The sequence below is a fragment of the Gracilinanus agilis genome, chromosome 1 (assembly GCF_016433145.1).
Source record: "Gracilinanus agilis isolate LMUSP501 chromosome 1, AgileGrace, whole genome shotgun sequence".
In the NCBI taxonomy this organism is placed as follows: domain Eukaryota; kingdom Metazoa; phylum Chordata; class Mammalia; order Didelphimorphia; family Didelphidae; genus Gracilinanus; species Gracilinanus agilis.
The window spans coordinates 250,034,434-250,165,402 of NC_058130.1; the positions used below are offsets into that span (position 1 = coordinate 250,034,434).

The 130,969-nt window shown below is 35.9% G+C and overlaps 4 protein-coding genes across 7 annotated transcripts in view; 2 read left to right on the plus strand and 2 right to left on the minus strand.

Moving 5' to 3' along the window:
* The first annotated feature begins 12,789 nt into the window (after window positions 1-12,789).
* On the plus strand, window positions 12,790-32,030 carry XPA (XPA, DNA damage recognition and repair factor). Of its 2 annotated transcripts, none has more exons than XM_044660834.1 (6): window positions 12,790-13,080; window positions 18,092-18,205; window positions 23,844-23,949; window positions 25,164-25,329; window positions 27,467-27,584; window positions 31,354-32,030. In XM_044660834.1, exons 1-6 carry the CDS (start codon window positions 12,900-12,902, stop codon window positions 31,500-31,502), a joined length of 834 nt encoding a protein of 277 aa, XP_044516769.1. In that variant the 5' UTR covers window positions 12,790-12,899; the 3' UTR covers window positions 31,503-32,030. The 2 variants fall into 2 exon arrangements, with proteins under 2 accessions (XP_044516769.1, XP_044516761.1); XM_044660826.1 differs by having other exon boundaries at window positions 12,794-13,086; window positions 31,354-32,014.
* Window positions 32,031-32,327: 297 nt separating this feature from the next.
* On the minus strand, window positions 32,328-86,163 carry NCBP1 (nuclear cap binding protein subunit 1). 2 transcript variants are annotated; one of them, XM_044660806.1, is made up of 23 exons: window positions 86,001-86,163; window positions 71,991-72,076; window positions 70,020-70,120; window positions 69,565-69,721; window positions 65,056-65,163; window positions 64,386-64,507; window positions 62,643-62,712; window positions 59,668-59,883; window positions 58,405-58,502; window positions 57,539-57,602; window positions 55,801-55,911; window positions 54,036-54,100; window positions 53,245-53,307; window positions 52,509-52,583; window positions 50,830-50,933; window positions 45,821-45,943; window positions 43,360-43,462; window positions 42,209-42,302; window positions 39,683-39,786; window positions 39,232-39,346; window positions 36,151-36,270; window positions 35,801-35,914; window positions 32,328-32,926 (listed from the first exon to the last, which is right to left on the minus strand). In XM_044660806.1, exons 1-23 carry the CDS (start codon window positions 86,032-86,034, stop codon window positions 32,789-32,791), a joined length of 2,385 nt encoding a protein of 794 aa, XP_044516741.1. In that variant the 5' UTR covers window positions 86,035-86,163; the 3' UTR covers window positions 32,328-32,788. The 2 variants fall into 2 exon arrangements, with proteins under 2 accessions (XP_044516741.1, XP_044516749.1); XM_044660814.1 differs by lacking the exons at window positions 69,565-69,721; window positions 70,020-70,120; window positions 71,991-72,076; window positions 86,001-86,163 and having other exon boundaries at window positions 59,668-59,791; window positions 65,056-65,105.
* An 8,653-nt stretch (window positions 86,164-94,816) lies between these two features.
* TSTD2 (thiosulfate sulfurtransferase like domain containing 2) lies at window positions 94,817-116,275 on the plus strand. The gene is made up of 9 exons (XM_044657517.1): window positions 94,817-94,984; window positions 98,431-98,756; window positions 103,257-103,377; window positions 106,264-106,389; window positions 109,022-109,127; window positions 110,973-111,091; window positions 111,726-111,884; window positions 113,432-113,570; window positions 116,043-116,275. Exons 1-9 carry the CDS (start codon window positions 94,817-94,819, stop codon window positions 116,273-116,275), a joined length of 1,497 nt encoding a protein of 498 aa, XP_044513452.1.
* Window positions 116,276-120,183: 3,908 nt separating this feature from the next.
* Window positions 120,184-130,969, minus strand: part of TMOD1 (tropomodulin 1) — a 130,228-nt gene continuing 119,442 nt past the window's right edge. The window contains exons 10-11 of one of the 2 annotated variants that reach the window (XM_044660854.1): window positions 122,854-122,918; window positions 121,807-121,863 (exon numbers count right to left, since the gene is read on the minus strand). In XM_044660854.1, coding sequence (XP_044516789.1) covers window positions 122,890-122,918 — 29 coding nt within the window. In that variant the 3' untranslated portion in view covers window positions 121,807-121,863; window positions 122,854-122,889. Of the gene's footprint in view, window positions 121,864-122,853; window positions 122,919-130,969 lie in introns of both variants that reach the window. The other variant, XM_044660846.1, reaches the window with a different exon arrangement.

The window sequence follows — 130,969 nt, forward strand, 5'->3', positions numbered from 1 at the left end:
ACAGGAAGGAAGGAAGGAAGGAAGGAAGGAAGGAAGGAAGGAAGGAAGGAAGGAAGGAAGGGAGGGAGGGAGGGAGGGATGAAGGAAGGAAGGAAAAGGGGAAAGGAAAAAAGGAAATGAAAGAAAAGAAAAGAAAGGAAAGGAAAAAAAGAAAAGTCTTGGGAGCTTTTCTTGCCCTTGATTCCTGCCCCAGGAGCACAGCAAATACAAACAAACAAACAAAAACTTAATTAGCTCTTATTATCCCTGCTAACCTGATTCTCTGTCTCTCCTTTTTCTAGCTAAACTTCTTGGGGAGGAAAAAATTAGCATGCAGGTCATTTGTTTTCTTCTCTCTTATTAGAATATAGACACTCCAATGTGTTATAGCTCTTCTAATTGTTCAAATGTATTAGGTTTCTCTTTTTGCTAAGTTTGAGTACTTAAAGTTTGTACCCAGTGTTGATCTTCTCATCAATGTAGTAGGAGTTAAAACATGGGTGGGAGACTGTCCCAAAGAATGCATATTGGAATTCCCCTGGAAACTTCTAAGGCTTCCAGAGACCCTTCCCTGTGTGACTCAACACTAAAAGGCTTTATGCTTTGAGATGCTAAAGAAATCCTTTCATTGACCACTGAGTAGGAAGAGCCATTTACTCTAGATCTTTAAAAAGGGGTGATCTGCCATCTGTCACTCTCTTTTCTTTCTATCTGCCAAATGAAGCATGAGTCTTCAAACCACTCCCTGAAGATGTAAGAATAGCTGTGGGCCCTTCCCCTACCCTGGAAAAAAATTAATGAACTTGGAGTATATGGCAGCTGAAGCACAAGTATGGACTTAATCTGGCTTGACTGGGCTTTGGGTCCCTGACTGCTGCTTTTGTTTTCTTTCCCAAGTATAGATGACAAAATAGTAATTATAAGATAAACATATCCAACCATGGAAGCAATCTCTTGAGTTTGAGAGATCCAGAGATATGGGGTCCCTTGGTCAGAGCCGATCAACAGCAAGAAAAATTTCTGCATTGAACAGAATGACCACCAACACAGGGTTGCCTGAAGAAATGGACCTAGAGAGAAATGTTTGAACAGTACAGAGTGAAGGTGAAATATAAAATATCAATCTAGCAGTCCTACAAACTGCATCCTATCTTGATATTTTGAGTGTAATCTTTCCAGGAAAGAGTATAATAAGCGTTATTGTTGCTTCTTGTTGGTTTTCTCTTAATGCACAATTGTGGGGTTTGGGTGTATTTCTCATTACTTTTGGATAAAAAAATAAAAAGCTGCCTTGTACTTGATCTGCATTGCACACTGAGTACCTTTCTATTCTACCTTGGACATGAGTCAGAATGTAAGTTATAAGTCATTTCCCCTGGAGACACTGAAATAGAGGCATTAAGAACCAAAAATAATGAGGAGAGAAAAAAACCCCTGATCCTTTTATATGAACATCTGACCCCTTCCCCAGATTTGAGCTTAGTTCATACATGCATGGGTCCATATCTAAGGAAGAGTACTTAGTGAAAGAGAGAGAGGGTAGAGTGCTCTGGCTTCATGGGTTCTAATCCTTACATCAGAAATGCTTGAATTTTTAACTTCCTCCTTCCCTTCTCTTCTATGTTCTGCCCTTTTGTTCTCATGGAATGGCAGACTAATATTATTCTAATATGATAAATAATAGCATTATTATATATTATATATAAATGATATTTATATAGAGCTTTAAAGTTTGCAAAGCATTTAACAAATATTATTTCATTTGATCCTCACAATAACTCCATGAGGTAAGGTGCAATTGTTATTTCCATTTTAAAGATGAAGGAACTGAAGCAGAGATTAAATGACTGACTCAGGGTCACATATCTAGTAAGTATCTGAGGTCATTTGAGGACTTCCTGATACCTACATGCTTCTACCGAGTACCAAAAGCAATTGTAGAGCATAGGATTCTAGCATCATATATAAGAGCTGAAAGGCCATTTAGTCCAATTACCCAGTTATACAGATTTACAGAAAACAAAGGGAAGGTAAGTAATTTTTCCAAGATAACATAGACAGCATAGGTATATGTACATGCCCAGGCCTGCTCTAATCTCTCCAAAAAAAAAAGGATATTTCATGTCCTTTAAAACATTGTGTTTTGGGGTAAATTTTATTTATTAAAAAGATTAAATTAAAATATTATTTCAGTCATGTTTTAGTCTTCGTGACCCTCATTTGGGATTTTCTTGCCAAAGATAGTTTGCCATTTTTCTTTTCCAGCTCATTTTCCAGATGAGGAAACTGAGGCAAAGGGGGTTGGCTTGTTCAGGGTCCTATGGCTAGCTAAATATCTGAGGCAAGATTTGAATTAAGGAAGATGAGTCTTTTTGATTCTAGGACTGGTGTTCCATCCACTGTGCCACCTAACTGCACTGCTCTCCCCCTACCCCCAATTAAGTTTCAGTTTTCATTTGATGAGTAAAAATGTTCTTTATGATTCAATAAATATTCATCTTAAAAAAAGAAAAAACCTTAAATTCCCAGGAATTAGGCGTGATGGTGGAAATTGCCTGACTAATTCAGGAGGGGTGGTTTCAGATCTCTGCTTTTTCATCTACTGTTTGAATGCTGTTGGGCTAATTACTTAACTTCTCTGGGTCTCTTATTTCTTCATCTGTAAAATGAGGGGACTGAACTAAATGATTTCTAAAGTTTCTTCTGTCTCTAAATATATGGTGCTTCTAAATGCTAATCTCTTTCTTCCTATAAAAGGTAGGACTTATGCTCATTTGAACCTTCAGTTGTAATGACAGCAACAAAAGGATGAGAGACCAGATGTAAAGGATCTGTAACACCAGCTCAAGTCCCTTTGTTTGTTTATCCCACCCTGATAAAACTCTGTCATTAAAAAATGCACTTAAGTGAGCACATTTTTTAAAAGTGTAGACACTTTCACTTAAGCTTTTTCTCTTGTCATTCCTTAGGAAAGAGAAATTCCTTATCCCTACAAAATCACTGCTTAGATGATGTGAGAATGTCTGTTGCCCACAGAGGTGATCTGACCACATTCAAGCCCTCCAAGGAGAAAGGAAACATACAGACACACACACACACACACACACACACACACACACACACACACACACACCCCTGAAAGCTTGGCGTTCTTCAATTGACTTCTTGCAGGGAGAGAAAAATGAACTTTGCCACCACTGTTTGCAGCCATTGTTTTACAAGTGACAACCTTAAAGGCAAATGCAAAGACATCAGCCTGAAGGTTGTCAACTGTGGAAAAGAATTCCTTTCTTTCTCAGCATGGGTGGTCTGCTCAGAAGTAAATATGGTTTTAGCATTAGTCTGCAGATGGGGAGAAAAACAACTCAAAAAACCTCTGGATGCCCTCACTCTTTTGTGAAACTCTAGTGTATCTGTATGTTGCATAATCTTCTCTGCATTCATATCATCAGAGCATAGGGATAGAAATGGTGCCTAGATGTCATAAAGTTCATTTGCTGTCTCTATGCTTTGCATGTTTCACATAAGTGATTTTAAATTGAGTCTGAAAAAAAATAGAGGAGTTTGGGAAATAGCCATCTAACTTCTCTAAGCAGATATTTGATTGTGTTACTGATATGTTTACTGCTTGTTTGTTTGTTGTTTTTTTTTACTTTAATTTAGAGGATAAGGTCTTTTGACCTTTTAATAATAGACTATAAATGGTATGTGGAGGTGGTGATACAAATAATTTTGTTCATAGAAGAGCCAACGTTTATTTGAAATTACTACAATTTTCAAACTGAACCAGGATTTTCTGATGATTTTTCCGAACGTGGTGCACATTTGAATGTTCCTCTTGATTCTTTGTTTGACTCAGTCCTTGGGCTGCTGTGGTGAGGAGGTTATGAATCACAGAATAGTTTGAGTGCCCTCTACTGGCTGACATGACTAATTCTTTCCATACTTGATATGTACAAATTGGTTCTAAAGTCAATTTGAACCGGCATCCAGGCAGATTTTGCCTACCAAAAAGTCTGGGGAAGCTGTATCCCTTCTCCTTCTACCTAAAACCTATGGTCCTAGAATGAACCTGTACAAGAGCCCATCCCGTCTCACTTAGAAAGAAACTGGAATTTACTGCCACTAAGCCTTCAAAGAACTCTTTCCCCTGCATCCCTGCTTGGACCACCCAAATTATACCTTGTCTCTTGGCAGTTGCAGGAACAAGAGTTTTGGCTTATTAGATTTAGAGCAAAAGAGTCTTTAGTGATCACTGAGCACTGGGGTTCATCATTTGGGGTCCATGATATATATATATATATATAAGAGAGAGAGAGCAGCTAGATGGCTCTGTGAATAGAGAGCCAGGTGGGAGGTCCTGGGCTCAAATTTGGTCTCAGGTACTTCCTAACTGCCCTCTATACATTTTATCTTAGGCACTTAAAAACATTCTGAGAAGGAGTCCATGAAACATACATGCAAAAAAAAGTTTAAAAACTACCCTTTCATTTTTCTTAATTGATACTTTTGTTGCTAGTTCATGAAATTAGTTAAGTATGTGGATAGAATTTATTACTTTTTGTTACCTTTGTGGGAGAATAGGTCATATTCTTCATTTTTGTAGATTTAGACCACAAATTGGTTTTTCAAAAAATGATAATTATAATCAAAGAGACAGAGGTACGAGAAGAATCTATTACAACACAAAATGGTCCAAAAACAATAATGATACAAAGAGAAGTGAAGAAAGCAAACATGATGGTTCGTGCTGTAGCCATGCATGCAAGAAATTTAGCCAATCCCCATCCCTAGAAGAAATGTAAAGATACATACAGATGGGAACGAAGCCAAAGTCATTATGAATCGAGGTTCCTAATTTTAAAAGGTCTAATCGTTATAATTTGGGTGTGAGAGTGTGTAGCCTGAGTGGGAAAAATATCGAAATACTGGGCAAAACAAAATAGGTGTCTAAAGCAAGATACACAGAATATCAAGATATATCTATGGTAGATAATCAACAATGGGAAGAAATAATGCAGATGTGCAGAGAAATATATGCAATAGTGAGAATAACTATATAAGGGATCAGCTTTCTCATTTCATCACAAAAATATTGAATGAGAAGCATAAGAATCATACAAGCACTTGCAAAAGCTTGCATCAAAAAGCTTTGCAATTTTGTTCGAAGTCATCAAAACCTCAAACTCCTCTCTTTATTCCAAGTCTAAAACAATGGGGTAACTTGGATAAAGAACATTATGGCTAGGATTTACAATGTATCCAGAAAAGAATGCATTCAATAACCTCAGGGGAGTTAAATGCCAAAATTCTATCCCATTCACTTGCTTCAGACACAATGTCACAGAAAGAGGTTAGAGAGCAAACAAATCAGGATGTTGGCAAAGTCTTAACTTTAAAAGTGCAACCCACTGAGTTGCAGGGTGCTGGCAGCTGTTTAGGAAATTCTACATCCACCTTTCTCAACCTCTTAGCGGAAGAATTCCAACCTAAAGCTTGTGGAAGGGAAAGGGAGCAGTTGTTATCCCCAGTAGCCAGTGAGCTTGCTAATAATAACATCAGCAATGAAGCTTGTTTAGTGATTAAAGACAAAACACATCTGACTTCAACCACACAAACTTCAGGGCAAGATAGGGAACATCAGTCAGCTTCTAAGTCAGTAGTCGTACCAGAGGTGTTGAAGGGAACACAAACTACCAAACATTCCCGGATACAACCACCAGGAAAACTTCTGATTTGAGGCTTAACAGTTCTTTAGATGTCAGAATGGATGGTGAATCAGATCAAACCTCCATTTCTGCAGCCCTTAGCAAAAGCCAACATGAAGTTTGCACAACTGATAACGACTTTCCAGCTCTCAATGAGAAAGAGAGATCGCTCTTTAAGATTCTGAACTGAACTTGCCTGATGATGCTAAAGGAAGTTCTACTTTAGATACAAATGATCATACACGATACTGGATGGATAACAAGTTTGATTTTTTTTAAAAAGTAGATTATTTAGAATTGATCCTTGGTTCCATGTCACTCCATGTCAAGCCAGCAAAAGACATGTCCCCAAAACAACCACAAGACCCAGTCATTATACAGCACAAAGACAAATTAGCACCAACCAATCAAAAAAAAAACAAACAATCAAATAAATCCTTAGAAAGTCCACAGCCTATACATGAGACCATAGAACCAGAGCAGCAATTAGAACAACCATCAGAGCATGAATCAGAACCACAATTAGACCAAGAACCAGTGAACAATCAGATTTTACACCAAATTTTACACCCAAATGATTATCCCAATCCAAATTACCACTTAAAAGAATCACCTGTAAACCATTATGACAATGAAAAAGAATCAACGGCAGAAGAAGACACAACATTTGATTTGCAATCAATCCAAGACCTAGACATTGACATCGACGAATAAATGAAAACAGAAAAGACTTTATCACGTACTCTTGTTACCTGCAATCATCTTTATTAAACCGGAAAAAAAAATATAAAGAAGAAAGATTAATCAAGTTTCGTAGCCATTTGAACTGTGTTCCTGACACAAGTCAACACAACAAAACATCAGTTCCAGTGCAAGTTGACAAGCACGTGGATAACTTCAAACAACACAAGTGAAGCGTTGTTGACTTTGCAGATCATCACAAGGACAGCAAACCTGAGGACTACAAAAAACAACCATGATTGAATACATAACCAGTGTATGAGACAACAAACCACACTGTGAAGAGGAGCATCGGAACAGCGTTGGACCCATGCATTTGAAAAACATAACTTACACCCAACAGAATTCTCACTGCATCCAACACTTTAGATTCCATCCACACAGAACATACACTTTGCAGAAGAATTCTGGTGGAGTAAGTATGTAACACTTCATTACACGGAAAGGTCACACTAGACAACACATAGAACATTTTCTGACTTCACATCTACATGTGAAACATAAACTTACTATTCTCACCTCTACCTAATACTATTCAAAAAACTGTTTGCCCTTATTTGTTTTGTTTTCTTATTTGTATCACCTGACACAAAGCAGATACTTAGTAAATGCTTGTTGGATAGATGAATGGTGCAAACAGACAAACTGAAATATCTAGTTAAGTTGAAATACAATATATAATTGACTATGAAAATAGCCATTTTCCTGTGGTTAGAGATGGATTTTGCCAGATGAATGAAAAGAATATTAAAAGCTAAATTCATTGTTTTCCTGCCAAAGTATTTCCCTCTTCTTGACTTCCCTTCTGCTGATGACATCAACATTTTCTCACACAAGCTGCAAAACCTGACAGTCATGTTTCATTCCTGATCGTCTCTCATTTTCCATTGATCAAATGGATAGTACCATTATCTACCAACTATACCTCTTCCCATCCATGTATCTTGTGTCTCATTGATTCCTGCTCTGTTGTGGAAACACCTACCAGATTCATGCCCAACTGTAGTATTGGTCAAAGAGAAGAAGGATTTTCTAGGGAATTAAACCCTCAAGTACCATAAGTACAAGACTCCTCTCCAGGATTTGTCAAGGTAGAAAGGTTACAGAGAAAAGAAAAAGACCTAGGAACCAGCTGTCAATCCAGACTTATTAAAGGTCTTCCATTAGCACTCTCCCAAACTCAGGCCTCATTTTTCCAATAAATTCTATAGAGGTTGAATGGGCACAGCATTGGCAAGGGGAGCCTTATAGCAAGGTCAACACCTTATAGATTCCTCAGAAGTTTAACATGATCTCTGGAACAGCACAGACAGACTGAATCAAATAAATTATATTCATACTCTTTGTCTAGCTCCACTCTTTGTCTGTCTCAGAGAACCAAATGCTTGAGCCTAAAAGCCAAACCTTACCACTCCTGATCCTCCCTATTAATTCTTCCTGGGAATCTCTAATTCTATGATTCTTATTTGAATAGCTTCCCACCTCTGAACTGATATTGGCGTGTTATTTTGCGCTTCTGATTTTTAAGTTTCTATCCATTTCATGGATCTGCCCAGCTATTATTTCTACCTAATCCCAAACCATATTTTGTACATGGACCAAGCTATATGGACCAATAGAGCACCCGCAAAACAAGTGGTAGCATAATAACCTTGTACTTCCATTTTAAGATCAGAATGGAATGTTTTTAGTGCACTCAAAATTCAGCAACCATTTAAGACTTAGGCTAGTGGTTAGGTAGGGAAATATATTTAAATTCCAAGATTCTGCCACTATATATGTGTTTTTTCTAAGGTTCAGTGACACTTATTGGTCATAGATTCTTTTTTTTTTCTTTTTAAAAACTAGTGGTATAAGAAATATAAGGTACTATGATATGATGCAAAACATTTCACCTTCCCTGCAGAAGCCAACTTTGAAGATCAACTCTGATAATTAAAAGAGGCAATAACACGGGGTTTATTGGATTAAAGCCTTAAAACCACATTTGTTATAAATCAATTGAAAGTAAAGCCAATCCTAATTGTATAGAAATATCCAAAAAAACCCCACAAATCTTTAATTTAATTACCTAAATTGGATAACATAGGTCCATATTATTGCAGAATTCATATACCAGTGGAATCTTACAACACTCAATTAGTCCCTGCTATGCAGACTTATGAAAGGATATCCTGGGACACCATGACAAAAAAATATCATTCATTCTTAACTCAAGGAAAGTGACTGCTTTCAAAGATGATTGGCTAAATATTCTTTCTCAGTTTTGCAACTAGGTATCAGTTTATCTGTTTATTCTCACCACTCATTTGTTCAACAAGCATTTTTTTTAAACTCTTACCTCCCAACTTAGAATCATTACTGTGTATTGGTTCCAAGGTGGAAGAGAGAAGTGAGCTAGGCAATGGGGGTTAAGTGACTTGCCCAGGGTCACATAGCTAGGAAATGTCTGAGGCCAAATTTGAACCTAGGACCTCCCATCTCTAGGTCTGGCTCTCAATTTACTGAGCCTTCCAGCTGCCCCCATCAATGAGCATTTACTAAGGATCTATTATGTGCCAGAAGGTACCAATACAAAGACAAAAGAGTTCCTGTCCTCTAGGAGATTACACTATCTTCAATATTCTCTGTCTCCATTGGTGTGGGCATGAGCCTCAGACAAGGTATAACCTGTTCTTTTAAACTCTAATACCAATATAATAATCATACAATTTTTTAATGGATAAAGATAGAAGACAACGGTGGTCTTACTTCACCTTCGACTTCTTATTTACTAAAGTAGAGCAATCTCAGTTTTCTTATAAGTAGAGTAAAGTATATTAATGAGAGTATGGGATCTCAAGCCAGGAAAACCTAAATTTGGACTCTTTCTTAGATGCTTAATAACTGTACAACCCTAGGCAAGTCACTTAGCCTCTTTAAACCTCATTTACCTTATCTGTAATATGGGTTCATAAGGATGCTTCCCTCCCATGGGCCTTGTGAGGATCAATTAAGAACTACACAAAATAATAATAAAATTCATCTAGGGAAGCAAAAGATCAAGAATCTCAAGGGAGATATGGGAAAATGTAGGAATTAAGATGGCTTAGTAGTACCAATAATTGAGTAATATTATAACCTAATTATCAAAACTATTTAGTACTTGTTTACAAATAGAAAAATTAATCAATGAAACAGACTAGTCAAACAATATCCAGAAAAGTTGACATTTAATAGTACTTTAAAGTTTGAAAAACACTTTACATATATTATCTCACCAGAGTTTCTTAACAACCTTGTGAATTAGGTATCACTATTATTGCAATTTTGGAGATAAGGAAACTAAGTTTCAGAAAATTTATCTGACTTCCCCAGAATTAATAAGTATTATAGTTGGGCCTTGAATTGAAGTCTTGCTGATTTCATGTTCAGTGCTCTATTCATTATGCCGTGCTGCCTCTAAACAAACTCAGGAACAATGTGTTCAATAAACACAAGGACATCAACTAGTGGGGTAATAATTCCATGTTCAACAAAAGTTTTTAATATGTTTTCACTCTTGTGGTCTCAATGGTTGGGGATGGTTGACATTTTGCCTCTCTCTTTGTTTTTTGCTAAAAGGAAATTGAACACTGTGCTTCATCAGATAAAGCATTTGACCAGTAAATCACATTTTAAAAAATGAGATTTCCATTCCCAGGATTACAATATAAATAAAAGCCAAAGACAAGAGAAGCATGGTAATTTGTGTGTAACATCAACTTTGTTACTAGCAAAGAATCATTCTCTATTTGGGTTGCCCCTTGGAATTTTTGCTTATCTAAAGCCTTTATGCCTTGTAGAGTTCAATAGATGTTCAAAGCGGCCACATTTAAGGGGTAAAACTCTGGTGGGTGTGAGTAATAAGAATAAAAGAGGCCACACATGAATACTATTTATTGAGTAATAAAGCCATATATATATTCATATCCTTTCATTTAATGCAGTAACAATAACAATAAATGTGTATTGTGATGCCCAGTCTACAGTAGAGTGTACCAATTCTTTCTCATTTTGCATTTAATTTTCAATTCTTATATAATTGTTTCTTTTTTTAGTTTTAAGTTGGGTCTTTCAGTGCTTTCCATATATCTTTTAGTCTAGCTCACACATGATCCAAGAGATGACAAATAAAATAAAAACTAAGATGATACCCATTGAAAATCTATATTCCCACAGGTTGGAATTAGGAGTGAGGGAGATAGACAAGAAAGTACCAGTAAGTCTATTATATTTGCCTGTTTCTCCTTTGTGTCCCCACTGAAATGACTCACATATTCATTCTTAGGGTTTGTCTCACAAATTCTATATCTATGTGAGGTTTACAGATCAGGACATGTGTGCTCTTTATAAGAAGTCAAGTCATTTTAGCTGACTTGAAGCTTCTTCAAACAATTTAAACCAATTTTACATGAAACTCAATAACAAAGGTCAACACAACAAAAGGAAGGAGTTGCCTGTTGTCTCTGCAAAAGAATAGCAAACAAGTTGTCATCAAGTGTATTTTTAAAATCAGCTCTAATTATACATAAGAAAATAAGAATTGCTACACTGGCTCTGACCCATGGCACTTTCAATCTATTATTTATGATCTGAGAGCAGCAGCAGAAAAGGATCATGACTATCCTCCATGATCTCAACCTCATATACTTTCTTAACATTCTTTCCAAACTCAAGTCATATAATAAAATCTCCAATCCTTTGCTCATTTTTATTGTATGTCTCTAGACCTTCCCCTGTTCCATTATCACTTGATTGAGACCCACGGAACTATACCTTGAATTTCCAGTGTGGTAACACTCTTAATTGTACAAGGGTAATACATTTTCTTTGATTTTCAATACTCTAGGACTCGCATTTTTTCTAGTTTTTCCAAATATTGAACCTCAAAGAGCTAGGGTCATCAGGGAAGAGTTTATAATAAATAGTTCCTAGATTTTCTTCCTGAATCATACTGGTAGTTCTGAAACCATTATAGCATAAGATTTTGAAATTGGCTTGGTTTGTTTCTTTTGGTCTTGACCAATTTTTCCCTCCTTTTGTCTCATTTCCTTTATTTATATAAAATAATGAATGATGAAGCCTTAGTTTAGAAAAACTGTGAGTTGGAGTTTAAACAAATCCTTCTGTCAAGGAACAACTACTATATTTTGAGGTTTGGAACTAGTAGCCTTAGCTTTGCACTGGAAACTTTGGGTTTGGCTGCCTTAGGTGTTAGTGGGTTTAGCAGTCTTGAGATCAATGGTTTTAGTAGTCTATAAATAACTGTTTGCATAGTCTCTCTTCCCTATCAGATTGTGAATTCCTTAAAAGCAGGAACTATACCTTATCTTTCTTTTCATCCCCAGTGCTTAGCATAGTTCCAACATGCCACATAGCAGGAACTTACTACATGTTTAATGATGGACTCAAAGACTCAGCCCAATGTTGTATTTGGTGACCTTAGATTTGGACTTGTGAACAAACTTGGTGCCTTTGGCTTCAGACTTGGTTGGATTTGGTGAACTTAGGGTTAGTAGGCTTAGTAACCATCAGTTGAGAGGGCTCGGCAAATTTACATTCAGTGGGTTTGGTCCATGGTTCAACTAATCTTAGAGTCAAGATGGATAATTCTGGGGTCTGGACATTTCGTACCAACTTTGTTAAGTGGAAGACCATAAGTGTGAAACTGTACTGCTAGACTTTACATGTGTTGGTTAGTTTTGTTGAACTGCTTCTCCCCCTCCTTTTATTTTTTGGTACAAGGATGGTTATATTTAGAAATGATGGCAACGTAATAAAAATTTTGTTAGCTGTTTTAATTCCTGCCTTTTTAAAGCATTTTCTTCCAGTCCAATTACTTAGGAAGGAGGAACACAGGAAGCCCAGCATCCACCAAAAAACCAGGAAAACAAAGTTCATTGAAGTCCAGGGCAATCCCTTTCTCCCTTCCAAGGGCGGAAGTGCACTGACTCCTCTCCATACTTGTTCAAGAGCGAAGGTGCACTGAGTTGTAGTACTTCTCCCCGCCCCAACAACAACCCCTGGCCAAATATGATAGGAGCGCAAACGCACTAGTCTGAGTAATTCCTCTCCAACCCCTCCATCCTCTGCTACTCCCCAGTCTCCCATGGCATGAGCGCAAGCGCACTGGGCTCGCTGTATTTCTAACCCCCGCCACTCGACTTGAACACAAGAACGCAGGTTTTACTGTATTTTCTCCCCAACCCCATTACACCAGGATAAATACAGGAGGCTCGCGGTACTTCCTGTTACACAGCCTTGAGCGCAGGCGCACTGCGTCCCGCTGCTTTTCTACCTCCCTCCCGCTTCCGGCACTTTGCAGCTTTCCAGCAAAAATTCGGAGCGGGGTCTGGATCCCAAGCTACATCTTTTTCCAAAGCTGAGGTCCGTGGAGGCCGCCGTGGGCAGTCCCCAGACCGTGGAACTAGATTCCTGTCTGAGGCGGCCATGGAGGCGGAGGTGGGACCAGTAGACTCCGGGGAGCCAGCTGAGCTCCCGGCGTCCGTTCGGGCAAAGATCGAACGAAATCGGCAGCGGGCGCTGATGCTACGCCAAGCCCGACTGGCGGCCCGACCGTACCCGCCGGCTGCGGCGGCGGCGAGGGCAGCGTCGTCGGGGAGCGCTGGAGGTGCAGGTGTGCTGGCGAGCAGCGAGGGTTTCCCTCCGCTCTACCTCTTTCTCCTTCCTCTCTCCCCAGTGTGATCTACACCCTGCGTGGGTGGGGAAACCTACCACAACCTACGAGTCAAAAAGAGAGTTCATATCCTGACTCGGTATGGCTAGAAATAGTGGAGGGAGAGGAATTAGAATCAGAAAACCTGGGGTTGGACAACTTTTTAGCCGAATGACTTTGGGAAAGGCATGAGTCACGGTTTCCTATTTTGTCAGATGAAAAGGTAGGATCAAGTTCGAAATTTCTTTGGCTCTAAATTACATAACTTGCTCGAATATTTGCATTACTTGGAGAGAGTCAATCAATATTAAATGCGTACAAAGTGCCAGGCACTTGCCAAGCAAAGGGGGTAGTGTGGCCTCAAAGCCAGGAAGACTTGGATTCTGTTTCTGATTATATACTTTTGTGACCCAGGGCAGGTCCCTTAACCTCTTTATCTTCTGAGATCATGAAGTTGCAAAGGACGTTTCTTTCTCACCAGGTGTTTCTCCTAACAATGAAATCAAATCTAGCCCCCATTCTCCAACTTTAATATGGAAATAGTAAAAGTCATTGTAAACATTGACAAACTCTCAGCATTGATATTAGGAAAGTATTTCATAAATCTTAGTGTTATTGAAATGAAAGCTGACTTAGTAGTGGTTATCATATCACTATATCATTACCATTTTTTAAAAGACAAAATTCAAAGCTTATTTAGAAGAGGTTATTCACTGATAAACCTTTGTTAAAAAAGGATACTTTTGGGGGCAGTTGGGTAGCTCAGTGGATTGAGAGCCAGGCCTAGAGATGGGAGGTCCTAGGTTCAAATCCGGCCTCAGCCACTTCCCAGCTGTTGTGTGACCCTGGGCAAGTCACTTGACCCCCATTGCCTACCCTTACCACTCTTCCACCTATAAGTTAATACAGGGAAGTTAAGAGTTTAAAAAAAAAAGGATACTTTTCCTGAAAAGCAGTCTCTCCAAAGACATCATTCTGCTTTTTTTTACTTTATAGATAAGTGATCTACTTTAAAAAATTAGTATAGTGTTTTGAAAATATGAACCTAAAAGTATCTCATAACTTAGCATTCTCTTAAGTCTCAGCAGGATTATCCTCTCCATAAAATCTTTGTACTCAGTTTTATGCCACATTTAACACTAACTATATGTTACCTCAGAAAGATTGGCTCTTAAGTGGAAGTTTATTATAATTCAAGTTCTACTCCTATACCCCATCATGGCATGAAGGGGAATCTTTGTTCTTGAAGACTTTGCTAGTCATTTTTCCTCCTCTTTGGAAAATTCTTGAGTACAGGCCTAAAAAACTGGGAGAGGTTATTATTGGATTGGACAAATGTGATAATGAATTTTGCTCAAAATAACTCATACTATTGAGTTTTAGAAGGGTAGTAGTCTTTACCAGTGGAGAGAGTACTCAGTGATAGATCATTGGAGAGAAATATCAGAGGATCATGGGCTTTCTCAAAGTGTGGTCCTAGCTCTAAATTCAAACTGTTGTGTGACCTCTTGGTCCTAGTTTTCTCATCTCTCAAATGAATAGATTGGACTAAAATTTTTCAAAGACCTTTCTAGCTTTAACATTTTGTGTATTTTCAGGTTCATTTTCCCATTTAAACTTCAAAACAATTCTGTGAGGTTGGCAAGGCAAATATTTCCCATGTTTTAAAGATAATAAATTTGGGAAGTGAAAGATTAAATGATTTATTTTCTTGAGGCCACACAGCTAGTAAATGATGGAACTAATCTTCTGACGTTGCTCAGTCATGGCTAATTCTTCATGACTCCATTTAGGTAAAAAGTTAATTACTTTGCTCAGGATCATAAAACTAGTAAGTGTCTTAAGACCAGATTTGAACTCAAGTCTTCCTAATTCCCAGCACTCTATCCACTGCACCACTTAGTTGCCTTATACTCATTTTTTGATAGGCATACAGTATTCTCTATTCAACTGGAGTATATTCGGGGTGGGGAAAAGGTTGGAACACCATGTATTATTTGTAGTAATTATGTATTTGGTGTAGATACAATGTAGGCACACAGATTTTGAAATGAAAAGAAACTTGAAAGGTCTCTAGTTCAACTCTTATCTTACTTTATATATGAGGAAATTGAGCCACAGAGAAGGGAATTAATTTGTTCAGGATCCCACAGGTAGTAAATGGTAGATTCAGAATTCAAACTAGGGCCCTTTGATTCCAAATAACAGAGAATCAAATGAAACAAGGTAGGTGCAATGATAAGTTCAATAAATGCTTAAAACAGTTCTCTTTAGATAAACAACCAGGTGGCTCAATGGATACGGCACCAGGCCTGGAGTCAAGAAGACTCATGTTTTTCAGTTCAAATTTGGCCTCAGATACTTATTAGCTATGTGACTCTGGGCAAGTCACTTAACCCTGTTTGTCTTTTTAAAAATATATATCTTTGATTTCCTATGGTACTTACTTAAACAGCAGATTCCTCTGGTATACCCAAAGCATAATTTCATTATTTCATTTGTGACACTTCTTTCCTTGTTCACTCCTTTTCAGTCGGACCATTCCTTTCATTCTCCTTTGCTGGCTCATTTACATCATGTCCTTTAACTGAGTGTTCCCAAAATTTGTCTTAGGCCTTCTTGTCTTCTATATTCTTTTAGTGTAACCTCATCAGCTTCCCAAGAGTCAAATATTTCTATGCAGCTTACTCTTGGACCTACTTTAATTTAATCCCCCTCTGTTATAGAATATATTTATTAACTTTATGTTGAATACATTTTTGTTTATACTTGTCATTTCCCATTAGATTTCAAGTTCTTCTCAAATAGGGATTGTTTTTACTCTTTGATTTGTATTCTCATCCCCAGCACAGCTTTTGGCCCATAGTTGCTGCTTAATAATGCGTGTTAATTGATTAATGTACAAATTTCAGGGTTACCTCTATCACATAAAGAAAAAGTAGAACTGTGTATGAAACTTTTACATTTCCCACTAAGCTTCATTTCAAAAACTAACTGAGAATGCTTGCATTCCCTTTCTAGCCAAGGATGTATTTACTATCTTAGCATTGTCTGGGTGTATGTGAAGAACAATCAGAGTACTTTGTGGCTACATACTAGTACTCAATAAATAAGGGACCACAACTTTCAGCGGTTCTAGATATGTCTTTGCAGCACTAGATATCATTTTATTACCTCCCTACCTCAGGATGTTACAGAAAGGCAAGAAACTTATTTGTTCACAAAACTAATAATTCTGATTTATTGAGGGACTGCTGTGTGGCTCAGTGGTTAGAGAACCTGGCCTGGAATTGGGAAAACCTAGGTTCAGATATGGTCTCAGACACTTCTTAGCTCAGTGACTTACCAGGCAAGTCACTTCACCCCAGGCACCTACCCCTTACTGTTCTTTTGGCTTAGAAATGATACTTACTATGGATTCTAAGGTAGCAACTAAGGGTTTAAAAATACTGATTTATTGATCTCCCAAAAAGGTCTTAAACCAGTGCTAATAGAGTGTGGGACAGAGGGACATAACATCTGATTGTTTCATCTCTGCTGTATTTCTGATCATTTAGAAAATCTTTTAAGTACTAATATCTGGCAGAATTCTTTAGATCTGGCAGATTCAGTGTACTACCACAGATAAAGTGGGATGAACTCATTAAATAGTTGAGCATTTGCTAAATGGATTGCTGTGTTTGGGGACCAGTGGAAGGACTAGCAGTTAAGATACTAGATTTTGCTCTGACCATAACCTTGCCTCCTCTAACATCTAGCCCACTGTGTTCTCACCTTCTAAATCTGTACACTACTTATTTATGGTTTGTGTTACACTGATTCATTACATAGTGACATATAGTACTCTTGGAAACACAATCATGGATTATGAGATTAGTTTAAAAGGATATTAGAAAATATATAGTCTGACCTGTTTTAGGCCAGGTAGCTCAGTAGATAAGAGTATTGGGGCCTGGAGTCAGGAAGAATTATCTCCCTGAGTTCAAATCCAGTGTGCGTGACCCTGGACAAGTCACTTAACCCTGTTTACCTCGGTTCCTCATCTGTCAAAGGAGCTGGAGAAGGAAATGGCAAACCACTCTGCTACTTACCCGAAGAAACCCAAATGGGATCATGAAGAATTGGACATGACTGAAAATGATGGAACAACAACAGTCCAGACTGTTATCTTAAAGAGGAGGATCCTGAGGCTCAAGTATCAGGGCCACAGAGCTAGTTGCAGAGCTGGTCTCCCTTCTCTCATCCCTATTCCACTTTGTCTCTCCCACTTTGTAATAGAGCTTATATTACATTTGTATCTTTTGTGAGGTGGGGGTGGGACAGAATCCTTGTTTTACTTCTTCATTTCCTAACAATGTCATTTCTCCTCAACTAAGTTATAAGACAGTGGCAGTGTCCTCTATGCCTTTACATGCTGGCCACCCAATGCTTATGATGCCAGAATAGTGCTGGGTGAAATATAGGTACCTAAATGGTGTTTATTGAAGTGACTGAATGAAGAAGCAACACTAGAGCATTTGGTCTATTTATTGTTTTTTTTTTTTCTTTCTCCTTCCCTCTGCCCAAATTCATGATAAGAAAGCTTGGAGAAGATAGAGTTAAAGGGGTTTTCTTGACAGATACTGGAATGGTTTGCCATTTCTTTCTCTAGCTCATTTTACAGATGAGGAAACTGAGGTAGGGAGGGTGAAGTTTCTTGCCCAGGGTCACACAGCTAAAGAAGTGTTTGAGGCCAGATTTGAACTCAGGAAGATGTGACTCCAGGCTAGGCTTTCTAAGACTAAGGCCTAGAGACTTGCCCAAGGTCATGTAACTATTCAATGTTATAGTATAGAATCCTGCTGTTGGAAGGGACCTTAAAATGACGGGCCTTCAATTTAGGTTTGAAGTAACTTTTTATTTATTGTAAGCCAATATGTAGATTTACTTAGCAGTCTGACTTTTAACATCTTATTTACATTTCCAGGCATTACCAATGTGAAATCAGCACCAAAAATAATTGACACAGGAGGAGGTTTCTTTTTAGAAGAAGAAGAAGAAGAAGAAGAGCACAAAATTGACAAAGTTGTACATAAACCAGGTAAAATTTGAGTTTCTAATAAAATGAGTGTCTTAATTATTTGGTGGTAATTCTTTTTAAAACTGTAATTGTTATAGGGGCCCATAAATATGTAAAATAATATTATTAGCTAAAGTGGCTTTGTGTATGTGATTACAGGTGAATAGAGAGGCAATATGGTCACCAGTGGAAGTGATCCTGAGTCCTCAAAGGCTTAGCATGTAAGCCCACACTGGTTTGATGCCAGGAACATTTCTAATACTGTCCTAGTAGCCAACTGCTTTCCAAAGACCAAATTAAGCAAGTACAGTGCAACTTATCACCAGTAGGCTGACTACTTTGTGATGAATTCCTTGACCTTGATGAAAATTATAAAATGGCCTTCAGTCCTCTTCAGGCTCTTGCTAGGCAAGTTATGGTTTAGAGTAAGCAATATATACTGACCCACATCCCTTTTCATAGAATTTTAGAGCTGGAAGAAATTGAAAGATCATCTAATCTAGCTTCTCGTTTTACAAATGAAGAAACTGAGCCCAAAGATGGCTAGATATCTGATAGATGTTCAAGTCATAGACTTACAGAATTAAAAGTAATCTAAGAGATAATCTACTACAATTCCTCCCCAAAATATGATTCCCTTCAATGATAGCCTCCATAAAGTTACCTGTTTTTTCTATCTAAATACTTCTAATCATGGGAAAATGGATGGCTTATGAGGCAGCCCATTCCATTTTTTGATACCTCTACTTATTGTAAAATCCCTCAAGAGACTATCTCTATTTACATTCTAGGTACCTTGGAATTTTCTTAAAAGGAAAAAGGGAAGGTGATCAATTTCTCCTGCCCATGTTATTTTTTACATTGATCTAGTGGTAAATGTCTCTACAAATAAGTGAATTTTATAATAAGTCAACACTGATATTAGGAAAGGAAAAAGCTCATGTCCAGTACTAACATATATCTAAGTGGGATTTGTTAAAGAATATTCTTTATAGCAAACCAAAGCCTTAGAAGAACTAGAAATGAGGATATATTGTAAATCTTCATGTCTGTATCAGATCAGGTCTTGGGAGCAACAGCACCAAAGACGGAGTCTCCTCTTAATGCTGGAAAGGTCTCATTTCTAATAAGTAGTATTTCACTAGTTCTCATGGTTGCTGAAGTAACAGAGTACCTTGTTTGCCTCTCTGCCTCAAGACCCTCAGGAAGCAAGGAAAACCCAATTCCATCTAATTGTACTATCCTCTGGACCAGTAATGGGCAAACTTTTTAAAGAGGGGCCAAAGGAAAGGAAATGCTCATCTGTCAGTCTGTTTCTAAGGCAACTCTTTTGAAGTTTCATTGTATTGTATCCTACTCATTGTATTCATCAGATTAGGAATAATGTCACGTGGTTGGAGAGAACATTTCAGGGTTGCCTGCATCTGGCCCGTGAGCTGTAGTTTCCCCATCACTGCTCTAGACCATACCATTCCATCTTATCCACAAAGATATTAAGAGACTTTGTAAGATTCTTTACCAAAATCCAAATACACATTATTTCACTAATCATTTTACTAATGAGCAAAGGGAACGGGGTTAGTTTGTCATGGCTTTTCTGGTGACTTCTCCTTGATTCTCCTATTTATTTTTTGTACTTCTTTTCCTTCTTCCTTCTTCTCCCCCTTCATTAAAGCATTCTTTGTGCAAATCCAGTAACAATCAGGAAAATAGAGTATCTTTTCCTAGGAGTTTCTGCATGATTTTGATCTCATTGGTCCAAACTCTATTCTTTGAAAGCTTTTTGGTTTCATGTGGCTTAAAGTTTGAAAATTTAGAATGGCAACAATTAAAACTGTTTTAAGTTAGGAATCAGTTTTACATCCAGGCAATTGTAAGTATCAATGCAGGGAGCGATAATGGCTTATTTGTTGAATTTTCCTGAGTATTTTGAGATTTTTATTTCCAATTTAAGGATTTGTTACCTGTCAGTTTGTAAGAGTGAACTGCTCAAAAGTAATTCTAGGCATCACTTTACATATAATTAGATATTCAGTAGGTTCTAAGTGTTTGCTGCCAGTGTTGTGCACATTGTTCCCATATTTTCTTTACATAGTTTTCATTGATCACTAAGTCCTCATTTTTTAAAAATAACCTTTCATTAGTTTTTGGTAGCAATAATCCCCTTTATTCCCACTTAAAAAAAAAAGTCCAGGGGGCAGCTGGGTAGCTCGGGATTGAGAGCCAGGCCTAGAGACGGGAGGTCCTGGGTTCAAATCCGGCCTCAGACACTTCCCAGCTGTGTGACCCTGGGCAAGTCACTTGACCCCCATTGCCCACCCTTACCACTCTTCCACCAAAGAGCCAATATACAGAAGTTAAGGGTTTAAAAAAAAAAAGTCCACAAGACATCTTTCCTTGGATTTGACACTGCTTTGGCAACATATTGTTGACTGTGGCCATATTACCCATTTTCATGCGGCTATCACCTTTGAAGTGCCTCTTGTTTGGATTCATACCTAACTCATTTTCATAGGTTTTATCTGACAGACCCAATGGTAGATACCTGTTACCAGGTTTGTTTGTTTTTTTTTTTTTCACTATTGCTCTATGAAGTGATACCTCCTTATTTCAGAAACATTCTTTTTAGGTTTTTAACCTATTTGTCATTTGTCTTTAAAATGCTAGCCATTTGTCCTTTCTGATAAGGAAGTATTAATTTTGCTATGGCTGTCTTTAGATGATGGACTCTATATTTTGTTGATATTATATGAGTTTTCCAAACTATTATAATCTATTTTTTAGTTTCAAAAATATACACTGAGACTAGCATTACATAACTGTTAATTGATTTAAATGTGTTTTTCCTCTTCAGCTTTGATTTCAGAATGTCTGCAGATATTTTAATGTATTTAGCTACAGTAACCTCCTCCATGATCTCTTTATGCTCAGAGTGGTTTCCCTGGAGGAGGTCTAAGTATTGCCTTCATCTGTTGCGTTTAGTGTTTAACCTCAGAGTTCAAACCTGAAGCCACCAGTCTCTATTTTTCCTTGGAGTACATTAAGAATTTTGCAATTTTTGAATCCCAAACTCATTTTATTGTCACTGGGGAAAGATTCTGCAAGTTGAAGGAGCCTTTTAATCTGTTTTTTCAGTGGAGCCACATAGCTTGATGTCATCCGTACACACTTGAAAGGTTAATAAAATGTTTTGGTTCACTTTTTAAACTATAGAAACCATTCTTAAGTCTGCTTAGTAAAGTTGAAAATTAATTTAAGGCTAAGTAGGACCATCAATAGCTTTAACTGTCTTCTTGAAAAATGCCACATTTTGTGTAAGTTCTTGACTTTGTGTTGAAGGTATGGTTTAAATAGAGAAAAGTTTTCTTTTCTCTTTTCTTTTTTTAAACCCTTACCTTCTATCTTAGAATGATTCTGTGTATTATTTCCAAGGCAGAAGAGTGGTAAGGGCCAGGAAATTGGAATTAAGTGACTTGCCCAGGGTCACACAGCTAGGAAGTATCCAAGAACAGTTTTCAGTGTGGACATCAAATAATCTTAAGTCTCTTCGTAGAACTGAATCTATTGTCTGTATTTGCAGTGCATGAATAAGATACAAATGTGGAACTTAAGTTAGAGATTTTGCAGTAGTCAATTAAGACAGTATGGTATGTTATAGTGCTTTCAGCCAGCTTTTTCAGTTAACTACTACATCAATAAGTAGCTTTTTATGTCTTTTTGGCACACCTCTTTTGCTCTTTAATACATTGTTTTTATTGTGTTTAGAATTTTTCTGTGTGTGCTACAAGTTGTGAATGCTTTGTATAAAGTACATAAATAAGCACATTGTTGACCTAGATTTGGAGGGGTCACTAGTGTTCTCATCCTTTGGTGATAGATATGTGATGGGATCAGACTTACATCGGAGAGGAAGCTGGTAAAGTGCCCTGGTTAAGTAATTCATGCAGCACTAAAGCATTTGGGCCCCAAATTATGGATCTTGCCTTGCCCTGCCGCCTGCTACTTTCCAGTTTTGCAGAGGATAGAGTTTCAGTCATCTCCCTTGAAGTAAGTGTTCGGTTGAAAGAAGGAGGGGGAATATATGAGAGATGTTCCATTCACAGAAACAGTTCAGTCACACTGGGAGGGGTTCTAAACCATTGAGTGATATCACTAGAGCCCACTTAGCCAGTGGTCAATCATGGTCACCTGGTGAGTGGATGGGTTTCCTGTTTTGGATTTCCATTTACCCTTTTAATTCTTATTTTGTCATTAAATGGGCATCACTGATCCCTCAACTTTGCCTACAGTATCTCCCTTTTGAGCACTTCCTGACTGCATATGGTACAGCATTGGATTCCATGCATGTTAGAAGGTTTTGATATTTTCTACAATTTAGAAAGAGTGGGAAAACCCTTTTAGGGATTTTAACCTTTTTCAACAAATCTGAGCAAAATTCAAATGACTTTGTGTCTCAAAGTTCTTCCTTCTCAAACCATTTGTTGCTTTGGTCAGGAAATTAAGTTCACCATAGCCTTTAGAGAAAAAGTTGAAGTTGTCTTGGTGGATAGAATTTCATCTTTTACTAGTCACTTTCATTTCCCATTTTTAAAAGGTATATATAATTCATAGACTGGACTGTTGCAGATCCCTTCTGTTTGGTCTTGAGGCTTCTTCTAGTCCATCCTTATAAAATCCTGTTTTAATCAATGCAGAGTCCCTGTTGCAGAGTCTTCTAAGAAGACTTAGCTTAAAGGAGCTTTAAAAACTTAAGCCCAACCCCCTTCATTCTATAGATGGAGAAATTGAGATTAAATGACTTGCTCTTGGTTACACATGTGGGAAGTGTTCAAGGTGGATTCTTACCCAGTTCTCACCGATTCTGAGACCAGCAATTTGTCCAGCATGCCATCCTGCCTGTCCTTTTATTTCTGCTAGGGCCCTAATCTTTTCCTGAGAAGACATAATTTATTTTCCCAAAGTTTTGAGATCAAGAGTTTGGAGAGTGGGATTAGATGAAGTGGCACTCGGTCTCTAAAAGGTTCACCATCACTGGTCTAGGCCCTTGAGTGAGTTGAGAAGCACCACTACCAATTGTGTTTCTACTTCAGTTTAAGGAAATACATTATCCCTATGCAGTGCTCTGAGAGAACAGGATATAAGATTGGTTATATGGGTTTTATGTCAGGATGAGAAGGGAGGGCAACATTCCAAGAGGTTGTTGTAAGGACAGGTTGAAGTAGTAGGTTGTTGTAGTTGGGCATTTTAAGTCTTATTCCATTATGTTATCATGGTTTAGAGGTAACCCTGGTCTTTTAATAGCTAATAGGCTTCAAACTTTGGTATTCTTTAGGGCTGACAAAACTTTGATTAGTGGATTGAGGACCAGCCAAATTAAATGGGAATAGGCTGTCTTCCTAAAAAAAAGTTTTTGCAGCCCTTAATAATTTGAGATCTATGTTGATGCAAATCAAAGTACATTTTTTTTAACCTGTCCTAAATTTCTTACAGTTTAATTTAGATAAATATAATATATATCCTCTGGGACTTTACTGAAATAAAATACTATCAAGACCTGTAGATTATGTGAAACATATGGTTAAAAGCTATTTAAAGATTGGAAAATATATAGGTCATCCAAAGAAAAATGAACTAAGAGATTTATTCCTCTTTTCTTTAGGGCCTGTTCTAGAATGTGATTATGCAGTTTGTGAAGAATGTGGGAAAGAGTTTATGGATTCTTACCTCATCAACCACTTTGATTTGGCAACTTGTGATAACTGCAGGTATTATCGATGTTTCATTTCATATGCTTAAAATTTTGTCAGGCAGATGGCTGTTTAATCTTATTTTTGAAAATACTGAAGAAAAGAAATTTTAAAACTATTAAATCTAATTAGAGGTTTTTCAATCTTGATGAGGAAATTTCATTGATAGTTAAAGAAATAAATGTTCTTTAGAAAATCTTTTAAAACTATGTTTCTCATAATATTGATTTTTAATTTTTATTGCTCTCCTTTGGGTTTTACATCATCTTCATTTTTGAATATATTCTAAATAATACCTGACAGATTTTTTGGCTTGTTTTTTGTTTCGCTCCCAAGGCTGCTTACTTTCAGCCATTTTAGGGAAATTTGCCCCTCCATTGCCTTTAAAAATTTTTTTATGTAGTATCAGAAGGTAATGCAGTGGGCATAGTGCTCCACTCAGAATCAGGCTGTGCTTAGTTTGAATCTTCCCTCAAATACTTAACTATGACCCTGGCCAAATTCCACAGGTTAACTTCTGTTTGACTCACTTTCTCCTTCTGTAAAACGGGAATGATAGAACCAGAACCTACCTCATAGAGTTTAGTGAAGCTCAATATACTGTAACACATGTAAAGTATTTTAGCAAACTGTCTAGCCCAATATAAGTGCTAGCTACTGTTATTGTTTAAACTTGAAACTGAGTCTAGCTAGTGCTGTTCCAAAGCCTGCTCTCTACTTTTAGTGCCCTGCAGCTACACAGAAAAGCCCCAGAAGGCACTGTGACATTTCAGTAGAAACATTTGTTGGGCAGGACAATAGAATAAATGGATGCTTTCGAAGGTCCCTTCCTGTTTTCTAAATTCTGTGACATGGTAGTTTTTACCTTTTGTATTCAACTGATTCCTTATGGTTAGCCATTTTTACTTTTTAAATTTTAGAGGTACATAGTTTTTTATCCTTAACAATGTTGACATAATGAGAATCTTTTGCCAGAAAGTCTTTACTGCATCTTCTAGCTTTGAGTGATTGATACACCTCTTTTGTCAGTGTAGCATGATTATCTCAAGATACTAAATCACAAAATATTTTTTTGCTTTAGAAATTTTAATGTTTTTAATTGGACTGATAATGTCAACACCCCTCAGAATTACTTCTCTCTTTCCTAGCAGGTGCTGATAGTTGCTGTAGCTATTTGAATTGTGAGGCTAAAACCACGTTTGATATAGCAAACTTCTGCGAATCTTTTTCAGAGATGCTGATGGTAAACATAAGCTTATAACCAAAACGGAAGCAAAACAACAGTACCTCTTGAAAGACTGTGATTTAGAAAAAAGAGAACCAGTGCTAAAATTTATTGTGAAGAAGAATCCTCATCATTCACAGTGGGGTGACATGAAACTTTACTTAAAATTACAGGTATGGAAAGATTACATTCATATAATTAATTCTATATGGTTCAGTTTTGGATTAGAATGATCAAACTACCCGTAAAAGTTTGAAAAAATTGTCTTAATTTTTCTTGGAGGAAATATGTCATCTAAAAGAGGATTCTTAATATTGTAAATATTGACACAAAATCTTGACTTCAAGGAGTTGTGAAAAACTCCATTTTTTTCTCCAGTATCTTCATTCTATAATATGTTTTGATATTGGAAAAATGTAAAGCAAATAAAATAAATGTTTAACATCTCTGCTATTTTTATCCCAACTTACTGTATTAGTGGAACTTGGGGCTGTAAATCAAAGGTTTTCAGAAATTTTGTATTCCAAAGGAATGGCAGTTTTCTAATACCATTTTAATATTTAGGAAAAATGATAAGAATCTGCCCTGAGACTTATGTGGCTAGTTAACACCAAGGCTTAGGTCTGTGCCTTAGTTTTAGAAAAAGGATTGGAAGCCTAGAGTATTAAGAATGGAATGAACACATCAGCAGAAGCCAGAAGGACTGCCTGTTGGTGAATAGTTTCTATGACATAGAAAGAAAATGTGTAAGATGGCCTGGTTCTAAGTGACATTTGGCTCCATACTACCTAATACCATCTGTTGGGCCTGAAATGGGCTGGCTTATACAACGAGGGCTTTAATGCCATACAGAGACCTTATCTTGATGCTCTAAAATGTATTTGCTCTCCATGTCTGAATATCACACCCAGCCAGAAACCAAATTTTGTATATTCTAACTACAGTTATTCTTAGCTAAGAAAGTAGTCTGATTGGGGCAGGTAGGTGACTCAGGGGATAGAGAACCAGGCCTGAAGATGGGAGGTCCTGGTTTCAAATCCGGTCTCAAGACACTTCTTAGCTATGTGAGCCTGGGCAAATCACTTAACCCCAGTTGCCTAGCTCTTATTCTTCTGCCTTGGAACCAATACATAGTATTGATTTTAAGACAGAAGGTAGAGGTTTTAGAAAGAAAGTAGTCTGATTGACTCATAGTGACCTATAGATGACTGATGTGCATTTTTTTTTTTTTTTTAACCCTTGTACTTCGGTGTATTGTCTCATAGGTGGAAGATTGGTAAGGGTGGGCAATGGGGGTCAAGTGACTTGCCCAGGGTCACACAGCTGGGAAGTGTCTGAGGCCGGGTTTGAACCTAGGACCTCCTGTCTCTAGGCCTGACTCTCACTCCACTGAGCTACCCAGCTGCCCCCTGATGTGCATTTTTAAGAAAGGAGAGTTGCTATTCCAGAAAATCTTCCAATTAGTAGAATTTTAGGCTTATGTACAAAGAAAAACTATCTAGTAGACTGAAAAACAATGTGTTGCTCACAGAAAGTAATGTTAGGCAGGTACCCCCTATAATGGAACAATTCTTTCTTAATCTGTTCTTTTCTAAGAATCCAAAGAGTCTTTAAAAGACCCCAAGATTTTTTTTTCAATAATAGCAAGGGTAGGCACAGAGAGATGGCTTGTGCTGCTATAAATCAGATTTTCCTGTCTTCATAGGAGCATATATATTTAGAGCTGTAAGGGATATCATAGGTTATCTATTTTATTAATGTCTTGATAATTAAAGTCTTTTAACTCTAGTCGCTTGTCAAAATATTGCCCCTCTGTCTCCTCCCTTTAAACAAAAATCATTATAGAAGATTGACATTATCATACATTTTGGCATTGTATGACATCATGCTTCCCATAGTTCCTCATTTTCCCTCTCCCTCTTAACCTCCCCGGAAGTGGGGAATATATTTCATCATCTACCTTCTGGGCCTAAGATTTAATGCCCTCTGTTTATAGATAAGCAAATCACAGCCCAGGAAAGCTAAGTAGTTACCCAGTTACACAGCTACAAAAAGTAGCATAACCAGAATTTGAACCTGTGTTCCAAATCCAGGGGACTTTCTCTTGCACCATATTATTTTAAAACCTTCCTAAAGCTAATATTGGTTATGTTATTAAAAGGCTTTGAATGATTTCATTTAATTCAATTTCAATAAAAGCCTCAACTTATGCAAGAGAACTAGAATATTACACCCATCTCATCACTTTTGTAAAGTATACTTGACTTTGTAATACTTGAGCAAAAAGTCCCTTGGTTCTGTGTCATGTAGGTTGTGAAGAGGTCTCTGGAAGTTTGGGGTAGTGAAGAAGCCTTGGAAGAAGCCAAGGAAGTTCGACAGGAAAACCGGGAGAAAATGAAACAAAAAAAATTTGATAAAAAAGTAAAAGGTAAGCAGCTGGAGTTCAGCCCATAAAATATTTAGTAAGCTTTTCAAAAGGGCTTTGCCAAGTTTTTGACTGCTGTTTTAAGAGAGGAAAAACAAGCTGTTCCAACATGTTAATGATCTTTGAATTACAGAGAGAGCATGGCATTTCATACTTGACTCTGGACTTGGATCCAGGGGACCTGGCTTTGAATCTTAGTTACTAGCATTGTAGAGAAGTCAGAGCCTCATTTGTAAAATAGGAATATGTGTCTCCTGTTATGAGGGAAGAACTTTGTTCATCTTAAAGTCAGATATCACCATATTAAAATTTCCCCAGAATATTTAATTGGGAGTTTGGAAGTGTTATTTGAATTAAATTGTCCTTTACTTTTCCCAGTTCACTCCTTTGCTTTTACTCTTCCTCACCCTGATAGAGCAGAAGTCACAGAAAGGAAGCCTGAGGAGGATACTCAGAAGGGGGCTGGGGAAAACTGTTCAACTCCTTGATGAGAGGTGTTTGTAGACTATTAGTCTTGGTATTTGTTTGTTTGTTTGTTTTTTTCTTCTTTTTTAAAAAATCCTTACCTTTGGTCTTAGAATCAGTACTGTGTGTTGGTTCTAAGGCAGAAGAGCATTAAAGCCTAGGCCAGTGATAGTGAACCTTTCAGGGATGGAGTGCCAGGCCCCGCCCCCCCTACCCCACATAGGAGAGGGAAGTGTTCCCATTGGGCTGCTGGGCAAAGGGGCAGGTCATGTGAGGAATGTACTCAGTGTAGGTGAAGAGGGGGAGGGGAGTGGTCTGAGCACTCTACTCCCCTCAGCTCTGCCTCTTGTTGAGCTGCCCACCTTGCCTGCTATGAGCTCCCATTGGAATGCTGGACAGAGGGGTGGGAGATGTGAATTAATGTCATCAGGCATGGTGGAGAGGGGGAGGGGAGCAAATCCGCCTGAGTTCCTCTGCTTTTCTACTGGGGAGGGGGAGGGTGGCACGTGCCCACAGAGTACTCTACATGCCATCTTTGACACCCATGGCATAAGTTCACCATCACTGGCCTAGTCAATGGGGGTTAAGTAACTTACTCAAGGTCACACAGCTAGGAAGTACCTGAGGCCACATTTGAACCCAGGACCTCCCATCTTGGGCTTGGCTCTCAATCCAGAGCCACCCAGCTGCCCCCTTTGGTTTTGTTTTCTAAGTACTAGTTGGCAGATCTGGTTTCTTCTCCTGCTCTGCATTTGTCTCTTAAGTCACTCTCTGTAAAGGGCCCTGCTGCAGACCTGAGGTACAGGCTATGAGAAATCAAGTTACTTTGCTATAGATCTGTTAATTTTAGAGCTAAATGAACAAGAGGAGGCGGAGCTGGAGGCACAGCCCAGTTTCTTCTAAGATCCTACTGCTATAATTTCAATAAGCTGCCATAATGTTGGATGCCACATTTCAATATACATTCATAATTTAGTTAGGGTCCCTTTGGAGGCCTTTGTGTTTTCAATAAAAAGCACACATCCAAGAAGTTTTAAGATAAGCATAAACAGTGTCTTGTGTAGTAGTTTAGTGAGTATTTATTAAACCTTAAAGGATACTCTTACTGAATGGGTTACAGTTTTTAAGAGCCAAATTTGAAGAAATATCAACACCTACGTAATAATAACACTTACAGAGTACTATAAGCCCTTTTACAGAATATTTACCTCAACAACCTTATAAAGTAGGTTATGTATATGAGAAAATTCTAGTCATTGTGGTTATGTGATTGGTCTGAGAAAACATAGCTAGTAAATAGCAGAACCAGCATTCAAACTGAAGTCTTTTGGTTTAAGTTAAATATACTTAAGTGTACAACAGTACCTTTCAATTGTTAATAATCATTGTCTAGCCTGCCATAAATTTTCTGAGTCCAAGCAGTCAGACTTTGTACTTTTATGGGAATCACTCCTCTTTGGTGATCATTTAAACCGTAGGGGATTTTTATCAAAACTCTGCTGTTTTCTCCAATTTGGTTTGGTGATTGGGTTGGTTTTTTTTGGTGTATTGAAATCCCTAGGTTTGTACAAGTGTGCTTTGGTTTCTCTTGGCGAAACCAAACTCTGGGTTTAAAGACTTCTTTCATAGCTAAGGCATGGTTTTTATTGATAGTTGAGAAGGCTTGGGGAAAAACTTTCTTTAAAAATTCCTGATTGGAAACTCTAAAAGTTTGAATTATGTTTTTAAATGATTACAATATTTAAGGCAAAGCATTAATATATTACTTATTTTGAGACTTTGTTATTGATCATTTTGTAAACAGTTGTCAAGGCAAAGTACAAAAGGTTTGGAAAACTTTTGCCTTGCTATATCTTTTGTACAATGCCCCACTTGACAACGTTATTGAAAAGCAACTTAGGCCAACTGCTTTTTATGCTATGGCAAGTAACATGTGGCTGATTCTCTCTGATCTTAATATTGGTGCACAATCAGTTAGCAAGGCAAATAAAAACTTTCTCTTCCTCTGGGATTTTTATGGAAAGCTACAGACAAAAAAATCACTAAGAATCAGGTGTGGAGGAGTTGGGAACTTCAGCAGTGGACAGAATGCAAATATTATTATGGATCTTGGTTCCACTGAAGGTATGCCTTTTTTCAGAGATTGGATTTTAAAACATGTATGAATGTATGAACAGTATTTTTAAAATACAGAGTTCTGTTGGAGAAACTCCCCTAGATGGAGTTGCCTTGTATTATTAGAGAGTCAAGCTTTAGAGCTGGCAAGACCTGGTTTCAAGTCTCATTTCTGATACCTACTATCTGTGTAACCATGGGCACACTTAAGATTTTAAGTTGCAGAGAAGATGCCAACCTGAATTAGTAGAGGATGTTTCCTTTTTCTTAGTTAACCTGTATCAGTGAAATTATAGGTTCAGGCCTTATTCCTAAAAATTATCTCAAGAGACAAATCCAAGCTCAAAGATAAAGCTTAAAATACATTGCTTGAGATTACTTGGCAACAAGGAATATAGTACAGGCATTTTTAACCTGAGGGAGCGGTGTGTGAATTTTTAAAAACTATTTCAATTAAATTGGTTTCCTTTATAATCCTATATAGCATTTTGTTTTGTGTACTTAAAAACATTACTCTCAGATTAGGGCCATAGATTTCACCCATTTGTTTAAAGAATCCCTGACACAGAAAGGTTGAATCCCTTGTATTGGGGAAAAAACCATTAGAGATCCAACTTAAGTCTCCCTTTTATTAATGATTCATTTAACCTGTTGTCATTTTCACTTTTTTCTTTTCTGTAAAATGGGAATACCTGGCTTTTCTAACCTCAAAGGATTGCTATATGGGTCACACGCATTGATATATATGAAAATGCTTTGCAAAAAAGGGAAATGAAGGGTGTTAAATTTAATGGTCACATAAACCAAACTTGAACTTGGATTGTCTTAACTCCACAGCTGCTCCTGGATCCAGTAGACAACACTTTCTTTTCTTGGTAGATGTAGCAGGTACTCATTAACAAAGTATCTATAAAATGAGTTGACTAGATAATTTCTAAGTCACATAATCAGTGTGACTCCCTCAATGGACACCCATCCCAACTGAGACCATTCCTATCTTGTCTTGACCCCACCTAATTTTTACCTTTCAGACTCTTAACACTACTGTCCTCAATAGTGAAGTCTTGATTGATAGCCTACTTAAAATTAGTATAGCTTTACACAACCATAACTTTTCAATAGAAAGATTATTCAAATCATAAGTATTTTAAGTTGGCATTTACAGTTGTTTTATCATGTTTTGGTATCTTAGAATTACGCAGAGCTGTAAGAAGCAGTGTATGGAAAAAAGAAACCGCGATTCACCAGCATGACTATGGACCAGAAGAAAGCATTGAAGATGACATGTACCGGAAGACTTGTACAATTTGTGGCCACCAACTGACATATGAAAAAATGTAATATGAGTTTTTAGAATTAACCTGAAGTTTTTTATATTTAAATAAAATTTTATTGACAAGTCTTGTGTAATTATGAAAAACTGTTAACATGAAGTGGTTTCAGTTTTCTTTGTAGCAAGCACTGATTTTGACATATGGGCAGTTACTTACTAAACACTAATGGTTAAAGGGGCAAGCTCACTGAATTTCAACATTCAATGGGGTAACAAATACATAAAATCTTAATGTCAGTGGTTCTTGCTGTATTTGAAATATTTGGTTGTCTTATGGAAGACCCAGCTATATTATTCTCTAGCATTGCCTATATTTTTAGAGTTGTAAAGTGTCTAACTAAAACATATCCAAAGTGTTTTACCATCCTGGTTTATTCTAGTGGTTTATCTAGCTCTAGATTCTGTGCAATGTAACTGCCACAGAACGTACAGTCTTCTGTTAACAGGAAAACAAACTTAAGAAAATGATAATTTGGATCATATTTATGTAGTCATTACTTTATCATGTTGTATATAGTATTTAAAGCATAATGTATAAAAGTGTAAGAAAGTCATTCTATGTATGTGGTAAGCTTCCTTAAAATGAAAACCTAATTTTATCACATTTAAGTACTGTAGTACAATGCTATGAATTTTAATCATGATAATTGACAGACTTGGTTTCAACAGAAAAGTTTCTGGGTGAAAAAAATTACTTGGGACTTATTTTTTTAAATGTTCAAAATCAGAAGTTTTTCTAGTAGATTCATGTTCCATATGTGACCATAAATTTATCTGAAAATGAATGTTAAATTTTTCGAGCCTCATATTTGGGTCAATTATATACAACAGACTAATGTTAAAAAACATATTTCAATTTTATTTTTTTCAACCATATCTTGTCAAATTATCCAGGAACCATGAAAATCTATGCTGCTTGGTAAATAAAAGAAATCCAACTTTTCTACTTCATGAGCTCTTTTTCTAGTGTTTGACATGCCTCAAGTGAAAGTACTTTTCTTGTGCCTTACTAGAGAAAATATATCAAATTGATCACAAAAAAAGTTGCATTTCTGTCACATTTACATGACATCCTATGGTCAGCTTCACATTATTGTATTTAGGAAATCATTTGGGTTTTAGGCTTAAGCAGAGATGCTTACCAATTTCTACCTTCCCCCCTTTCCTTCCCCGCCCCCCCCCACCCCCAATAAATGACAGAAGGGAAGTAAACAAAATGCTACCAGGAAGCCAACATTCATTCAAACGATCCAAAATAAATGACATATTTAAAAATATTTGTTTTGTTAAAGTCTCAACTGGAAGGAGGAAAAAATCCGCAGGCCTGCAGGGCACAGAACTGTTGGAATACAGCTAAAATGTGATGGTCCAATTCAGCAGTAAAGAGAAGGTTTTCCAAGGTCACCATGTACTGCTGGATTATCTGATGATGCTAGAAAGGTAAAAAGAGGAGAAATTAAGTGAAGAATGGAAACTCACAGAAACAACTCAGCAGGACCATATTCCTTAGCCTGCTGTTGGGGGGCAAGAACCCTCAGAACAAAACTCTGGACAAAGGAAGATCTTTTGAGTGGAAGTGGGGCTATATAGGCTTTCTAATATACATGACTAAGGGCAAGAAGGAAAATATTTTAAAAACAAAAGACTAAAGGAAAGAAGAGAGGAAAAATGGCTAATGTTGGCTTCGAAAATATGACAATGAGTTGGCTTTCAAGTCTTGATTAAGGTATATGATAATTCCTTTTTTTTTTTAAACCCTTAACTTCTGTGTATTGGCTCCTAGGCGGAAGAGTGGTAAGAGTGGGCAATGGGGGTCAAGTGACGTCACAAAGCTAGGAAGTGTCTGAGGTCAGATTTGAACCTAGGACCTCCCATCTCTAGGCCTGACTCAACCCACTGAGCTACCCAGCTGCCCCTAAATGATCATTTCTTAAAGTGACTCAGGAGAAAAGGGGAGGTGTTATGACTAAATTTTATTGCCTGTGAAACATAACATTACCTCTATGGCTAAGGTTAAAATCTGAGCTCTGAGATTTCAAAAACTAAATTCTAAAAGGTTTTTTACTTAAGAGAAAAATCTCTAGCTCTACCATTCCTCTTTCCCCTACATTAATTAAAATATACTTATTGTAGATCTGTTCTGTGCCTAACACTGCTATAGGACATACAAGAAACCTATAAGGAATAATCCCCAAATTTGGCTTAAAATCTGATTAGGAAAAGCTACTTATATAATTTCATATTTTCAAGAATTAAAAACTTAATTATACAAGAAAACAAAAAAGATTGTGAAGAACCAAAGGAGTGGAAGACAGTAAATGCTATGGGATTTCATGGGGAGATAAATGTTCATCATTACTGAGTCAAAGGGCTTCAGAGAACAGGTTAAGATTTGAGCTTGGCCTTAAAGGATGCAAGATTATGCCAGTAACAAAGCCTTCTATTTCACAGGTCCCTAAAGCATCAGAGTAGTTAATAAGGCATCAAGTTAATATCCAACTTCTTAGTAAAGCTGTTCAGAGGGCATCAGACTTTGTGTGCATATTTCTGACTTTCTAAAGAACTTTGGGAACCAGTATTTAAATGTGAAAGATTCATGAGACAAGAAACTAAAACTAAGTTTTCCCTCCATTTATTGACCTACCCTGCTGGATATCAACCATCTGAGAATGGTGTTTAATGATATTTAATGCTGAGTAAACCCTCTCTTTGAAAGGAAATGTTCTTTCCATAATTTGATGGTTTTTGGAGGGAGTTTTTAGATTAAAAAATAATACTTTTTTCTCCCTTGAAACTCAGATCTGCTTTAAAAAATAACTATTTTCATCTTTTCATCCTATTATTTAAGGTTGGAGTATAGGACATCAAGTATGAGAGAAAGGGATACCATAAGTCCAAGCTAAAATCCAACCTTCTTGTCATATCCTAGCTGTGTAACCCTGGACAAGCCACTTAACCCCCCACCTCAAAGGTAAGGGCTTAAAAATAAAGAAAATCCAACCTTCATAATCATCTAAATGCTAATGCCTCTATTGATTATCTTTAATTTATCATATCTATATTGTTTGTAATAACTATTTACATATGTTGTCTTCACCATTAAACTGTGAGTTTCTTGAGAGCAGGGACTAGTTTCCCCCCCCCCCCCCCCTTTCTTTGTATCCTCAAAGCTTAGCATTGTGCTTGGCATGCAATAGGCACTAAAATGCTTGTTGACCAATTCTATTCTGTAATCAATATAAGGATCTTTTAAAAATGTTTTCTTGGAATCTTAAGAATTAGAATTTTCCTGTTAACTTGTGCCCTTAGAAAAGTCACAGTCTCTCTTAAGTTTTAGTTTCTCACAGTGATGATGTCTCTCAAGTTCCTTCCAGCTCTGAACCTATGAGTCCATATTTGATTGGGAAATATATAAAGGGAAAAGGGATAGAGAATGGCCCTGTGATTTCAATAGTATAGGTAACCTCTAGATAAGGAAACTTGCTACCAATATAGGTTATCTTGGCAATCTATAGTTTTGAAGAGTTTTCCAGAAAATTGAGAAATTAAGCAACTTGCCTAGGATAACGAAGGGAATGTGTGTTGAAGACAGGGAATGAACCCAGGTCTCCCAAGACATTTAAATACCTTAAATTGACATCAACTGAAAAACAACAATAGGGTCTTTGTGGTGGGATATTAGAGACAGGCAAAAGAAAAGAGTGGAATTCTATTTTCTCTGACATCTTTCATGTAGATCCAAGAGGTCCATGAATTATATAAATAGGACCACCAATTTTAAAAAAATATTTTTAGACAGATGGTACCTGTCCATTTTTCAATTCACTGATGAGCATTTTTATGCATCTACTATAATGGGGATACAAAGAAAAAATGAAAACAATTCATTGCTCTCAAGGAGTTTAAATTTCATTGGGGAAATAACTAATATAAGTATGTATGAAATAAACAATAAATATACAAGGTAGTTAAATAAAATATAGGAAAGGAGGAGTAAGTCACTTAACATTTTGGGGGCTCAGTTTCTTCAGAGATCATAAATTTACTAGAGCTTAGATATAAAGTTCTTTATACTCTTGGCATTATCATTCTAATAATACCTTACTTTATGGTTTATGGTTAACTCAAGCTTTCTGGTTTGGGAAATGGAGAACAGAGAATAGCAGTGATATCCATACATGTTTATGTTATATTCTTCCAGTAGGGTGGGGGCAGAAGGAAGAAAAGGCACATAACACTTTTTGAATAACTGGAGAAGAGGTAAGTTTTGAAGGAGACTACAGTTTAGAATAACAAGATTACCAACCTGCAAGAAGATCTGCTGTAGCCTCTCTATACAATTCTTGTACCAAGGTGTTAATATATTGGTCCCATCAGTCTCACATCGTACCAAGTGTTCTGTTAGTATCATGATAAAACGCTGGGAAGATAGAAACAAAATTAACAATATTGGCAATCCATGTCCTATCAAAGAGAATATCTACCTAAAAGAGATTAAATGATCTTGTCTCCAGCAAATAAGCAAGTATAAAGTATAAAGCAAATAAAGTATATTTGTTGCTTTCACATTAGATGCATTTCCTTTCAAATAAAAATAGCAAAAATTATAAATCTAAAAATAGCTTCCTTATGTTTCTAAAAGCCTAAATAAATTACCTGAAATATGACAAGGAAAAGGTTCTTTTGTTCACTCTGAGCAGATTCAACTTTCTCCTGCAGACGTTCTATTTGTTCCTCTAATGCCCCATCATCCCTGTCACTGCTTCTGTCATCACGCTATAAATCACAAAGGAATAAATGAAAGAAGTGTAAGTTAGAAACGGAATATATTAAAATCAAGTTAGGTCAGAATTTATACCTTTTGGGCAAAGGTCACTGAAAGAATCACAGAGAAAATATAAAATTTGACCTTCAAATTCCAAAAATCATAACATTGATGACTAAATTGGTGACCATGAGAATGGCTAACAGTTTTTAAGTTACAGTCCAAAAAACACACTCACAAACCTACATGGCACTACATGGCACTGAATGGCTTTAGATTTTGGTTTCTAAAATACAAGGTGAAGTGAGATGTAAGCATTTACATGGGTGTAAATTATTAACTTACCTTTAAGATATTATTCTTGAATGGATACTAGTTAAAATCCCAAGAAATACCTGATATGACTTATTAAAATATGTGAACGATTCTCTAGCTCTCCACAGATGCAGATTTGCTAAGGTCAGAGAACCCTGTCATGTTTCTATTAAGACAGTAAATAATAGATATGGTTTGGCTATGGCTTGTCTAAGGGAAAAAAAAATCAACAAGAATAAATGATCGTGTTCATTAAAAAAATGATTCTAAAGTTCTGAAATCAGTATAGCTAATTAAACTTTTTTAGTAACTATGTTTTAATTAATTTCAGTGGGAAAAAACAACCAGTCCTTCCCTCAGTTTCTTTCTGGATTCATTATTCCTTCTTATCCCTGTTTCCTCCAACACTGCTGTGGTTAGTGGGCTCTCTCCTCTGGTTCTGCTTTCTGCTTTGCAGTATTTCATAAAGGCCTTTCTAGAGTTATTTATATTTCTCATATTTTTTCATCTTAATTGTAATCTTTTTCTAACTACAAATGCTTCTAGAAAGATCTCTAAACAGATAGGGCTTCCAGGGCATATTTTCCACAATGAAAAAAAAAAAAAAAGAATATGATTATTTTTACCAGATTCTTCAAAATGGCTCCATAAAAATATCCTTTGAAGTTTCCATTCCACCAGCAATGGATACATATACAACTCTACCAGCATGAGTAGGTTTTCTTGTTGTTTTAGTCATTCATTATAAACTTTACGTTGTCTTTATAGAGGACTTCTACTGAGATCTAAGTAGTATTTTAACCTTTTCTTTTCCAATGTTAATCCCTCCAACATCTTTTTTTCTGTCTTAATTTAATTGCTAGAATTTCCAATACTGAATAAAAAAAAAGCAGTGAAAGTGAACATCTTTGCTTTTAATGGGAAAACTTTTGTAACCTATCTTCATGACTATTAGTGCTTGGTTTAAAAAGAAAAGTTTGTAATAAGGCACCTACAAATAAGTCCTATCATAAAAAACAGAAAATGTAGGATATTTTTCACAACTATGCCAAAGGGGCAAGAAGAAGGGAATTCATAACCAACTAAGACATAGCAAAATATGAAACAATATAAAAAGCATCAAGAATATGAACCAAGTTTTCAAAAGAAATGCATACTATAAGCAACCACATGGAAAAAACCTCCAAATAACAGGTAAATGAAAATTTAAAATCTTTTGAGGTTTTGCCTTATACCTTGTAAATTTACAAAGATAACAAAGGACAAAAGAAGTCAATTTTGGAGAGAATACAGGAAGCTACAAGCATACAAATTAGTCTACCCTAGAAAAACAATTTGAAATTACTCAAGAAAAACTATTAAACTGTTCATCCCTTTGATCTAGTCTCCTGATAGAAATATGTCCCCCCAAAAGGTCAAAGACAAAAAGGTGGATCCCAAATGTACCAAAGCATTAACAGCAAAAACTTTTATAGAAGCAAAAAAGCAAACTGGGAAAAAATGGGTTCTCTCTGACTAGAGAATGGCTAAGTAAAATATGAATGCACAAAAATATTACTGCATTGTTTAAAAAAATTCTGATAAATGTGGGCAAATATATTGGTGCAAAGCAAACAAAAAGAAAAGAACAATTTGTTAATTGACCACAATAAGGTAAATGAAAATGACACTAAATTTATCAGAATTTCGACTGATTATATATTTTAGCTCCAGGGGGTTGAAAAAACATTTTTCTTCCCAATAGAGTCCCAGCATGACCATCTACTACCTGTGCAAATTTGGCTGGTAAGGTCCTTCCAGGTTTTGGCTAAAATACCAAGTCACAAGAAACCAAGGTAACCTTTATTTCTTTTTCCAGTTACTATAATAAAGTGAGAGTTATTGGTCTGAAATGCTCAAAAGATGAAGTAAAAAAGTATATAAATAAGTTACAAGTAAAAACAAATTTGTATTCCTGTTTTGAGTCAGATCAGACAAGGTGATCTCTGACTTTTATTCCAACTCTGAGATTCTAGGATTCTGGGATCAATTACTAGGAATCTGTAGGGTAAGTCTAGAGTAGCAAAAGATGAGGATTCTAAGTAAGTGAGAAATATGTGAAATCACTAATAAAAAGAATGATGTTCAACTAGGATAAATAAAGACTGCTGTAACTGGACTATAAAGACAGAAAAACATGACATAGTGTTACAGCACTTTATTAAAAAGGCAGAAGCATACTAAGATGTACATCAAGAAACGTCTAGGCAATGTAAGTTTATTACTTTGGTCAAGATCATCACTATGCTCTATTCTTGTTCCTATAGTTGGGTGTCCAAGAGGGCTGGGATTAAGAAAGATTCAAGAGAGTTAAGATTATCTCCAAATTAAAGTTAACTATATAGAAACAGCAAACATTTGTTTTCTAAATCTAACACAATGTATCAATGTATTAAAAAAATTCCCTCTGCCACCATTAAGTAGTCTATTTACAAGGTAAAATTGCAGGCAGGCATGGAGTATAACCACTTTTAGCCACTAAGTATCCCATGGTAGCACTCTGTGCTCCCTGGGGTAGGGCTACTCAAAACAAAGCATTAGAGGAGAGAGGGTTATTTGATTGTAATTCAGTTATGAGACTACTTTGGCTATTTGCCCAATACTGAAAAATAACATACTCGTTTGTGCTGTCTTGCCAGTTTTTCTTTAGTTTCTTCCAGTTCTTTTTGAATCTTCACAACATGTTTGTTCATCTTTCGAATTGTGGAGTGTAAAATTTCCCAGATAAATAACCTAAAAATATAGTAGTAGTCAGTTAGTATAAGCTACACATTTAAAACCAGAGTGGGTACATATTCTAGAATAAATTAAAGGTCAGATTTGTATACAGGTTAAACACAATACAATCAAAAAAGACCTCGTGGCAAAAGTACATTTCCCTATGTCGTAAGAATATATGTATATGTATATGTGTGTGTATATCCAAAACTATATTTGGATCTCTCAGGAAAGCAAACAAGATTTTTACACAGGGAGGAAAAAAAATTCCAAGCTTCTTCTTCTTAAGTTATTCTTAACTTAGAATTCTGGTAAAAATAGTAGGAGGATATAGATATAGTCTTAGCTTACCTAGTAAAATCACGGGAAAGTTCAGAAGAGAAGATCCAATTTGCTACTGCAGCACAGTCCACAATCTGTGTTCGAATCATCTTATCAACTAAAACAGCAATCATCTAGAAGAAAACAATGAGTTGATTACCCAACTTTGTAGAGAGTGCCAAGACTAATCTGTTAAAATCACTGGATGTAGCAACTGAGTTTCCTTTGGAGAGAATAGTTTTATATTGGTAGTTAAATTATATAAGGTAAGACAAATCTAAGTGACTTGAGAATAGTTTTGAGAGGCACGGGAGTGGAGGGAATGCTTATAGAAGATTTTTTTTTCCTTTTAAGAGTTTGGCTCAATCTCTTGAGAGATTAACCAAGAAGAAGGCACAACTCTACAAAGACCTATAAAACATGCCTTTTAACTTTTGGGCATCTTGAAGCCCCCTATAGTAAATTTCACATGTCCAAAATGTATCTCCTCTCCTAGCTTCTTCCTTCCTTTAATTTTTTTCTGAATTTCCCTATTTCATTCAAGTTCATGACCACCTTTCAAGTCACCAAGGCAAGAAACTTTTAGGTCACATTTGACACTTCCTGTTGTAAGATGTAGAAATGAATAGCCATATTTCTGCTGGCTCACCGAACTGTAATGTGGGGTACTATTAGGAGCAGCAAAGGGGCCTAAGCAGATGTTGATGATGGAATATGAATGGGAGGGAGTCTCAAACCATGGCTGTATGTGTTAGATATCCTCCCACAGCAGCAGGGTCAGCTCTCTTTAAGCCCAAGATTCTCTGCCACAGGCCCAGGGCTTGGAACCAATCCAGCCGAGTTAGAAATGTTTCCAGGAAGCAGATTGAAACTTCCTGAAACCTCAAATTGAAATGGATAACCTGGCTTAGAAAGGCTTGCTCAAATAAGTTGTAATGTGGATCTGACTGCTATTAAAGGATGGTGATGGTAAGGTAAGCAAGGCTCCAAGATTGTTTAGGCTCAAGGTTAACCAGGGTTTATTTGTACTTAAACAGAGGGAAAGTAAGGGTAGGTAGTGGGCGAAGGAAACCCTAAAATTTTGCCTAAAATGTTGATGTTGATTAATCTTGAAGCACTAGTTGATGTTCCCTAGGTGCAGAGTAATGAGACAGCCTTGAGGGCAAATCCCAACTCTGTTGCTTGTTGCTGAGCCCAGAGGCTGGGAAGCCCCTGGGTCAGTTGCAGTTGTTCTTGGTTGTAGCTGTTCTCTAGGATGTCGCCTATTCCAAGGAAGTACTGAATATTTCGCTATCAATGGAATTAGTTCCTACCTGTCTATCAGAAACTCCCAAACCACCCTAGGGCCCAAAACCTCTTTTCCTCCCTAACCCTCCAGGTGAAGCCAGAGAAGTGAGGCTCCCAGGGGTTTGAGGACCCCCTTTTATACCCTGTCCTTAACTGACACCCTGGCACACGGCCTGGGTGTTCTGCCAGGTTCTATGTTCCAAAGTAGCAACTGCCAGCTTGCACCCCCAGAAATATGGCTACTCATTTCTGCATCTTACACTGTTCCTTCATGACCTTTGAGCCTTGAAGTCTCATTGATTCTGCCTTCACAACATGCCTCTGCCCCTTTTCCATACTCTTCAATCTCTACCTTAGACCCCCATCATCTCTCAGCTGGAGTACTTCAATGACCCCTAACTGGCCTCCTCTCATTCAGGTTCTCCCTACTTCAATCTGTCCTCCAAGAAGAGCTGCCAAATTTACATTCCTAAAACACAAACCTGATGTCACTACTGTATTTCAATAACTCCCTATGTAACTTAATAGTTTAAAAAAAAAGAAAAGAAACCCTCAATTTATAATCCAATGCCCTTCACAAAATGTCTCCCAATTACCCTTCTAGTCTTATTTCATGTTATACCTTTTCCATAATGTTTTAATTTAATTCATCTGTTACTCATTCCCCAAACACAATGTTCTATTTCTCTCTTTTGTGCCTTTACATAGGTGGTTGACCATGTCTAAAATGCACTCCCTCCTCAACTGTCACAGAAAAACCTAAAATTCTTTTAAGGAACACCTGTTACAGGCTTTTCCTTATCCACCAAATTGTGAATTAACCTCTTCTTGAAATAACTTTTTTCTAGACTTAACATTTGTTTATAGATGTTCATGTTTAATCCACAGCAGAGAATTTATGCTTGTGAAGGCATAAATCTTGTAATTTTTACCTTTATATATTTTGAGCACTATACACACATTCAGCATGTAATAAATGTTAGGTTAATTGAACTGAATCATCATTCTCACTGGGCATACTGCAAAGCAAGATGACCTGTGATCTCAAGAAACCACCATTATTATTGCCTTTGGGCAGTTGAAGCCAATTCTTCTGGTTTTTTTGAGGTGAATCTATGAGGTGTTTGAAAAATACAGATGAAAATTGGTTTGTGAGACTACTTTGAAGGCCCAGGGACTTAACTCTAAAGAGCAAAACAATAACATACATGCATGAATAATTTGCAAGTGTCATAATCTGAATTCCAAGTAGCTTAAAATGACTCTTACCTGGGGATGATTCCTCCAGACTTCAAACATGACCCTCAGAACATGTAATTTTCCCTCATCACTTTCTGCAAGTGTTTTGAAGACCTCGTGAAACCTTATTGTAAAACAAAAATATTAATTAGCAAATGCTGTAATATCTTTAAGCATTTTTAATGCTACTCAAATTATGGTATGCAATATAAACAGATTTAAGAGCACACATGCTCTTAACAAATAATGAATTTTTTTCTGTTTTAATATCTCAGACACTGGAGAATTTTATTGGGGTAATGCTATATATTATAGACTATACGAAAATGGAAACAGCTGTGTTCCTGAAAATGTTTGTATTAGAAAATAAATGTGACAATTTCAAGCCTTAAAATTTAGTTTGTAAAGCTAGATGAAAAAGCTAGCCTACTTAGTGTATAGAAGATTAACTGTTCTCATCTTCTGAAAGGACTATCAAAGTGAAAAGGAATCTGTTTAGAAATAAAAAACTGAGGAAGAGAAAAACTGTTGTTTTGGGAATTCTGGCTTTAGATTTATTTTGGTCTTTTGCTTACTTTAGTGGTTTTCAGAATTTTCTTCATAGGAAATGATTCTAAGAGTTTGTCCTAAGGTATTTTAAAAGTAGATATACATTTCACTTTAAAAATAATCATTTCTTTGGGGTTGGATCCTCATCCACTAATATATATGCCTTTTATAAAAGCAACACCCTGTAGTCAATTTGCCTTAATAGACAATTTTAATGTACTATAATGGCAAAAAAAAAAATTCAACTACTGATGGCCAGTGTTAGGTGAGACCATTCCACAGATGTCTCCCCTAATCATTCTGATGCCATTAGAGTAATGAATTAAAGAGTGTGAAAGAGACAGATAAGACAGAAATAGAAAGAGAGAGTATATAGTATGTGAGTGCGTATACACATATTATTGGAAAGCACAGACTAGTGGTGAATCTTTTACATAGGAAATGAGCACTAGTTTTTATACCCTATATATATGGATAATCTGTAGTATTACTAAGTCCCCCTGTGGTATTACTAAGTCCCCCCTCCCTATCACTCCAACACTTTTTGAAACCTATTCAACAATAATACACAAAAAGGATTAAAAAAATTTATATATATACGTATATCCCCAAGAAAAGCTACTTGAACTTACTTTGCAAGAGCACTGAAAGAGTGGCTAAATGACTTGGCTGCGAGGTGAAGCAGAGTTTGCACAAAGACTTCAATTTTCAATGGGTTAAAACTGAATCCTTCATCTGAAAAATGTTCACAGTGAGAAAATAAAAATGCTTTTCAAAAGGATTTATACATCATCACAGAAATGGAAAGTTGGACTGGATCTCATTAGGAATATAGCTCAATTAAAACACAAGAGGTATTTCCATCATAACATATCAAATAGTCATCTTACCTCTAATGAAGACTTCCCAGAAGGGGAAACCATAAACTCTAATGGTAATTCTACTTTTGGATAACTCAAATTATTAGGGAGTTTTTTCCTGACTAAAGCCTAAAGTGGTTCCTGCATCTCAAATTGCAAACTCCTGCTGTGCCTTCTTCTGATACCTGTGGTGAGGCAGTCTTTATAGGATTCATCATCTCTTGCTATAAGGATGCACATGAAGAGAAGCCTAAATAGATTAATTGCCTCCCTCTTTTAATGGGCTTCCTTGCAGTCACTAATAATCTAGAATTCCTTCCTCAATAGGTAGCATTCTCCTACCCTATCACACTATCCCCTGTTCTCAGTGATTCTAAATCCCTGGTTCATTATATAAACCCTATTCTCCATTTACCATACCGTATACCCTTACTCCCAATTCCCCTCAACTCTCCAAATGCTCCACAACAGTTCTACCTAACCCTTCCACTGTGCTCTCTGAATTGTCTGCTCCATAATAAACTTGCTTATATCTTAAAACTTTTTCTTTTCCAGTCCTTCCCAACTTACACTCATTGAGACCTGTCACCCTCTTGATGACATGGCATCTCTAGCCACCTCCATCACTGGTTGTACTTTCACTCATATATATATATATATATATATATATATATCCCTGACTTGCTGGTTGTGGTGAGGGAGCTGCAATATTCCTTTGTTTCCATTGCCACTTCCAGGCTCTCCCTCTACTACCTTCAATAAATAATCTCTCTTGCTTTAAGATTCACTCACTTCCTATGCCCTAACTTTCTAATGTACTTTAGCTACTGCCAGAGATGCATATCTTTGTTCTTGCCTTTATCCACAAATGCACAATTCCATGTTCATGAACACTGGAATTCCTTTCTTTGATTAGTCTTTAATCATTTCATCATTCCCTCTGCCTTATGACCCCTAACTCTCTTCAGACTATGCTCTCTAAGTCCTTTATCCCTTGATTCTTTCCCATACCATCACTCTTCCATTGGCTACCCTTTCCTCCTTTCTCCGATTTGATGCCTTGGTAGTTCAATTCTATACTACCTTTTATTTTCAAGAATTCCAACCCCTTATCCTAATGCCAATCATACCCTACCAACTCTGAATTGCTCTACTGCCTGCTGCCTTTGTTCCTCATGCTGTTAAACAACAGTGGAGAAAATCGCAAAACCATGCTATTGGATTCACTGCAAATTTATCTTATAATTTTTCCTCACCATATTCAACATCTTACAATTCACCTATGCTATTTCCTTTCCTTAAGTCCTCAGGCTTAAGTCCCCCTCATTTTTTCAACTGTCCATTACAATCTTCTGTGGAATCGAGAAATATTATCTTTCTACAAAGTCTTGGGAATGGGCTGATGCTTCAGCAAGAATTTAATTTAGAAGAACTGCCCCACATAAAAAATGATGAGTACAATTTTCATGAAGTTTCTTAAAACAGATTAAGATTATATTTTATGAAAAAGTGATCATTTGATTTCATTTGACTATCATCCAAATCTTTACTCTAAGACTGAAACTGGCTCACAAGAATAATTATTAGATTCTTGTACACTGACCACCAGTCTTCCAATACCATCTGTTTCTTAATGTGTCCATAATATACCAACTTTCATAGATGCCTCTATTAAGCTGTTCTTTTCACTCTTTATCTCTTTATTCAAGTGAAGATAAATAATTGCAAAAGAATACAATGTGACATATTTATAATAATCTCTTCTCTCCAACATTTAAAAAATACTAGAGAGGATAGCTTGGTGGCTCAGTGGATTAAGAGCCAGGCTGAGAGATGGGAGGTCCTAGGTTCAAATCTGGCCTCAGATTACTTCCTAGCTGTGTGAGCTTGGGCAAGTCACTTAAACCCCATTGCCTAGCCCTTACCACTCTTCTGCCTTGGAGCCAATACACAGTATTGACTCTAACACGGAAGGTAAGGTAAGGGTTTAAAAAATGATAATAACGATAATAAAAAAATAAAAAATACTAGACATTGCTATACTTCCCTTTTCACAAGTAAATACTCTGTTGTTGCAAAGAAACAAACTGGAGATAGAACAAATACTAAAACAACTCCTGATTTTCAAAACTACCCAAGAACACTGCTGTAGAACCTCTTAAGAGGAATAATATAATCTCTATTTATACCATGTATTCAGGCTGTTATTTCACAAACAGCCTTATTCTCTTACCATCATCATCATCTTGGTTAGGATTCGGCACATCTTTCAAAATGCTGAAGATTTCATCATTACTTGCCTTACTTTTAAAGGCAACAGCTAAGCAGAGGGCTACAGAATGTCCTGGAAGAGAATCTAAAACACAGGAAAAAAAATTCTAAGTTGAAAGAACTAACTTAAAAATAGTTAAATAACTAAAACCAAGCCCACCAAGTACTTCTTTCTAAGCTATTCATTCAAAAAGCATTTAGAGTAAGCCTACTATATTCAATGACAGTGTCAGGTTGTTATGGACACAAAACTCAAAATGAAACAGCCCCTCCTAAATTCTACTGGGCAGAAGAATATGTACAGTTACTTAAAGAGTAAGAGGGAGGAACTAACAACTGAGGGAAAATCAGAAAAGGCCTTGCAGAAGATGACACTTGAGTTGAGTTGTGAAGGAAACTATGTATTCTAAGGGATAGGAAGAGAGAGCCCATAAAAAGGCAAAGAGGGAGAAATTTGGAAGACCTGTAAAAAATGATGCAGAGTGAAGTGAAGCAAGAGAATAATTTATACAATGGTAATATTATAAAAGAATAACTTTGAAAAACCTTCGAATTCTGACCAATGCAACAAATGACCACAAATGAGAAGCCCACAGATGGACCCACCTACTGTCATAGATGATGGATTCAATATGCAAACTGAAACATATAATTGGCTTCACATGCTCATCATCTATTTGTTTTGAGGAGTTTATTTTTTGGGGGGGGGGGTTATTGTATAATGGTGGATGGGAAATAACAGGAGGGAAAAAATGTTCACTGGAAAAAATGAAATTTTAAAAATTATTTTAATGATCTTTAAAATGTTGCTCAACAAATGACTGATTTTAAATTCTTTAAGAGGAAAGGAACATGAAAGTTTTTAATCAAATTTAGCAAGCATAATTAGCACTGAATAATAGGGAAGCCTCAAGGTTATAAAGGTGCTATATTAAGAAGGTAATGAAATAATACATGAATTAAAGAATGATGTCTGGACTATGGTCATGAGGGAACTGAGGGAATTGGAACAGCAAGTGGTTAACTGTGAGTACTGAGTGAACCACAATGACTCCATCTTTTGACACAGTTCTGGAATTAGTACAATTCCCTTTCTACTGAATGGCTAGGAAGCTGGACCATCTCTAGAGACTCTTAACTAAGGACCTAGATTATACTGACCAGAACCCTATCAGATTCAGACTGATGGCAAGGAGGTTTTTCACAATTGTACTTCTCAAGCAATCCATGTGTCTTACCTAAGAACAGGCCCCATACTGATCAACTAATTATTGTTTCATTCAAAGGATTATATACAGATACTTGCAGGGAGTAGGACACCTCTTTTTCTGATTTCAGGGGATTGCAACTGTTTGCTCTCCCTCTCCTAATTTGAAAAGTCCCTAATTTTTCCTCTAATTAGAAATCAGATTCCTAATGTTCTACCTTGCTTATCTGTCTTCTTTTAACTGGTCTTATTTGGTTGTTTTTAATGGATAAAAAGTCTGTCTCCCTCTGCATTCAGGGGGAATTGAGAAGGTCTGTTTAATAAATTAAAATATTAGGAAGCTCAAACATTTGTTTCCTTAGTCATTTGATTTTTCTGGTACTACCAGTGGCAGAAATAGGGAAGTGTGGGGGGCAGCTGGGTAGCTCAGTGGAGTGAGAGTCAGGCCTAGAGACAGGAGGTCCTGGGTTCAAACCCGGCCTCAGCCACTTCCCAGCTGTGTGACCCTGGGCAAGTCACTTGACCCCCAATGCCCACCCTTACCACTCTTCCACCTATGAGACAATACACCGAAGTACAAGGGTTTAAAAAAAAAAATTAAAAAAAAAAAAAAAGAAATAGGGAAGTGTGGAGGAGATAAGATGCTCCTTTTTAAACATTTTGAATTTGAGATGAGGAAGGAAACAGTTAAGCAGACTGAAAGACTACAAACAGCTAAAAATATGTGATGAATTTGGGTAAGATCAAGGCTAGAGTTTTAGATTCCAAAGTTATTAATACAGAAATCTGATTAAGTCATGACATAAGATAAATAAATAAGCCCAGGGGATAAATTCAGTGGTAGACTGAGGAACAGAAGTCAACAAAGAAGGCAGAGTAGTCAGAAAGAATGGAACACTTTGAAAGAAGTCAAGATAACAGAGTTTTAAGGACAAAAGGTTGTTTAGCTTCCTGAGGTGCAGCTCAACAGAGTTATTAATAAGGTTTCATAAGTGAGATTTTAGAACCATCATAAATGAGGGAAGTATAAGAAGTCAAAGGGGTAGCTTGTAGCTTCCTGGATAAACTGCTAATTAGTAGTAAACATGTAATATACCAATTTTTAAAAAGTCAGAAAGTTAAAACTTATATGTGTATCTCTTTTTTAAGTTCCACTATAGTTTCAGAAATGATGTCCAAAAGAAAATTTGGACATTCAGCCACTATTTGGCAACCTAGGAATATTTCACTCTCAAGCTCTTTCTGCAAAACATGCTCAGGCTATCTAGAACCATTTAAAAACATTCATAATATTCATAATAATAAATAGTTGATTTAAATTTAAATTTGGTATTTAAATTCTAGTGACTGGTAATACAAAACAAAACAAAGCCAGTTGCTTCCTTCAAGAAACTTCTACCAAGAAATACTGAACATTATGAAAAAGTTTGTCTATTTTATACAAGTCTTGTCCTTGACCATAAGTGTACCACAGGGGAATCCACCCAAAGTGCCAAGAGCCTTCCTTGCTTTCTCTTGACTTCACAAGGATACCAGTGAAGTATTCTGACTACCCAGTTATCATTCCTTGCCCTAAATATAATCTATCCACATTCTCTTCCTATCAAAATTTCTTGATAACATCATTCATTTTTGTTCTTCAAAGTTCCTCACTGGTTATATTGCAGCATGCTTACACCTATCATGTGCATCTCCACTGCCCTCTCTGCAATATTTATTTTCAGTTCTTAAGGAACTATTGTATTCCAAGTCTTGCTGCCATAAATAACACTGGCAAAATGTTGGTGACAAAAATATGGGTCTTTGGCAAATTCCCAAAGTGAATATAACCAACTCTCTCTCCTCCAGTTCTACTCTGGGTCCAATTCACTGTCTCTTTTCATCCAGTTGTCTTTTGTGTGTGGATAGTCAGACCAAACTCTTCTGAATGATTACCCATCTCTTCCAGGAAGTTCTTTGATATTCTGAAGTGTGATGCAAACAGCACAATTATCAGCCATGAAGTCCTTCTTCCTGAAGATTTCACTAGCTACAATGAATCACTCTCTAATGTGGATTCCAAATTAAATTTCCTTATCACAGTGGTACACATCTTTTTTTTTTTTTTTTTTTTTTTTTTTTTTTGTGAACACACATCTGTTTTATGCCTTTACTAATGATTATCTGCATTTCCACAATCCTGGACTAGAAGTCTTGATATTCCCATGGCTCTTGGGTGTAGGGTCTCAAGCTGTTTCTGATGGGAGATGGCAGTCAGAGTGAGTAGAGATGGTGATTTGACTGAATTGCCTGTCCTCTATGTGGCAGATGATTGGCAATTGGTGGGGATAGCTGGCCCCTTCTACATAAGAAATGCTTCCTCAGATAATGGTTTTAAGGGCTAAGCTAAGAGAAAGAATGGTCGTCTGAGGTTTCTTTTAGTAGCCTTGTTGCAATACTTACAATATATTGGTTAAACGTCTATATAAAGTTATAAGCAGTGTCAATGTCATCTCTGTTGTCTGTTTTCCATTTTTATTTTCATTACTTGCTTAAATGGCAGGATTAAGTTGTTTCAATTATATGATATTCTTTTTTCTTATTATTCTTTCTTCTTCCTTTTATCTAAATCTGACTCAGGGGTAATAAGTCTTTTACTTTTTGTATGATATAAAAAGACTTTTCTTTGGTGCTATTTTGGTGCTTGTGATGTTCAGTGCCTACATAGTGCTCAAGGGGGCAGCTGGGTGGCTCAGTGGATTGAGAGCCAGGCCTAAAGACAGGAGGTCCTAGGTGCAAATCTGGCCTCAGACACACTTCCTAGCTGTGTGATCCTGGGCAAGTCACTTAACTCCCATTGCCTACCCCTTACTGCTCTTCTGCCTTAGAACCAATAAAAAGTATTGATTCTAAGATATGAAGGTAAGGGTTTAAAAAAAATAGTGCTCCAGTTATAAAGGCATGGAGTTTCTGTATAGTATACAAAAATAAAGCCTTTCTCATTCTTCTATGCTTCCCCATATACTTTCTTAAAGATGCTAAAAATCTATAAACTTTATAACTAATAATATGCTTGAAAAATAGGAGGAATTAATGCCATAAGAATATCATTATTGTTAAAAATGCAACTAGTTGAAGACAAAGATAATTTATTATTTTTTACTTAAAATTCTTTTCTCCCTTTTACCTTTCCATTCACTCTTTTTTTCTTGAAATATTTTTTCCTTGTTTACTCATTTCATTTTCTTTCCCTCCCCTCTTTCCTACCCCTTCCCAGATCCAATAAGCACTTCCACTGGATTATACAGATGTTATCACTTATACCTATTTCCATAATGTTCATTTTTGCAATAAAGCAATCTTTTAAAACCAAAATCCCCATCATATATACATATAAATAAATGATTGGTCATTTGTTTTTCTTCTTTGTTTCTACTCCCACAGTTCTTTCTCTTGATGTGGATAGCATTCTTTCTAATAAGTCCCTAGGGAGTGTCTTGTCCATTACATTGGATTGTTCTACAATGTTTCACTGACAAATGTAATTTATAATAAGTCAGTCAAAAAGATACATTTTAGAACAAAGAAGAAAAATTCCCTCATAAATATGATAGCTGGTTAAAATAAGAGTATGATATCCTTTAGTTTAAAAAGGGAGAAAATCTCTAAGTAGAAAGGGGGGAATTTCTAAGGTTCAGTTTTTCTTGCCTAATTGACATTAAAATTGGGCATAGTAAATTTCATTTAAATCGTATGGGGGAGAGGGGGAAAAGCATATTACTTACTGCTACTTTCATCTCCATACTTGTAAATGCATGTTGGATTTGCAGGACACAGAGGAGCAAAAGCTGGAGGAACAATATCTAATATGCGCTGATGGTATGAAAGCCTAAAACAAAAATATTTCAACTTTAGAATATTTATCATATAAATAACTAAAATAATGAGACTGACTACATGATCTCTAAGGTTCCTTCCAGCTCTAAAACTACACAATTCCTCAGAAGTAAGGCAACTTCAACCTCTTGAAATACATCTAATTCTGGGAAAAAATAAGGTATGGGGCCTTAAAATAGCTAGCCAAAAAGCAAGTGTACTAAATCTTGTACACTTTAAAGAAGTCCACAAATCAACATTCAGAGTTCAGTGACAATTTTATACATAAATCTAATGAACTTAAAAATATCTCATTTCATAATATATTAAAGAACAGCTGAAAAAGGTTGACATGTTAAAGGAATAAAATTCAACAGCATGGAAACAACAGAGAGCAAAAACAGAAACAAAAAAAAACACCCTATGGTCTCGCATGGCCTGATACTATAACTGATCATCGTAATTGAGACCCCTAAATTATTAAGAAAATATCGGTTCAAACCCGGCCTCAGCCACTTCCCAGCTGTGTGACCCCGGGCAAGTCACTTGACCCCCATTGCCCACCCTTACCACTCTTCCACCTATGAGACAATATACCGAAGTACAAGGGTTTAAAAAAAAATTGACAAAAAAAAAGAAAATATCAAATTATGTTCAGTACATTTTGTTTAAGACAAAGAAATTCATGAACAATTTCAGAAAGAGCTATAAAATGATAAAAGGAAAAAGCTTTAGTCATCTGGAAAATTCACTTTTGTTGCATATATTCCCCGGTAACCATTCCAATCCCAGTAAAAATTCACCATAAAAAAAACTGAGTAAAAAGAGGACATAGTATTATGTTGATGTAAACTCATCTGTGAATGTGAATTTTCATAAGTCAAAGCTTTAATTTGTCCTTGTATCATTCATTTATACTTAAAGACTTTTTAAAAGTAATTTTAAAAATTACTCAATACCCTACATACATAATCTTCACCCAGTTAGATTTTAGACCCAACACATTCCATTTCAAAATCATGGACTTCTGTGTTACACTGAAGGAATCTTTTTTAGATTAGGAAAGTTTAGTTAAGAAGTTTCTTGCATATGTAGTAAATATAATGTTGTCTCTCACATTTAAAGACAACACTACTGACTCACTATCAGTAGAACATGTTCTTTGAGGTGTTTTTCCAAAAATGGTGATGGTTTTGAGCTGATACATCCATATTCCCTCGCTTGTCCTCCCTTGTGACCGATAGACACACAAAATAAAAAAGTATCAGGAATTTAACAATTCTCAATAAAACTTTATGCCATAAATGTTGGCCATAATACTTCACATGACAGAATTTCAGAGCTGGAAGGGATCCTAAAGGTCATCTAGTTCAATCCCTTCATTTTATAGATGACGCCCACAGAAGATGTGTCTTGACCAATAAGGTCACACACCTATTTAATGTTCAAGTGAGATCTAGTACCCAAGTTTTTCCATTACACCTCTTTGCCTATTAAACCCATCGTCTAGCCTGTATATGATCACATAGGCAGAGCAGACAAACACAATGTACAAAAAGAGGTAAGAGAAAACCATCAAACTACTCACCGCATACATTTTTCCAGTACTTCTCTTACAAATTTTGGCTTAGGATTTTCAAAATCCTGAGTAAGACAATCTGACCTAATAAGAAATTGTAAAATTTAATAGTTAAGCAAATGTCACATTTTTGCCTAGTTTAGACTTATTTCTAAACAGGTCATATCTAGTTAAAGTACCCTTATTTGTGGGTTTCAGTTATGTGTGGTCAACCTGAAGCACCCAAATTCTGAGGCAACTGGAGCTTCCACTTTCACTTTTTTAAAGGTTGGTTTTTTGGGTTTTTTTTTTTTGGGCAGGGGTTGGGGTAGAGGGGCAGTGGCACAAAACCCCAAGCCACGGGACAAGAACAGGGAGAGAGGGGATATATAAACGGAGGTCAGCAGGTATTCACTCATATCTCTAGTTTCGGCCACCCATGTCTCAGAATATATCCCAGATGGAAACAAGGGAGTTACTATACATCAAAGTAATAAAGAGGTCTTTTTCTGCACTACCCTCTCAAATATAACTTATTTTTTTTTATCTTTACCTTTTGTCTTAGAATTGATACTAAGTATCAATTCTAAGGCAAAAGAGAGATAAGGGCTAGGTAACTGGGGTTAAGTGACTTGACCAGGGTCACACAGTTAGGATGTATCTGAAGTCACATTTAACTCAGGACTTCCTCACTGAGTCCCCTAGTATCTCCTTATATAAAACTTAAAAGTACTAAGGGAATTTTGCTGTGATGACTCACACTCACCAATCTTCCCAGCTCCAACGGAATTGGAAATTACTTAAGTGATGGGAAAACCAATTAATGAACCTTTGAGAAAGAAGATAAGAAACATGGTCAACATTCCTAGAAATAAAACATGTGAAACCAAAATCAGGCAAGAAATGGTCAAAATTCTGATACATATAGTTCTTTATAGTCAAACCCCTTCACTTAATCACAATCTCTACTGTTCTTCTTTCCATGGATGGTTTTACATAAATCCTTCTATTCCTACAAAGAAAATTACATTCAAATGTCTCACTATTAATATTTTCTTGTATTAAGTACCTAGCAAAGTTTCTTATGATATAGCAGCTGCTAGATAAATATTTTTGAAGGTCTAATCAGGAGTATAACATTATTTGCCATCGTAAGTACAGTGTGCATTTTATATATTTCTTAGATGATAACTGAGCAAATCAAGTTAGTAAATATTTATTAAAATAGTGTTTTATTTGGTGGTAATGATTTAATATTTTCTATTAAATAAAAATGGGTTTTATGTCAAATATTAGATTTATGCTAATATTTTTATGTTTATTCCTTTTCAAAAGATTTTTGCCTAAGTAATAAATATTAAGAGAAAACGCAGACGTGCAGTGGGTTAGAGGACACATTTGGAAGTGGAACAAGATATGAATGAAATAGCACAAATTGTCTTTTTGACTATATAATTCACATTACACAAATTTACACAAGCATATCATCATATAAATGCCAGTTTAAAAAAAATATATATAAAACAAAAACTGAATCTGTTAAAAACAAGTAATTACCTGTCTATACATGTAGTATTCATTGTATCCAAACGCATGTACAACATTTCAGTTGCCTGTGCAAGCTTGAATTCACAGATAAGGAAAATATATAATCATTGGTTTTAAACCTCTTTAAAATTTAAAATTATTTGAAAACTTTCAGTAATGACCTTGTGATTAGTTTAAAATTCAGTTTTCTCCACATGGCTATCAACTGAAGCCAGACTCTTTTTGAAGTATGCCTGCAAAGAGAGGCTGGACTTATTTCAGTGGAATAGGAAATTCCCAGAAGACATTTGCTGCAACTTCTAGACTTAGTTGGAGTTGCCTGGAGCACTCAGAGGTTAAGTGTTCTGTCCAATGTCACTATGCCATGCTGTCTTTGCTCATCTAACAATTACCAATTTGGGAAGTCTCATCCCACATTAAATTAAAAAGTACTTTTCAATCCAACTAAAAAAAAATCTAAATAATATTTTTACTTCATTCCATAAATAAGTGTCCTTCAGCTTTATACTAAAAGCAAATTATCACTTTTTAAAAACTTTAAAAATTTTATTTATTAATAGTATAAAACCCTTTTCTCTCATAAAATATTATGATTTTTTATTAGTTTTCCCCAATTACATGTAAAAACATTCATAGTCTCTAAAATGTTATGTTCCAAATTCTCTCCCTTTCTTCCCATATTCCTTTCTTCTCACCCTTCCCCACCCTCAAAGTCAGTAAGCAATCTGAAATAGCTTTTACATGTGAAACATTTTTCTATATTAGTCATTTTGTGGAAGAGATCGCAAACAAAAAAAAAAAAAGAAGAAAGTAAAATATAATATGTTTTAGTCTGCCCTCAGACTTTATCAGTTCTTTCTTGAAGGTCAACTGGCTTTTTTCATCATGAGTCCCTATATTGTCTTGGATCACTGCATTGCTGAGAATAAGTAGGTCATTTACCTTTGTTCAACAAAATATATGTGCTATCACTATGTATAGTACTTTTCTGGTTCTGCTCACTTCAGTTTGCATCAGTTCACTTAAGTTTCTCCAGATTTTTCTGAAATAATCCTGCTTGTCATTTCTTATAGCATAATAGTATTCCATCACAATCATATACCCAAATATAGTAAACACTGAAAATCTTAAATTCCAAGTAAAATCCCTTCAGTATACTTCAACTTAAATAAAAAATTTAGAGATCATAAAATATTTTAATGTAGCTTAAGCCCAGACATGTGCCATTACTGATTTAGAATTTTATCACAAACTAAGAGAATGAAAAGTAAATCTGTCCAATCTCTTCATTTCATAAAAGCAACTAGCAACAATCACAAAAGTATTCAGGATGTCAGTGTATGATGGGGGCTTTAAAAAGTCTTTTCCCTTTGGTAATCACAAATTTCATGCTACATTTTTACTTCGTTATTCTTTTTTAAACTTCTTAGCCTAAATATTGAAATACATTTCAGTCTTTTTTTGAATCATGATCTAAGAAAATGAAATGCCAACAGAGGAACTTAAAAAGCTTAAAAATTGTTTTAATTCACTCAAAAGTTTGCTTTCTTTCTTTTTAGAAATATGGAACACTTCATGAATTTGCATGTCAGTTTTAGTATATGTGCTGTCAAAGTGAGCACGGCTTTCATTTTTAGATACTGACTACAGTCAACTACCAAAATAAAATTCCAGGGATCGTTGTAGTTTTGCTTTGTAGCTGAGGAAACAATCAATCTATCTTGAAACAGGAAAAAAAAAAAAGGCAAGTCAAACTACAAAAAAAAAAGGATACAACTTGGGGTAAAGAACCAGGTTGAAGTTTGCACAGTTCAATGAGAAGTGTTGTATACATAACATCAATGTGAGGGGGTACAGGAAGCTGAAACAGTTCTGCAAAGATAACCTAGAAAACAGTTTAAATGCATCAGAGTCTAAGTCCAAGACATGTATAAAGACAATTCTACTCGTACAAAGTCTCCAAAATGCTATGGTCTTAAAAAAAAGTTGCTGCTTTTAAACAATATCCATTATGTTGACATTTTTGTAAATACCCTTTCCATTCCCTGCCATGGTAAAATGAAACTTTGAAATTAAGACAGGTGAATGGCCATTTGACCCATATTCCAACCAGAAGCCCATAAGAGAAAAAAAAAAGGGCATCAAGAGCAAATAACTGAGGAGACTTGGATTTGAATCTCAAAATCTGATGTTAGTATCAACTCTCCTCAAAATCTGATGTTAGTATCAACTCTCAGTTTCTCAAGTTTCCTCATCTGTAAAGTGAGGAGAACGATATTTATATTACCTAGCTCACAGGTTGATGACAAAATGCTTTAAAATACTACATAAATCTACTTACTGATGTCATCACCCATGTCACACTAAAGAAATATACAAACTCTTATTCAGCTTAAGACTTTCTGGGTTCAGGCCTGGTAGAGTTTATCAGAAGAGAGATTCAGGTTGAACTATCAGTTAATTAACTTACTGTCATCCCATACTGTTAGTCTTTAAAACTTTTCAAAATGGCTCAAGTCTTCCCTGCCTCGATTTCTTTTTTTTTACAAATTTGTTTTATACTTTTCTGTACTAACCCTTGATTTGGATTGTTTTCCCCTAAAACACCCCCCACCTATTTACCTTTTCTATATTTTAGAGAATGATGTGCATTGCAGTCTGATCAGTTCTCAATAAGTCAATTTCACACACTATCTCATTTTTAGCATGATCTCCAGGCCCATTTCTTGAAGACAGATAAAACTGATGTATTACTATTTTTAAAATAATTTTTATTAAAAAAACACAAATGAATATATGTATGAGAGGCAACCTATCACAAAAAATAGGTTTTCATACAAATGCAGCTAATCAAATTTTAACAAAAACTGCAGTGGGGATAGCTGGATGTTTCCCATTGCCTAGCTCTTACCACTATTCTGCCTTGGAAGCAATACATAGTATTGATTCTAAGGTGGAAGGTAAGGGCTTTAAAAAAAAAAGTGCAGTGAATAGACTTTAGTAACTGACACTTGTGTCAAGTGAAAAAATTGTCTTGGAGTGATGATTACACAAAGCAAATTATGTTAATGTGCACAATCATTGTAAAAAAATACTTCTTTCCTATAGGTTAAACTAGTCAAAGGACATTTTAATGCATTATTTTATTAAGTGTATTTTCCTTTTAGATATTTAAATCACAAATACATCTGAATGAAAAAAGAAGTTAATTACTTTAGTTATCTGTGGTAATAGCGGGAAAGTGTGGTATATGCATAATTTGTAAAAGAATTCAAAATTCTACCAAAATTCTGATGGGCTGTCAACTGCCTTTCTTTTTGTCAAAGTAGTTAATTAAAAAAACAACAAAAGTGACCCAATATTCCTTTCCTCATCTTCTGCTAGTTTGCAATGTATGAAAAGTAGTAAGAAAAAGGAGAAGTGAAAGGCTTGGATAGCAAAGAGGAGGCTATATTTTAATGTCAAAAGATAGGTTATTAAAATCATTAAGATGCTTCATATAAAATGCGTACCTCGACTATATGATAATTCAAGGGGATCTTGTTCTTTCCTGGATAGCTCACTAGCTGTGCGGCACTATTTTAAGAAAGCACACAAATTTATTAAAATACATCAAAACCATACAAATCTAGGAAGCAAATCAAGTCTAGAAATTGACAATGGTATCTCAAATGGGAAACATCTCAAAATGTCCCAAGTTTGAATCATCTTACAAGAGCATGTCAAGGTTTTTCAGAATAAAAGCCCACAGGGAAAAAGATCATACCATCTAATAGTCTTTGGGAGATTAGCTATCTTATTTGTATATATCATGTATGTAGATCAGATAAACACACACAAAAGTCCAAATATATATATGTGTGTGTGAGTATATGTGTATATACACACATGTATATATGTAACACATGTATACATGTATATTTTAAGAGCTTGAAAATACCAAGTAATTAATTCTTCTATATTTATATTTCCTTTTCTCCTTATAACTGCACTGAAAAAAAACCAATACTCAAATTTTATGAAATACTTTAGAATGCTTCCCAAAGCTTGAGACTATAGAAGCATGAAAAATGGAAAGAAATCAAGTGTTACTTTCTCACCAAGTCCTGCTTAAATGAAACCTTTTGAGTTAAATTTTCCTATTAAGGAACAGGTAGCAATACCCAGAAAATAAGATCAAAATCTATGTCTATGCCACAAAGCAACTAGTAAAAAGATTTAAAGGGAAAAAGAAGCAAAGAGAATTTGTCTCTTGTCAAACATGGAACTAAAGGTGGAGACCAACTTTTTCTTTTAAAGTCTTGATGTTCTGGCTTCTGGTCTGTTGCTCTTACAAATGCTCATTTTCTCTTCATGAACTGTAAAGCTTATTTCTTACCAAGTTTTCCTTTCCTTCCAGTGCGATTTAATGATGAAGTGAAGATGTTCTTCTATTACAAATCTCTCCACAGAATGACTGCCTGGCATAACAGGACCCTAAAACAAAATCGTGATGCACAAATTTTACCACCAGACAAAGTATTTTCATGAAAAAAAGTTCTATAGTGTTGGAATAGTTCATTTTAGGAAGCATTATTGTCATGTCTACAACATAAATTAGTCAATTTCATGTCTACTAATGCTTTGTGAAAGACTCTATATTGCCTTGCTATCATCATTCTTCTATATTGATCTTTTCCAAAGAACACAAACTAAAGGTCATAAGCTACTGCATTTAGTCTAAATTTCACTTTTCAAGTGTAAAAAAAAATTATAGAAATCTAGTCCTCAGAAACAAAGAGCATTTGGCAAAAAAATAAATTCTAGGCCTCCGTAGTAGTTCACATGCATAAGAAAAATATTCATCCTTGGTTATCAAATACATCTAGGTGTAAATCAGACCTCCAAATAAATTCTTTGCTGGGTCAAAGTAATGAATATTGATTTAATATATCAGTTCATAAAATCCATTGGAGGGAGTAGGGATGATGTGAAGCCAAAAGTTAGCTAATATATTAGACAACAGAATCAGAATATAAAAAGATCTTGCCATGTTAGAACTAAGTTGTTCACTATTTTTTCCTCCAACCAATCAGATTATAACAACTCGACAGAGGGTAAGATAAAGAAAAGTAACGGTCAACAACAATGGAAATAGATTACTTTTTAATAAGACATAAAAAAACCTTCATTTTTTAAAAAAGTATACTACTGAATCTGATTGCTAGATGAGACAGAACTCTTTTCATCAAAGTAACATTCAGAATATTTGCCTTTCTAATTTGGCTAACAAGTGTACACAACATGAACTTTGCAGGAACAGGGACTAGACTTAAGAATTCATTTACACTTCTGAATGAGGAAATTCCCTCTACCAATGCAAGGTAGTCCCTTCTCTTAAGAGTTGGTGAGAGCCCTGAGAAGTGGAGGGGCTTGCCCAGGGTCACACAGCCAGATAGCATTAAGAAGTAGCTCTTTCCAATTTTGAGGCATTCTATCAACTAGGTCACATTTCCTTTCATTGATGGACAGACTGTTATAATATACAAAGAACTGCTCTTCCTAAATGTACAGAGAGAACTTTACACAGAACTCAAGCAGAAAAGTGATGTGACATGACTTACTTCATAAAATGTTATGTTAGCTATGCCCTATCACATACCTCAGGATCATCTGTGTAATCAAACATCCTAAAGATGACCCTTGGCATTGGGTACACAGAGTCCTCCGTGTGAGGTGGTGGTGTAAAAGGAGGCAGATTGTGCTGCAGAGCTTCACAGAGGATGCTGTCAAAGGCAAGGTATGGTCTCAAGATGTGCCGTTCCTGCCAGCGATCTTTTTTTAACTTCTGAATCTGGGCCCAAAGGCAGTCTAAATACTAAAGATAGAAAAATGATTTAAAAATTAACTCCAGATGATTACAACAATATAAATGAAAAGAACTACCACAGAACAATCAAAATGAATGCTGCAAAATTACAAAGAACAGGCAAGCCTCCAAAGAAGAGATATGAGAACACACCTTACCCCGTTCCTTTCAAGAGGTGGAAGGTCCATGGGTATGGTATAGTGCACATATTTTTTGACATCTTCAAGTGATTAATCAGTTTTTATTTTCTTTGAAAAATGTTATTTTTAATATGGGATGGCTCTCTGTGAGAGCAGGAAGGAAGATGGATAGTAGGCAAAACTTTGGAGATGTAAAAATATATAAATTTTTATAACCCCAAAAGATAACAAAAATTCCATTTTCAAAAAATTAATCCCAGGACTATAATGAATATGTTTTGATAATATGGCTTTTATAAGATTCATTTCTTATATTTGGCTCAATTTTAACTGCTGTGCCAAACTAACTGAAATCTAAATTATAATGCAAATTCTCTTACATATTGTTAGGCAGCAAAATATTTCAATTACATGAAGAGGTATGTGTCTATCTCTATAATTGGACTGGACACTAAGGGAGTATACAGATGCAGAACAAAGCAATGAAGGAGCTTAACAGATTCTTTAAGAAACAAAAAAGACACACGAAACATTTAGAAAACTATATAAGGCAAAATATTTATAATTTACCATGAAAAGAAGCAGGAATTGGGAATGAATAATAAAATAAAGCATCATATTTCTACAGTGTTTTGTACTGTAATATATATATAAAATTTAAACCCATATCTTCTGTCCTAGTATCAAATCTAAGACAGAAGAGCTGCTAGTGCTGGGCAATTGGAATTAACTGACTTGCCTAGGGTCATACAGCTAGTGTCTTAGGTCACATTTGAAACCAGGTTCTCCCAACTGCAGGCCTAGTGTTCTACCACTGTGTTATCTGGTGGCCCTAATATATATTATCAATATAATATCTTATTTTACCCTTGCCCTATACTTGCAAGAGGAGCAAAACAGATCTAGAATTCATTTTATGAGGAAGCTGAAGAACAGAGAAGTTGACTTGCTCAAGGCAGTTCTACTACAACATAGCTGAGTCTTAAACTCAGAGGTCTCCCAAATACAAATCCAGGGCTATTTTTACTAAATACTATGTTGCCTCAAGGCCTTGTCTTGATGAAAGTAAACTTTAAAGCAGTGGAGAGGAATAAAAGGAAGGAAAATCTTTGGAGGTAGAAGTGGACAGGACATCTATTGGTAAGAAGGAAACTGGTTTGCTTTAGTGAGAATATTTGGGGCAAAAGTGAAAAATTCCATTAGTGAGCCTGATGAATTGTACTAATGTACACTAAACTAAGAATCACCACAGCAAGATTTTAGTACAGGTTTGGGTACAAACAGCTACCTGTCCACATCAAAGTCCCTATTGATGCCTAGCTAAGCATTTGGTCATGAATAAATAATGTGAAGCAAGAACTTCCTCCTAAGTAAATGAGGAGTTGAATGCAATGAGCCTGAGATCTTTTCTAGCTCTAAAACAGTCAAGAGGGATGCAAAGAGATGGCAAGGTCTAACTGTAGTCTATCACCTGGTTCATATTTTGAAGTCTTATCAGTTTTGTAAGCCTGCCAGAGCCTATGCTATGGTTACAGCCTTTGAGAAGTTCCATGTAAAACAAACTTATATCACTGGGCTTGGGGGTAGGAGGGTCTTCGCAGGCTTTCAGGAAACTCTCCACTGACAAAAACTGTAACTCCTCTATACCTTAACATTTAAATTGGTCTAAAGGAAGAACTTATCTTTATTATCTAATTTTAATCTAATAATCCAATCACATACTATCTAACCTTAGTTTTATAAGAACCTTGAGAAGGCCAAAAGGCATCATTATTCCCACTTAATAGATGAGAAAAATAGGATCAGAGGCAGGATTCAAAATGAGATCCAGGTCAGCATTCTATCTAATATAACACGCTGAAGATTACTCAATTGGAAGGGATATTAGAGATCTACTTTGATCCCTTCATTTTTATAAATGGCTCAAAGCCTCAGTGCCTTGCCAAAGGTAACATTGCCATTAAAGCACAAAGCTGCCACTAGAACCAAATCTTGAATTGTTACATAGCACTTTTTCCAAAACACAAAGTTAATACTTAACTGAGTGTGTGTTGTGCAAGACTTGATCATAAAAATTAAAACAAACAAAAACAAGAATTAGGAACAATCAGTTTCAATAATTCTAGGGCGGGGAAGGAGGGGGGAAGCACCTGGGTGGCTCAGTGGATTGAGAGCTAGTCTACAGACGGGAGGTCCTAGGTTCAAATCAAACACTTCTTAGCTGTGTGACCCCGGGCAAGTCGCTTAACCTCCATTGCCTAGCCCTTACCACTGTTCTGACTTGGAACCAATATACAATACTGATTCTAAGTCAGAAGGTAAGGGTTTAAAAAACAATAATAATTCTAGTGTGTAGTACTTTGCCACAATATTCCGAAATGTATGGTTCTAAGATGCATTTTATTAAAAATTGAATGAATGGGTGGCACAGTGGTACAGTGGATAGAGAGGTAGGCCTAGAGTCAGAAGACCCAGGTTCAAATATGGCCTTAAACATTTCCTAGCTTTGTGACCCCAAGCAAATGGCAGGTCACAACCTCATTTGTCTAGTCCTTGCCCTTCTGTCCAAGAAGTGTTACTGGAACAAAAAGTAAGAGTTCAAAAAAAAGTGAATTAAATTAAATTTACCTCTTCTTGTGGATGTGGTTTATCAGCAGTCCACACTTGTAACAGTGGAACATGAGTTTTTTGACGTCTTCTAAAAATACAAATGGAGAATGGATAATAAGGTGTGTGCCTTAAATATCAATAAAGAAACATAATCTTCCACAAAACTGTTGTGTTTCTTCTAATACCTTATTTTAGTAGACTAACCACACCTTGGTAAAAGGTAAAGTAACTATTACAATTTACCCATGCCCACTAGTATAGAAAATACAGACAATTTAAGAACATCCTCATGATATCACCAATCATTAGAAATCATGCTGTGTGACAACTAACTCTACAAGGAATTTAATGTCAAAAATAAATAAAATAAAAAGCTAAATCTCAAACCAATTAAAGGTTCAATATAATTGTTATTTCTCTTCCCAGCAATTAGATATAAACAAGAAGAACTTCATTAACAATAGATTACTATGACTTTTATATGGCTTAGACCAGGGGTCGGCAACCTTTTTGGCCATGAGAGTCATAAACGCCACATTTTTTAAAATGTAATTTCGTGAGAGCCGTACAGTGCTCACAGTGTGCGCTCCTGTAACAGCACCTGAAAAAAAAATGGACTTTATGGCTCCTGCAGAAAGAGCCATACGTTGCCAACCCCTGGCTTAGACCAAACACTCTGGGAGAGATGGTGCTGAAAGGAAAGAGAAAGTATACATCTCTCCACCACCACTTTTCTGTTCAATCGTAAGCCAAGCTTACTCCTGTCTAAAATCAAGTTAGTCCTAAGCATCTATTTACTCTATCCCTGCTACCAGTATCTACAGGAATAGAAAACTTGTCATTAGCCAGAGGCTCCCAGAATAGTGAGGTTATGGGTTCATCCTGAGGTTCATTCAGTGTTCTTAGACTACATCTTATTTATCTTCCCATCTCCTTGAAATATCTTATATACAGCTGATATTCAGCATACTATTTATTACATTGTTGAAGAGAACCCAGAGGAATCTTATAGGGGATTCCTGCTTCCCTAGTTCTTCTCAGTATCTCCTCCCTACTCCCTATCCTAAGAGAAAGGATAGAATGCTGAAAAAGATAATCTAATTAAGCAACTTCAGCTTATATTCACTATATTATATCTCTGTATGACTGTATGTTCTCTGCATGTAATAAGCCCATTATATAATCAGTATTTTAGTGAAAAGTTAATCAACTTTCACGTTAGTAAGGCATTTCCAAAATGAGTGAGAAGGCAGCTCTTGGTCTATTTTACGTATCTTCTTTTCCTCCCTGATTTTAAAGCAGGAGCAATTAGCCCAATTTGTGCTAAAGGAAGTGTCAGGAAGAAAAATTTATAAGATTATTTATCAGATTTAAAAAAGGAATATCTGCACACAGCTAAGAAATGTCTGAACCCAGGACCTCCCATCTCTATACCTAGCTCTCTATCCACTAAAGCCACCTAGTTGTCCCTTGGCCAAACTTTAACAGAGAATTTTAAAATGTACAATGAAACAATACACAATATGCTATAAATGTAAAAGTACCATGAGAGCATGTTTAGGGACAGAACATCTAATAGATGAGCATTTTAAACTGAATCCTTACTTCTGAAAAACCAAACAAACTGCAAAATTAAAAGATGTTAAATTAAAATAGTAGTGTATTATACCTGGAAACTACAAAAAAAAAAAAAACCCAGAAAAAAACAACCACCCATCAACCAAAAAAACTCTTTCCCAAAACAAAAACCTTTCTGCTTACTTAAGATAGCTTTCAACAGTGGAAAATATACGATCCATCTCTGCATCTTTTTTTTCATATAACTCCTTTCCAACCCAAGGCAAAGATGACAGAAACGCAAACACATACCAATCACGTCGTACCTGCAGTTAAAAAAGAAGTCTTTCACAATGTGCTACTAAAACCTCTTTTTAATTTTTCTCTTAAAAAAAATCCTCAAAGGAGACTGCCCAGGGCCAAAAAAGGTAATGTGGTCAAACCAGAGGATCTTCAGAAACACCAGGTGGCATTTTCAATTTCTCACTTCAATCAAGGCTCTAATATGCATAACTTTCTCAACTTAAATTCATTTCAATAAGTATTTCCTAAGTGTCATGTGGTAGGAACACAAAGACAACACAACAGTTATTGCCCTCAAGGAGCTACCACCATACTTAAGAGGAAATAATAAGTACAAAAATAAGAAAAGATAAGTCTCTTTTTCTACCCAGTAACATGATATTCAGTAATTAAAAATAAAGGAGAAAACTTCAGCTCATTACAAATGCTCCTGCTTTGATAGAAAAGGAAATTTGATCAGAACCTAGGGTTCATCCCATTATTATTCTAATTCCAGCACTTTCCCCACCACACTACTATGGTTTGTGAGGAAGAAAAGAGTTTTATAATGTCAAAGTATCATTTCTCTTACCTGAGGTACATCTTCTTCCTGAGTTACACTTACAAAATTTTCAAACATGGCTACCATTGATGGGGCAGCTATTACATGACAATTCACAAGATCTGATAAAAAATGGACCTGTCAGGCAAAATATACACACATACATAAGCAAATACTCTACAGCAATATATTAGGAATATTATAAACTATGGCCACATTGTGCTTATGCTAAGAATACATAGTTGGTTCAATATAAATATAACAAGTCATGTTAATAATTTTATAAAAAGTATATGATTATATCAACAAGTACTGAAAAGGCTTTTGATAAAATCACCAGCTGTCTATTAAAATCCCTATAAAATATAAAACATCTTTCCTTACTTTAGTACATAAAATCTATCTAAATTGAAGATCAAATACTGTAAGTAAAGGAGAAAAGCTAGAAACCTTTCCAATAAGATCAGCAAGGTGATGCCAAGGACCATTACTATTTAAATTGGTGCTAGAAATGCTATCTGTAGCAATAAAGACAAGAAAGAGAAAAATTCTACAATTTTGCTGAACTTACTGTTTAAATTTCTTTTTAGTTGACTAGGGTTTTCTAAGGACATCATGCAATTTGCAAAAAGTGTTTATTCTTTGCAAATTATGTAATAGAAAACTGTACAATATAAAATAAATTCACATAAAACATCAGCAACCAAACAAAACCAAGCAGTAAAAGCTATAAAAATTTAAATTCCATTAAAAATAATTACAGAAGCTCTGAAATATTTATGAATCCATCTATTGAGATGCACACAGGAATTATAGGAATCCAACTGTAAACACTATGCAGACAAAAAAGATAAAACTAAAAAATTAGGGAAATATGGGTCTTTATGGGTGAGTGAAACCAATATAACAAAAATTATAATGTCTAAATTAGTTTACATATTTCATATCTGTACCAGATTACAAAAGTAATATTTTATAGAGTTAGGAAAAATAATAATGAAGTTCATATCAAAAAACAAAAGGTCAAGAATATCAAGTGTAATAATGAGGAAAAAATGGGAAGGAGAAGACTATCATTATAACATCTCAACTGAATTACAGAGCAGTAACCATTGTGGATAAAATTTCTTTATACAAGCAAACAAACACAGTAGCAGGGAATCTGATGAACCCAAAGACACCAATTACTGAGAGAAGAGCTCACTATTTGACAGAATCTGCTGGAGAAACTATAAGCAGTCTAGCAAAAAATAGGTGTAGACCAACATATCATACAATAAAATAAGATATAGTCTAAATGGATACATGACCTAGGTATTAAAAAAAAAATCACATCATAAACAAATGAGAGGAGAAAAGAAAATAATTTTACAGAAATATAAATAGGGGAAGAATTTATGATTAAGTGACAGAAAGGATTTCACAAGATGAAATAAATAATTCCTAATTATATAAAATTTATAATTTCTTATACACTCAAAGTTAATGTAGTAAAAACCAGAAAGTAACTGGTAATTGGGGGGAAAAAAATCTTTGCAATAAGGTTTTCTGATAAAAGTTTTTATATACAAGATATAAATGGAAGTGATCCAAATTTATAAGACTAAGAACCAATTGATTAATGGTCAAAGAATACGAACAGGCAGTTTTGAAAATAGGAAATCTATACTATTAGCAATCATGAAAAAATGCTCCAAATCACTAATAATTAGAGAAATACAAACTAAAGCAACTTTCAGACACCACCACAGTCATAAGACTAGGAAAGAAAAAAATGACTGTTACTGGAGGACTGCAAGAAAAGAGGCAGAATGAGTCTAGAACACAATTTGGAAGTTCAAAAAATCTCCAAAGTTATTAAATTGTGCCTACTCTTTGACCCAGCTATAACAGTACCAGGCATAAACTCCATGAGTTTAAAAGTACCAATATGCACAAAAATACCTATAGTAGTTCTTTTCAAGATGGTCCCAAACTAGAAACCAAGGATGTATCTTCTTATCAGGGAATGTCTAAATAAACTATGATATCTGAATGTAATGGAATATCATTGTGTCATAAGAAATTATAAAATGGAAGTTTCAAGGGAAATTGGGAAGACATCAATGAACCTATGGAAAGCAAACTGAGCATAAGAAAACAATTTATACACTGATAACATTAGAGAGAAAAATAATTTTAAAAGACTTTAGAACTCTGATCATAAGTCCAGCTCCTGCCAATGATGAAATTAAAATAGAAAGACATAAATTTTCAATCATGGCACATTTATTAAGTATTTTGTGGGGGGTTCAGGGAGGGAGTTTGTTCAATTGAGGTGGAGAGAAATAAGAGGGTAGCCTGGGAGTAACAGATTACAAAGTCATATAAAAATAAATTTAAAAAACAAAAATGGTCCAGCATGTTAGATGTACAATCTTTGGAGGAAGGCCAAAAGGTAGTATGAGGAAGCAGAAAAAGTACTGGATTTTAAGTCTCAAATGCAAAGTGGACCTGTCCCACTTACCATCTATGTAACCTAGGCCATATTACTTAAAAACGCTGAGTCTAAGTTTCCTCATCTGCAAAAAGGGGGTGTTGGACTAAATGGATATCAAAGGTTCTTTCCACCTCTAAATCTATGTATCAAAGTCATAAAGAATGAGAAGACACGGACAGATTGTTATCTACAGCATAAGGAAAAGTACAGGCTTGCAATATTTTCCAAGTACATTTTATTCAATGTTAAATGAAGAAAAGAAATTCAATATATAAAGAAGACTCTCTTCTCTACAATTCCCTTGAAATCTTACTACTTTTTAAGAAAAGGTTCTTAGGAGTATTAGATCTCAAACTGTATTACAAAGCAATTATCAAAACTGTCTAAGAAATGGTGGCAGATCAGTGGAATAGATTAGCTACACAAAACACAGTAGCAAATGAACATAGTTATTTAGTGTTTGATAAACCCAAAGCTTTTGAGACAAGAAATCACTATTTGGCAACTGTTGGGAAAACTGGAAGATAAGGTCAAAATGGACATGATTTAGACAGAAAAGGTACTACTTTTAGCAAATCAGATGAGCACTGAATAGTCCTGTCAACTTTATGAATAAGGGAAGAATTTATGACCAAACGAGATAGAAAGCATTATAGTATGTAAAGTGAATAAGTTTGATTATATTAAACTAAAAAGGCTTTACACAAACAAAACCAATGCCACCAAGATTATAAAAAAAGGAGAAAGCTGGGAAAATATTCATAGCAAGTATTTATATAAGATTCACTTCTCAACTATATAGAGAACTGAGCCAAATTTTAAGAATACAAATCATTCCCCAATTGATAAATGGTCAAAGGATATGAATAAAAAGTTTTCAGATGGGAGATATCAAGGCTATATATAATTACATGAAAAAATGTTCTAAATCATTAGAAAAACTCAAATTAAAACAAGCCTGTGGTACATGGCACACCTATCAAATTGGCTATCACGACAGAAAAGAAAAATAATAAATGTTGAAGAGGATATGGCAAAATTGGGACACTATTGTACTGCTGATGGAGTTGTGGATTGGTCCAAACATTCTGAAGAATGATTTGGATCTACATTCAAATAACTCTAATATTCTGTATAATGCTCTTTGACTCAGCAACATCACCACTAGGTCTGTATTCCAAAAATATTTTTAAAAAGGGAAAAGTATCTGTTTGCTTAAAAATATTAATGGCAACTCTTTTTGTGGTGCCAAAGAATTGGAAATTGAGATGTCCATCAATTGGCTAATGGCTAAACAAATTGTTGTATATGATTATAATGGACTACTACTATGCTATAAAAAATGAAGATGATTTAAGAAAAACCTGGAAAGATCTACATGAACTGATGCAAAGTGAGGTGAGCAGAATGAGGAGAACACATTATTATATGATGAACACTTATACAGTGATCCAAAATAATCCTCAAGGGCTTATGATGAAAAATGCATCTGCCTCCAGAGGAAGAACTGATGAATGCAGATGGAGACATACTATATTTCACTTTATTCCTTAACTTATCTTTTGTTTGTCCAAGTTCCTTTTCACAAAAGGACTTATGTAGAAAGATGTTTTATACCAGGGATGGGCAAACTCCAGCCTGGATCTGGCCCTCTGGGGATAGTTTGCCCATCACTGTTTTATACTATTACACATCTATATCAGATTGCTTGCTGTCTCAGGATCTGGGAAGGGAAGGGATGTGAGAATTTGGCTCAAACTTTTAAAAAATGAAGGTTAAAATTTTTTTTTCATGTAATTGAGAAAAAAATTAAATTTAAAACAAGAAGAGAAGGTTCTGAATTTATTTAGTGAACTAAAGTAATGCTTCCAGGAGAAAGCTATCCACTACAACTATAAAAAGAAATATTTAACCCTGGCAAATGTGAAGTTTAATATGAAATGAAAAATCATAAGTGAAAAGAAATTTTTTAAAATATCCTTTCACCTTTTTCTTAGCCTTTCTCCCACCAAAAACACTGAAAAACATATAAAATCTAAACAAGACAAAACCAGACTTACCAAAATCACAGCTTCATCATAGTTGTTTGCTTTCAAAGATTCTTTAAGTTGACGAATCATGGCTTCCACAAATTCCCCACCAAAGTTATAATTTCGAGCATTAAGAAGCCCAACTAATGTCGTATAAACCGTCAATTTCAAAGGAAACAGACGTGCACTGAAATGAAAACCAAAGATATGATCATAGTCATGATTTGATATACTTAAAATATAAGGATCCTAAGGATTTAAAAAAAATTCTTTGAAAAGAAATTTATTGAAATAACTTCGTTTATAAGGGTTTTTAACTTTATACTCAAAAAATGGTAAGATTTTGTTTTTTAATAAAATATGCTCCTTATTTTTACAACTAAACCATCATGGAAAGTTAACTATGAATTAGAAATGTGCTTGAAAACATTTTCATGATAGGTAAAATATTATTACTCAAAACCACACATCCTCAGCATACATACACTGTACAAAGAATTCTTAGGATCTTGCTCTTATAATTGGGAAGATCAGCCTCCAGAACACCAGCTAAGCCTTCTAGGTTGCTTTCCAATGAGAAAGTACTCTAAGGGTAGAACAAATTAAACTTATGTTAAGGAAAATTGGCATTATCCTTCAGTGATAAATTAATTTTGGAGAATATTCATTGATATCATTTATTTTTACATTATTAACATTTACAATAAATCCCATTTCTTTCCTCTCCCAGAAAGCCATCTTCTTAAAAAAAAAAAAAAGGAAAAAAAACTAATACAGAAAAATAATCATACTGACAAAGTCTGACATCATTTGCATTGTTCCACACCCATAATCAACCACCTCTCTAAAGAAAGATGCCATCTTGTATCTCTTCTTTTGAATGAATTGTAATTGTAATTTCATAGCATTCAGTTTCAACTCTTTTGTTGCTATCATTTTCATTTATATTGTTATAGCTGTTGTGTTTTCCTGCTTCTACTTCACTTTGTATCAATTTGTACAAGTCTTCCCATGCTTCTTTAAATTTCCTGAATTTATCATTTTTTATAGCACAATAATATCCTATTACATTTATGTACATTAGCTTATTTAGGCATATCTTCCAGCTTATGGGCATCTACTTTGTTTCCAGTTCTTGGCTACTAAAAGTACTACTATAAATACCTAGCTGCATATGGAGGCTTTCTTTTTAACACTGAAATTTTTGGAATCTAGATTATCTGTATGGACATTTTAAGCACCACCACCCCCCATAATTCTTTTTAGCAAATCAATGTTAATTGTCTTCACAATAACCATGAAACAATTTTCAAAGTACAGAGAGTCATGACAGGCTTTGCACAGAATAAATGCTCTTTAGCCAGGTCTGAACTGATGGAACCATAGACAATAATAAAGGAGAGGCAGTAGAATGAACTGAAGAAAAACAATAAACTGGCAGACCAGGAAGCCTTGGCTTGGAAATCTGCTAATAGATTTAAACTTTTTTGTCTAAACTTTAGACAAGATTTAACTGTCTTTAACTGTCCATTAAACTACATTCAAAACTTATTATCCCAAGTTCTTCATTCTGATCATTTATATTTACCTCTATATAATTATCTTCACATCCATTTCATCCTTTCATTACTAGTCTCAAAAATTACAAACCTAACATTGTCTGACTTTCAGTTTTTCTCATTTTTAACTATTCTTCACACCACTACCAAAAGAAAAATCTGATCATGCTCTTTGGTGATCAATCCTCTTCAATGGTTCTCAACTACCTATTGAAATTAAGCTGAAACTCTTACTCAGAATTCAAGGCACTTGACAATCTGGTGCCTCCCTACTTTTCCAACCTTCTCTCAAATTCTTCTTCTCCACAGATGTTATGTTCTAGCTAAATTGGACTACTTATTTTCCCTTCATTTCTTTATTCATGATGTTTCCTATAGGTTACCCTTCCTCTATCCACCTCTGCTTGTTGAATCCCTCTCTATCTATTCTTTATAGCCCTGTACTAAAGCCCTTCTTCGGTGAAGCTTTGCTTGCTTTAGTGTATTTTTTTATCTCTTATGATTTTTACCATATTCTCTTCTCTTACTGATATTATATATTACAGAATTTAAATAATTGTTGCTTATTTGTACATGTCATATCTCCCCTACTAGATTATAAATTTTGTGATGATAGGTACTTTGTATCTCTAAATACTTTATACAGTGTTCTGAACACAGTATCAATATTTTTAACTAAAAACAAAAACAATGAATGTTATGTGCATGCAAGTTAATCTTTATAAAAACACACTGCTTAAAAGTAAATATTTACTTTAAAAAATATGATGCTAAAACAGTTTTATCTAAGAAATGTAAGTATTTAATGATCAAGCTCTTAAGACTAAGATTATTCAATATACAGTTACTACAGAAGCCTTGATATCCAATGTAGTATTTATCCTTGATAGTTCATACCTTTTCTCCTACTCTGCATATTAGAGATTCTATTCGGTCTTCAATTTCAATTGATTGCAAGGTCTTCTTCCTTTTGTGGGGTTGTTCTGTTTCAATAATGTGAAGAAAATTAAGGTTAGTGAGTTATGTGATAAGTTGTCTATAAAAAAAAAAGAATGTTTTATAAGTTTAAATTTATGCCTCTTTTCTGATGAAGATTTTCACTCTTCCTTGACTTTGAAAAATAATGGCCAAAATGGTTTCTGACTTCTTAATTTTAGTTGATATCATTAAACTTCATCTTAAGAGATGATATTGCTGCCAGTGATTACTCTTTTCAGCAAAGCTAGAAAGATGAAAATTTAGTCTCACATCATCTACAACTAATTTGACTGCAAAACTTAGTAATGATGTGTCCCTACTTAGTTTTCTGGAAGTCTTACTTTAAAAAAAAAAATCAAGTTTTCATGTTTTACAAGCCATATCTATCCATTAGCCCATAGCTATGTTGCACTGATTCACATTTCATTCCAACCACACAGCTTTTAGTTACTCCAATTCTATCATCTGTCAACAAACTATGCTACAGTGAATAAAATACAAATCCTGGTTGATTATCTCCAATCCAAGTATATGTACATTGTTGGTGATCTTGTAATACCATTTAAGGTAATACTGTATTAACAATGAAAATCTTCAGTAGGATCAAGGAACTAACCATTGTACTTTCATATGTAACAGTTGTTCTTTATTTTATTCTTAAAATTTAACACCAAAAAAAGCAAGTATTTACACATAAAAACTAGAACATAAAGAGAATTATATATGAAATAATATCTATTCCACTTAACTTCCTTTAAAAAAAGTAATATATTCAACATGTAACTTACAAGACTGCCTTCACTGGGGCAGCTAGGTTACACAGTGTGAATAGAGCAAGGACTGGAGTTCAGAGAAGCGGGGTTCAAAAACCTGACCTCAGACATATCCAACCTGTGTGACTCAGGGCAAATCACTTAAAACCCAATTCCCTAGCCCTTACCACTCTTCTGTCTTAGCATCAATATCAATTCTAAATCATTAGGTAAGGGTTTTGTGGTTTTTTAGCTGCCCTGTTTGTCTGTACTTCATTTTGAATTTCTGTTCTCTTTATTAAAAAAGTTTCAATGACTTTTTTAAACAACTTTCTTTTAATTTATATTTAAAAACTTTTTAACATTAAAAAAAATTTTAAGTTCAAATTTCTACCCCTTTCTTCCACCCCTCACTATCCTTGAGAGGGCAAGCAATTTGAAACAGATTATACACATACGACCATAAAAATATATTTTCATATTAGTCATGTTGCAAAAGAAATACTTCCCTCCCCCAAGAAAAGGAAAAGTTTCTAAGAAGATATGATTTGATCAGACTCCATTAGTTATTCTTTTAAAGGTGGGTCATATTTTTCAACAAGTGTTCTTCAGAATTGTTTTAGATGATTGTATGCCTGAGAATAGCTAAGTCATTCACAGCTGATCATCAGACAACATTTCTATCATTGTGTACAATGAATGTTCTCTGAGGTTCTGCTCATTTCACTTTGCATCAATTCTTATAACTCTTTCTTGGTTTTTCTAAAACCATCTTTCTTGTCATTTCTTATAGCACAACAGAATTTCAGCAAAACTTCTTCAGTCATTACCCAACTGATCAGCATCCTCTCAATTTCCAATTCTTTGCAACTGCAAAAAGAGCTGCTGTGAATATTTTTACATATAGGTTCTTTTCCTTTTTTTCCCTTTTCCCTTAAAATTTCTTTGTGATAAAGACTTAATAGTGGAATTGCTAAGTCAAAGGGTATATACAGTTTTCTAGAATGGTTGGATCAGTTCAGAACTCCAACAATACATTAATGTCCCAATTTTTCTATATCGCCTCCATCATTTGCCGTTTTCCTTTTCTGTCATATTAACCGATTTGATAGGTAAGAAGTGGTACCTCAGAGTTGTTTTAATTTGCAATTCCCTAATCAATATTAACTTAGAGCATTTTTTTCATATAACTATAGAAAGCTTTGATTTCTTCAACTGGAAACTGCTTGTTCATATCCTTAGACCATTTATCATTGGGGGGGAAAGACTTGCATTCTTATAGATTTAATCCAATTCTCTATATAGTTTAAAAAATAAGGCATTTATCTGAGAAATTTGCTATAAAACTCCCCTCCCCCTAATTTTCTGCTTTCCTTCTAACCCTATATTGTTTGTTTGTGTAAAAAACTTTTTAATGCAACAAAATTATTCATTTTACTTCCTGTAAATGCTCTCATCTCATTTAGTCACAACTTCTTACCTTATCCATAGATGTGATAGGTAAACTAGTCCATGCTCCCCTAATTTGCTTATGAAATTACCTTTTTGACCTTATCTTGATATACAGTGTGAGATGTTGATCTATACCCAGTTCTGCCAAATTGCCATCTAGTTTTCCTAGCAGTTTTTGGGTACCATAGAAGGCACCATCTGGCAAAAATAGATCGATTACATCTTTTGTGGTTCCATTTCTCAGTTCATTCTCTGGAGGTGAAGATTCACAAGTTTTTCTTCAAATATTAAATCTGTAGCAGTATATAATGTTCTCTTGGTTCTTCTCATTTCACTCATCTCATGTAGTTCTTTCCAAGTTTTGAAAAAATCAGCTCATTTCTTACAATATTATTATTCTATCAAAATCATATACCACAATTTGTTTAGCCATTCCCCAACTGACAGACATCCCCTCAATTTCTAATTCTTTACCACCACAAAAACTTTGGAACATACAGGTTCTTTTTCTTTTCCCCTGATCTCTTTGGGAAATAAACCCAGTTGGGTCTAAGGATATACATGTTTTTATAGTTTTCTGGATGTATTTCCAAATTGTTCTCCAAAATAGTTGAATCAAATCACAGTTCTACCAATGGTGTATTAGTGTTCCCCCCCCCCCTTTTCACATCTCTTCAATATTTTAGTCAATCTGATGGGTGAGATAATATCTCAGAACTGTTTTGCTTTGCATTTCCCTAATCAGTAGTGATTTAGAGAATTTTTTTCAAAACTGGGACGTTTATGTGCTGTTATTGGTAGAGTTATGAACTGATCCAACTATTCAAGGGAGCAGAATATGTAACCTAAAGGGCCATATATGACTTTGATTCTTTCATCTGAAAATTGTTCATATCTTTTGCCCATTTATCAACTGGAGGATGTGGCTCTTATTCCCATAAATCTGACAAAAATTCTCTCTTATATTTTAGATATGAGGCCTTTGGGAGACTCTCATGAAAATCTTTATCCCAATTTTTGCTTTCCTTCTAATCTTGGCAGCATTATGTTTTATTTATACAAAGACTTTTTGATTTAATGTACTCAGAATAACCCATTTTATATCTCACAATGCTCTCCATCTCTTGTTTACTCATAAATTCCTCTCCTATCTATAAATCTGATAAGTAACATTTTCTCTTTCTTCTAATTTGCTTATATTATCTCCTTCTATGTCTAAATCATTTATCCATTTTGATCTTATCTTAGTGAATGGTGTAAGATATTGAGCTATACCTAGTTTCTGCCAAACTACTTTTCAGGCATCCCAGAAATTTTTACCAAATAGTGATTTCTTATACCAATATCTTAGATCCATTTTCTCCCCAAAACAAAGTTACTCTAATCTTTTATTTGTGTTTGTTATGTGTCTGTTCTGTTCCACTGATCTGCCGTTCTATTTCATAGGCAGAACCGGACAGTTTTGATAATTACTACTTTATAATACAATTTAAAATCTGGCACTGCTAAACCTCCTTCCTTTACATTCTTTCATTATTTTGCTATTCTTGATCTTTTACTCTTCCAAATTATTTATTATTTTTTCTAACTCAATAAGATAATTTTTGGTAACCAATTAGGATAACACTGAATAAGTAGATTAGACAGGATTTTCATTTTAATTATATTGGCTCTGCCCATCCCTATACACTTGATATTTCTCCAATTAGTTAGATCTGACTTTATTTGTGTAAAAAGTTTTATAACTAAGTTTGTGTAGTTTCTTGATTTATTTTGGTTGGTATGCTCCCTGGTATTGCATTTGTCAAACTGACATTCTGGAAGATGACTTTGATACAATGGGAGAAACTAAGACAAAAAGAGTACTTAACATTTGATTATGTCTACTAGTCTCACCTAAACTGGAATCATTAAGTACTTTAAAGACTATTGCTCAGCCTGAAATAAAGTTAGTCTGGGACTCCTCTTAAGGTATTTTCCCAAGGAACAAGGGGCAAACTTGGGGTTTCCAAAAACCCAGTCGACACATTCTATCTGTGGTTATTTTTAAATGAGTAACTCTATCTCTTCCTGAAGGATTGTTATTAATATATAAACATAATGATATTTTATGTGATTTATATCCTATTATTTTTCTAAAATTACTGATAATTTCAACTAAGTAGTTGAATCTCTAGGATTTTCCACATAAATCATCATATTTTCTGCAAAAAGGGATGGTTTTATTTTTGCCCATTCTGATTCCTTCAATTTGTTTTTCTTCTCTTACTGCTATTGCTAGCCTTTCAAATACTATGTTAAATAATACTGGTGATAATGGATATCCTTGTTTGACTCCTAATCTTAATGGGAAGGCTTCAGCTTGTCCCCATTACAAATAATATTTAGGTAGATGCTTCATATCATTTTAAGAAAAACTCTATTTATACCTATGTTTTCCAGTGATTTTAATAGGAATGAATGCTGTAGTTTATCAAAAGCTTTTTTCTTGCTTCTAATGATATAATCGTGTAATTTTTATTACTTTTATTATTAAGGATCAATTATATTGATAGTTTTCCTTACATTAAAATGTACCTGCATTCTTGCTATAAATCCTGTTTGTTCACAATGTAAAATCTTTGTGATGTACTGTTGTATTCATCTAATTAGTATTTTATTTATGAAATTGGTTTATAATTTTCTTTGTTTCCTCTTTCTGATTTTGGTATTAGCACCATATTTGTTTCATAAAAGGACTTTGGTAAAACACTATCTTTACCTGTTTATTTAATATTGGATTTAATCAATTTTTAAATGTTTGGTAGAGTTCATTTGTGAATACATGTGGTTCTGATACTTTTTTTAAAAAAGGAAGTTCATTTATGGCTTGTTCAATGTCTTTTTCTAAAATAGGTTTGTTTAGATAGTCTACTTCCTCTTCTGATAGTCTAGGCCAGTGATGGGCAAACTACAGCCCGCCAGCCAGATGCGATCCCCTGAAATGTTCTATCTGGCTGTGCGACATTATTCCTAATCTGACGAATACGAGGATACAATACAATGAAACTTTGGAAAAGTTGCCTTAGAAACAGACTGACAGATGAGCATTTCCTTTCCTTTGGCCCCCTCTTTAAAAAGTTTGCCCATCACTCGTCTAAGCAGTTTATATCTTTGTAAGTATTCTTCTATTTCACTTATACTGTTAAATGTTGGCATATAATTGAGCAAAATAATTCCTAATAATTGCTTTAATTCCATCTTCATTAGTGATATATTCAGAACCCATTTCATCTTTAATGCAAATAATGTGGTTTTCTTTCCTTCTCTTTTTAAAAATCAATTAACCAGTGTTTTTGTCTTTTTCGTTGATTTTTCCCCCACAAAACCAACTCCTACCTTTATTTAATAATCCAATGGTTTTCTTATATCAATTTTGTTGATCTTGCCTTTAATTTTTAGGATTTCTAGTATGGTGTTTGGGAAATTTTAATTCATTTTTTCTAGTTTTAAAAATTACATATATTGGCTCAGTCTGCTTATAAGCAATCAATATTTTTCCAGTTGTTTAAATATGACTTTATTGGTGTGAAGTGTTTTGTCATTGTGTTCATATAGTTTCTAGGCTTATCTTAATAGATAAAATTTTATATAGTCTCCAGTTATTTTGAATGGATTTATGTGGGTTTATTTTATACCCTGTAACTTTACTGAAGTTTTTAATTATTTCAACTAGTTTTTTTAGTTGATTCTCTAACTATACCATCATATCATCTGTAAAGGGTGACATTTATTTTCTCACGGTCCCACACTTCTTGTTATAAATACTACCTGATCACAGTGTATGATCTTTGTGATATATTTTTATAATCTCTTTACTAGTATTTTATTTAAAAATTTTGCATCAATATGCATTGGAGAAATTGGTCTACATTTTTCTCTGTTTTTGTTCATTTGTTATGTAGGAGGAACATACTTGTATTTTAAAAGGAATTTGATTGATGTATTCTTCTATTTTACCCTTTAGTTCTAGAATATCATGGTAGTTTTCCTTAATAATTTCCTGAAAAATTATATTTAGGTTCTTTTTTTGACCATGGCTTTCAGGCAGTCCTCAAGTTCTTTGATTATCTCTCTTGGATCTACTTTCCTGGTCAGTCCCCCTCCCCCCTTTTCCCCCCATGAGATAGTATAGGTTTCTTCTATTTTTTTTTCAATCTTGATTTTTGTTTTGACTGTTTCTTGATGCCTCCTGGAGTTGTTAGCTCCCACTGACCTACTCCTAAATTTTAAGAAATAATTTTCTTTAGTGGCCTTTTGTACTTCCTCATCCAATTTGGCAGATCCTACTTTTTAAAGAGTTGTTTTCTTCAATGAATTTTTGTGTCTCATTTACCATTTAGCCAATTCTGTTTTTTTAAGATGTCATTTTCACCAGTGTTTTCTATGCCTCCTTTATGAAGCTGTTGACTCTTCATAATTTTCTTGCATCAGTCTCATTTCTTTTCCCAATTGTTTCTCTACCTATCTTATTTTATACCCTGTAACTTTGCTGAAGTTTTTAATTATTTCAACTAGTTTTTTAGTTGTTTAAATTTAGTTGTTAAAATCCTTTTGGAGCTCTTTCTTGGAATTCTTTTTTGGGCCTCAGATCAATTCACATTTTTCTTTAAAGCTTTACAAGTAGCTGTACTTCAGTGTCTTTTTCTGGATTTATATCTTTATATTTCCTGTTAACATAGTAACTTCCTATTATCAGATTCTTTTTTGTTTGCTCACTTTCCCAGCTTATTTCTTAACTTTCAATTTTATGTTAAAGTTGATCTCTTATCCTTCAGTCTAAGGGGCACTGTCCCAAGCTCTAGGCCTTTTTGGCTGCTATTTTCAGAGATAGCTCTGGGGAGATGGAGATTTTCAGTTCATTCAAGATGGTATTATCTAAGGAGAATTGTGGTCACTAATCTCCTGGCCCATGTTCTGGTCTAAAAGCAACCAGAAACACTCCCCCCTAGAAAAAACCCTTCTTCGAGACTTTCCTTTTTAGGTTTCTTTTATATTTGTACTCTGCTTTCTGATTATAGTAGACCTGGGCATTTTTCATTCATAACTTCTTGAAATATAGTATTCAGGTTTCCTCTTAAACCCCAATCATGATTTTCAGTGAATTTGAGGATTCTTAAATTTTCTTTCCCAGGAGGTTTTTTTTATAGCAGAAGGCATACATTGTCTTCTATTTATCCAATCTTTTAATTAAGTTTCAATATTTTTTTGCTTCCACAGTCACTGATTTGTGTTTGGTCTGCTCTAATTTTGGGAGAATCTTTTACTTTACTATATTTACCACCTTTTATTGTAAGCTATTTATCCTACCAAATTCTTTCCATCAGAACTTTTATTTTAATCTCTTGCTCCAGGTATTCATGCAGACCTTGTGGAAAATTCATATTTCTTTCTTTTGAGTTTCTGCTTACAGTTGTGCAGTTGATATATCTTCTAGGTTGGATTTTTTGGTATCTTAAACTAGAAAAGCTACTCTTTACAGTAACTGGTTCTTTCTCCTGCTTATTTTCATCTCTAGCCTTAGTTCTAGAATTGGAATTTTGTGCCCAAGGCCAGACATGGCCTTTGTTGTGTTTTTGGGTAGGATGAGGATGGTCAGCTCTGGTTTTGACCTAAATCTTTGAGATTTAGAATGATGGAGTTTCAGTGCCCTCTATGGAGTCTTAGGACAGAATGTTATAGACCAGTGATGGGCAAACTATCCCCAGAGGGCCAGATCCAGGCTGTAGTTTACCCATCACTGCCTTAAGCAATTCCCTAATCACTATGCCCCCACATCCAGATGTAGTGATTAGTGAATTGCTTATGGCAGTGATGGGCAAACTCCAGCCTGGATCTGGCCCTCTGGGGATAGTTTGCCCATCACTGTTATAGACATTGGGGTCTATGGGTCTGGGGCAGTGATTCCCAAAGTGGGCACCATTGCCCCCTGGTGGGTGCTGTAGCCATCCAGGGGAGCAGTGATGGCCACAGGTGCATTTGGGGGTGGTGAATAACTGTAAGGGGGCGGTGATAGTATGTGACAGGGGGCGCCAAGTAATATTTTTTCTGGAAGGGGGTGGTAGGCCAAAAAAGTTTGAGATCCACTGGTCTGGGGTATCCCAGGCTGAGACTAGTCACTGGTGATGATCTCTCCTGGTCACTCCAAGGTCCACACTGTGACAGACTACCTGAGGCCGTTCTCATGAGACCTCTTTTTTCTTCCTACCTCTAGGTACCAAACCATGAAAATCACAGGTACCTCTGGCTGGTTTCTGATCATGCTGAGAGATTTCTTTCTTCTTTTCATATATTAGTGCTTCATTTTCTGGTAGACCCTTTCCAAATAGCTGTTGACTTATTTTTTATGTAGTTTTGGGAAGGATGAAATCACTTATTATAGTTTTTCATTGGATTTATTATTATTTGGAATGGTGTTATATTAGTTTTTCGCTGGAATTAAGGGATTCAGCTGCTTGCCTCCATTCAGGCAGCTATCTTAGCTAGAGGTATAAAATTCAGTTTTCTCTAGCCCTTATTTGTCTGCACAATCAGAGGTTCTCTCTAAACAGAAATTAATTATCTGTATTCATATGGATGTGGAGGACTTGGAGAATATAGTTCTCCAATCATAACAATGCTTGCATAGTATTAGCTCAATTATTTTTTCCAATGATTTATAATCTAAAGTAAATTTTTAAGTAGATCATTTATAAGGATGATACTAAACTCTCACAGTAGACAAATGGGGGACTTAAGAGTGAAGTAAATCCAATTTGAAACCCTTCCTGTCATTTACTACAAGTGGGATCCTGGGAAAGTCACATGGCCTCTCTGTGACTTTATTTCCTCATCTGTAAATTAGGATAATAACAGCACTTTCCTCCCAGGGTTGTTCTAAGGAGCAAATAAAATAAAATAAGATGTGCAAAACACAGTAAAATTTAAAGTGCTATGTTATATAAATTCTAGCTATATTACAAGGTCATCTCTAAAATACTATGGTGTTGAGCAAATCACACTATGCATTCTCTCTCCCTCTCACCTGCCTATGTGTTCTCTTCTCCTACAGATAGCTTCCCTAAGTCACTACCCAGATGTCTAATTCATGAAATAAAGCATTCCACTATTTGATGTACAGAAAAAAAAAATCTTTGCTGAGTGTCAGGGCATAAAGTAACCCTCTTGGGACTCTTTACAGAAAGAAGCAGCAAAATGCTACAAAGTAGTTTTTCTCTGAACAAACTTGCAGGATCAGATAGATTCATGAAAAAGATTCACAATCATCATATGTACAGAAATTACAAGCATAAAAGATCACACATCATGGATAAGATATTACAATGACACCTTAGACTCATATTCAATTAATTAACAAACACTTATTAAACAACTATGTACTATGCTAGAACTGAAGAGAAGACTTTAAAAATGTATAAATTAAAATTAATATAGCTTTAAATATTATGTTTTTATAAGATTTATTAATAATCACTAGAAGCAAAGGAATAAATAAGTAACAAAATAAAACCTCATGCCAAGCTAATCTACCCTTTCAAAAGTCCCGAGTTCACAGCTGCCCTCATCCCAAGAGAACTAGCCCCGGGAATCCACCGAATTTATCCCCTGTCTATGTCAGTTCATAAGGAAAGAATCAGTGAGCTCCTGGGTAATATAATTTTAAAAGTATAAAATTTCCAATAACACAAAGAGTCTTTGACCTCAAGGAACACCAGTACATAATAGGTGTATGCTACAAGCAAAATCTGCCATATAAGCAAATTTTCTTTAAAAGGTTTTGAAACCAACCTTAAGACCTAATTGGTTATAGGGATTAAGACCCATTTCTGTAGTTTCTTGGTGGCCTTATTGCAATAAACCAAAATAAAAGGAGTTAGCATCTCCTTACTCGAGCTCTGGAACAAACAGAAAAGCATGGCTAAATCAGAAGCAAGGAAATTACAACCAAGTGAAATACTACTGTCCCCTTACTGGATATTCTTTCTCTGGCATGGCTGGGTAAAACCCCTTTTATTAACTATGCGCCAAGTGTCTCATTTTGTTCTAATTTTGAAAATAAAGCACCATATCAGAATGAGTCAAGCTCAGGCTATAAAGCACATATAAAACAGATAAAAGATGATGAGGGAGCAGTTGTTTCGGAATAGCCTCAAACAAGATGGCACTTAAACTGAGTCTGAAGAGGAACAAGGATTCCGAAAGGCAAGAGAGACATCTAGTATAATGACAGGAGAAGTGTCATGTATATAGAACAGTGATTCCCAAAGTGGGCTCCACCGCCCCCTGGTGGGTGCTGCAGCTATCTAGGGAGGCAGTGATAGCCACAGGTGCATTTGGGGGCAGTGAATAACTGTAAGGGAGCAGTGATAGGATGTGACAGGGGGCACTAAGTAATATTTTTTCTGGAAAGGGGGCCATAGGCCAAAAAAGTTTGGGAACCATTGATATAGAACAAAAAGGCTAGTATAGATTGTAGGATTCATAGAGAGGTAAGATAGGATAAACCTAGTACAGATTCTAGGTGAACGAAAACCTAGTTGGGGAAAGGAAGCAAGGAATACCTTAGGCTTGGATTGAAGCCGAGAGAGGTATCAATAAAATATTTTTAAGAACTAAGTTTGGAGATGTTAGAGATGATACATTTTAAGAACACTAGGAAGTAGTGCTAACTCTCAAAGCAGTAGCTTGTTTAATAAAAAGTGTTACAATGTAAAGGTTCTCTACATAAGAATCCTACTAAATACATCTTGTAACAGTTCTTGACAAAGTTTATCATGAGTCATATTTACCAGGATATAAACAAAAATTTAAGAAAAAACTGAAAAACAAGAGTTACAAGAAAAGAGAAATGTTAATTTAAAGTGCCTTTTACTGTGTGTGTAAAGCTTTAACAAAACCAATCATCACTGAAACAAATTACACTCTTCATCACACTAACTAAAATGACTCAAATCCTCATAAGGCACCTTTTGTCAAGTGGAACTTTAGCTATAAATTCAAAAAGCATTTAACTCAAGGTGGATGAAATCTATTTAGGATCCATTAAGCAGAAAAGAGGAACATGATCCAAGTATCATCTACAAGAACCATCAGATATACTCTGGTTTCTCTTCGGATTGCATAAATCTTTCACCTTTTACAAGAACCATCTATATGTTCCTATCCTGTTCTTCCATTTTCTGACCACAGAACTTTAATCTTTTCACCTCTCCCTACACCTCTGCTACTGAACTTTTTTCATTATGTTTATGATAGCCTTAATCCCACCTATATCTGAGGCTCAGTGCATGCAAAGACAAAAGTGAGGCAGTCTCTACCCTTCAAGGATAACTCATTTATATTTTTTGTTCATGTTCAAATCTGTGCCAGAATTTCCTTTTAAAAAAGGATAATATAAATATCAACTTGAAAAAGGGGATTAAAAAAATTAAAGTTCCTTATAGAGACTAAAATAATGGCTACCTTCATGTTAATGTTATTTAATTACTATGTATATCAGATATATACATATATATTTTAAAACACATTTAGTGTATTTAGCTACTAATAGAACATATTTAGGTTTCAATTGATAAGGACCTTCCTTCTCTCCACCCACCAATTCAGATTAAACTCTTTCCAAACTTTAGTGGGCCAGTTTCAATATGTTGTTGTAGTCAGAAAAATCAAGCTGGAGTGGTCAAAAAATCTTTACTCATTTTATTCATGTCCAGTGGAGACATTTACCCAAGCTCAACCCCATCTCTGTGACTATATTAAAATTCTCTTCTATTTAATATTATGTGCTAATAATAATATGGCCTTTACTGGCAGTGCCTTTGATTTTGATGTAAAAATGTATAGAACAGATTGCAGAACACCTCCAAACTTGCTCATTCTGACAAGATCTCAACTCAAATGAATAAAAATATTACATGGATTTACTGCTTATTCCTGAGCATTACAGTGGGAAAGACACCACAATAAGGGCTATAAACTGTAGGGCAGACTATCACACTTCTTATCTCTACCACCCAGCACAATGGCTAGCATCTATTCAATCAAGACCTAAGATTTCATCCCTGTAAGCAGGTTCCAAAAAGTAAACCTCCCAACTTCCAACAAAGCTGACAGATAATTGTTTCAACTACTTAAAAGTCTTAAAAAGTTCCCTGGGGGCAGTCACACTTGAGAAAGAACTCAAGTCTTTCCAGACCAGTTCTTTATTTACTCCACAGCAGCATCTCTGAAACAAAATAGCTTTAATAATCAAAGATTCACAGAACAAGAGCAGGTAGGGGCCTCACAGAGTAAGGCAGAGGTCTAGGGAGGTTGAGTTGCTAAAGGTGATACATGCACTAAATATCCCAGGGAGAATTTTACCCCAGGTACTCAAGATTCCAGTTATAGGCTCTTTCAAACTGAACCTTGCTAAATGAAATATAAAACATTAGTCCCTTCTAAAAGAGTACTACTGTACTTCAAACCACATAGGTTAGAATAAACTTTTGTTCTTAGATTTAAATTATGATGTCTATAAAACTTTCTGATATTTCTATATTTTTATGAGAAACTTCTGATACCTGCTGGCTAGTTCTATTATTGCAGCTTCAACAAATTCCCATAACATAGTTAAATAAGTGTCCCTGAACATGAATTTCGAATCTCATCATGAAGAATCACTTGGTATCTTGTCCTTAAGGGTCTCTAGTTTTCTCTCCTGAGACTATCAATAAGACTAAACAATCATCTTTAAAGAAAGTGGTTAGGATAACCACCACACAATGAACTTGTGCCCATCATTGCTAAGTGGTCACAAGAGAATATCCCTGAAGAAAGACAGTTCTTTCAATAGTAGGGGTTCTTTAAGCTAGTCATTGAACTTGGGTTTTTTTTTTAAATATTTTGATAATTTTTTTCAAACACTTAAGTTTCTTTGGTAATCTTACTTCATGCATTTAAAGACATTATTCTGAGAAGGGATCCAAAGGCCCTAAGGGAGTCCATGAAAAACACACACAAAGGTTAAGTACCTATGTTCTAACAAAAAGTACCTAAATTAATAATGCTACCTGAAGCAAGTCAAGTTTCACAGTTCTCTGGCTAAATCTCTTCAAAAAAGAATTGCCCAACTTTCTTAAATAACAATAATGAAAACATGACCGCTTAGGAGAATAACACAAGGGAGAAAAGCAATTTAAAAATCAAATGTGTCCCCACAGCCACATCACCTGATGCAAAAGTCCTGGTTACCGTAACCCCTTCTGGGAAGTGATCTCTATTGGGTCCTCAGGTCGACTAACATTTATTCTAATAAAAGGTAATGTTAAAGTACCTTAAGGTTTACAAAGTGCTTTACATGTTGCATTTGATGCTCAATAATCCTGGGGGGTAGATACTATTGTTTTCCTCATTTTACACATGTAGAAACTGAGGCAGGCGGGTATTCAGTGATTTTCTTGCTTCTCTACGTCATAGCTAGAAAGTGTCCGAGGCCGCATTGGAACCCAGGTCTCCCTGACTCCAGGCCCACCGCTCTACCCACTGAACCACCAGCTACCTAGGAAGTTCCTACTATGCGCCAGGTGCAGCGCTGGAATCCAGGCTCCATCCATGCGTCCCTCCCTAGCCCCAGGCACGGTGCTCCAAGCTGCCCGCCCCAGTCCAGGGTATCCCCGCTCGGCCGCTCCTTCGCCCGCTTACTTACCATCGTTCTCGTCGCTGTGCCGCCGCCGCGACATGCCGCCAGCTGCCCGCGCCCCCTTCTCCTCCGAGTTCCTGCTCCCGCCTCCGCGGCCGCCTGCCGATGGCGGAAACTCCGCGCCGTTCCCTTCACAGCGACGAAGAAGGGCGGAAGCTGCGATGGAGAGGGTGGCAAGGTGGCCGAGCTAAGGCTCGGAACGACGCGGGGAGCTGCGGGACGCCTGGAGCGCAGACGCACTCGCACGCTGGATCTCGCGTGAATGAGGGGGGGAGTGGGGGTGGGGGTGGCTCCCGTTTCCACCGTCACGAAGGCGTCCCGTAAGGATCTCGGGAGGAGGGGCGGGGAGCGTTCTGTGTGAGGGCGCTAGACTAGGTGGGGGGTGGGACTTCGAGCAGGCTAACCCAAGGGAACAACCTAACAAGGCCGCGGATAAGGTTTCCGCTGCATTCTCCCTCCCCTTCCTCCGTTCCACCCAGTCCTGGTCCTCGCGCTCAATCTTCTTCCGGGAGAAAAGCAAGCTGGGAGAAGCAATTCCTGAAGCTTCGGCCCCTGCCCGGCGGGCGCGCGTCTTGCGTGGGGACAGGCGGGGGGGGAGGCGGGAATAGAGATGGGTGGGAACTGAGGAGGAGTCTCGCTGAATTCCTAGCCCGCCCGTAGCTGAGTCTGTGACGCTCTATCCCCGGAATACCTCCACTCCCTCTATGCCACCCGTTGATTCTCCCGACTGCCCTTGCGCTTACCGTACGTAGACGATTTCTGGACTGAGGGGCTGTCTCCAAAGTTCTGGCTGGGGGAAGAAACCGGAACGGGCAGAGGGAGCACTGGACTGTTTGTTGCAGTGGTTGCCTAGGAAAGAAGGGTCCACAAGTAGAAGCTCCGTGGAAGGATCGGACCCGGCCAGGTATGTACCTCCTTTAGCCCATGTCTCTGCCCTTCCCAGGTGTCTCATTGACGGCCTCGACTCCCACCCCCACCCTCGGGCTCTGTGCACGCGGCCCGGCTGGACCCGGAGGCACGAGGAGGAGTTGCTCTCTTGGCGCCAATGTATCCCCCATCCCCGTGTAGCCCACGAATCCTAACAATAATTAGCTTCGTTGTCGCGCTTGGAAATTTGCGAAGCTCTTTACACCCATTCGTTCTTTATTCCTTCCCCCATTGCAAGGTAGAGATTATGAAACCCCGTTTTATAGAGGAGGAAACTGAGGCTCAGTTAATTCCAAAGATCCTCCAACAAAACTGGAGTTAAAACCTAATGTTAACCCCCACCCACCTGTTTATTTGCCTATTTGAATAATCTGATGATTTGGGGAAAGCAAATGTAGTAGGCAGGATAATTTACCAATGGATTGTGAGATATCCTCTAGGTGCCCCCGTTTTGGAATCAAACTCAGAACACTGAAGAGGCTACTGGGAGGAACATAACCACTTACCCTGTCCATTAAATCAAGAAAAAACCAAGTAAGCAAGACGTGCAGTTGGATAGAGAACCCGTATCCATCATCATTTATCCTTTGAACAGACTCTAAACAGACTATGAATTGGATCCAGAATTAAATGGAAAGCCTTCAGGGGCTTGCAGAGCTCTTTTAATGATCCCAACGAAGGCTTATCTTCTTAAAATACTAGTATTTAAGGGGTTATGTAACTGGAATACAGTTTTGAAGAACTGAAAATGCCTATGAACAAAAAGGTAATGAAAGGTCACTAGATGTGTATGAGTTGAATGCAATTTATAACAAGTGATGAACTTCAAAAACCTGGAGTATAGAATAATAGCATCAGGAGGGGAAAATGGGTTATTCAAATAGAGGACAGACTGGGTGCTCTCTATTAGTATTCTCTGGCAGAAAAAGAGGAATGTTTTGCATGTATTGGGTAGAAGCTGTGCCAAACTTATGGGAGGATATGAATAAGAGTCATATACCCTAGATAAGCATGGATGAATTGTGGGGAGAACAATTTATTCTTGGAGGGAACATCAGAAATGATGACATCACAGATCTATTTGACTATTTTGAATAAGGTGAGGGATCACAGAGTTAGTGCTAGAAAGTATCATAGATAGCCTTTAGTCTAGCCACCTTATTTTACAAATAAGGAAACTAAGGCTTTGGATCAAATAGTAAGTGCAATAGGCAGGATTGAATTCATATCCGAAGACTCCAAAGTACTCTTTCTATTGCACTATAATTCATAAGCAGCCTTTAAAGATGTCTTGATAATATATCAAGGTTAGGTACTGTTCCTGCTGTAGTCCAGGTATTGCATTACCAACAAATTGCTCCTTTTTTTGTTGCAAAAAGCACCTTGAAGGTCTACTTCAAATGATAAGGGGACCATTGGCAAAAAAAAAACAAAACCAAAAACAACAACAACAAAAAACCCTCTATGTCATGGTAATATCTTAAAAGGACATTCAGACTTTTCATCTTACTGTCATTGGGGGCCTTTTTTGTTTTGTTCTGTTTTTTAACCAGATCTGTAATTTCATTTTTTTTGAAATGCCAAATAATTTATTCTTAGTATTGAGAGGAAGAGCTACAGAGAAGCTATAGGGTATTATAGTGGAGAAATCTCCCTCTAACAATGTAAATTGAGGGCCTTTGTTGTAGTTTACACTTTAACTTGTAGTTTAAACTGTAAACTTTACAGTTTGAGAGAATTGCCTATTAATAAAACTAATTTTTACAGAAATATTCATTCTTAATGATTATTTTAATAATTGTTGAGCACTTCCTGTGTACTAAGGTTGTCATTAATTCCACTCTCCTTCCTTTATTTTCTGGATGAGCAGACTGAGGCCCAAAGAGTGACTTGCCTAGGGACCTACAACTTGTATGTGTCAAAGTCAACACTTGAACAAAGATCATCCTTAAGACCAAGACTTACCCTTTGTTCCACTGCTCCACTTAATGTAATACCCCACATTTCTGCTCTATTATATAAATGTATGTACATAGTACATGTGAATGTGCATATATATATATATGTGTGTGTGTGTGTGTGTGTATATATATATATACACACACACACACACACAAATAAAGGTTATACATTTTTTCCTAAATCTAATATATATAAAACTTGAATGCAGCATATAATTTTAGGTTCAGTATTATAGACACACTATAAGCTTCATTGTCCCCTTTAGCAAAAGCAGAAAAAATAACTTCCCTACTGACAACTTTTATACTGAAAGAATAGTGCCTTAAGTCCCTAGAGCAAGGTAAGGGAGGCCCCTTACTCTCAGTCTCCAAATAATTGATAATATTATCCTTTTCCCTCATTCTCTTAGAGATAAAGATTTTACTTATTACTTACTTCAAAGGGGTAAGATGAAAGGGAAAGAAAAGGAAGGATACCATTTATTAAGTGTGCTTATCACTAGTAATACAGATAGTAAAGTGAGATAATCCCTGTTGTTAAAGAGCTCACATTCTAATGGATGGCCCTTAAGGTGCAGGGACATGGCCAGTCATCTTTTTTAGATTTATTTCCACAGACAAAACCACATTTCTGGTATTGAACATTGGCAAGAACTTTTCTGGGTCTTAACTGATAAAGAGACAAGCCTGCAGAATTCAATACAGAGGGAGTTGTCCTATAGGATCTCCACAAGTTATTCCCTTGGGTAATGGTAGGCCAGGCTGGAAGCAGGACTGATGGCCCAGAGATGATCCTAAGCTGCGTTTACCTGAGTCAAAGAAGAGGTGCTAGCATCAACCCTCTTGGCTCTGCTTCTGGATTTGAAGGTTAAATGATCAAGTTCAAATCTTGGCCCTGCTACTTATTAGGCAGTGCAAGGAGTCCTTCCAGCTTTTGTGATTCTTCTCCTTCCTTTTCCCATATTCTAGAGAGAACCACTAGAGGGCCCCCTCCATAAAGAATTTGTCCTCTGTCTTGCTTTAACTCTGTGTCACTGGACAGAAAAATAGATTTGAGTGATAAAAAATAAACAGGAAGTCAGAGGTGGTGAATTCTTTGGATTATTGGGGTTTCTTACCCTTGTAGGCAAACTAAGTGCTGCCCATAGAGTGACTTGCAATAAGAAAAGTGAGGAAACAGGATGTGAAAGTGACCTATTAGCCCTTAACCCCAAAAAGCCTATTGAAATTCTGAGACCCAGGTACTCTGTTTTGAAAATAATGTAGTGACAAGGAGTAATTATTTTCCAATGTGTATATATGAATGTACATCTTTATGTAGATAGATGCTATTCTTTAAAAGAAATAAATTTCAGGAATCATGGGATCATATATTTAAAACTAGAAGGGACTCTAGAGTTCATCTAGTACAACCCCCCCACTTCTCCCCTTATTTACGGTTTCAGAGAGGTCAAGTGATTAAGATCATTGGAGTAACAAGTAGCATGCTGAGATTCAAAACCTGGTCCTTTGACTCAAGTCCTTCACCCTTTCATGTGAAATTATTTTTTAAATTGAAAATGATTGACATATACGAGAAATACAAAAGGCTAAGAACTCAGAAGATAGAGAGACTCTTCTCTTAGGAGAGATGGCATTTGAGCCAGACCTGAAGAAGGGAAGGGAGAGTGATGGAAAGAATTGGGGTTAGGAACTAGAGTGGTAGAGGAGGAGGACATTTTAGACATGGAATTCAAAAAGTGAAGGGGTAGGAAAGCAAAGTGTGATATATGCTTGTGGATGTGGTCCACATTCTTAATAATAATATGTACATATCATATTTGTGTTATAGATAAATGTTTTAAGTGATAGTAAACACAGTTGTAAGCAACTAAAACTTTCAAATTCTATTATACAGCACACAGAATCACAAGGACATTACTACTAAAAAAGACCTTAGAGATCATGGTTTAATTGAAGGAGGACAGGATTTGCAGTCAGAGGACCTGCCACTTTTTCTCTCTGTTATTGTCACCAAGTCACTTATCCTGGCTGTACTTCAGTTTCCTCATCTATAAAATGAGTGGGTTGGACTAGATGATCTTTAAGGTAACTTCTAGTTGCCATTCTTTAAACTTTTGGTCAATTACAGATAAGAAAATGGAGACTTAATAAATTAATGACTTTTCTCAGGTTGATGCAGATGGCAAGCAGCTTAAGTGATATTCAGATACAGGTTTTTTGATCCCCAAACCCTTTCTATAGCATTACACTGACTCTTATGTTTATGTACTTAAGCATTCCTACATATTCATCACAATGACAGGTGTTTAGTATCATGCTCACTCTATATCTTTGTTATTCTCTTGTTCTATGTATATACTACTAACACTCATATCAATGTCACAACAGGTGCATAATGAGCATAGTTCACTCTATTCCTGTCTTCACACTATCTCTCTTCATATATATGTGTATGTGCAAATATATCTGTGTGTATATATGGATGTATATAGACTATAACAAATAAAAATTAATCTTAGTGATATTATACTAAATTTATAAGTGTTTATTAGTAAAGAGAAATAAAGAGAAAAATAAGGCTACTACAAGCCAAACTACCCAAAATTCCTAGCCACAGTTGCATGTCTTAGTTCCTGGATTCCCAACCCAGCATGGTTAATTGACTTCCATAGATAAGCTCTTGGACAGCTCTTGCACATGTACCAACCATGAATTATAATTTTATGTTAATTTCACACACAACCCACACACAAATACTTAGAATAGAGGAGAAAAGAGCAAGTTAGTTAAAAATGTGCATTTTGTGCAGCTCTACTAGCAGACATCCCCAGGCACTTATTAGAAGCAAGCCATACAGGACTTTCAGGTTAACATAATGGCATTGATACAAGTAGCATTTGGATGATCCTTTCCATTTTCATTTATTCAAATATTGACTTTTCAAATCTTTTAATTTATTCAAATACAATGACTCCTACTGGAATACTACTCTTCTTTAGATCCCAACTATGGAGCTGCCTTATAAGTCTAATCTATACATTGTGAACTTAAGAGTATTCATTAACAAATCTACTTGGTGAGGGGCTAAGAAAGAGCTGTCTTTTACTGTATGATAAACAGTTTTATAAATGTTTCATTGCTTTTACTGAAAATTATCTTAAAAGTTTATATTTTATTCATTATAAGGAATACAAAAGAAAGAAAACATAAATGCTACATTAAAGAATCTTAAAATCTGGTATGAGATTCTTCCCCCTCTCCAATGCAGCTTTTAAACAACTGTCAAAGTGATATTCCTAAATCTTCTGGACTTTTTCCCAGAGCTAAGATGATGGAATAAGGAAGAAATGCCCTGAGTTTATTCACACAGAGCCTCAAAATGAATTTTGGAGCATCAAAACTAATAAGAGGTGAAACAATATTCCATCCCAAGACAATATAGAAGTAACAGCAGGAATGACCTATCTCACTTGCATAAGAAGGGAAAGTGTACATGGCATCTGGGGGAACCAGAAACAGAAGGTGTAGTATCCAGCTTAGTCCAGCACAGGTGGCATCTGGACAGAGCAGTTGTGGATTTCCCCACAATGAGCCAGCAAGGCCACTCTTCAAAGTGCCAGGACCAACTGAAGTAGACCACAATACAAGCTCAGAACAGTACTCCCTCCACCCCAGGAATTGAGTTGAATTTCAACATATAGTTATGGTTATTCACTCAAAAAAAATAAGGCTGGAAAAATGAGCAAAAGACAAGGAAAAGACCTGACCTTAGAAAGTTACTTTATAAATAGGAAAGGGAAAATCTAATACAAAATAAAATTTAAGTAAGGCGGGGAAAATTAAAATACAAACTCAAAAGAGGACAACAAACAAAAAATGGAAACATGCATAGTCTCAAAGGAAAATGTATCAGGCCCCCCAAAATTCCGGAAGAACTCAAAAGGGAGTTTAAAAACCAAATAAGAGAAGTAGAAGAAAAATTAGGAAATGAAATAAGAGAAGTAGTCAACAGGCGAAAAACTCATTGAAAAAAAAAAACTCCTGAAAACTAGAATTGGCCAAATGGAAAAGGAGGCACAAAAATCCACTGAAGAAAATAACTTCTAAATTATCCAATCTCATCACTGCCCTGCTCTGAAAGTTCTTGTAGTTCATGGCTCTTTATTGTGTCCAGGATAAAATATAGATTGCTCTTTATAGAATATAAAGCCTAGTTTCACAATCTGACTTCATTTTACTTGGAGAGGCTTTTTTTCATATTCATCATCACACATCTAAACTTAAGCCAACTGACAACTGATTACTCTTGACCTTCCTTCCTCTAGTTCCTGCCTCCATGCCTGGAATATGCTTTCTATCATCCCCAGATATAGTGTTTTAAGATTTGTAAAATGCTTTACTCAAATATACTCTGCATTTTTTCAAATGGGGTTAGAATATAAATACCTGACTATACAATAAATACCTGAGCTATACAATAAAAGGAAGTTTTTTAAAGTTAGGTTTTTTCATTTAAATTGTTTTTAATTTAAAGCAAGCGCTTTTTGTAAATGCAGAAATAACAAAATGTGATACTAGAGTAATGTACCTGAGAGGGTAAATTCTGCTTTTCCTTCCTTCTATAATTAAATTTTAACTTGTTTTTAAAATATATTAATGATATGGGTTTTTTTATAAACTTATACTGCAAAAAGCTATCTTGTCATAGTCATTCAGAAAGTAATTTTTGTTCCTTCAAGATACTTTATTAACATACCAGTTATCAAATTTCCACAAAAACACTCATGGAACTTCATTTTGTTATTATCTTGAGCTCTCTGACCCATTATTTTTCAGCTCCCAGCCATCCAAACATCACCAGCCAAGAAGTGCTTTGCTCTGCCATACATACATGAGTTTTCAAATTGAACCTCAAGCATGATAAAAAAAAAAAATCTTTAAATAGCATATAAATTCATAGAAAATTTTCTTCTCACTACCTCTTTGGTAGTCTAAGATGGTCCCTTATTTTATAGAATCTGAAATAAGAAGATAGTATGTAGAATTGTCTAATATATAATATTGTATATTATATGTACAATATAATATAATAATAATATAAGCTTTAATGAAGTTGTTTAGTTTGGTTAAATATGGTAACATCAAGTAACCCATGTCCCTAAAATGACATTTTTTTGAAATGTCTAATTTTATTGGCTGTCATGTTTAAATGTAGTTACAGAAAAAAGGCAAGAAGTAATCATCCTCTTTTAATTTATTTCTATGTTTGTACCAAAGTTGCTTTGTATCTTAAAAAGTTTTACAAGAATGCAATGTAGCAATGTGCTACCATATTTTATTTCACAAAGGCTTCATACAACTTAGAATTTTGATGTACTCTTTGAGCTTATTAAAATGGAATTAAATTTTGTGTGTATTATGTTTTATCTGGATAGCACATTCAGGCTTGATACCCAATTCTTTGTGGCACCTAAGCAGCATGGTAGAACGAACTCTGGACTTGGAATCAGGAAGACATGAATTCAGATCTTACCTTGGACACTTTATTAGTTGTGACCTTGGAGAAATTACTTAAATTCTCTCTTAACATATTGTGGGTCGGTGGGTGTGATGTCTATAAATGTTAATTTCTATCATTCTCCAAAGGATGTGAATATAAAAAACTAAGAGTAGGAAGTTAAAGCATAGTGTCTTAAACATAGCAAGTATCCAATAAATGTTAAGTAATAAGAATTCATTAATAAACTTTTAATTGCCCATCATTGGATTTTTTTCCTCCAAAAGACACTTCCCTTTCTTTCAAGGTCCTGGGTTATTGCTAATTTGTATAGTTGATTATTATAGGTCTTTAACATTGGTCTTTCTACATTCCTTATCTAACAGGTAGTAATATACCCAAAGAAATATAAGGCTCACAACTGCAATAAAACAATGATGCCTTCTTCTGTGCTACCAGCCCAAGGAGATGACCTGGATTCCTGTATATTAAGATTTCCAGACTTGGATTTAAAAGACACAAACCTCATTTCTCCTAATAGTAGTCTCAGAGCTGAATTAGATGCTCATATGAGGAAAAAGTATGCACATGCAAAGAAAAAGGTAAAAATGCTGTTTCACTGTATTACATATGATTATACAAAATAAGGCGAGCATCAGCTCTTCTCTGCAGTTTCAATCAGATTTTAGAGTTTTTTAAAATACTTATTTCCTTTAGTCACAATATCACACATAGTTTTGCAAATACACTTCAGAAATCAGGGAGCAACAATTGTTTGATTTTCAAAATTTTCATTAACCCCAACTTTTAATTTAACTAAGGATAATGTCAGCTTCTTAAGAATAGGGAGTGTTTTTATTTGTTTGGTTTTTGTTTTTTACTATCTCCAGTCACTAGCAGAATGACTTGCATGTAATGCTTAATATGTTAATGTTTGGGGGGCCAGAGTTGTGATTTCATTGGTCCAGGGAACTTCTGGTTAGGAAACTACCAGTGCAGATCAGCACTTGTTTTTCAACTAATAGTCTTTAGAAACATGCATGGGAGCATTGGTATATTGATAGTGACTTGACCAGGGTAACATAGTTGGAGGAAGGACTTATACGCAGATATTTCTAGTTCTGAAACAGGCTTTCTATCTAATATATTATTGTTGTTAAGTCATTTCAGTCATGTCTGACTCTTCGTGACCTCATTTGGGGTTTTCTTGGCAAAGATACTGGAGTGGTTTTGCCTTTTCCTTTTCCAGATCATTTAGCAGATGAGGAACCTGAGGCAAACAAGATTAAGTGACTTGCCCAGGGTCATAAAACTAGTTGAGGCCATTTTTGAACTCAGGTCTCCTGACTCTAAGTCTAGCACTTTATCCACGGGCCACCTGGCTAATATATTTTACTTCCTTGAATTAAATATTAGTCATTGTTAATTTAATGGTGTCCCTTTTTTGCCAACTATATATTCTTCTTTTATCTCTATGAAACAATTTTATCTGCATGTAGCAGCAGTTTTTCTGACTAGTGATTTTCATGAAAGTCATACTCAGAGGGATTTAAAAGGAGAAGCAGTCGTTTAAATTTAATTTAAGCCAAGACTTGATTTCAATTTAAGCCACAGTAATTTCTTTTTGATCCTGGGGAAATAAGCCAATATTTATTTTCTTGGTTTTAGCTTACTTTTATTATATTTTATGGTTATATTACTTAATTTGATTTTCACAACTCTATGAGAATGAAAGAATTCTTATCACCACTTTACAAATGAGAGAACTAACACTCAGACCATTTAGATTTATCTAAAGATATTTGGTACTTTAGAGTTGTCTAAAGTCACACATTGAAGGACAGAATCACTATGTTCAATTCTTGGTTTTGTTACTTACTGTATGACATAAATCAAGTCCAGCAATCTTTCCATTTTATCATTGACTTTTTTCATCCATATTGTATAGGTTCATTAGCTCTGTAGAGTTATTTATAGCAAGTTTGACCAAACATTGATAATAAACCACGAAAGGATATAAAATAATGACATAGTTCATATGAATTTTATTTAAATATAATTTATTCCATTTTTTCCTACCAAAAGTGCATTCTTGTGTGCCACCAGTTTAATAGCTCCTCTGCATAATTCAGAAGTATATGTAGTTTTAATTTTAATTAAATTCTGTATATTAAAGCAATAATGTATTTATGTTTTTAAAGTATATCAGAAAACAGAATTATGAGTTCATTATTTTACAAGTGCTAACTGAATCACATATTAATGAAGTCAGTGTGAAGTAAACTGCTCCTGTGTGCTTGTTTTTGGTCCATGATCTAGAAAGGCCACAGTCATTATTAGTCAACAGACATATTTACATTTTTTAAAACTTATTTTAATTCTGAACTTAAATACCAAAAAAGAGCATGTCCTCTTGCATAGACCAAAAAAGGATTCTCTATGAAACCATGAATCACACGTGCTTCTTTTATTCTCTCAGCATTTAAAAAAAAAATTTCATTGGTCTTCTTTTTGGGGTGGAGGGTTACTATTGCTTACCTCCTCCTTGCATACTTACCCCTGTCCTAATTAACTAAAAGTCTTTCTAGAAACATGTCAATCATTTCATTAATCAGAGTTCTTAAGTCAACCATGGTTGTTTTTCTTTACCATCTTATTGTCCTTATATACATAGTATTCTCCTGGTTCTGTTCACTTCGTTCTCTATTGTTTTACACTATTCAAGATTCCCTGAAATCATCTCTTTTGTCATTTCTTATAGTAGAATAATATTCCTTTACATTCATATACCTCAATTTATTTAACAATTCTCCACTTGTATACTGTTAAAACTTAATTAGTCCTTTTGATTCCACCTCTGCAACATTTCTTGCATCCATCCTCTTCCTATCTATTCCTATTACCCTCATTGCCAGTATATCCAAGACTTTTTAAAAAAATAGCTTCCTTAGGGTTCTTTCTGCTTCTACTCTTAAATCTAAGGGGAATGTTCAGATGTAAGCTCCTTGTGCATAGGGATTGTTTTACTCTTTGAATTTGTATCCCTAATGCCTGGCATAGTAAGTGCTTCACTAATGCTATGATCTTACTCTTTACTATTCCAGTTTATCCTTCATACCCTTGTCACAATAATCTTTCTTATAGATGTGTTCATGGATCAGTTCTTGCAGCTTTAAGACGAATATGCTAAAAATTTAATCTATAATTCTTAATTCTCCTCAAACTGATGTGTCAGCCATGTCAAATCAACAAGTATTTTATTAAGTGCTTAGTAGGTACCAGACAGTATACTAAGTAGAAGGATACAAAGAAATGCAAAAAAATCTCTGACCTCAAGAAGCTTCAATTATCATGGTAAAAAGGGATGTGAACAACAATGTACATGCAAGCTATGTACTGGGCAAATTGGAAATAACAGTACTACTATGTTGTGCCTAGTATGGAGTTAGGCTTGATTGAGAATATTATGAATTATTTCCTTAGTTCTTCATATTCACAAAATTCTTTGTTACATGCAACTCATGCAACTTTGTTACATGCAAGACTCAGAATGAGATTGAAAAAAATAGACATTGCTACCTATAGTATGTAAACAGACAAAAGCACATATATCACTACTTCAAAATAATTGTTAATCAAAAATCATGTATATTTATCTATATCGTGGAGAGAGACACAATCAAGATTTCTTTACTAGCTGTGTATGCTCTCTTCATTCACTGCACCACCTAGTTGTCTCTGGTAAAGGGAGAAAATAGTGGCTTGAGAAGTTACAAAATTTAAAGGGAAATTTTTTTTTAGTAAGGGAAATCTAGTTCCTAATAAAGGAATTGTTCTGTGCCAATAGAACAATTTCATAACTGGGAAGATCTTTAGAAATCACAGTCTATAGATGGAGAAATTAAGGCCCAGAGAAGTTCAGTAGTTTGACCTAGGGCTTAAAAAAGCAGCTTCGTAGAAATTAACATTTCACACTGATGCCTCAGGTACTTCACAATTTTTTTCTGGAATAAGAATGCCAGTTGATGCTATTTCTAATGTATTACAGGCATTTGCCCTTTTGGTCAAAACAAAGGAAATTCCAGAACCCACCAGCTGCTCTTCATCTCCCTGCAAAAGAGTGTGGTGGACATGCTGCCAGCAGATCTTCAAAGACCAAATTGGCATCCACAAACATATAGCTGCCCAGCACAGGGAAGATGTTTATCATCAGACCTCTACTGTTTTAAAGCAACTGGCTGCTGAGGCTAGCACCCCCAAGACCTGCAAATCTGCAGACAAGACAAATGGACTAAATGTGCCCCCTACCTGTAACCATCAAGTGTCTGATGACCTCCCAGATGTGAGCTCCTTTAGGCTTGATGAACTGATAAGGTTAGATTTTCTTAGTTTGGCTTGAATTTTTTTAATCTCCTCTCAGTAACTCACCTATTTAAAATGGTACATTTTTCAAATATTTATAAATATAACATCTGACATTATTGTCACTTAAATGACTTTTGCAGGTACTATACCTTGCTCTTTTAAAATACAAAATCTTTTTAAACAATCATTTGATGAAATTATTTCTTGTATATGGTGCATACTTCCTTGGTTTCTTTAAACAGAGCATAATGAACATAATTTCTGTTAGGTTGTCATTTTGCACATTAGTGCACTGTGCTATAATATAATGATATCCTTAGAAGATTGAGATGTATAGAGTTTACATTGTATCCTCTTACTCACTATTTTATTCATCTCCTGACCTTTTCCCTTGCTTTTTCTGAGCTGCTCCAAACTCAGAAATAGTTTCCCCCCATCTTATTCTTCTTCCCTCAACAAATTAGAAGGTCTCTTTGGCAATGAAGAAAGGTAAGAATAATAAGTACATTCAGTTCTAGTCAGAGACTTGAAATTATGTCTGATATGTTGAGATTGGTCATTTTGCATACTGTAAGTTAGAAAATTGTTCTGGTTGCCTGATGTCTCTCAGGCTTCTCACCAGAAGGCCAAGAAACATGGGATAAGTACTAGAAAACAGGACTCTAGAGAAGTGAGGGGTGGCAGCAATACTGGTGATGAGAAGTGTGGCAAATGTATGTGTCAAACAACAGACTTAGAGAGTCAGTGACAAAGAAGTAGATAGTACAACTTCTCAGGCTACAGACTCATAGGTCAGATAGCCCTTCAAGTATTTCAATTCCGTTTTCCATTCACTACAATGAAGATTTATCAAGCATTTGATGTCCAAAGCCTGGGGCAGCCCACAAAGGGGTCATATGTGTGACACAAACTAAGGGAATCAAAGACTAAGAGGTTGTTGACTCTGTAAGAGCTCAAACCATATTTATTTTGGGGGTCTTTTCTAGCACTTAACACAATGTTCTGAGTATAGCCGCCACTTAGTAAACATTTGTTTAACTGAACTAATAATACACTTAACAGGGAATCTAGCCTAGGGATAAGAGATCTATTGTTTTTTTCCTGGTGACAACAGAGGGCAGCAGAGTGCCTTACCTGAGGCCAAAAATCTCTACCTAACTAAGGTAAACCAACTCATAGGACTTCACTGATTCATAATAGCAGGGAATAGGGAAGTGATTAGATTAAGAAGCACCAACCAATCAGAGGAGGAAATCCAAAGACTGGCATAATTCTGAATATGGAGTAGGCAAATATTTGAAAACTAAAGAACAATCAGAGGCAAACTTGACATTTGCAGATGTAAAGAATTGTCATCAGCATCACAATGTCATAGATAGGGCTAAAAGCATTAGAAAATTGTGAGGGGTCATCAAGTGCAACCCCTTCCCCCTTCTTTTTACTGATGAAGACTAAGGCCTAGAGAGACCTAGTGACTTGCTTGCTGAGAGTCATTTAGCTATGGAGTGTCTATGCAGGTGTCTGAACCTATTTTTTCCTGATGCCTACTCCAACATCCTGTCATAACTTCACCTGTCTTCACTGGGTCAGATAATTTGGTTAGAATAATAATAGCTGACATTTATGTATCACTTTAAAACTCACTGAGATCTTTATATGTGTTATTTCATTTGATCATTAGAACAACCCTGTGAGGTAAGTGCTACTTGTTTCTCCATTTTACAAATGAGACTAAAGTAGAGAGTAGTCAGATGACTTGCCTACATATATACAGTGTCAGAAGCAAGATTTGAACTCACACTTTTCCTAACTGTTAAGTCCAGTGCTCCTGACCCTATGACACGATGTTCCCTCCCTACCCTTCCCCCAATAGCCTTGAGCTTCATTTGTTTTCCTCTACTAGGCAAAAAAGAAGGGAGAGGAAATATTAGAAGGAATTTTTTTGTGTTGTGGTTGTTTTCTTGATTTTACTAACACTAAAAACACATCAGTAATCCCAGGGCCAAGATACCAGGAAGGAAGCTTTAAGACTCTTCTCTTTCACAGAGGTCCACAGAGGAGCAATCTTTCTGAGAAGCAAAAGCCAGGGACAATGAAAAAGAAAATAGATAGACCAATCCCTGAAGCTCCCAGAAAAAAAAAAGTGACTGGTAAATGTCATTTGGGCATTTATACTAGAAGAAGGTTCTTTTTCTTCCTTGTCCCCAACTTTTTCTTTCCTATTTACCTGCTGAAACTTAACTCTGTCCACATTCCAGTGCCTATCCCATTCCTTACCCACTCCCTCCTCAAATTACTGCTTTTCATCCCTACTCCCACACATGTTGGATCTCCTGTCCTAGACTAAAGGAGCCACCCACCAATAGACTGGGAGTTGGGGAAAATCTTTGTTAAGATTACCATAAGGATAAGAGTTTTCCTGGCTTCCTAAATTAGAACTCTAAACACAGTTTCCCCTAGAGCCAATCAGTGGCAGGCATTTATTAAGTGTCCGCTATATGCCTGACTTCAAGGTGCCAGGTACACAAATATAAATAATAAAATGATAGTGACTCTTAAGGAGTTTATATCCCAGTAGAAGAGATGTGTACGTATATGAGTTTTTACAGAATACAGAGAAGGTAATTAAATACAAGGTAGTTTAGGATGGAAGACACTAGTAATTAATTGGGATATTAGAAAATGCCTTATGATGGAAGTATTTGAGGTGTGTCTTGTAGAAAGAACAGGTTTCTATGAGGTGGAAGGGAAGGAGGGATTGCAAAGGCAGAGGCACAGGCAAGAGATGATGGAGAACCACATGAGATAGAGGAAGCCAATTTGGTTTACAGAGTGGAGGAAGGGGAATAGTATACAGTGAGGCTGGAAAGGTAGGTTGAGGTCAGATTTTGAAGGGCTTTAAAAACCTAAACAGAGAAGTATATATTTTATCTCCAAGGCAATAGAATTATAGGGCAAGATCATATTTGGTTATATGAGGTTCTGTAGGACACTTCCAGAACATTATCAAAATAAGCTTCTGTTGGCTAACCTGGGAACCTAGCCGTCATTTATACTGTTTCTATGGGAAAATGCACACAGTTACTTTATAAATAGACTTTCAGAATATAACCTGTGTGTTAATGGAGAACTTTTTATATTCAAACAGGATTTGGATAGCTTTTCAACTAAACAAATCCTGCAATTATTCAAGTCTGGATAGCCAAATTTTGATCCTTGTTACTGAATTTCATTTTTACCCAAAGGCCTTTTAAGATTGACTACTTCAAAATGAAAATAACATAGTAAGCAACTGTGCTTTTTTTCCCTTCAGGTCTAATGGAGACCAAGAAAAGTCATTTAAAAAGCTCTTTGTTTAGTTTCACCTTCACTGACTTCACTTAGTCACCAAGTCCTTAGTGAATAAATGCTATTGAATTGTCCCTCTTTGGGATACATTGATATCTCCATTAAGGAATCTTCTGGCAACAAAACTCCTTTATAATGAGATTCATTTGAAGCAGAGCAAACATTTTCAGCTATATAAAAGTACCTCAGTAAACTGATTCTCTTTTAACTAGATAAAGTTGTGAAATATCTCCCCTTTTGTTCCCATATAGGTAACTCGTACTTCTAGAATCTCTCCCAATTTTAATTCTTTATGTCTGTTCTATCCTTAGTATCAAAACAAGGAAGGATATGATATCCATCATATATAATCATTTGTTGACTACCCTTAAGTATAAATAACTTAGGTGTTTCTTCTAGTATCTTCACTTAAAGTTTTATATCTTTAACTATGAGAGAAATTTTCAAAATTAGTAAGTGGGTAGGAAGAAAATTTGTGGAACAAAAAGGCCCCAGAAATCATCTGCAGTCTTATTCTCTTCAGTTATCACCTTCCAGCACCGTTGCCCACCCCATTTCCTGAGAAGAATAAACTTAGCTAGGTGCTGTAGCTGCTGTGGATCAGAGGAATCTCTGTTTCTTTATTTACCTTTCTTTTTAATCCAGACCCTCCCCTCCCTCCTTTTCCTCTGTCCCAAGTCTTTCAGTTGTATATTCCTGTATATTTGATATTATGTTTGTTAGAAGCAAATGCTTTTATCCAATAGACAATTCCTCATTCCTTCTATATTATTATTACATGTGGCAGTGAAGTTTCTGACCTTTTAAAAAAGATTATCTTTGCAATATATTGTCTTTGTCATTAGAAACATAGATAAAATGCATTTCCTTGTAGGAACTTGAAGACTGGTTGGAGATGTTTCCCGAGGAAACAGCCCAATAACATAAGAGAAGACATACAATAATTACTACACGGGTAGGGACAGTTAATAAACTTTAAAATAGGTAGAAAGATGTCATAGAAGACCTAAGTTTTGAAGAATGATTAACTTTTAGATGAAAAAGGGGAAGGTGATCAAAGGTGTCAGTTGTGCTCATTGCAAGTTAATTTCTAACCTTATTCAGATTTGTACTGGGGATGTGGTACTGATTATGTTTTATTTTTGTATGGTCTTTTTGCAGTACGCAAGATAGCAATCAGGGAGTAGTATTATTATATTATTGTTACTGTGATGTAGAAGATCCAGAATGGGTTTGTGCTTGGCAGAAAGCTCTGTGCCAACACCTGCATCTCAAAGGAAAGGTAAGATTTTTTCAGCTGACATTTTCCTTTATTCTTTCATTAATGTAATCATTACATAGGCAAGCCCCACTTAGAGAAAACCTCGTAGAAAAAAGGTTAACACCTAAATATTATTCATTAATCAAAAGACCAGAATTTGTTGACTTGAATTTCTAGTGTTTGTTTAAAGCAGTGATTCCCAAAGTGGGCGCTACTGCCCCCTTGTGGGTGCTGCAGCGATCCAGGAGAGCGGTGATGGCTACAGGTGCATTTATCTTTCCTATTAATTGTTATTAAAATTTTTTTAAAAAATAATTTCCGGGGGGGCTAAGTAATATTTTTTCTGGAAAGGGGGGCAGTAGGCCAAAAAAGTTTGAGAACCACTGGTTTAAAGTATAGCTTGGTTTTATAAAACTTTGATTTATATACAGGTTTTCAAGAACACACCTACTATGTAAAATAAGATTTATGTGTATTTTCTGTTACTGCCCTGGTAACACTAGCAGAAAGGTATTTCAACTCATCTTTTGCTATCTAATAGAATGGATGGCTAGAATTTTTTAAAGTAAGAGATATTTTTTAAGAAATGGATCCATTATTTGATTTCTCCCTACACAGGTAGTGAATCATGATGGAAGAGTGCTGGATTTGGAATCAGCAGGCCTGGGTTCTAAAACTGCCTACCTGTGTGACCTTGGTCAAGTTACTTGACCCCTCTGGACCTAAATGTCTCACAACAAGAGCTTTGAACTTGATGAGTTCTGAGGTCCCATGCAACTCAAACTCTATAAGGCTTTGCCTCCCTTAGCCATGTCCTTCAGGCAGTTGATAAATTTCTCTTCCCTTTGTACCTCCCTTGGGTTTTTGTGAGGAAACCACTTTGTTAACTACATAAAGTACCACTTAAATGTGAACTATTGGTATATAGATATACCCCAGAGATAGTATGGTAGGGGAAAGAATGCTAGATTTCTAGGAAAAAATTCAATTAAACTTTTTTTTTAAGGTAGGCATGGTGGCACACCTGTGCTCTGAGGGAGGTTGGTGCACAAACCAGCGCTACTTCTGGATTTAATAATTAAGACTTCTATATATTTATAAACCATTCCTTTCAAAACATTCTAAAAATTTTTCAAGCAATCAGTCAAGCTAGTCTATTCCTGAAATTGTCCTTAGAGCATGTATAAGCTCCTCATAGTCTTAGAGCTTTCTTCTAGCTCTATGTGGTCAAAGTTCAGTTATGTATTTTTAGAAATGTAAAATTTTTGAATTGAGAAGCACTTTACCAGCCACAAACAGAAGAGATATAAAAGTCAATTAATGTAGGGACAAATTGCTTTTTCTAAAAATACATGAGCCAATATATCTATACACAGCTGAAAAAGCACCCACATAGTTTGAAGCAGTTTTCAAAAATCAAAAGCCATTTCTGAAGGCAAGATTAAATCTTTCTCAAAAATTTCACTTAAGTCAAAAGTAGGGAGCTTTAGAAACAAATGAAATGACAAGAATTTTTTTTAAATCAGCTTTAATTGGAAATATAAAAAAGAAAATCTAGAATTGATGTTTAAAAAAATCATTGAAACAGTTGCAAAATACATGTAAAGCAATCATATTTGAATAGGCAATAACAAAAATGTAAGTTTTACTTTCCTCTTGAGTACCTTGGCTAATGGAATTAGAGTAGAAGCCAAACTTTTTTTTTCTCATATCAAAATTGAAGCTTAACAGAAATGATGTCACATTGACCTTTTGATCTTCATTTTGTAGAACTAATATAACTATTTGTGTATATATTCACTTTAAAATGTCAGAAAATGATACCATGATACCCCTTTTTGGAAATAAATGAAATGTTTTTAAGTGCATGGTACATATGCCTATGAAAATTCTTATCTGGAAAACTGGTTTCAAATTCTCATTAATTTAGACATTATACCAATAGTTTTGGTATTAATCATAGCAATAATAACTCATTTTAGTTTATACTTTTATAGCTACTGCTAGATGCAATTCACTATTCAGATGACTATCCTAGAGCTCTGCCCAAAGAAATAAGAACCTAGTTAACAGGCAATTTCACCTGTAAGGTGAAAAAGACATGAGCTACAAAGTACTATTTCAGTAAGACTCTAGCCTTGACTCAGGGAAAAGAAAGAAAGGACCAGGGAATGCAATGAATATAGACTCATTCTAGAGAGAAGAAAAGTTTTGAGTAGGGAATTAATTCCAAAAGAAACATTTATTTGTTGGATTTTCATATCTTAATTCCAGAAACACTGTACACAGAAAGGACCTCCCTTTTATGCCAATTGATGTAGGTAGTTTCTCAGAATTCACTTCCATGGCCAGATATACACTGTGGCTGGGTAAAATATTTGTCTGCCCAGGTTTTCCTTTCCTTTTCCTTTCTTTTCTTTTCCTTTTCCTTTCTTTTCTTCTCTTTTTTTCTCTTCTCTTCCCTTCCCTTCCCTTCCCTGACCTGACCTGACCTTCCATCTTAAAATCAATACTGTGTAGTGGTTCTAAGGAAGAAGAGTGGTAAGGGCCAGGCAATAGGGGTTAAGTGACTTACTCAGGGTCACACAGCTAGGAAGTGTCTGAGACCAGATTCGAACCTGAGACCTCCCATCTCTAGGCCTGGCTTTCAATCCACTGAGCCACTCAGCTGCCCCATGTCCAGGATTTTCAATGGAAACATAAATATTTTTTTCTTTAGCCACAGAGCACTTAGCCACAGAGCACTGTTAGGTGATCTATCTTAAATCATATGATATCCAAATTGTAATTATTCTCTCTTGTTGGGATTTAATGGTTTAGTGATTCTTATATAGAAAATTAACAGAACAATATGTTCTTAGTTTGATTAACTGTGATTGTTATTTTTGTTATTTTTTAATATTTTAGGTTCGGATTGCTACAGAAGGAATCAATGGAACAGTGGGTGGGAGCAAATTAGCAACTGATCTTTATATGGAGGCCATGCTTTCTCATCCATTGTTTAAGAATATCTTATGTAAGGAAGATTTTAAGGTAAGAGCAATGGCAATAAATTTCATTTCATCTGTCTTCTTTCCCTTAAATGGTCATTTTCATACTGATGTACATTAAAACTTCATTTAATAAGAACCCAGATGATGAGAGACTTGGCCTGTGAGTTCACCAGAAGGAACGATCTGGTGAGCAAACTCCTTCTGCCATCAAAGGCCAGTATCTTCTCTGTAGTTTATAGCCTTACAAAAATATGCACAGTACTAAGTGACTTGTCTAAGGTCATACAACCAGTATATCTCAGAGGCAGGACTTGAACCTTTCTGGACTCTGTAACCATACGCCGTGTTATACTTCTCAGAAACTTTGAAATAATCAGAATCTCAAAGAGCATTTGACTTTAGGGAATAAAAGCAAATTATAAGGAGACAGTTTTTTAAAAGTAGACTATTTAAGAGAAAGATAGTTCTTGGTGTGAATAGTGTTCTTTCTTATACGTTCCTCACAATTGTCCTGGATCATTGCATTGCTGCTAGTAGAGAAGTACATTATTTTTTATTGTGCCACAGTGTATCAGTCTCTGTGTATTCCTGGTTCTTCTCCTTTCATTCTGCATCAATTCCTGGAGGTCTTTCCAGTTCACATGGAATTCTTCCAGTTCATTATTTCTTTCAGCACAATAGTATTCCATCACCAACAGATACCACAATTTGTTTAGCCATTCCCCAATTGAAGGAGACAGCCTCATTTTCCAGTTTTTTTTGCCACCACAAAGAGCACTGCTATGAATATTTTTGTACCCGTATTTTTCCCTATTATCTCTTTGGGGTACAAACCCAGCAGTGCTGTTGCTAGATCAAAGGGCAGGCATTCTTTTATAGACCATTGAGCATAATTCCAAATTGTCTTCCAGAATGACTGGATCAATTAACAACTCCACCAGCAATGCATTAGTGTCCCAATTTTGCCACATCCCTCCAACATTAATTACTTTCCTTTGCTATCATATTAGTCAGTCTGCTAGGTGTGAGGTGGTACCTCAGAGTTGTTTTGATTTGCATTTCTCTAGTTATGAGAGATTTAGAACACATGTGCTTATTGATAGTTTTGATTTCTTTATCTAAAAACTGTCTATTCATGTTCCTTGCCCATTTATCAGTTGGGGGAATGGCTTGATTTTATCAACTACATACACTTATTCTCTCTCTATTTAAAAATTTTTTTTAGTAATTCATTTGTTTGTTACATTAAAATTCTCAGTTTTCTCCCTACTCCCCTCCCTTTCCTACTCACCATAGAAAGCATCACTTGACAAAAAATATGAACAGTATATATAAACTCTGTCTTCTTTGTTTTTATTTATCAGTTCTTTCTTTGGAAGTAGACATTAAGCAATTATTCTTCAAACATTAATTCTGCAGCTGTATATAATGTTCTCTTAGTTCTACTCATTTGACTTCATGATTTCATGTAGATCTTTCCAAGTTTTCAAAAAAATTAACCTGTTCATCATTTCTTATGGCTCAGTATTCCATCACTATCATATGCTACAACTTGTTTAATCACTTCCCAGTTGATGGGCATCCCCTCAATTTCCAGTTCTTTGCCACCACAAATCTCTTAAAGGTACCTGCTAGCTCTAAAATTCTATGATTCTAAACTTTACATTCACTTATTATTACATGTTTCTGACCTTCTTTTGTCTTGGTTTCAATTAAATTTCCTCATAGTTTTGAATCTTATCCTTTGAGACAGTGTGATAACATAGAAAGAACACTGGATTTCAAGTCAAGGATATCTTTACATGACAAGGCATTAGTTTCAGGTCATGCTTGATGGCCTAGCCCAGTGATGGTGAACATTTTAGAGACTGAGTGCCCAAACTGCACCCTTACGCTGCATGCAAGCCCCCTAGCCCCTTTACTCCAGACAAGGGAGGGAGAAAGTGCTCTCAGTGGGCTGCTGGGCAGAAGGGCTGGTCGTGTGAGAAATGTCCTCAGATGTAGTGGAGAGGAGAAGGAGGGGAGTAGCCCCCTCTGGTGGCACACATGCCATAGGTTTGCCAACACAGGCCTAAAGCTAGAATGCCTCTTTTATTTTTTCATGGTCCATCTTCTTTTGTCTGGCACACCCCACTCCTAGCTTACTTAAGAAATATACATTAGAAGCAGAACATCTAACAATTTCCCAAGACCTAATAAGGCAATTTAAGAAAAGTATTTAGTACAGAAATAGCTGCAATATTGTAACAAGTTTCCCTGTAGTAGAAATATAAGAAGAAAGAAAACATATATTAGGGCTTCTTATAAAGTTTCCATAGGCCATTCCACAGTGAACTTTTTATTGTTTTTGTACAGTTTTTATTTTAAAATAATATAATTCAGACTTTCACTCTGATGTTTAAAAATTCCAGGAGTCATTTAGGAATAGGTGACAGGAAACCTGATCATGAAAAGGCTGGATTTTCTATCTGTTTGAAATTTGAAATCTATTTCTAGCCATTTGCATGTGTAATATGCAAATCCCATTAAATTTGTGTCATATCTGGATGTATGTTAAAATATTTGTATTTGGCTCTTGTCTTAGGACAGGAATGGGAAAGGGGCAATGGAAGGCTTTGAGGTTTGACTCCAAGGAAGGGAAGTCTTTGTATTCTTTGTTTTTTGTTGACTAGACCAGCAAAGGAGGAGCTTACTGTTTTCCAGAACTTCGTGTTGGTGTATTTGAAGAAATCGTGCCCATGGGAATCAATCCCAATATGATCTCCTACAAAGAACCTGGTATGCTTATTTTAGGAAAAATAAAATGTATTTCTTTATCTGGGATCAAAACTGTATAGAGAAGCAAAATAAAAAGTAAAACTCTGGTCAATAAGATCTATGGTGATTTGGGGAATAAAGCAAACATTTATCTGACTTAGATATGAAGTGGTCATAGTGTGAGCACATTTGAAAACTGAGCAGTACTTCTTGGTGTTTCAAAGCTCTGGCTTTTGGAAGGTGTCCTGTAACATTTTCACCCAGGTTGTTTTCTTTCTCATAAGTTATTAGCTTTCTAGAGTAGAGCAATTCATATCCACATGGACAACAATACTAACCTACAGAGTCATTCAAGGCTGCAGTTATATAGTGTTTTTCCATTCTTATAGATAATAACTGAAATATCTATATAGTAACATATACTGTGCTACATATAATAGTGTATAGCTATTCAAAGTATCACCTAGGGACAAAAAAAAAAAGAGGAAAGTGGGATTAAACTATGAGTCTTTATCCAAGCATATTATCAGCCCAGTGTTATTGCCAGAGTCTCCAAAAATGCTAAGATGAGATATAGCACAATGTGATTGAAGCAGTATGGTATAGTAGAAAACATTCAGAATTTATAGTGAAAGGACCTGAGTGCTTATTCTGGTTAAACTTATTACCTTAGTCTTGAGCGAATCATTTCATCTTTACTGGGCCTCAGTTTTCTCACTTGTACAATGAGGAAATCAGATTAGATGACCTCTAAAATCCTTTCCAACAGTAAAATTTTTTGTTTCTATGATTATATAAAGCAGGTCACAGTTAATGCACTGTGTTTTAATCTGAGTCAATTTTAGCCCTTTTTAAAGAATTTTGAATATTCATTGTCAACTTATCCTTGTACTCAAAGGAGAACAGTATTATTATTTGGGACCCTTTAGCAAAAATTGTTGATTTGCCAGTGTTTTAGGATTTGTACTTTTATCTCTGCTTCATTTATTTTTTTTTTATATGATATGCTATATATAGAGCAAGAAACTTTTGATTCCTGGGTAAATTCCCTAGGTTCAAAAGTGAATATTCTCTGACACTGGCTGACATGTTTACTTTCCAAAGCTGTAAAGAGAATGTTCTCTAAGGGACAAAGAATGCTTTTTTTACCCCATACTCCAAGTTATCATATTGCGTTACCATAATATGTTAATGGGTATCTTAGTTTCCTATTCCATATTTAAGACTATCTACACTTTTCCCAGTTACCAGACAGCCTTCTTGTTATGCATTAAGAACTCAGTGGTGCCCTTTGTGATATATTATCTTTCTTAACAAGGAATAGGCATAGTAAAGAGCCTTTTCTTTATACTGATTTTCAGGTGAACTCTCATTTTGTGCAAAATATGCACCTGTCTCCACTGGTGTTTTAGAATTGGACCCTTTAGAATTAAACCTAGTTAAAAGCTTTTCGTCAAGCACATACCTTTTTTTGCTTACTCTCTCATGGTAATATTAATACCATGTCATGGCTTGTGGATAGAATACAGGGTTAGAATTGAAGTTTATGATAAGATGGAATGCTTTACTGTCTAAAATTCCTTGATGTTAAGCCAAATACAAGTTGGCAAGATTCTGAATGTAATATCTGCTGAATTTTCTTTCATTTGGTGGAACAGATTCTTCATAGGATTCCACAAAAAGGGACTCAGAGTAGAGAAGTTAAAGAAACCTTGCAGTCTAATACTGCAAAATTGTATTTTGCCAACTTAATTGTTATTTGTGAATATAAAAGATTTGGGTGGAGAGGACCACTTAAAATAGTTTTGTCCTGGCTCTCCAAGATTATTTTTAAATGTCTTTAAAGTACTTTTGGTTTGATTTTAGGAATCCATTTATCCCCTGGTGAATTTCATAAAGAAGTTGAAAATTATTTATATCAGGGTAATCAAGAGCAAAATGACACTATTCTGCTGGACTGCAGGAACTTTTATGAGAGTAAAATAGTAAGTTCATTTTGGGTTAGATCGTTGTTTAGGTTCAATAAAATGATTTTGTTCTTTCCGTCCTACTCAGTGATTTCAAAGAACAAAGTTCACTTGTGTGAACCACATTATGAGAATTGCTATTTATTTTTCTTGGCACCTGACTTCTAACAAAATCAATATCCTGACAGTATTTGCAATTTCAAAGAAAATCTAATATCTTGAACTCAGCATTTGACAAAGAAGTAGGAAAAAATTCATGACTTTAAAACATCTTGACTCCTATTACAATTTCTTTTCTTATAAATATACTCTTGTAATTTGTGAGAGATTTAAGATCTCAAATTTTTCTTTGTGAATACCCCATAATTCTTCTCTTTAATGTCTATCAGGAAAAGGGAGATGTTTGGAATCATCTTCCTTCATTTTTCAGCTCAAAAGTCTTTTATATGAGCTTTTCTTAAGCAGCACATGGTAGATCAAAGCCTGCAATTTTAAAAAAGATACTGTCAAATTCAAATGCTTCTTTGCCAAGGTTGAGGTTGTTCAGGGAATGAAGCCATGTTATTCTGATAACTCCCATTTCCCTACCACCTGTTGTTCACAGCTTTCAACAACTCTTTTGTAATCATATGACAATCATTCAACATTTCAGGGACATTTCCAGAAGTGCCTGGCACCAAACATCAGGAAATTCAGTTATTTTCCCAGTTATGTGGACAAAAACCTAAAACTTTTTAAGGACAAGCGTGTACTGATGTACTGTACTGGGGGTATTCGTTGTGAGAGGGGTTCTGCCTACCTTAGAGCTAAGGTAAGTTGTACTCAGAAGCAAAATATGCAGAACCTTCTCTCTGTGATTAATGAGGTCATAAGGGTTTCTCTGATTTTCCTATATGAGCTATGAGTTTCTCATATGAGATAAAATCTGATGTTCCTGAAAAGTGAAAGAAATGCCAAGTCTTCAGCAGTCACATCTAAAATAAAAGAGAGAAAATTAACTCTTTCCCTGTCTGGCATGGTGGGGAGGGGATAGGGACTATAGTGAAATGGTAAAAATATTGAAGCCAAGGTACTTGGTCCTGATTCTGGTACTAATTATACTATGTGTCCTTAATTTAATTAACTTAATTTCTCTACACCTATAAAAACAAATAGGTGGGTTAGGTAGTCTCGTGGTCCCTTCCAATATTAACATTCTGTGGGCTCAGGGATACTAGCTTCCTCAATCTGAGAGGGAGTGTATTAAGTACACGGGCACATAAGTGAAAATACCAGAGGGAAATGACTTTCTGTAACATCATAATGTCAAATATCACTTTGTTGGTTTTTTTAAAATTAAATTTAATTACTTTTATTTTAATAACAAATTTCCACATTACTTTTCTGAAGCTTTATTATCCTGATTGTCCCCCTCCTTTCTTTCCCTCCTCCGTCACAGAACTGGCAATCAATTCAGTCTGGGTTATACATGTGTTGTCATGCAAAACATTTCCATATTGTTCATTTTTATAAGTGAGTAATCTTGCAAAACTAAAACCTCAAAACATATACCCAAATAAACAAGTGATAAATCATATGCTTTCATCTGCATTCCTATTCCAACAGTTCTTTCTCTAGAGGCAGATATCATTCTTTTTTATAAGTCCCTCAGAATTGTTTTGAATCATTGTATTGCTGTTAGTAGCTAAGTCTGTCATATTTTATTGTTCCAAATATTGCCATTACCGCTTACAATGTTTTGCAGGTTGTACTTATTTCACTCTGCATCAGTTCATGTAGGTATTTACAGCTCTTTCAGAAATCATTCTGTTCATCTTTCCTTATAACACAATAGTATTCCATCACCATCATGTACCACAATTTGTTCAGCCATTCCCCATTTGATGGACAACCCTTTAGTTTCTAATTCCTTCCCACCACAAAAAAGAGCAGCTTTAAATACTTTTGTATAAACAGGTCCTTTCTCTTTTTTTTTTCTTCTATAACCCTTTGGGCATAATTCTAAATGACTTCCAGAATTATTGGATCATTTCACAGTTCCAGCAGTAATGCATTAGTGTCCCAATTTTGCCACATCCCCATCAACATCAAATATCACTTTAAACTGACTAGTAAAAATAGGACAACTAAAGTTTTACTAACAGAAGAATTCCATGAGGGAATGATGGGAGAGAAGTATCTCTAATAGAAGCATAAGACTAAGGCTCAGGTCTAGGTCTTGTCCTAGCTTTGCTACTAACTACTTCTTTAACTGTAAGCAAATGGCTTTGCTACTCCAGACCTTAGCTTCATATTTTAATGATATAACAACATTTTCATTACCTTTTTTCTAATATCATGATAATTTTTAAAATACAGGGAGTATGCAAGGAAGTATACCAGCTGAAGGGTGGCATCCACAAGTACCTGGAAGAGTTTCCTAATGGTTTTTATAAAGGGAAACTGTTTGTCTTTGATGAACGCTATGCTCTCTCTTACAATAATGACATAGTTTCAGGTAAGTCATTTACTTCTCCCCAGTGTTCCAAGTTAAGATGTTTTGTACTCCCTTTCTGCTGGTCACCATGAAGAACATGGACAAATCTACTCTGATCTCTGCTTATAAATCACTAGAACCTGGACAAGTAATTTTATCTCTATAGGCTTTAGTTTTCTCCTCAGTAAAAAGAAGGAATTGTATTAGAGCATGTGTTAGGTTCTGTGGTTAAGCTTTTTAATAACAAAATCTTAGAAACCATTCAAGGTTTCTGGCAGCCCTAAAATTCTGACTTCCAGGAGATTAGTAGAATTCTGGTTGTTAGTCTTCACTGAATTCAGAGGACATATGATCCAGTTTAACAAAATTCCTAAATCATCAAAGAGAGTCTTTTTACTGAATGAAGCCAATATTTATGGAGTGCTCACTGTATGCAGCAGGTATTTCTCATTCTTTTGGATAAGACTAAGAAAACAATGGGCACAGCCTCTACCTTTAAGGATCTTATTCATAGGGGACAGCATTGAAGGGTATTCTAAACTGGGTAAAATGAAAAATGCCAGGCCTCAGGGACATGTGAATAAACCATATGCAAGAAACGATAGGTTTGGCGCAGTGAAATTCAGACTAAAATGAGAGAGAGAGAAGGTAAGTCAATAAGGAGACTTTAAAAAGAATAAATTTATAAATATATACCTGTCATAATTATGGATTTCACTCAAGGTAAAAGGAACCATTTTAACTTTCTAATGAAACTGGTGATATATAAATATTCCTATCTTACTTTGTGGCATTGCTTTGAAAGGGATATTTTAAAGCCATTAAAGTTAAGAAGACTCCTTCAGGGGGCAGCTGGGTAGCTTAGTAGGTTGAGAGCCAGACCCAAAGATGGGAGGTCCTAGGTTCAAATGTGACCTCAGATACTTCCTAGCTGTGTCACTTGACCCCCATTGCCTATCCATTACTGCTCTTCTGCCTTAGAACCAATACACAGTATTGATTCTAGGATGGAAGGTAAGGGTTTTAAAAAAAAGAAAAAGAAGAAGACTCCTTCATGTCATATTAGTACATGAATGGATTTTTAGGGCATGGGTACTAAATAAGAGAAGCAAATTTAGGGGGGACAAATCCAAGTCACTTTACAGTTATAAAGAAAACGTTGGTAGGATGTGGTATTAAACAATTGGACAGGGTGGTAAAGAGCAGACAGTGTCAAAGGCAGCCAGTTTAGAGGACTAGGAAAGAGAAATCAGCCTGATCTTCACAGTGAAGTTTAGAGAGAGAAGCAGGTTCAAGGGAATGTCATAAACCTAAAGGCAGGAATCAGTAGAATCTACATGTCCTCTAGATAGCAAGAGAAAGTGAACCCTGGAGAAAAGGAGAGATTATCCTTTTGGGTATAGGTAGAAAGAAGACTGTGGCCTCAGGATATGAGGTGGCAGTGGAGGACTATTCTTCAGAGAGGCTAGATGGCCCCTTGTTGGCTTTGTCATCAAGGAAAAATCCCTTCTGTCTCTAAATCAGTAATACGAAATTTGAAATTCTGTGATTCTGGAATGGCCAAAATAGAAGAGTGAAAAAACATGGGACAAACCCAAAAGGGATTGTATTATCCCAGGGCTGGGCTACTCTATAAACTTCAGTGGCTCCCCGTGGCCTCCAGGAACAAAGACAAAATGCTGTTTGGCATTCAGTGCTTCATAATTTAGCTCCCTCCTATCTTTCCACTCTTCTTTCCCCTTTTACCCTATCATTAACACTGGTTGCCTTGCAGTTCTGTGAACAAAACACTTCATTTCAGCTCCAGACATTTCCCCCATGTGTAGAATGCTCTGAGCACTGACCTTCCTGGCTTCCTTTAAGTTCCAACTAAAATTACATATCTCTTGCTTGTTGTCTTCCCCCATTAGATCATAAGCTCATTGAGGGCAAAGACTGGCTTTTGCCTCTTTTTGTATCCCTAGCACTTAGCACAGTGCCTGATATGTATAGTAGATACTTAATAAATGTTTATTGACTGATTAAAAAAACTAACAAGAAGGAAAGGCTAATCTATTATCAGTGGGAAAGGAAGATGAGAGTTAAGACCCAAATGTAGGTCATCAACTTAGGAAGTGGTTCTTGGTTGCTTTAGGGGGAAAATAAAATATTCACTAAGTGATAAGACCTAAAATAAAATAATTAAAGATTTAGCCAAAAAGTTGTAAGAAAATGGTAGTTACAAATAGAATATACTCATTTAAGAAATCTGGATATAAAAGTGAACTAAGACCTATGGTAAAAAGTATAGAACATGGGGAAAGGATAGAATTCTGGAAGCAAAAGGACAAAACCCAGAAAAATAGAAGGTTTCTGTTAATCAGATGAGAGACTTAAGCGTTCAGTGGATATAGAAAGCCCATTTTATAATTGTATTTTGTGTCATTTTTGAGAGAGACAAAAGGGTACCACTTTGTTTATGTGTAACACCTGCTTTTTTTCCCCCCTCCTCAGAATGTACGTATTGTGGAGCCCAGTGGGATCAGTATAAACTGTGTTCCACCTTACATTGCTGCCAACTCGTCTTGTCCTGTTCAGAATGCCAAGAGAAAGGACTTACAGCATGTTGTCTCACTTGTCAGGATAAAGGAGTCAAGCTAATTTCAAGTCCTGCTCAGAACAGTTTTAAAGAAGAATGTGATTGTACACTAAAAAGGCCCCGTATACCAATTGAACTTTCACAATAATCAGGACTTACCGGATGGTGTAAATAGGCAAGCTACCAACTTTAGTCCAATTATGCCATTGCTTATGTTAAGCTCATCAGCAACATTTTCCTTATAGGGTTCATAATGTCAATTATGAGGGTCAGGGCTATAGCCCTACCTCTAGGAGATCATGACAATGATCACAGAGTAATGGTGTTATCAGTGCTCACCAACAATAGAGTTGTGTCCAACTTGGCCACTATATCACGTCGTCTTTTGAGGTGGATTTAAGACTGGTTGGGAATGAGAGAGTGATGCTGATATAGTTAGGGTAAGTTCTTATCAGACCATTTGGAAGCAGAAAGGGCTGAAATGGATGCATGGAAACAGTGACATCATCACTTGGCCACTTTGAGATGAAGTGTTTCAGGACCACGTCTTTAACAATCCTGCAATAGCTTTTGCCATAAGACTGAAAACACACAATATACAAATGGCCTCTATTATTACTATCTTAAAATTATAGCAAAGTCAATACATCATTTCAATTTTACAAACTTATTAGAGAATAACAAATATTTCTTTACAGAGGTCTAGGATAGTTTTAGACTTATACAATTGGCATTTTTGGTCTTTCAAATTTGAGCTGTGAGAATGCCCTGCAAGTACATCAGTATGTATTTGAGGACCTAAGACTTAATGTTTTGTCACCTTTGTTTGCATTTTGGTATCTCAAATAGCCACTTTGAGAATGTTCAGTTACTAAGTACATCAACATTGCTGAACTGATAACTTGCTAGTAAAGAGAAAAGGTAAGATAGATAGAAGATAGGTATCCATCTCTATACACATTGCTGTCTTCACTGCTTCCATTCCACTTGGTCATTTTTTTTTTTCTTCCAACATAAGGTCCCAGACATCTTCTGTTTTAAAGAAACAGCTCAAGGTCAAAAGTCATGGTGGAATAACCTTAGCATGAGATGAGGGAGAAGGAGTCTAGTTCTCTGACCACACAGTGTTCCTCAGATTTAGTGTACTGTATCTCTCTAGCCTGAGCATTTCTTAAGCTGAGAGCTTGACCTGGCTATTTTTCTGCCTGAAAAATAAGGCAGTGTTCAAATCACGAGCATTAGCATTTGAGTATGGTATTTATCCCTTTCTTGAGTTCACAGCCATTCTGTGTTTTTCCTCAGCAACTCTTAGAATATTCCACTCTTAATGAATGTACAGCATTGGGCATATAAGATTTGATTTACATTATTTCATAATGTTTTCAGGAATATGTCTATCGTATAAACTTTAGTGGCTATTGAAATGCACTTGCAAAATCATCATCAATTGATAATTTCTAACTTATTTATTATTGTGAGTTTTGGAAAATCTATAAGTAACGAAAGAAATGTGTCCTGTTCTACCACAACAGAAAAATTGCCTAAGTGACTAAATCTTTTTTATATCTAAGCAAAACCCTGTGGGATTAATTTCCATCCTGTTAGTTTTGTTGCAGTAATCTTAAATCTCATAAAGTTAAATAATTTGAATTAACTTAAAGTTAAATATCATCTTAGAATTCTCAAACCATTGAATGTTCCTAGTTGACATGAAATGAATTAATAGTGGATAACAGAAGGAATTAACCATTTGGAGCCCAATGCCACCAAGCAAAAAAAAAAACACAAAAGGCACTTTTCAAGGACTGAGATAAGAAATATACTTAGGGATATCATTTAGTCGTTTTAATAATAAAATGCTACCCAGCTTGTAGTAGGTAGTGAGGCATAACCAGCCAACCTTGTTAAAAAGGCCAGTACAAAAATTTAGAAATATTCAGCAGGTTAAAAGAGTAGAACCAAGCTGGCATTTTCTACTCTTGTTAACCTATAAAAGTTAGTTTTTTGCTTACTATGGAGCAGTCTTTTTGTGCCAATTATTACATCAGAATTCCACAGATGAAAATGAGTCCAGAGAGTAATACATTCATAATCACACATGGAAGATTTTATTGCTTAATTAATGAGAAAATTATTTTTAATAATTCTAGTTTTCATTATTGATACATTTTGCTTTACATATTTTTATGTACCTATTCTAGTCCCTTTGGGCACTTAAAGGAGGCCTTACAGTAGAATTAGACCTCAGCTATCTGTCACAGAAGTTGATTGGCCTTTATTTGATCCACTGGTGACCCCAAAGATTGGAAGCTTGAAGAAGGAAGCAGGGGCAACACTAGGGCAGCACCTGCCCCTAAACCATAGTAGCAGATGACTCCTCCAAAGCAGGATGAGGACATTTAAGGCAGAGAAACAGCCAGTGATGTCACTAAACCCTCAGAGGTGACAGTCTTCAGGACATGGAAGGAAAAGGGAATCAGTGATGACACATCCCTACTCCTCCTGGTTGTAGTCACTTCATACATCAGGGTTGCAGGCATGAGTAAGGTGTTTTAAAGATAGGGGTAGGGACTCACTCTATTTGTTTTCCACTTTGAATGCCATACACAGGAAAGAAACTAGAAGTTTCTGACATGGAAGGTGATAGAAGGATCGGGGTAGGGAGTTCCAAAGAAGAAAAAGAAACAAGCCTGAAGTAGAAGCAGCTATTGGGATAATAGCTAAGCCCCTCAAAAACAGAGAACTCCTATACTGAAAATATATGAGTCAAATTTGTATTGATGGAATTTTCGTTTTAATGCAACAGGGGAACTTCTTATTTAAACAAACTGCAGTGAATTTTTTAGTAAAGCAAAGAGTCACTCTGTAATGTTAAAATCATCCTCCACGCATATCCGTTTTGTGTGTGATTTTTGTATGTTAAGGGATTATCTGAAAGTGAAATGTGCCTACATATTAATCAAAACAACTATTGTCTCTGACTAGAGTTAGAGAAACCTTATAAATAAGTTCATAATCTTAATAGAAATGAGATTCATTGGCCCAGAGGTACTTTTAACTTGTCAACAAAGCAACAAATATATGCTTGATATTAATTGAAATAGTTTGTATTTCCATTGTGGTATACACTTTTCAAAGCCTTTTCATGTATCTTCTGAGCTTCAAAACCAGTCAGAGGGATGTAGGGCATTTGTTTTTATCCTCATTCTGTAGTGGGAAAAACCAAGGCACACAACATTGGTGAGGGGTTTGCCCAGGGTTACACAGTAAATTAGTGGCAGCACCTTAGGACTTCTGAATCCTAAGCCAATGTTCTTTCTGTAACCTCTGCCCCTTCCTATGGAAGGGAAAAAACATAGATCAGATCTTTTCAACTATTCCCCATCCACCTAGGAAGTCATGAGTGCCACACACACATCTTAGAATGTAAAGAATAATACAAGTGTCTTCTCTGTGGCTTAGCTTTCAAGTCAACTTGCAGACCTCATCACTCCATGAAATCTGAAAGCACATGAATAACAGCTGATACTTTGATGGTACAACTGATATCTTTAAAAAGCCATATATTATAGTAGATAACTAGATATGGGGGTCTCAGAAACTAGAATTCAGATTCCAATTTTTTGCAATTTATTAGCTGTATAATCTTAGGCAATTCATTTCCCTTTCCTAGGCCTTGATTTCCTCTTCTGTAAAATGAGGAGGTTGGATTAAATCTCTAGGACTCTTCCTGTTTTAGCATTCTTTGAGCTATGAAGAAGATATGATAGAGCCCTAATCCAGTGGAGATATGGATGACTTTGGGAGTGGGATAATGTTAACTGTAGTCCTTCCTCCAGTGTCAGTTCTGTGGTCGAGTCTTCCGTGAACTGTTCAAGAGCTCAAGAAACCTTTGCAGTGTATAGAAACACAACTTGCATTTTTAGGGAGTTAGTTGAGAAGTATCGGATTGGCTGTACATTCTTTTGCTCAGATTTGTTCCAAAAGACAATTGCCAAGATTTTTTTTTTTCATAGACAAGAGTTCTCCACAACACAGAAACAATAAGACAACCAACTGATTTAATGTTATATTGTAGCTTACAGTGATGGCTTCAACAATTCCCTACAGAATGGTGCCGTTTCTGGGCCAAATTTTGAGACTAAATGTATATTCTTCCCATAATGCTAATACTCTGACTCCATCTATTATGACCTTGTATAGTTAAATTAATACAAATATATATATTTCTTCTTCAAAGGCCACTGAAACAAAAATAACTCCTCCCCGTTCTCAGAACTCTATAAGCCATACTGAACTCTTCAGCCTTTTTGGCATGCTCTTAAGAGTTACTAAATCACAAATTGTAAATCTTTCCAAAGGCAATAAAAATATTACTTTAGTTGGCACTATGGCATATGAAAAGGCACAGGGTCTTTTGGGCTTTACGTTATTTCTATCAGATGGTACTAGGAGGTTTAAGAATAATTTTTGCTTGATCCCTAGAGATATACAATGTGACAAAACCAGATATTCAGAAATGTTGTTCCCGGATAGCCCACGTCCAGTCTAGTTTGGCCAGATTCTTTCCGTTTTCAATTTTTTATCCATCTAGACCTGAAGGATGGTTTTGTCTTCCAAAATTTTACTTTCATACCTAGAATCAGATCAAATGGGCATTATTTAGGTAAAAGATAGGATAGCTGGGTCATCTATAAGATTTCCCAACATCTCGAATCTATGGATAAGTTTATCCCTAAGTTGTCCTGGTTATATAATTCTGCTTTTTGTTAGTCCATCTGACCTTCAGTGTTACATACTATAAAGAATATTTTCAGATAGTATTTTATTTGACTACAGGTTTTCATCTCTTCTCATAAAACTGACATTTAATAAAAGAGAAAAAAATCCTAACTTAATGTTCATGGCTAAATACATAGAAGTTATTTTTATTAAAGAAAAATTAAAGGGAAAATGGGGTTGGGAGAGAAAAGGGCAGATTTGAAAACTGAACCTTATAATCTAGTTTTTAAAAATCACTTTCAAACACTCAAAAAATCCCTTTGTTTTGTGTTTTTCAATAACTGTGACTGCTGTTAAGAATCTGTGGCCTTATCGCTCTTGCCTTTCTATAGGAATTAGAAACTCTCCATATTTTTTAGCTCTTCAGCTTGTTGACTGCAATTCTGAAGTTAAATTCTTAAAATTAAAGAGAGAATCATAACAATGACTATCAAACTGTTATATTTGCTAACTATCTGAGATCAAGTTTTAAAATAAAGTATTTTATAATGCTTCTAAAACCATGTGGGACAGTATGTTGTTTGTTCATGCATAATACAATCTAAGTGTACCCCAAACACCACCCAGAAAAAAATATAAACATTATTTGTGGGGTTAAGTCGCTTTGGTACTATTATGTACTCTTCCATGAAATCAGCAGGTTTTTACAGAATAACAATCTTGAATTTCTATGACTAAAGAAAACTTCACATTAACCACATTTTGTAAAATCTTCAACTACAACCACTAGTTAACTTAAAAACATTTAGTGCATAAAGATGCAATACAGAACTGAACCACAAAAATACACTGTGCAGGTGTTTTGTTTTGTTTTTTCTATAGGTTCTCCCATATAGCACAAACTCTCAGCAGATGTCCTACTTAAAGGCATAGACTCCAGCACCGCAAACTACACGCCGCTTCGGCACTTGGGAATAATGGGCCCAGTCAAGTCTGCCAGCCTTCTCTTCCTCACTGGAAAGGAAAAGAAATTAGATCAGAATAAGCCAGAGGAATCACTGTGCATTCATACATTCAATACGGGCAACAACTAATCATTTTAACCCTCAGCGTGCTTAACCCTGACAAGCAAAGGGTACTTTCTTTTACAAAAAGGGCCCAGGGTTTCCTTTCTTTCTTTTTTTAAAATGGCGCTTAGTGGACTAATCGTCTCTCTCAGATTTTGTAAAGTTGGCTTGGGGGGAGGAACACTTGTGAAGTGGAGATCCAGTCACAAATGACACCTCAGCAGATGTGTGTAAACAGCCCACGTGTTAGAGAGCCCACGGTGTGGGAACAGACGGTGTACGACATGGCCCGCTTTCCTATTTCTTCCCAGCCTATTGAAGCTTCTAAAATAATTGACTTTGAATATCTCTTTACTGTAGTCCATATAAAGACATTTTTATTAGATGCCAGACCAGGATGTTACTATGGTCAAAACATTCCTAAAGCTTCTGAAATCTTGCCATTTATATTCCATGTGCATTTACATATGTAGGTGTGTCTATAAATACATATACAGCATAATTATATATGTAAAAATACAATGTATGTATATGCATACACACCAAATGGTTTTCAGAACAAAGGTTAAGCCACATCATCTATTCCTCCATACTGTGTAACTTCACAATTTCTATAATGATAAACATAATCTCATTGTCCATATTATTTAAAGGAAATAAATGCCATAAATAGGAAGACAGTAGCCAGAAGGGTGCAGAACCAAGACATTAGCTCATGGAATGACTGTCAAAAGCTTTGGCTATAATAGACCTGATTAGATAAAGTATATTTAAGTACCCAAGTGTCTGCAGATGAGTGAGGAGCAGGAAGATAAAGCCGCAGGAGAAAGGGAATATAAACAGATCTGTGTAGAATTGATAGGTGGCAGCAGAAGGCACCGCCTGTGTAGCAGAGGTTGTAAGCTATTGCCAAACGGGGAAAAAAATCTATCTTTACTTAGACATCTTCCAGTTCCAGAGTTGAGAGGCTATGTCAGAGACCACCAGATCGATTCATACGAGCTGCAACAAAAACCGAATGAGACAGCTGCTGCTCAGTGCTTAAAACGTATTTAATCTAAGGCAAAAACCACGCAGGTGTGGTAAGCAGTGGTAGCCCTCGCCCATATGGCAGCAGGGCAGACAGGAATGCCAATAATACATTTGACTGAGATCATCCTAATGAAAAGGTTCAATGATGATGGTGACCAAGACAAATCTTTATCAACAGTGCAAAGCCACTAGCTGAGCACTACATAAAAGTTCTGGACCTGAAAACTACCATGTCAAGAGGATCTCCCTCAATTCATGGACCTGCTATGGTCCAAAAATTGTTTGAAAAATCTTATATGCAGTTAGATCTTTCTTTTAAAATGACTAATTCTAGGTTGTATCAAGGTAGAGAATTCTGTGAGATAGACTCCAGAAATAGGCTTTTATACATTTCCGTTTTAGTCTTCACTTTCCCTAGCATGAGATGTGGATGGGTTTCTTTTATTTGTTTTTCTTTTTCTTTTTTTAGGAAAATTAGATAATGAGGTTCAGAATTTTTACCTATCCCTCATTTGGTCTTTGTAGCAGACCTGAAAAAGGTCTGAAACATAATATTTAGTCCACTCCTGTTTTCATGAGCTGATACTGGTCTCCCAGCAAGAGACCTTCTGTCAGTTGTTACACATTCACCTGAAAGAAACACCTAGAAACCAGAGAAGGTGGAAATTGTTTCTGTTTACCTCTAATGACATAATCAGTTAAATATGAATATATAGAACATTGGATCCCCTGCCCCTGTTCTATGAGAGAGGATAGAGGGAAAAAGGAGACCCATAAAGATCTTGGTTAGGAAAACTAATATGTTATTTTTTCACTAGCTTTATAAGTGAACTGTCACTTTTTCTTCCATTTTGTTATATAGATATAAGATACTAGTAACCAGAGAAATTGAAATGAGCTATGTTGGACACCTAAAAAGGTTATTCTCCTCATCAGGACTCTAGTATTAAGCCTAAGCTCTTAGAGTCTAGGATGGAAACAGCAACTGAAATATTGTCATTTCTGGAGTTAAGTGGATCTGTCTTCCCATTATGATGACAGATTAACACACACACACACACACACACACACACACACACACGCACGCACGCACACACACACAAAATCTAATTGGACCTCATCCATTAAATTGGACCCAGAAGACCATGGAATCATATGGTCTCTACATCCACATTGTCATTTGAGCGAATTTTCAATATGCTTTTTATACTATTGAGGGAAGCAAGGAACTCCTATAAATCAGGGTCCATATTCAAATATTTAACTGAGGTAAAAAAAGAAAACAAGGTGTCATGTTAAGGAAACTCCTGGGTAATTTCTAAGTTGAATGCATAACTATAAAATAGATAAGGATTGTCACTTTGTGCCATGGAGATAGCTCTGGTCTCTCAAAGACCATCCCAGTAAGTCAAGCTTGGCCAGGTGCTATGAAAGTGGAAAGGTCTAGAAATGGACCCTGTCACTCAATGATTGGCCAGGTGCTGAGAGATTCATCAAATAAGAGCACAACTCTTAAAAACCATCTCTTCAAATATAAAGTGATTAAATAGAGAATATTAACATTTATGAATTTACAAATCTTTTGAAATACTGAAATACTTATTTTACATGATCAGTCTAGTAAGAAAGTCTTTCAGACTGATGATTAGATGGAATCATAGAACCTTAGAAGTCATCCAGTCCAACCCATACCTGAACAGTAAACCACTCCTGCGATATTCTGGACAAGTGACCATCCAACCTATATTTGAAGGTCCCCAGTGATGGGGAACTAATTACCTTCCAAAGTAATCCATTAAAAAATAAAATAATAAGTAGCATCATTAAATTTGCAAAATGCTTTAGAATAATAATCCATTCAACTTTTGGAAAGCTCTGATTATTAGGAAAAAGCATTTTTCCCCATTAAAACTAAAGCATATTTCTGCAACTTCAAGATACTAGTTGAAGTCTTGCCTTCTGAAGCCACGCAACAAAAATGTAATCACTTGTTCACCTGTCAATCTTTCTGATATTCCTCTCTGGTATATTGATCAAGCCCTTCCAGCATGCCTGTATTCTTCTGGATTACAGCCCAGTTTGTCAACACTCTTCCTGATGATATGTGATGCCTAGAACTGAACACCACATTTCAGATGTGGTCAAACTAGCACAAAAGTATCACTACTTGCTGCCTTTTCACTTAATGCAGCTTCAGATTGGTTTAAAGAAATCTCACGAGTGCCAAATAACATATTACAACAGTTATGGATGAAGCACATGAGCAATTTCCATTAGGTAAAGTAACACTCCCAATTGTAAATTTTGAAATAAAAACACTCCCTTCTAAATGCCGCTCAAAAGGGTATTGTAAATTTATATCATGCATCACTTAAAATTCTCCCCCTTTTGGAGACTAAAGAGTCTGTGAATGGGAACAAGATGATCAGGATCAGAGAACTGTCTTTCCTAGAAAACCCAAGGATCTTCTACATTCATGTCCCCTGCCTCAGACCATCACTTGGTTTTTATGCCACCCCAGAAAGAGAGAAAGAAAAAGAGATCTGGCTTCCCTTTTCTTAGAATTCTTTAGCAGAAATGTCAACACTTTATCTTGGTAATGCATTCTGATGACTCATATCTTTTATGCTCCACCCCCACCCCCTTTTTAAAGATCACAGAAGGATACAAATAGCAGAACGGGGTTGTGAGCAAGATGCCATCACTAGTCATTCTTCATGTCCTTTGGAGGGAAGTAATGACTTTCAAAGAAAAAGGCATTTCTCAATCTTCAATTTATTACTTTTCCTTTCCATAAGAATACAATTTTCAGACTTGTAGCTCTAATCTCTTATTTTTTTTAAGTAAGGAGGTCTCTGCTGATAGATATTTAGGGAATAAGGAACATGGTTAATGTAGCTATAAATAGTTAGAACAGAAGAGGCAGCTGAAGTATCACTGTTGGAAGTAGTCCATCAGGATAGTGCCTCGGTGCTCCCTGTCGACCCTTGCACACAGAACAGTTAAAAGTGTGTGACCGTATTTTGGGAACAAACTCTTGGGCTCAATCTTCTAGGTCAACCAAAAGGTTAAAAGAAAAAAAGACATGCTAAGAAGGACAATGATACAGCAGCTTTTCAAGGCTGAAGTGCTTCACAGTGATCATTTTACTAGTAGTTCTGCTCGATGATTTCATGTCTCGCAAGGGAGATATCCTTTGTGAGGAGAAATGCAGACCTCACTTCATCTACCCAGGTTGGGGAGGGGAATGGGAGAAAGCAAAGAAAGAAAGGGGGGGGGAGAAAAAGAATGGAGAGGAAATAAAGGAGAGAAGTGGGAGGGAGAGGAAAGGAAGGGGAGATAGAGAAAGGAAGGAAGAGAGACAGAGACCAAAAGACAGTGAGAGAGACAGAGACAGAGCGAGCCAGAGCCAGAAACAGAGAGACAAAGACAGAGACAGAGCAGAGGGAGGGAGAGACAGAGAGACAGGGAATAATAATTTAAATGAATATTGAAAACAGAGACTGAGAGACAGGTAGGTGGCTGAGTGATTTGAGAACCAAGCCTAGAGACGGGAGGTCCTAGGTTCAAATCTGGTCTCAGACACTTCCTAGCTGTGTTTGGGCAAGTCACTTAACCCCCATTGCCTCGCTCTTACTGCTCTCCTCCCTTAGAACCAACACACAGCATTGCTTCTTAGATAGAAGGTGAGGGTTTAAAAAAGTTAGATGGTGACTTCTCTAGATTAATGATCTTCGTTACCATCAGGTTAATATTACCACAATATGCTCATGTAGAAAGTGTGCAAATTGTTAGTAAAAATGTCGATCCCCTTCTCTTTGAAGCACTAGGAAGAGCGGTAAAGTGTCATTTGCCCATCAACTTTTTATGTTTTATTTGCATAAGGGACAGTGACATGCAACCAAATTGATTCTATTTTCAAAACAAGTCAGGCCCTCAGCTTGGGAAGCTTTCTGAGATTCACTGTTCCATTACTTGACTTTCAGGGATTCCATTTTTATGCTTCCTCTCACCCTCATATTGAAAACAGATGTAAACAATCATGTTAATCATTCTGAATTGAGTAAGCATGAACTTGCTAAAGACATGTATTGCTAGACAACTTGACAAATGTGCTAAATGAACAAATTATCAGATTCAAGTGCCACTAAGTTGTTGGATCACCTAAATAACAAAAAGAGAAATTAACTCCCCAATAGCTTTTGGACACACTGACTTTGGGAAAATTGGAATCCAGTAACCCAAGAATTGTGATGTTGCTGTATATCTAATAGTTATTTTTTATTAAGAACATTTTTCCATGGTTACATGATTCATATTCTTTCCCACCCCCCTCCCACAGCCAATGCACAATTCCACTGGGTTTTACATGTGTCATTGATCAAGACCTATTTCCATATTATTAATATTTACATTAGGGTGATCACTTAGACTCTACATCCCCAGTCATATCCCCATCGATCCATGTGATCAAGCAAGTTTTTCTTCTGTGTTTCTGCTCCCACAGTTCTTCCTCTGCATGTGGATAGTGTTCTTTCTCATAATTCCCTCAGAATTCTTTATCTAATAGTTATTGAAATAGTACTGAACTTGGAAACAGATTCTAAAATCTAGGCTTGGGGATAAAAATGGCACTAGAAATTTAAATCACGATTAATAACAATATCCATATTTGATTCATGAAAATCTGTTATTTTGAACCTGTTTTTCAAAGCTGCATTACTGTGACATATCTATTGCTTCTTCAGGCTCAGAAAAATTTAACCATGATTCCGCGTCTCTTGCCAGAGGTCACATGCTGAATAGAATAGCAACAAAGCACGCCTACATTTGGGAACCTTCCAGCTGAGCTGAACCGTCATACTAAGCCCCACTGTTCAAGTACATTTCCCTTTCTTTAAACCAGCATTTATTTACATCAAATATATGTTTTCATCATGAAAGTAGAGTGAATATTTTCTAGTAAAATTTTACTTTTGAAGGAAGAAATTTAAAGACTACCAGACCCAGAATTATTCCCTATTATAAAAAAAAGAAATTTTAAGTGGTTTGGTAAATGGGACGAATCTTTTTTTTTTTTTAACCTTTACCTTCCATCTTAGAATTAGTACTATGTGTTGGTTTCAAGGCAGAAGAAAGGTAAGGTCTAGGCAATGGAGGTTAAGTGACTTGCTCAGGGTCACACGGCTAGGAAGTGTCTGAGGGAAGATTTGAACCTTGAGACTTCCCATCCCCAGGGCTGGTTTTTGGTTTGGGCCTCAGGTCCAGGCCAGAGTTTCTCTCTCTCAACTTCCCTATCTTCAACCTTACTAATTGTAAATAAACCACCATAAAAGTCATCCTGACTTGGGTCTATTTTATTTTGAAATCAAGTTAATCGATTTCTGGCGACCATATCTTTAATATCTAGTTTTCCCCGTCTTACAACTGAGCCACCCAGCTGCTCCTGACAAAAATTTATTTTAAAGCCATGGTATGGCCATGGTTCCATATCACCTGACACCTAATCTGAATTGAACTCTAATCAATTTTTGTTTTCTCAATAAAACATGAAAAACCATAAAACCATAATGTGGGGCTTGGCACATTTTCCTGGGACTGTCTCCGACCACACTTTCAAGATGCTAGTCCCCTTCCTGGGCAGCTAGGTGGCACATTGTATAGAGTGCTGGGCATGGAGTCAGGAAGACTCATCTTTCTTAGTTGAAATCCAGCTTGATGACCTTAGGCAAGTCACTTCACCCTGCTTGCCTCAGTTTTCTCACCTGTAAAGCGAGTTGGACAAGATAAGACAAGACAAGACAAGACAAACCATGCCAAGAAAAGCCCAAATGAGATCATGAAGATTCAGACACAACTGGAAGCAACTGAACAACAATAATCCCCCCTCTTGAGCTGCCACTTTGGCTGTTACAATATAGTGTAAAGAACACTAATTTAGTCTCAGTCTTCTACCTCTAACTTCGCTAGGAGAAGGAGCAGAAGAAGTGAGAGAAGGAACCTGTGTAGGTGACTCATAAGAGTTTGGATTAAGGAAGTAGGTCAGAGATTGAATTTGGGAAGAATTTTTTTTTTTGGAAAATTGAAGGAAATTTAATAAGTAATACCCAGGCCCAGATTCTGACCAGTGTTCTAGGCTGGAGGAAGCAAGAGCAAGGACATTTGAGTAGGATATGAAAGAATGAAGGAGGACATAAGGAGGACCAGGGGAATAGGGAATAGAACCTGAAGCAAGGATCTAGAAGGAAAAGGAGGTGTTATATTCACATCCTGGGAAATGATGGATGCCACCTTTGAATGACAGGGGAGACAGTTAGAAGGCATAGAATGTTCCCAGATGCCATGAGCCAGGGGCAAATGTTGGTTGGCCTGGCAGTATAAATTCCCCTGACAGCCATTTGAAGGGGTCTTTGGTCCTTTGGTCTTTGATCTTTGACCTTTGGTGTTGGGTGGGTTCTTTAGGTCTTTAGGTCTCTGGGTGGTGAAGGGAGGCTGGGAAGTCTATGAAGAAGAGGGTAGGAAGAATTTGAATATTTCCTGAAGACTGTGAGAGCTAGTGCATCACCAAACACTGATAGTGAAAAGCTGAGAGAATAACATCATCAACACAGCTGCATCAACAGCAGTTTCTATTCTCTGGCTTGGCTGTGGCCAGGATGGGCCAGAGGGGTAGTGGAGAATAAAGCTCCAGCTTTTATTAGATCAATAGCTTCTAGTCCTGATTGTCAACTAGTTACAGATATTAGATTGACAGGATCTCCAATCCCCATTCCTTATCCTGTTTATCCTTTCCCTGATTATAGATGATAAATAAAGAGAGTTTAATAAGTACTTTCCTGAGTGGTCTTTCTATCATGACCATTGGGAAGGGAGTCAACGCAGTCAGATACCAAACGTGATCCAAAGCAAATAAAAATAATTTAACCAACCCCAAGTTGGACCTGAAGGGGTTACCCATCCACCTAACCTTTCAGGGTCCTCCCTGGGCAACTGTTAGAGAAAAGGGGAAATTATAACAACCATCAAGGGTAACTTGAAGAATACATAGAACTTGCAACTAGGAAGAATACATAGATACATTCACCTCACTGTATACCTATATCTCCCTAGGACCTTTTGTTTATAACAAAGGCAATGCAAGTGAAGGCAAGCAGAGGAAATTAAAAAATTCAAGAAAAAGAGCCATTAGTAAAATTCATGATTTCAGCTGTCTTTACCCAAATGCCTGAAATTTAGAAAGTGAAGCAAATCACTAGACTGGAATATGTAGCAAATTGAGGAAATAGATAAGCAGCCTGTACAAGGCTAAGGGGGAGGTGGATAAGGTTATGGTTGACATATCCATAAAGTTAAAAACACAAACAAACAATTGAGGCTGAAAATTTCAATAGTATTAAGAGCAGGGAAAATTCTCCAGTGACTCACATAGAGTGTATACTATTTGCATTTCTGCTACAGGTGAGTGAGTGACCATTATCATCTACATTCTTCCTCCACGAGGCTAGAGACCCCAAGAAAGCTGAGGCTGGAGGGTTGTAAGAGGAAAATAAGGACAACAAAATGTGTACGTGTGTGTGTGTGTTTTAGCTGTACTGGGAGAAAAAAAGGAGAATGATCAAAAAAAGTGGATAGGACCACCAAGAGAAGGTAAAACTTTTGGGTTCCTTTTCTTATTTCTGCTTTCTTTGCCAAGGAAAGGAATTTTGTACTGAAAATAATAGAAGGAAAATGGTTTCCAGAAAGTTGAAACTCAAGATAAGTAAGAGATCCCCTTGCAGCCCTTGCTGAATTCAAGTCAACTAATTTAGATGTAGTACGTCTCTACCCCCTGCTTCAAAAGAGCTGGAAGATGTGATTGCTAAATATTCAGCAATATCTGAAAGAATATGGTGGATGGGGGAGAAAGGAAGGGAGAGGGAGAGAGAGACAGAGAAAGAGAGAAGGATATATATATATATACATATATAGAGAGACAGACAGACAGACAGAGACAGAGAAAGAGAGGATATATATATATATAT

What these genes read in the sequence shown, in the direction of transcription:
- XPA (XM_044660826.1), top strand. Translation starts at nt 12,900, where the DNA reads ATGGAGGCGGAGGTGGGACCAGTAGACTCCGGGGAGCCAGCTGAGCTC. An exon ending in GGGGAGCGCTGGAGGTGCAG is followed by an intron (nt 13,087 to 18,091) that starts GTGTGCTGGCGA and finishes TTACATTTCCAG; the next exon opens with GCATTACCAATGTGAAATCA. An exon ending in GCAACTTGTGATAACTGCAG is followed by an intron (nt 23,950 to 25,163) that starts GTATTATCGATG and finishes AATCTTTTTCAG; the next exon opens with AGATGCTGATGGTAAACATA.
- NCBP1 (XM_044660806.1), bottom strand. Translation starts at nt 86,034, where the DNA reads ATGTCGCGGCGGCGGCACAGCGACGAGAACGATG. An exon ending in CTAAGAATTCTTTGTACAGT is followed by an intron (nt 69,722 to 70,019) that starts GTATGTATGCTG and finishes TTTTCATTTCAG; the next exon opens with TGCACGTCTGTTTCCTTTGA. An exon ending in GTATGGAGATGAAAGTAGCA is followed by an intron (nt 45,944 to 50,829) that starts GTAAGTAATATG and finishes CCTGTGTTTTAG; the next exon opens with ATTCTCTTCCAGGACATTCT.
- TSTD2 (XM_044657517.1), top strand. Translation starts at nt 94,817, where the DNA reads ATGATGCCTTCTTCTGTGCTACCAGCCCAAGGAGATGACCTGGATTCC. An exon ending in AGGCTTGATGAACTGATAAG is followed by an intron (nt 98,757 to 103,256) that starts GTTAGATTTTCT and finishes GTCTTTTTGCAG; the next exon opens with TACGCAAGATAGCAATCAGG. An exon ending in ACTTTTATGAGAGTAAAATA is followed by an intron (nt 111,092 to 111,725) that starts GTAAGTTCATTT and finishes TCAACATTTCAG; the next exon opens with GGACATTTCCAGAAGTGCCT.